This window comes from Acomys russatus, chromosome 4, assembly GCF_903995435.1.
Source record: "Acomys russatus chromosome 4, mAcoRus1.1, whole genome shotgun sequence".
NCBI lineage: Eukaryota > Metazoa > Chordata > Mammalia > Rodentia > Muridae > Acomys > Acomys russatus.
The window spans coordinates 3,779,816-3,921,950 of NC_067140.1; the positions used below are offsets into that span (position 1 = coordinate 3,779,816).

Genomic DNA, 142,135 nt, shown 5'->3' on the forward strand with positions numbered 1-142,135 from the left:
GACCCTGTTTACAAACAACAAAACTCAAAACTCGCTGGGCAGGTGGATTGCTGTGCATTTGAGGGCAGCCTGGTCTGTAAAGTGAGTCCAGCACAGACAAGGCTACACAGAAAAACCCTGTCTCAAAAAACAAACAAAAGCCGGGGCTGGTGGCACGCACCTTTAATCCCAGCACTCGGGAGTCAGAGGCAGGCAGATCGCTGTGAGTTCAAGGCCAGCCTTGTCTACAAAGTGAGTCCAGGACAGCCAGGGCTACACAGAGAAACCCAGTCTGAAAAGCCAAAAATAAATAAATAGAAAAGAATCTGCACTGGGTAGGGGCTCAGAAATATAGGTTTTCTTGCTGAGCCAACTCAGTGTATTGCTGAGTTTTACCACCCCTTGTTATCCTTTGTTCTGTTTTGAATGAATTTTCTTTTTGGGACCTGGCCACAAGTAGTGCAGGCCTTGATCTCAATATGTAGTCAAGTCAAGGATGACTTTGAACCTCTCATCCTCCTTCCCACGCTCAAGCAGGCTTGTCTTTTTTTTTTTTTTGGTTTTTCGAGACAGGGTTTCTCTGTGTAGCCTCGGCCATCCTGGACTCACTTTGTAGACCAGGCTGGCCTCGAACTCACAGCGATCTGCCTACCTCTGTCTCCCGAGTGCTGGGATTAAAGGCGTGTGCCACCATGCCCAGCCCAAGCAGGCTTGTCTTATTTTGATTTTTAAAAGTTGTATGAGTGTGTGTGTTTGTCTGTATGTGTGTATGTGCGCGTGCGCGTGTGCACATACACACAGAGATGGATGTACACACAGGTGCCCACAAAGGCCAGAAGAGGGTATCAGGTTGTCTGGCGGTGAAGTTACAGGCAGTTGTGAGCTACCCAACACAGGTGCTGAGAACCAAACTGGAAGAGGAGGAAGAGCTGCACTAGCCATCTCTCTGTAGCCTCAACGCTGCTTTATTTTGTAAGTTGAGACAGGCTCTCTAGTAGCTCAGGCTGGCCTTGAATTTGCTGTGTACAGCAAAGTTGGCCTTGAACGCTTTTTTTTTTTTAATATTTATTTATTTATTTATTATGTATACAGTGTTCTGCCTGTATGTACACCTGCAAACCTGAAGAGGGCACCAGATCTCATTATAGATGGCTGTGAGCCACCATGTGGTTTCTGGGAATTGAACTCAGGACCTTTGGAAGAGCATGCAGTGCTCTTAACTTCTGAGCCGTCTCTCCAGCCTCAAACTCTTTTTTTTGTTTGTTTATTTTGTTTCTGTTTCTTTTTTTGGTTTTTGAGACAGGGTTTCTGTGTGTATCCTTGGCTGTCATGTACTCATTTTGTAGACCAGGCTGGCCTTGAAGTCACAGTGATCCGCCTGTCTCTGCCTCCTGAGTGCTGGGATTAAAGGTGTGTGCCACCATGCCCGGCTCTTTTATTTGTTGTTGTTTTTGGTTTTGTTGTTGTTGTTGTTTGTTTTTTACTTTATTTTTTTCCGACACAGGGTTTCTCTGTGTAGCCTTGACTGTCCTAGACTCACTTTGTAGACTAGGCTGGCCTCGAACTCACAGCGATCTTCCTGCCTATGCCTCCTTAGTGCTGGGATTAAAGGTGTGTGCCACCACACTCAGTCACTATTTCTATTTATGACAGACAATAGCTAATGTTACCTCTCTCTCCCCCTTCTCTATCTCTTTTTGTGACAGGGTCTCACCATGTAACCCTGGCTAGCTCAGAACTATCCTTCTGTCTCTGCCTCCTGAGTACTAGGACTAAAGGCGTATGCCACCAACACCAGCTGGCAGCTGGCTGATTCCTTGACACTTACATAGAGCTTGTCTACGTAGTCTACACCTCCCGCCTACACCAGTGCTTGGCACCCGGTAGCATAATACCATATCACACTCCTGCGAGCAGAATGGAAAAAAGAAACCTGCTAGGGCTAGGTGCTATGCTGGTGTGTAGGCAATTCAACTGGCCAGTGTCTCATGCCACCACGTGCATCCTATGTCATCCCTTGGACCAGGTGCATGGAAGATAAAACCCCGCTTGCCACCAAGCTTGCTCTTTTTCACTCTTCCAGTTTCTCTCTTTCTTCCTCTGTCTGTCTCTCTCTGTTCATGGGCACCCTCCCTTTCTCTGCTCTTCTCCCTTTCCCACAATAACTCTCCCTCATACCAGATCTGTTGCGTGGCATCTTTCTATATCGGTGCCGTGAAACTCAGAGGACAATCCTGTTGTTTTCGTACCCAGGATCCCTGTTACCACCTGCACACAACAGATTTGCTTTCCCTTCTGTGGGACTCAAGTCTATTTTCAACCCTCAGCCCCTCACAACACGCTCCCCGGCTCACCGCCTGCTCATTGCTCCATCCACCACTCAAGGGCAGGTAAGCTTCACCTGCCCTCCAGCTGCAAACCTGCAGCATCTTGTAGGCCCTGCCGAGCCACTGTGACCCTCCCTGTTCCTACCACCTCCACTCTGAAGCTGCCCTTTTTGCACTGCCTCTCTCTTGCTCTACGGCCTTCGGCACCAGCAAGATGTGCAAGTGTCGGGCCAGAGAGATGGCTCAGAGGTTGAGAGCACCACCTGCTCTTCCAAAGGTCCTGAGTTCAAGTCCCAGCAACCCCATGGTGGCTCACAACCATATATAATATGATCTGATGCTTTCTTCCGGCTTGCAGGTGTACATGCAGACAGAATACTGTATACATACTAAATAAATAAATATTAAAAAAAAAAAAAAAAAAGATGTGCAAGCGTCGTGGACTCCACACTGCCAGGAAGCTCTGCTGTCGCCGAGGCAACCAGAAGTGGGATGATAAACAATACAAGAAAGCCCACTTGGGCACAGCCCTGAAGGCCAGTCCTTGTGGAGGTGCCTCTCATGCAAAGGGAATTGTGCTGGAAAAAGTAGAACTTGAAGCCAAACAGCCAAATTCTGCTATCCGGAAGTGCATCAGGAAGTCAAGAACTCCAAGAAGATCAGAGTGTTCATGCCTAGTGACAGCTGCTTGACCGTCATTGAGGAAAACGATGACCTTCTGGTTGCTGGATTTGGTCCAGAAGGTCATGCTGTAGGTGATAGCCCTAGAGTCGGCTTTAAGGTTGTTAAATTTACCCAATGTGTTTCTTTTTTTTTTTTTTTTTTGTTTTTTTGTTTTTTTTTTGAGACAGGGTTTCTCTGTGTAGCCTTGACCATCCTGGACTCACTTTGTAGACCAGGCTGGCCTCGAACTCACAGCGATCCGCCTGCCTCTGCCTCCCGAGTGCTGGGATTAAAGGTGTGCGCCACCACGCCCGGCTCCCCAATGTGTTTCTTTTCTTTTCTTTTCTTTTCTTTTCTTTTGTTTTTGCTTTGTTTTTGGTTTTGGTTTTTGGAGACAAGGTTTCTCTGTGTAGCCTTGGCTGTCCTGGACTCCCTTTGTAGACCAGGCTGGCCTCGAACTCACAGTGATCCCCCTGCCTCTGCTCCCGAATGCTGGGATTAAAGGTTTGCGCCACCATTCCTGGCTGCCAATGTGTTTCTTTTGGTCCTATACAACGACATGAAGGAAAGACCAAGATTATAAAAAAAATTTTTTTTTTGAAACAGGGTCTCTTTATGCAGCCCTGGCTGTCCTGAACTCCCTTTGTAGACCAGGCTGGCCTCGAACTCACAGTGATCCACCTGCCTCTGCCTCCCAAGTGCTGGAAGTAAAGGCATGTGCCACCACACCCAGCCAAGACTATATATTTTGACAATGGAAACACAGTAATAAACTTTCATATTCTGAAAAAAAAAATTTCCACTTTAGGATCCACGATTATAGTTCCAAGATGAAGGTTTTAAATTTCCTTTGGTTTGTCGTTTTTGTTTTTTGTTTTTTTTTTTTTAAGATTTAAAGACAGTGTTCTGCCTGCATGTATACCTGCAGGCCAAAAGAGGGCATCAGACCACATTGTAGATGGTTGTGAGCCACCATATGGTTGCTGGGAATTGAACTCAGGACCTCTGGAAGAGCAGTGGCGCTCTTAACCTCTGAGCCATCTCTCCAGCCACCTTAGCCACCTTTGGTTTGTCTTTTAAGTATAGACTTAGAAGTGTTTCTTGTTGTGCTTGACTTATATACATCCAGTCTTCTGGATCTAGGGAAGAGACCCCTCCTTCATGACGTGTCCTCAGGGTTAAAATCAGGATCTTGTCCCTTGTCCCTCACAGAAGGCCTCTGCCTTCTCTGAGCTCACCTTAAAGAGTGTTCACACTGTTAACCAAAACCACTTCCCAAGACCGCCATGCTGTGACGCAAAGATGCGTGTCTACTGTCTTTTTCTACAATGTGTACTTCACTGCACACTGCAAACAATGGTGATGCTAACATGTTTAAATTTATGTCCTTGCCGGGCTCGTGGTGGCGCACACCTTTAATCCCAGCACTCGGGAGGCAGAGGCAGGTGGATTGCTGTGAGTTCGAGGCCAGCCTGGTCTACAAAGCAAGTCCAGAACAGCCAAGACTACACAGAGAAAACCTGTCTCTAAAACCAAAATAAATAAATAAATAAATAAATTGTTTAATGCATGTTCTTTGTAACCTTAAAAAGGATTCTTTTCTGTTAGTTTTGTTTTGAGACAGGGTTTCTCTGTGTAGCCCTAGCTGTGCTGGACTTGCTTTGTAGACCAGGCTGGTCTCAAACTTACAGAGATCTGCCTGCTTCTGCCTCCTGAATGCTGGGATTACAGTCCTGTGCCACCCTGCCCAGCTTGATAAGAGGTTTTTTTTGGCTTTTTTGGTTTTGATTCTGTAATGTATGAATGCTCTGTCTGCATGTACAACTGCAGGCCAGAAGAGGGCACCAGATCTCATTATAGATGGTTGTGAGCCACCATGCGGTTGCTGGGAGTTGAACTATCAACCTCTGGAAGAGCAGCCAGTGCTCTCAACATCCCGCTATCCCTCCAGCCCAAAAAGGATTCTTGTAAGTTACAGGGAATCCACCTGAGTCCACCTCTTAGGTCAAGTGGACTCTCAATAAGTACAGCCGAAGTTCTCCACCTATTGTCTCTTCCTTTCTTTCTTCTTACATAAAAATTTTGAATCCTACAACACCCTTTTATTTGTAACATTCTATCGTTCCCACATTTTTGAGGTCACTGCCATTTGTGAAACATCAAGTTGAGTCATATATATTCCTATTGCCTATTTCTGAGGGTGGATTTCCTCCCCCTTTGGGACTCCTGTCCCCCAACTACCAAAACCATGGGTCCAAAAGTTTCAAATGTGCACCCCCCCCCCAATTTTTTCTTTTTTTTCTCCTTAACCTACTCAGCGTTGTCTTCTGCCCATACGTAGTTCCAGCGTTGTCAGGTCCAGGTGTTTTCTACACCCAGGACGGCAGGACAGGGCGGAAGCAGGCTTCCACAGGTGCTCCAGCCCACCTCGCAGACACACGGTCAGCAGGACCTGCCCTTGCCTTCCTAGCTTCAGATGTTCTCCCAGATCCTGGACAGCAGCCAAACAGCCAACTCTCCCAGACTACGCTAGCCCACCCCATGGCCTTTCTCTTAGGATTCCCAAAGATGTCTTCGGCCCCACGCAGCAGGAAGCAACACCCCTTCCTAGCTCCTCTTTTTTTTTTTTTTTTTTTTTTTAATTTAATTAAACAAAAAGGGAGGAATGTTACCTTGGCATGCAGGCAATTCACCTGGCCTGCCCTCAGGGGCCTTTAGGGTCCTAGGTCACCACCCGCACCAGGTGCTCAGGAGATTAAAACCTGCGGGCTGCCGGAAGTGAGGGCACACACGTTTAATCCCAGAGCTCGGGAGGTAGAGGCAGGTGGATTGCTTTGAGTTCGAGGCCAGCTCTATGTAGACCAGGCTGGCTTCAAGCCGACAGAGATCCTAACTTTCTTTTTCTGTTTTGTTTTGTTTCTCAAGACAGGGTTTCTCTGTGTAGCCTTGGCTGTCCTGGACTCGCTTTGTAGACCAGGCTGGCTTCGAATCCACAGCGATCTACCTGCCTCTGCCTCCCAAGTGCTGGGATTAAGGCCATGAGCCCCAAAACTCCCTTTTCTTAAACAAAGTAACAAATTAAAAAATAAACTGTGCCAGCCATGAGGTTTGTGGCCTCTCTGTGTTACAGCAGCCAGATGTACACAACAGGCGCTGTCACTGTAAAGTTCTTTCACTAAAGTTTGACTTTTACCAAAACTGTCCCAGGAACAGAGAGGTCTTCGGACTCTGCAGATATTTTAAGAAGTGTGGAAAGACTCAGTGGAGTAAGGACATTTTTTGCCCTCTAGTTTCAGTGATACTGGGAAGTCCCTTAACTATTCAGAGCCTGGGGCTCCTACTTTGCAAAAGGCCTATAATAAAAGACCTTGGCTCCCAAAGCGATCATGAGGGTTGGCTGAGGGGCCGCTGCTTTATACACAGGGTTGCTATTGTTGGTAATGATTATTATTACTATGACCAGAGGGACTTTGAGAGTAGCAAACGGAAGGACGTATGCAAATCCTCCAGCGCAATGTCTGTCACACCGGGAGACCTTCATAAAAGTTCCTAAGCGCCCCAGCTTTACACCCTGAACCCCCACCCCCACCCGCCGTCCCCACCCACATCCCAGGCCATTTCTCATAGACTTTTCTCAGCATCCTTCAAGCCTTTCTCCCAACCCCCATCCCATTGCGTTATCGTCTCTCCCCACAGCCTCAGCAGAGACTAGAGAAAGTGCCCACGGCAGCTGGCCGGGGTCCGAGAGAGGACCTGGCGCCAAGGGAGGCAGGTTCCAGGCAGACCCCAGCCCATTGTCTCAGTCCGCCAGCCTGCGGGCCCGCCAGCCAGCTGATGTCTTGGGTCGCCGACACCAGCTGGTTAGGCCCCACACCACCTCTAAACGCCCTCCTCCCTGGACCCTCCCAGTCTCTCAGCTTGCCCTACAAGCGCCCAGAGAGAATCCTAGAGCTCTCACAACGACTGGGCTTTTGTCCCTCAAATCGGTGGCTGATTTGCATTCCTTGGCAATTTGCATAGCCCATTCTTTTGTGGAGGGCTAGGCTCCTGGGTCCTTTGGGTTCGTTAATTCCAGTAATTGTACTTTGTAGCCCTGGCTAGTTTGGAATTCCTGCCTCTGCCTCCCAGCTATCTACCATAACAAGGATCCACGTCCAGTACTGGAGCTACTAGGCATATATGACTATTTAAATTAAAATTAAGTAATCTTAGTCCTTTGGTGCCTCAGTTATAGGCACAAAACACACATATAGGGCTTTCTTTGGTGCCTCAGTTATAGGCACAAAACACACATATAGGGCTTTCTTTCTTTCTTTCTTTCTTTCTTTTGTTTTTGTTTAATTTTTCGAGACAGGGTTTCTCTGTGTAGTTTTGGCTGTCCTGGACTCACTTTGTAGACCAGGCTGGCCTGGAACTCACAATGATTCGCCTGCCTCTGCCTCCCGAGTGCTGGGATTAAAGGCGTGTGCAAACACACCCAGCTTGGTTTTGGTTTTTTTGAGACAGGGTACCTTGTATCTATCATTATCTTATTCTCATATATGAAAGTTTCTCTGTGTTATCTTGGCTGTCCTGAACTCTCTTTATAGACCAGGCTGATCACAGTGAGTGATCAGCCTGCCTCTGCCTCCCAAGGCATGTGCCACCACACCCAGTTTAGGGTTTTCTTTTCTTTTTTTTTTTTTTTTGCTTCTTTCTTTTTTTTTTTTTTTTTTTTTTTTTTTTTTTTTTTTTTTTTTGGTTTTTTGAGACAGGGTTTCTCTGTGTGTAGCCTTGGCCATCCTGGACTCACTTTGTAGACCAGGCTGGCCTCAAACTCACAGCGATCCGCCTGCCTCTGCCTCCCGAGTGCTGGGATTAAAGGCGTGCGCCACCACGCCCGGCACTTCTTTCTTTTCTTTTTGTTCTCTTTTCTTTTCTTTTTCTTTCTTCTTCTTCTTCCTTTTTATTTTTTATTTTTTATTTTAGCAAGGCTTCACTGTAATCCAGGCTGGCTGAGCTTTGCTGTGTAGTCCAGGCTGACTTTCAACTCCTGACCCTCCTGCTTCTAGAGTGATTGGATTACAGGCTTGCACCTTCATACCAACTGAGCCCCATCTCCAGCCTAGCAGCCACATATTAAATGCCACATGAAGGGGCTGGGGTCGCAGCTGACCGGGGTGAAGCGCTTGGCTAGTATGTGCACAGGCCCAATCCCATGACCACTGCCACACACAAGCGAGACTGCTGGCCATGGCAGTGCACACCTGGAATCTCAGCATTTAGGAGGCAGTAGCAGGATGTCTGAGGCCTGAGTGGTTGCGTAATTCCAGGCTAGCCAGGACTATATAGTGTCTAAAGAGAACTGACGATAACCCTTTTTAGGGACTCTCACAATAAGCAGTATAGATATACATTACCATCATAAAAGCTCTGCTGGACGAGGCTGATTCAAACCCTTTAGTTGGCCTGATTTCTTTTTCTAGAATAGAGGCTGTCCTTCTCCAGCCCTGCTCCTACCCGCATCCAGGTAGTGACCTTGGTGAGTAGGTGTTCTTTTGTTCTCAGAAGGCCTGCACCTGGGCAGAGGGCGGAGAACAGGTGTGGAGCTATGCCCTGGAGCACCAGTGGGGTGGGCTCCATTGTTGATGTTATAAAGCAAACAACTGCAGCCAAACTCTGTTTTTTGGCCTCAGCTTGAGCTTCCACTGCCTGGAGGTGTAGGAGAGGGCAAAGACTTGGGGAACATGAACCCTCTCCACCCCCCACCACCCCCACCAACCCTCACAGGCAGTTTAAGGTCACCCCTCCCCCTCTGGGTTGAGTGGTTTCCAGCCCAGCTGACACCTGGGGAAGGTGTGCCAGATGGAATGCGCTTTGCGGATGGGGGGGGGGGGAGGGGAAGGACTGGCAATCTGCCAGTGGCAAAGGCACAGCTGCAGCACAAGCTGTGTGGAAGGCTTGTGTGGCTCTTGTCTATAGCCTATTGCAGGTTGTATGTACCCCACACCCACTGCGGGCCCCACCTCACCTCTGGAGAGAGTCAAGAGCTTAGTAAACACAACAGTAATATCTTTATAGCCATGTGGCTGTCCCTTGACATTTCAAAGTATACACTCACACTTAAACTCTGCTAAACCTACAGCTAGTCCCATCTCAACTGATGGCTGTTGTAGCCTTCTAAATATTTAGGCTTCAAATAGTTTATTTTGTTTTAAAAGAAGATCTTGCAATTTACTTTTAGCTGGCCTCAACCATACTGTAATACTCCTGCCTCAGTCTCCTGAGTGCTTGGATTACAGGTATGAGGCACCATGCCCAGCTAGCTACCTTTCTGGTGCTCCACATACAAATCTTTGGTAAATTCTGCTCTCTCCACCCTCAAAATAAAGCTGGAAGCCAAGTGTGCTGGTGCACACCTGTAATCCCAGCCCTCGGGAGGCAGAGGCAGGTGGATCTCTGTGAGTTTGAAGCCAGCTTGGTTTACAAAGTGACTCCAGAACACCCAGGCTACACAGAGAAACCCTGTCTCCAAAAACCAAAAAAAACGAGAAAACAAAACAAAACAAAAATCAAATGTCCACTGCCCCCACCCCACTTTGAGTATTATTCTAGCAACATTCCACCTTTGCCTTCTCCAGTAGATTTTCTCTCCTATATGGATCGAGATTTCAAAACTGTGGTGGTCGGGGCTGGAGAGATGGCTCAGTGGTTAAGGGCACCGACTGCTCTTCCAGAGGTCCAGAGTTCAGTTCCCAGCAACCACATGGTGGCTCACAACCATCTATAATGTAATCTGATGCCCTTTTCTGACCTGCAGGTATGCATGCAGGCAGAGCACTGTATACATAATAATAAATAACTTAAAACAAAACAAAAAACCCTAAAAAACAAAAAACTGTGGTGGCTGCAAAATTGGCTTAGAACAAAGCCCTAGGCCTTATTAATGTGCAACAGGTCCCACACTTACCTCCCATGCCCTTCTAAGTCTCTGGATCTTTTACAGTGTCCTTTGTGTGCTATTCCTGCCTCAGGGCCTTTATTTCCGGCTACCCTCTCCTTTATTCAAACTTGGCAGCTCTGTTACCTTCTTCAGCTTTCAGTGGTATAAATGTCACAGCCTTAGAAAAGACTTTATTATCCAGGCGGTGGTGGTGGTGGGGGCGGCGAACACCTTTAGTCCCAGCACTTGGGAGGTAGGGGCAGGCAGATCTCTACAGAGGGAGTTCTGGGACAGCCAGGGCTACACAGAGAAACCTTGTCTCAAAACAAACAAACAAACAAACCGGGCGTGGTGGCTCACGCCTTTAATCCCAGCACTCAGGAGGCAGAGGCAGGCAGATCGCTGTGAGTTCGAGGCTAGCCTGGTCTACAAAGTGAGTCCAGGACAGCCAAGGCTACACAGAGAAACCATGTCTCGAAAAACCAAACCAAACAAACAAACAAAAGATAGAAGACTTTCCTTGCTACCTTTATATAAAGTAGTACCCGAAGCACAGCCTTTGCCTTTCTCCTGCCCATTCTTCCTCACAGTAGCACTATTACTTAACCTATGTCAGTTAGTGGGACAGAAATTGTGTTTAAGATTATTGTATCCCCAGGGCTGAGTACAGCCCCTGGTGCTCAGTGACAGGTGGGGGTGTGGAACAGTGCTAGAGTGTTTGCATGGTATGCTCAAGACGCTGGGATACTCTGGAACAGCAAATAGTGAGGCACTTTGTGTGAGCCAAAATTTTACCATGTGGGGAGATCTAAAAGATTTACATAAAAGTTTTGTTTTGTTTTGTTTTAACAGATCTTGCCTCGGGTTTATTTGTAAAAACAGCATAGGACACTGGTCATCTGTAAATAGTGTGTAGCAGGTGTGTCACACTAGTCCATCTGTCTTCACATAGGCAGAAGCCTTTTCTATGGGGCCTTCACAGAAAAGCTGGCCTGGGCAGCTTTGGGAGCCTGAGCTGGGGCTGAAGCCTGGACCTTAGCTGGAGCTGCGGCCTCTACCTTGGTTTGAACCTTGGGCTTTCGTTGGCAGAGCCTACGACCCTTGGCCATGTAGCTTTGAATCTGCTTCCCAAGCTTGGCATGAGCAATGAAAGTGAGTTGGCTGAGTTTGCAGCTGAGGCCCTTTGCATCTTGGGCTTAATGGCCTTAAGCTTCAGAAGGGCCTTAAGGCCTCTGCAGGGCAGTTGTTTGCCTGCGTCTTCTTCAGGCCTTTCTTTTCTTTTTATTTTATTTTTTAAACACTTATCTATTGTATATGAGTGCTTTATCTGCAGAAGAGGGTATCAGATAACATTATAGATGGTTATGAGCCACCATGTGGTTGCTGGTAATTGAACCCAGGACCTCTGGAAGAGCAGTGATGCTCTTAACCTCTGAGCCATCTCTCCAGCCCCTTCAGGCCTTTCTTGTGCTTCTTAGCAAAGCACGTGTTCCTCAGGAACTTGGGGTCAACCCCCTTAAGAGATTCATATCTTTGTGCCTGGGGTTTCTTGATGCCATTCTGTGTGTGGTGGGGTTATGGACTTGGCCATGTCTGCATGGTAACCTGCTGCTCCCGTAGCCTATACAAAAGTTCCAGGTGCTAAACTGAGTGGGATGGCAGTGTTTCCATCAAATTCTAGGGCAGCCTGGGCCAGGTTTGGTGGTGCACACCTTTAATAACAGCACTCAGGAGGCAGAGGCTGGCGGATCTCTGTGAGTTGGAAGCCAGCCTGGTCTACACAGTCTAGGACAGCTAAGGCTACACAGAGAAACCCTGTCTTGAAAAACAAAACAAAACAAATAATGATAATAATAATAAAAATTTCTAGGGCCGCCTGTGGGATTACATAGTTATCACTTGGATAGCTATGGCTACACAGTCAGATTTTGTCTTTTTTCTTTTCTTTTTCTTTTTTCCTTTTTTTTCAGATTTTGTCTTAAAGAAAAATAATGAGACAATGTGTTGGTGGTGGTGAAGTGGTGGAGGTAGTGACAGAGTTCTAGGCTTACTAGGTTGCCAGAAAAAATTATTTGAACAGGGCTAGAGAGTTGGCTCAGTGGTAGAGCTGGAGAGTTGGCTCAGTGGTTAAGAGCACTGTCTGCTCTTCCAAAGGTCCCGGGTTCAATTCCCAGCACCTACATGGCATCTCATAACTGTCTGTATCTTCAAGATCTGACACCCTTCCACCAATGCAGGTAAAATTAAAAAATTAAATAAAAATGTTTAAGAAAATGATTTGAACCAAATGAATGAGTTTCTTTTTTTTTTTTTTTTTTTGGTTTTTCGAGACAGGGTTTCTCTGTGTAGCCTTGGCCATCCTGGACTCACTTTGTAGACCAGGCTGGCCTCGAACTCACAGTGATCCGCCTGCCTCTGCCTCCCGAGTGCTGGGATTAAAGGCGTGCGCCACCACGCCCGGCTATGAATGAATTTTTTGAAACCAAAAATAAATAAATAAATAAATAAATAAATAAATAAGGTGGTTATTTTCTTTATAATCTTCTTAAGTATTTAATTTGGATTTTATTTTACTTGTTTGTTTCTTTTGATTTTTTTTTGTTTTTGTTTTTGTTTTTGTTTTCGAGACAGGGTTTCTCTATGTAGCCTTGGGTGTCATGGACTCCCTTTGTAAACCAGGCTGGCCTCGAACTCACAGCGATCCGCCTGCCTCTGCCTCCTGAGTGCTGGGATTAAAGGCATGCGCCACCACCACCCTGCTGTTTACTTCTTTTGAGATGGGCACTCATTAGGTTTCTTCTTCATTCCTCACACTAGCTCAGAATTCCTGGTCCTTCCAGCTTCTATATCCTGGGTACTGGGTTTATAGGCATTTACCACCATACCCAACATAATACTTTTGTATAATATGTAATTTTCATCATAAGCATCTCATTCAGATCAAAATTATAAATAGTAATGAATTCAATTTTTTTTTTTTTTTTTTTTTTTTTTTTTTTTTTTTTGGTTTTTCGAGACAGGGTTTCTCTGTGTAGCCTTACCCATCCTGGACTCACTTTGTAGACCAGGCTGGCCTCGAACTCACAGCGATTCGCCTGCCTCTGCCTCCCGAGTGCTGGGATTAAAGGCGTGCGCCACCACGCCCGGCCATGAATTCTAATAATACAACTAGTGTCCAATAACCTCAACTGTTCATATCTTCCACTGGGACCTTGTAGGCTCCTTCCCTTTCGGAGAAAGACTTTGTTTAGGAGGAAAGTCACAGTCATGGCGAATAGTTCTGTTACGTGGTCAGGCCATGTCACGTGGAAAGGAACTGAGTGCAGCGGAATACACCTGTAATACTTCGGGAGACTGAAACAGGAGAGCTGTTATGAGTTCCAGAATGTGGGGCGTGGTAGTAAGCCAGCCAGAGTCAGGGAGGAGGGGAACTGATCTTGATTCAAGCATAATAATGATAAAAAGAAAATCTGGGGGCTGGAGAGATGGCTCAGTGGTTAAGAGTGCCGCCTGCTCTTCCAAAGATCCTGAGTTCAATTCCCAGCAACCACATGGTGGCTCACAACCATCTGTAATGTGATATAGCGCCTTCTTCTGGCTTGCAGGAGTACATGCAAGCAGAGTACTGTATACATAATAAATAAATAAAAAGAAAAAAAAGAAGAAAATCTGATGGTATGGGATAATCCCAGCACTTGAGAAGTAGGGCCAAGGGGATCAAGGTCGGCTACACACTGAGTGAGTCTAGGCCAGTCAGGCATATAGGAGATCCTGTGTTAAGACCAACTACCTACTCAACTACTCAACCAACCACCACCACTGCCATAAATAAATATGTAAGTAAATAAAGAGCCAGTGGTGTTTCAACAAGGGACATTACTCACAAGAAGCTATGCCACAAGCCTTTAAGCGGCTTCTCTCACTCATTTGGTCTGGCTTTGAGTTTATCGTTCATTAGGGGAGGAAGTGGCGTGGCCCGGACAGATGGTAGGCAGGAGGTTCTTCTCTCTGCCTTTCCATCTTTACTCTTCTTGGCAGGGGTGGGGCCGAAGGAGAAAAACATTCAGCTTGGCATGGTCATGTCTGCGCTCCCAGAACTTGAGAGGCTGAGGAAAGGGACTTGGTAGGAGTGCAGGCCAGTCTGAGATACAGAGTGAGAATCTATTTTTTAAAAAAATATTTATTTATGCATACAGTGTTTTGCCTACATGTTACCTGCATGCCAGGAGAGGGAACCAGTTTTCACTGTAGGTGGTTGTGAGCCAGTATGTGGTTGCTGGGAATTGAACTTGGGACCTTTGGAAGAGCAGCCAGTGCTCTTAACCTCTGAGCCATCTCTCCAGACCAGAGTGAGAATCTTTTTTTGTTGTTGTTATTGTGGTTTTTTTTCTTTCTTTTTCTTTTTTGTTTTTGTTTTGTTTTCTGTTTTTCGAGACAGGGTTTCTCTGTGTAGCCTTGGCTGTCCTGGACTCACTTTGTAGACCAGACTGGCCTCAAACTCACAGTGATCCACCTGCCTCTGCCTCCCAAGTGCTGGGCAGAGTGAGAATCTTAAAAAGAAGAAAAAGAAGGAGGAGGAGGAAGAAGGGAAGGAGGAAGAAAGGAAAGAAAGAAAGATCTCAGAGCTTCAAGCTATTTCCATTTCCTTTGGTCTAGCTAACCCTGAAAGTTTGTTTGCTTGTTTGTTTTTTGCTGAGCTGGAGATCAAACCAAGGCCCTCAATCCATGTTAGGGAGTTACTGTGTGTGTGTGTATGAGGGGGGGCACATGTGTGTGGTGTAGACAGGATATGATAGTAGCTTAGGCAACCTGCATAGCAACTATCTTTCTGCCTCAATTTCCTGATATACTTTATATGTATCTGAATTATTATTATTATATTTTTTGTTATGTTTTTTTTGAGCCAGAGTGTTTCTCTGGGTAGCCCTGGCTGTCCTGGACTCACTTTGTAGACCAGGCCGGCCTCCAACTCACAGTGCTTGATTTTTTTTGAATTTAAAAATTATTTATTTTTACTTTAATTTTGTATACATTAGTGTTTTGCCTGAATGTATATCTGTGTGAGGGAGTCAGATGCCCTGGACCTGAACTTATAGTCAGGTGTAATCTGCCATGTGGGTGCTCAGAATTGAACCTAGGTCCTCTGGAAGAGTGCTCAGTGCTCTCAACCACAGAACCATCTCTCTAACCCTTGTAGCTGAAATTTTTTTTTTTTTTCTTCCTAAAGTAGGATTTTTTTTTTTTTTTTTTTTTTCGAGACAGGGTTTCTTTGTGTAGCCTTGGCCATCCTGGACTCACTTTGTAGACCAGGCTGGCCTCGAACTCACAGCGATCTGCCTGCCTCTGCCTCCCGAGTGCTGGGATTAAAGGCGTGGGCCACCACGCCCGGCTATAGCTGTATTCTTTTTATTTTTTATTTTTGTTTTTCCAGACAGGGTTTCTCTGTGTAGCCTTGGCCATCCTGGACTCACTTTGTAGACCAGGCTGGCCTCGAACTCACAGTGATCCGCCTGCCTCTGTCTCCCGAGTGCTGAGATTAAAGGCTTGGGCCACCACACCCGGCCAGAAGTACTTTCTTGGGTTGCTATGAGATTTATGTCTGTGCATGCTAACAGCAATAGGAGAAAACAGTGGTTAAGACTTCTGTGTTTAATATAAGATAATGATAAGAAGATGCCAGATAATAAGATACCAGATACATTAGATTATATGAGGTTTATTACGTGAACATGGGGGGCAAAGGAAAGAGGAAGGGGTAACCCAGAGAGAGAAAGAGAGGGGCAGAGTCAGAGAGGAGAGGAAGAGAGTAGAAGGGAAGGGAGTAAGGGCATTAGAGAGAGAGAGGGGCAAGGTAAGTCTGTTCTTTTATATACTGGGCAGTGCCAAGCCCCCACGGCAGGTAGGCAATAGCATCACAGGTAGGCAGACTGAAGCAGAATTCTAACATTCCTCCCTTTTCCTATAACTAAAAAATGAGGAATGCTGGATTGTTTTCTATAAGGTGAGATAAAGTACATAAATGTAGGTAAGGGAGAAAAGAGAGAGAAAAGGCAATAGCAACAAAACGGGACCAATTTTATGCTTAATAATAAGAAATAATATAGACAACGGATTTTAGATATGAGGTTTATTAAATGAGCATGGGGAGAGAAGAGAGAGAGAGAGAAGAGAGAGGAAGAGAGAGGGTAGAGGGAGGGAGAGAGAAGGAGGGGCAGAGGTAAGTTTGTCCTTTTATACACTGGGCAAGGCCACGCCCCCATGGCAGGTAGGCTATGGCATCACAGGTAGGCAAACTGAAGCCGAATTCTAACAAAGACTCTTTGTTCCTAATGTGCAGAAAAGCGGAAATAATATGCTGGGTACTGTGAAGATTAACTGCATAGTGTATAAAACATAGCCATCAAAGACAGGCGAGTGGCTGATGCTTCTCATTCCAGTCCTTGGGAGGCCGAGGAAGGTGGACTGATGAGGTTCTGGAGCATCACGGGTACACTGTGGGTTCCAGGCCTGCTAGAGGTTCAAGACAGATCCTTTTTCAGAAACAAAACTGCTTGTGAGACCCGCTGGTGTTTTAAACAGCGTTTGGGAGGCAGAGGCAGTAGTATGGCTTTAAGGGCCAAGGCTAACCCGGTACAGGTCAATGAGTTCAGGTTAGCCAAAAGTACAGAAAGAGCTTGTTTCAAGAAACTAAAACAAGCCGGGTGTGGTGGCGCACACCTTTAATCCCAGCACTCGGGAGGCAGAGGCAGGTGGATCACTGTGAGTTCGAGGGCAGCCTAGTCTACAAAGCGAGTCCAGGACAGCCAAGGCTACATAGAGAAACCCTGTCTCAAAAAATTAAAAAAAAACAAAAACAAAAACAAAAACAAAAGAAACTAAAACAAAATCTGCACATAACTGGACGGGATGCGCATGCCTTTAATCCCAGCACCCTGGAAGCAGTCAGATATGTATGAGTTCGAGGCCTGCCTGGTCTACAGAGCTAGTTCGAAGACATCCAGAGCTACAAAGTGAGACCCCGTGTCAAAAAACCACCCCTACCACCAAACAAAAACAAAACCAAGAAACCCTGCAGATACACGTGCCCCCCAGCCCCCACAAAGCCCTTGATCTAATACAGAAATTAATAATAACAGTTACTAGTTATTTAATAAAATTCAGATTCCTGGAGCCTAAAAAGGGGAAGGTATCTGCGAGACAGCTAATCTGGCAAAGATGTCTGCTGTCAAACCCCACGGCTGAAATTTGATCCTCTAGATCCACAGGGTGTAAGGAGGGCAAGCCCCCAACTTGTCCTCTGACATTCACACATTCGCCTTGGAATGGACGCGCCCAGACACATACACGCGCACATCCGCAATAAACCACTGTAAAAACAAACAAGTAAATAAAAGGGGGTAGAATAACTTGCCACCCAGTGCAACCTTAAAGACTTAGCCGGTATCGGAAGCGTCCCTCCCCGAAGCCCCGCCCCCGGGATCCGCCCCCGCGCCTCCGTCACCGCCCAGGCCACATCCGGAAGTCTGGCGCTCTGAGACGGGGGATTACGTGACAGCTGCTCGTGGCGCGCGGGAGGCGGGTCTGAAGTGCAGCCCGCTTCAGGATAGGACACAGCCTGGCGCGGAAGGGGCGGGGCCAGGTCAGGGGCGGTGCCTCGCGTGAGCGCCCTCGGGCCGGGCTTCCGCGTGCGTTGGTCGGCGAGCGGGAGCGCGCGGCGGGGGCGTGCCGGGGCCGTCTGGGGGCGGGGCGGCGCGCGGCCTAACGGCGGCGGCGGCGGTGGCGGCGGCGGCGCTGGTGCGGGCTAGTTCGGCGGGTGCAGGTCCCGGCCTGCGCCTGCGGAAAACTCGGGCGGAGGGTCGGAGCGGGCGGTGCTCGCGACAGGCTGCGCTTCGCCATGGTGGGCGTCCCTGGAGCGGCCGCCTTCCAGCGTAAGTGGGGCGGGAAGGCGGGCGGCGGAGGGGTGTGTGTTGAAGGGCCTGCTGCTCCGTAGGCGCGAGGCTCCGCAGAGGCCCCCGGCGGGAGGCCCCGGCAGGGAAACTGAGGCCGGGAGTCGGGTGCTGGATCCAAGGTCATGCGGCTCCCCGGGCCTTCGCGGGCCCTCGGGGCCACCCCGGCCCTTCCTGCGGGGCTCAGGGATCCCGGGGCTAAGCGGGACTGTGTGTGTGGAGCGGCCTTGGAGCCCAGGCCTGGCGGGCGCCCTATGGACTGGCCGCGAGAGAAGTATTGTTTGTTTTCGCGGCATCGGGGCTGAAAGTCCGGTCCCGGCAAACAGTAGGCACGCCGGATTTGGAGCGAAGAGTGGTAGATGTTGGAGGACACGGGGCTGGTATTCCGGAGGGCCCTGTTTCGTGCGGGTTCTGTGGTCGGACTGCTTGAGTTCATGTCCCGGGTCCCCCGTGTGCAGGCTGTGTGACCTTGGCGCTCCGGGAGTCTCAGTTGCTCTGTCTGAGAAATGGGTTGTGAGGAATGTTCCCTGAATTGCCCTTTAGTTAGGTTTAATGGGTCCAGTAGAAAGCCCTGAACACACAGTTGCACATCACACAAGTGTGAAAACTCGCTATCGTAATCGCAGTTTATTGATAATTATATGTGCTCCTTGGAAAAGTCCGAAACTGGGGTCTAGTTGTGTGTGTGCTCTTTTTTTTTTTTTTCAAGGATATTTTGTCTTTGCCTAGTCCTACTGTGTGCTTTTTTTTTTAAAGGATATCTTGTCTTTGCCTAGTCCTACTGTGTGATCCAGTTGTGTTTGTATTCTTAGCTTCATTTCACCAATCCATATTTCCGATGTTCTTCCTCGAATTGTAAGATTCTTGGAGGAGGGATGGTATCGTTTAATAAGACCGATAAAAATTTAATTGTCATTAAAATAGCAGTAATAGCTAACATTACTTGAGCACTAGGCATTTTGCACTCGATTCATTTAATATTTATTAAATCATCTCTTAAGTACAAAGTATCATTCTAGGCCCAGAGACTATGGCAACAAACTAGACAGACTGGATTCTGGATTTGAGTTTGAGAGAGGGGAGTCATGTAACCTGTTTTGTGGATATTTCCTTTCTTATGTCAGGTAACAATTTAAAAACAGGTATTTGAGGCACTTTTGAGGCAGGTGAAGTACATAATGAGACCCTGTCTCAAGCAAACAAAAGAGATAAAGAAAAACTAGACCTAGATATTTGGGTGTATTTATTGCTCAAGGATAAAATAAGGGATATTGAGAACTCTGTGTTCTACCTCCAGAGGGTTGTTCCTCAGCACTTAAAACTAAGGATTCATATAGTGTTTTTCTCGGGCACCCTTTCCACATTGGATCGAAGAGATACAAAATAGCTTTACCCAGTAATGCCTTCCTAGTTAAGTGTGCTGTTGCTGCTTGTGGAGGCAGACAGGTAACCCTTAGGATTGACAAAGATTTCATTATATTAGGAAAGAGGGAAAAACTTTTTATGTGAATTTAAATTCATGTACTTACAGCAGTGTTGGGAATTGGACTTAGGGTCCTGTGCTCTGTGCTGTACACTGAACTGTGTTCAGCCCTCTCCATCTTCAGACAGAGTCTTACTAAGTTGCCCAGGCAACTCCTAATTCATTCTCAGCTCCCAGTAGCTAAGAATACAGGACTGGGTCGGTCATTAGGTCCAGCTGAACTAACAAATTTTTATTTCCGTGTCTTTTATGTTTTCAGTTAAACATATTCCCAAAAAGTTGAGTATGATGAAATGTAATTCCAGAATTCAGGAGGCGGAGGCAGGAAGATGTGAATTTGAGGTCAGCCCAAGCTATGCAGGGGACTGTCTGGAAAAAACGACAAAAGCCAAGGAGTAGAGTTTTGGGGATTGTTAGGTAACTAAGTTTCTTTGTATAAGGTAGTCTGTAGTGGTTTAGTGTGCTTGTTTACTGTTCCTTAACTAATCTTTTAGGGTTGAGGATTGAACTGAGGGCCTATGTGCTAGGCAGACCATTTTCCCCCTCTCTGTATAGCCCTGTCCTAGAACTCACTCTATAGACCTGTCTGGCCTTGAACTCAGAGATCCGCCTACCTCTGCCTCCTGAATTCTGGGATTATAAGTGTGCACCACCACCTCTGGACTAGGCAGGTACTTATAACTCAAAACTACAACCACCCACCCCCTTCTCTCTTATTTCATGTGCATTGGTGTTTGCCTGTATGTATGTCTGTGTGAAGATGTCACATCCTCTGGAACTGGAGTTACAGACAGGTGTGAGGAGTTGCCATGTAGGTTCAGGGACTGGAACCTGGGGCCTCTGGAAGAGCAGCAATGCTATTAACTGCTGAACCATCTCTCCAGCCAACTTTCTCCTTTTCTTTAAAATTGCCTTGAGAAAAGCCTCTCTGGGCCTCCACCTTTTTTTTTTGTTTGTTTGTTTTTGTTTTTGTTCTGTTTCTTGTGTAACCCTAGAACTCAACCATATAGACCAGGCTGGCCTGGAACTCATAGAGTTCTACCTGACTGCCACCCAAATGGTAGGATCAAAGGCAAGCAACAAACACCATTCGAGGTTTGGCCTCTACTCTCTTCCCCCCCACCCCCCATTCCCGCACAGGTTTTTTTTTTTTTTGGTTTTTTGAGACAAGGTTTCTCTGTGTAGCCTTGGCTGTCATGGACTCACTTTGTAGACCAGGCTGACCTCGAACTCACAGTGATCCCTCTGTCTCTGCCTTCCAAGTGCTGGGATTAAAGGCGTGCGCCACCACTGCCTGGCTCCTAACTCTTTTAAAAGATATATATTTATCTTTGTGTGTGTATGAATAAATGCTTTATTTGCATATACACCTGCACGCCAGAAGAGTCACCATGTGATTGCTGGGAATTGGACTCAGGACTTCTGGAAGAGCAGCCAGTACTCTTCTGTTTTGTTGGGTTTTTATTTTTCTTCGAGACAGGGTTTCTCTGTCTAACAGCCCTAGGCTCTGTGGACCAGACTGGCCTCAAACTCACAGAGATCCACCTGCCTCTGCCTCCCAAGCGCTGGGATTAAAGATGTAAGGCTGCAGCCAGTGCTCTGAGCTACTAAACCCTCTCTCCAGCCCTGCCTGACCTCTAACTCTTAAACCTGCTTCAGGTGCTTGACTACTTAGAATTATAGGCATGCACTGCCATATCTTACTCTACTTTTTCTTTTAGTTCAGAAGAATTTAATAAATTACACAGAAATGAGGTGGTTTGAGTACTTTCTTTTTCTTTCTTTCATTAAGATAGGATCTTAATGATCACTGGCAATGATGGTGCATACCTTTATGCCCAACTCTCCAGAGCAGAGGCAGGGGGATCTCTGTGAGTCCAAGGCCAGCTGGCTCTGTAGAGTTCCAGGACAGCTAGGGCTACACAGAGAAACTCTATCTGGAAAAAAGCAAAACAAACCAAATGAGATTTGACTCTTGCTAGGGCATGTTGGACTGTGTCTGTAAAGTTGCTTTTTGGGAGGCTGAGGTAGGTGATTTTGAGGCCTGCCTGGGCTGTATAGTCCGATGAGAGCAAAAAAAAAAAAAAAAGAGAGAGAGAGAGAGAGAGGATTTTTGGTTCTCCCATCTATTTGCATTGCTACACTTTTTTTTTTTTTTTTTTTTTTTTTTTTTGGTTTTTCGAGACAGGGTTTCTCTGTGTAGCCTTGGCTGTCCTGGACTCACTTTGTAAACCAGGCTGGCCTCGAACTCACAGCGATCCGCCTGCCTCTGCCTCCCGAGTGCTGGGATTAAAGGCGTGCGCCACCACGCCCGGCTTGCATTGCTACACTTAAATGCAGAAGTCAAAGTAAAATTTTGAGTGACCAATGTAAAAATCTGAATTAAAACTTTTTTTAAATTTAATTTTAATTTATGTGTATTGGTGTGAGGGTGTCAGATCTTAGAGTTACAGACAGTTGTGAGCTGCCATATGGGTGCTGGGAATTAAACTCGGGTCCTTTGGAAGAGCAGGCAGTGCTCTTAACCACTGAGCCATCTCTCCAGCCCCAAATTCTGAATTTATAGCTCTGGAGTTGGCAGATTTTTAAATTAAATTAGTTGATGGCAACAGATATGTAATCTAACCTCTCCAGCAGCTCAAGTGAAACATTAGTATCTGGCATCTCTCTCTCTTTCTCTCTTTCTCTCTTTCTTTCACACACACACACACACACACACACACACACACACACACACGACAAACACACACTACTCTGACCTTTTCTCTTTTACAAATGTTGGCCTTGCTCTTTGTTAATTTTGATCGTCATGTAGAAGTACTGCCTGCTTTTAATTTTCAGAACCACATGAGAACAAACATTCACATAGCACAGATTTATTCATTTAGGTCTCATATCCCTAGAGCAACAATAAACACGCCCTCATTTTCCTGGAATTCACATCACTCCTGACCACTACCACCTCTATCCCATAAAAGCTAATATTCCCGTGGTATTTTTCTACACTATAAAAATGTGACAAGTTTTTCTTCAGTACTTTGTGTTTTTTTCTAGAGAAGTAATGTCAGCCATGAGGGAAGGTGACAGGCAGAAACAAATCATCCTTTTTTCTCCCCACTTTAGTTTCTTTTTTTATATTTTATTTTTTGGTTTTTCAAGACGGGGTTTTTCGGGGGCTGGAGAAATGGCTCAGAGGTTAAGAGCACCGGCTGCTCTTCCAAAGGTCCTGAGTTCAATTCCCAGAAACCACATGGTGGCTCACAGCCATCTATAATGTGATCTAATGCCCTCTTCTGCCCTGTAGGCAGAGCACTGCATATATTAAAACAAAACAAAACAACAACAACAACAAAAACGGGGTTTCTCTGTGTAACATCCTTGGCTGTCCTGGACTCACTTTGTAGACCAGGCTGGCCTCAAAGTCACAGAGATCTGCCTGCTCTGCCTCCAAGTACTGAGATCAAAGGGGTGAGCCACCATGCCCGGCCCTGCTTTTACTGTTATCTAGGTTGGTCAGCCTTAGGGATTACCATTTTGCATGCTCCCCACCCTCTCTCTCCCCTCCTTCTTCCCTCCCTCCTTTCCTACTTATCTGTTTTTTTGAGACAGGGTTTCTCTGTGTAGCCCTTGTGTCCTTGGAACTCACTCTGTACACCAGGCTGACTGAACTCAGAGATACCTCCTGAGAGCTAGGATTAAAGGTGTGTGCCACCACTGCCTTGCTTTTATTTTATTTTGGGTAACATTGGGGACTAAATCTAGGACCTTGTACATTCTGGGCAAGTACTTTATTACTGGGCTGCCTTGTGTTCCTTTTTCCTATTCTAAAAAGGTTTTGTTGTGGGGCTGGAGAGAGATATCAGCAATTAGGAACATTTGTTGCTCTGGCAGAGGATCTGGGTTTGGTTCCCAGCAGCCAACTTGGCAATTAACAATTGTTCTTAACTCTAGTGTCAGGGGGTCTGATGCACCCTTTTCTGGCTTTGGCAGACACTGCATGTGTGGTCCACAAACATACATGCCAGGCAAAATACCACAGCCAAGGCTAAACAGGAAAACCCTGCCTTGAAAACCTCCCCCCCCAAAAAAAATTTTTTTTTTAAATTTTATATACATTGGTGTTTTGCCCACAGGCATGTCTCTGAGGTTGCCAGATCCCCTGGAATTGGAGCTAGAGACAGTTGTGAGCTGCTATGTGGGTGCTGGGAATTGAGCCTGGGTTCTTTGGAAGAACAGCTAGTGCTTTCAACCACTGAGCTATCTCTCTAGCCCCACTATGTAACTTTTTTCTGTTCTTTCTTTTTCTTTTTCTTTTTCTTTTTTCTTTTCTTTTTTTTTTTTTTTGGTTTTTGAGACAGGGTTTCACTGTGTTGCGTTGGCTGTTGTTCTGGACTCACTTTGTAGACCAGGCTGGTCTTGAACTCACAGAGATCCGCTTGCCTCTGCTTCCCAGGTGCTGGGGTTAAAGGCTCACACCTTTAATTCCAGCACTCTGGAGGCAGAGGCAGGCGGTTCTCTGTGAGTTCAAGGCTAGCCTGGTCTACAAAGGGAGTCCAGGACAGCCAAGGCTAACACAGAGAGACCCTGTCTCGAAAAACCAATAAATAAGTAAATAAATAAATAAATAAAAATAAAATAAAATAAAGACACATTCTTATAGCCCAGACTGGCTTTGAATTTCCTATCCTCTGAAGATAGTCTTGAACTCCTGAACCTTCTGCTTTAATGCTAGCATGATAGGAGTGTGCCAAAATGCTGCCACACCCAATTTAGAGCTGCCAGTATTTGATTGTGGACTGGGATAGGGACAGGGGAGAAAGTCAAGGTAATACTTGATTATTAATTAGGTTACTAATTTGATACTTGGGGAACTTGATTATGCATGGGTAGGAGCCCCAGATAAGTTTCAGATGGATTGAGTGTTGGGATTTGAGGAAAGTGCCACCACACTCAGCTCAGTCTATATTAAATTAGTTAATTAAAAATTTTCTAGGGTCTGGTGACGTGAATGAGTTGGTAGAATACATGCCTTATATACATTATGTTTTGGTATTGTTCTCCAGCACTTTGTAAATCAGGCAAAAATTCCTAGTTACTTGTAAGCACAGCCTAGGAACTGGAGGGGAAGATCAGAAGTTCAAGGCTAGTTTTATTTCACTATATATCAAGATTGTGACCAGCTTGAGATACATGAGACTCCATTTCAACAAAAGTAAAAACAAACAGAGAAAACCCTGTCTCCGGAAAAAAAAAAAAAAAAAAAAAAAAAAAAAAACCAAACAAAACAAACAAACAAAAAGTAAAAACAAAAGCTCCCCACCCACAAAGAAAGTTAGCGCTGAGGAAGCAGCTCAGAAACTCTGTATCAAAACAAAAAAAAAAAAAAAAAAAAAAAAAAAAAAAAAAAAAAAAAAAAAAAAAAAGAGCTGGAGACATGGCTCAGAGGTTCAGAGCACTGGCTGTTCTTCCAAAGGTCCCGAGTTCAATACCCAGCAACCACATAGTGGCTCATAACCATCTATAATGAGATCTGATGCCCTCTTTCTGGCGAGTAGGTATACATGCAGGCAGCACATTGTATATATAATAGTGAATAAATGAATATTAAAAAAAAAAAAGAAAAGAAAAGAAAAAGAAAAAGTTTTAGATTGGCTGTGGTGGTGCACACCTTTAATGTCAACACTTAGAAGGCAGAGGCAGGCAGATCTATCTCTGTGAGTTTGAGGACAGCGTGGTCTACAAAGAGAGTTCCAGGACAGCCAAGACTGTACAGAAAAACCCTGACTTGAAAACCTAAAGAATAAAATAAGAATAAAAAATAAATAAAATAAAATGATCATAGCTTTCATTTCGGAGAAACCTGCAAATGTTCTGTAATAAAGTAGAAGCCCTGTGTGGTGTGTACGCCTTTAATCCCAGCTGGGTGAAGGTGGCATATGCCTGTGGTCCTATCACTTATGAGGCAGAGGCAGGCAGATCTCTGAGTTCGAGGCCGCCTGGTCTACAGAGCGAATCCAGGACAGCCAGGGCTACACAGAGAAACCCTGCCATGAAAATAAAATAAATATTAAAAAAAAAAAAAAAAAAAAGATAGCTATGTGGTTGACTGCTTCATGAATTTACCAAGCAACATTTCCATCTTTCTTTCTTAGAGAAACTTTGTCCTATTTTGGAGTTATTTGCATCTAGTTGAATGATTTTTTTTATCCTTGGTTTTCATCAGTAGTGGAAAAAGTAAATAAAGAACCTATGAAGTTCTGTAAGTAGATACAGCTAATATGAAGTATAAATAAGCCCTTTTCAGCCATTTGACACAGGAAGAAAGGTGTCAAGTAGGGATGTCTTGCCAGAGGCTGGAAAGATATCTCAGCAGTCAAGGGCTTGGCTTGTTGGTTTTCTAGAGGACATGAGTTTGGTTCTTAGCACCCATATCTGAGGTTAACAACCACCTTTAAGCTGGGCATTGTGGCCCGCCTTTAATCCCAGCAGGGGCACAGAGGCAGGTGGATTGCTGTGAGGCCAGCCTGTGAGTCCAGGACAGCCAAGGCTACACAGAGAAACCCTGCCTTGGGAAAACAAACAAAGAAAACGCCCCCCCCCCCAAAAAAAGACAAAGAAGCATTTCTTTAGGTGCAGGCTGCAGAGGACGTCCATACCTATCTGCCCCACCGGTGCACAATAGCACCCCGCACTAGTAAGTGCGCTGAACGAACTGCTGAGTTTTCTTTCTAGGACTTGCCTCCCTATTTGATTTTGAATTTTTGGATGTTGCATGTTTAGAAATCTACATTGCCACCTCATATGCAGCTTTGTGACTTTATATATGGAATGTGACAGTTTAATACACCAGTGGCTGTGGCATGAAATCATCTATCATTTTATGAGCTTTTAATTTGCACAAGAATTAAGTAATTGGTTGGGTAGAGTGGTGCTTTAATCTCAGCACTCTAATCCCATAATTGCAGCTTTTGGGAGGCAGAGGCAGGTAGGTGTCTCCAAATTCAGGGGCAGTCTGGTCTATATAATGAATCACAGGAAGCTAAGACTGCATAGTGAGCTGCCCCACATGGGTGCTGGGAACCGAACTTGGGTCCTCTTGAAGAGCAATAGTAATTGCTGGTAACTGCTGAGTCATTTCTCCAGCCTCTAAATTTGCCAGTATTGATGTGTCTTTTTGTTGTTGTTTGTTTTGTTTTGGTTTTTCCAGACAGGATTTCTCTGTGTAGCCTTGGCTGTCCTGGACTCACTTTATAGACCAGGCTGGCCTTGGACTCTGCCTCCCGAGTGCTGGGATTAAAGGTGAGCACCACCAGGCCCAACTACATTTATTTAAATTGGGTGTGCATGCCACATGTGGAGAACAGCTCTTGTGAGTCAGTTGTCTTCTTCCATGTGAGTCCAGGGGATTGGATTCAAGTTATCAGGCTTGATGACAGGCACTTCTACTTGCTGGGTCATCTTGCTTACTCTATGCCTGTCCTTTTTTTTTTTTTTTTTGAGACAGGGTTTCTCTGTGGAGCCATGGCTGTCCTGGAACTGACTGTGCAGACCAGGCTGGCCTCAAACTCATCTGTCTCTTGAGACCTGGGATTACAGGTGTTCACCACCACTGCTCAACTGCCCAGCTTTTGCCTCACTTTTAAAGATAATTCTGGTTTTGTTGTTGTTTTTTAAAGATTTATTTATTTTTATTTATTGCGTGAGTGCTCTATCTGCAGAAGAGGGCATCAGATTATATTATAGACGGTTATGAGCCACCATGTGGTTGCTGGGAATTGAACTCAGGACCTCTGGAAAAACAGGCGGTGCTCTTAACCACTGAGCCATCTCTCCAGCCCTTTTTGTTTTTTTTTTTAAAGACAGGGTTTCTCTGTGTAGCCTTGGCTGTCCTGGACTCACTTTGTAGACCAGGCTGGCCTTGAACTCACAGAGATCCTCCTGCTTCTTCCTCCCAGGTGCTGGGATTAAACGCCTGCGCCACCACTGCCTGGCCACGATTCTGCCTTTTATTTTTGTTTATTTACTTGTTTTTATACTGGAACTGTGTACTGAGTCCTGGAACTCGCTTTGTAGACTGCTAGCCTTGAATTCAGAGATCCACCAGCCTTTGCCTCTGGAGTGCTGAGATTAAAGGCCTGCATCACTATGCCCGGCCCATTATTTATTTGTTTGTTTGTTTTGTTTTTCTGAGACAGGGTTTCTCTGTGTAGCCTTGGCTGTCCTGGACTCACTTTGTAGACCAGGGTGTCCTTCAGCTCGCAGAGATCTGCCTGCCTCTGCCTCCCGAGTGCTGGGATTACAGGGTGTGCCACCATGCCGGGCTCTTACTTATTTTTAAACAATGTCTGAGTATATTGTCCAGACTGCCTCAGATGCTTGCTATGTAAATCAGTCTGGCCACCAAAAGTCAAGATAGGTAAATAAATAAAACTCTGATCTGTGTCTCTAGCAGTTATCAACTTGGATATTATTGTTACACTTTGAGATTATAGTATTTTATTTTTTCCAGACAGGGTTTCTCTGTGTAGCCTTGGCTGTCCTAGACTCACTTTTTAGACCAGGCTGGCCTTGAACTCACAGTGATCCGCCTCTCTCTGCCTCCCAAGTGCTGGGATTAAAGGCGTGCGCCTTTAGTATTTTTATTTGAGAGGTACAAAGTTTATTTTAGTGATGATTTTGGTCTTTGTGTGGACACAAATGGAAATACTGACTTGGGCTTGGTGTCTTCACAGCTAGCACTGTTCTGATTGTGTGGAAGGAGGCACTGAGCCAGGTGCTGTACTTCACCTGCGCCATATGTGGGAGCAGGTGGGCAGATCCGCTGTCATCAGGAAAACACAGCTGCTGAGACTTAGAAGAGCTAATTGGTTGCTTTCTCAGCTCTTCCTAGTCACATATACCTGAATTCATTTTTACCCCCGCAAATATATTGATTCTAGTTAGGACATTAGCAGCATAAATGAACAAAAGTAAAAAGATGTGAGGACATATGTGTTACGACATTGTTTGCTGTGCTTGCTGGCTTGAAACTAATACTGTCCTGTCTCATCATCTTAAATTCTTGAATTGCAGGGATATGTTACCACACCCTGCCCTGTGTTTTTTGATTGTTACTGAGAAAGATATTTTAAGGGTTAACTTATCTATTTGTATTTGACTTTGTATGTGTATGTTCATGTGTATGCTTATGTCTTTGGAGACTAGAGATTAACCTTAAATGTCCTTCCTCAGGAAGAGCCATTCATTTGATTTTTTAAAAAAAATATTTTTATTTAGTTTTAATTTATGTGCATTGGTGTGAGGGTGTCAGATCTTGGAATTACAGACAGTTGTGAGCTGCCATGTGGGTGCTGGGAATTGAACTCAGGACCTTTGGAAGAGCAGGCAGTGCTCTTAACCACTGAGCCATCTCTCCAGCCCCATTCATTTGATTTTTGAGAGTCTCCTCACTGATAAGCTAGGCTGGCTGCTCTTCAAATCCCAGGAATCTGACTGTGCCCATCTTCTCATCACACACGAGCCTTTTATGTTGGTGTTAAACGTCAAACTTGATCTCCCCCCCACCCCACTCCCCACCCCCACCCCCGTGGTAGGGGAGGAGTTTAGACAGGGTTGTGTAACAGTGCTGGGAGCAAAGACATGAGCCGCCATGCCCTGTTTAAAGCTTTCTTCTTTTAGTTTTTGTTTTCTTTGAGACAGGGTTTCTCTGTGTAGCCCTGGCTGCCCTAGAACTTACTTTGTAGATCAGGCTGGTCTGGAACTCACAAAGATCCATCTCTGCCATTATTATTATTATTATTATCATTATCAATCATTATTATTATTATTATTATTATTATTATTATTATTATTAAGACAGGGCTTCTCTGTGTGTATCCTCAGGCTGTCTTAGACTCACATGTAGACCAGGCTGACCTTGAACTCACAGGAATTCACCTGCCTGTGCCTTGTGAGTGCTGGAATTAAAGGTGAACGCCACCATGCCCAGCCTTTATTCTTTTTTAACATGGAGTAATATGGATGAATGAAAGGTTTGGGGTAGGGGGCTGGAGAGATGACTTAGAGGTTAAGAGCACTGGCTGTTTTTCCAGAGGTCCTGAGTTCAATTCCCAGCAATCACATGGTGGCTCACAACCATCTATGAACTAATCTGATGCTCTTTTCTGACATGCAGATGTATACGCATATAGAACATTCATAGACATTAAATAAATAAATAAATATTTAAATGTTTGGGGATATAGCTTAATCATAGAGCATGTGGATGGGCTGATTGGGTCCACAGTTCTAGTTATAGGGAAGCATTTTTGTTTGTTTGTTTGTTTTTTGAGATAGTTTCTCTGTGTAGCCTTGGCTGTCCTGGACTCCCTTTGTAGATCAGGCTGGCCTCGAGCTCACAGCGATCCACTTGCCTCTGCCTCCTGAGTGCTGGGATTACAGGTGTGCACCACCACCGCCTGGCTAGGGAAGCATTTTTTAATAATGGCAAGTGTTGTCATTTAAAGTAGAATGTGCCGGGTGTGGTGGCGCATGCCTTTAATCCCAGCACTCGGAGGCAGAGGCAGGTGGATTGTTGCAAGTTCAAGGCCAGCCTGGTCTACAGAGTGAGTCCAGGAGAGCCAAGGATACACAGAGAAACCCTGTCTTGAAAAAATCAAAAAAAGAAGAAAGAAGAAAGAAAAGGTATTTTTCTTGGACTATTGCACCATTATAAAAACAGATTTTGTTGCAAGTCTACATTTAAAACTGCTTCATTCTGTATTCCTTCTGAACCTTTCTAATACCTTACACTGGTCTTCATGTGTTCTGTGGGGAACAAAGGCACATGATCACTGAAGCCTGGAGCATAAACGAGAGGCTTGTGCGGGTGGTGTGAAAGGAGCTCTCCCAGCCTCACATGCCTGGGTGGGCGAGCTACACTAATAGCTCCCAGCAGTTCTGAATCAGACATTGTGGAGCCAAGAGTCTAGCATTTGGAATTCCACTGCCTGTGCTAAGGGTCTGTCTTTTATCCTCCAAACCACCGTTTGTTAAATGGCAGTGGACCTGTTGACAAGAGAGGGGAGACTGGCAAAGATCAAGTTAAAAGGGAAAAAGTTCAAAGGTAAGAAAATAAGACTAAGGGTTTAGTCATGTCTTCACCTTTTTTTTTTTTTTTTTTTTTTGAGACAGAATCTCACTATGTAGCTGTAAGCTGTAGCCCTGGCTGGCCTAGAATTGACTGTGTAGACCAGGCTGGCCTGAAACTCAGAGATAGCGAGCTTGCCTCTGCTTCATTGGGCTCAATGGTATGAGTTACCCTCCCGTGTTTCCCCTTCCCTGCTTGTTTATTTAGTTTTAGTAATTTCTTACCCAGAAATTTCATTCCTGAAAGCTAGGATTGATGGTACGTCTCTCTCTTTTTGGGGGGGTGGTTCTAGACAGGGTTTCTCTTGCAGTTCTGGCTGCTCTAGACTCACTTTGTAGACCAGGCTGGCCTTAAACTCACAGTGATCCACCTGCCTCTGCCTCCTGAGTGCACGGATTAAAGGCATGTGCCACCATGCCCAGTGATAGTGTGTGTCTTTCATCCTAGCACTTGGGACACAGAGACAAGTGGATCTCTGTGAGTTCTAGGCTGGCTTGGTTTACCTACATAGTGAGTTTCAGAACTGCTAGAGCTCTGTACAGATCCCCTGTCTCAAAACAAGTTTTTTCTTTCTTTCTCCCCCAACCCCACAGAGACAGGGTTTCTCTGTGTACCCTTTCTTGGCTGTCCTGCACTTGATTTGTAGATCAGGCTGGCCTCAAACTCAGGGATCCCCCTGCCTCTGCCTTCCTAGTGCTGGGATTAAAGGCATGTGCCACTATGCCTGGCTTCTCTTTCTTTTTTTGTGTGTGTGTGGGAGGGAGGTGGGGAGAGAGCTGTGAATCAAACTTATGGGCATGCTGTGGAAAATTTGGAAAACAAAAAGTAAAACAATGCACCTAATGCCCGGGGTCTATCCTCTAACTGCAGTGAATGGCAGTTCTCAATAAAGAAACCTGAGCCTTGGGTTTGGTTTCCATCATTCTCCAGGTCCTGTTACTTCTGTCATCAGACACCCTTTCCTTCTGTTTAGCATTTACTATACAGAGTAGAGCCAGCCTGGTCTACAGGATAGTCAAGGCTACACAGAGAAACCCTGTCTAGAAAAAAACCAAAACGAACACAAACAACAACAAACCAGAGTAGAGGTCCGTGTTTTAGGCTTTTAGGGTAAGTGGTATGTTACTTGAACTTTTTTTTTTTTTTTTTTTTTGATTGGGGTGGGAAGTGGGGTTTGAGAAGGTTTCTCTGTGTAGCTTTGGCTAACAAAATGAAAGCAAAACACACCATTTCAAAGCATGTTGAACCAAGTTTGGATATCTGCGAGAGGACTTGTGAGGGTGTGTCTACATCTTATATTTTGGTTGTGTTTTTCAGTGAAATAGGCCAGGAGAACAGTCTTTTGTTTTTTTATTTTAATATTTTATTTAACTTTAATTTATGTGCATTGGTGTGCAGGTGTCAGATTTTAGAGTTAAAGACAGTTGTGAGCTGCCATGTGAGTGCTGGAAATTGAACCTGGGTCCTTTGGCAGAGTAGGCAGTGCTCTTAACCACGGAGCCATCTCTCCAGCCCAGGAGAACAGCCTTTACTTTAGCTTTTAAAAAGGCTGACAGGCAGGGTGGATAGTGGGTGGGTACTGTAAGTACTGTGCTGTAGGTTAATATACTTGTGAGATACCTGGTACCACCCTCTGACTTATGCTGTCTCCTCTTTTTCAAGGAGTGATTCCTTTTGGTTTTCAGACCCAGTGTTTTCACTGCTCACAGATGATGCCCATTTGGCATGTCTTTTCAGATCCAGCTGTTTCCAATTGCATCAAATCCTCAGGGATGAATACTCTCCCTGAGCGAGCAGTGCCTTACTTTTTTTTTCTTCCAAAAATTTTCCCCTTTGCATATACTTTTGTATATTCTTCGTCTTAAAGAAAAAATGAGACATATGGCCAGGGATGTAGCTAGGTTGGTAGGATGCCTGCCCACCATGCACAAAGCCCAGGATTTGACCTCCAACACCTCCTAAATTGAATGAGGTAGTGTGTGCCTGCAATCGGATTTTGATGCCTTTAAAAAAAAGGTTTTTCGAGACAAGGTTTCTCTGTGTAACAGTCCTGGCTGTCCTGGACTCATTTTTGTAGACCAGGCTGGCCTCGAACTTACAGTAATCCGCCTGCCTCTGCCTCCAAAGTGCTGAGATTAAAGGCGCGCACCACCAAACCAAAAAATAAAACAAAACACTCCCAAAATTTTATATATATAGCCTAATGGGTCTGGAGAACTGTTTCTTGTTAAGGGTCTTACTGCCTATCTCTAGCTGGCTTTGGAGTCAGCTATGTTGCTCAAGTTGGCTCTCCCCCATTATTTGTATTGTTTTTTAAAATTATTTTATTTATTTATTTATTTTTGTTTTTGTTTTTCGAGGCAGGGTTTCTCTTTGTAACAGCTCTAGCTGCCCTGGCACTTGCTCTGTAGACCAGGATGGTCTCGAATTCACAGAGATCCATCTGCCTTTGGCTCTGCCTCCCTATTTGTATTGTTTTATGTGTATGGGTGTCTGCTGTGCGTGCGTACATACCATGCAGTATCCTCAGAAACCAGAAGAAAGGTGTTGCCATCCCTCTGGAACTAGAGTTGCAGATAGCAGTGAGCTGCCATGTGGGTGCTCGGACTTGAACCAAAGTCCTCTGGGAGTAAGAACAGCCAGTACTCTCAAGCACAGACACTTCCCCAACCATCCCCCTCCTACCTTGTAGTTTTAAAAAATTGTTTTAGGGTTTCTTGTATTTTGAGGCAAGGTCTCACCATGTAACTATGGCTGGACTGGGACTTGATTAAGTAGACCAGGCTGACCTCAAATTCAAAGAGCTGCAATAAGGTGTGGATCACCATGCCTGCCTTTACACTTTTCTTTATTTATTTTAATTTTGAAAATTATTTTAGGCCAGACGATGTGATGCATGCCTTTAATCTTAGCACTTGGGAGGCAGAGCAAGGAGGATCTTTATGAGTTTGAGGCCAGCTTGGTCTACATAGTGAGTTCCAGGGCAGCCAGGCCTATGTAGAGACCATGGCTCAACAATAACCAATATAGACAAATAAGTAATTTTATTGACTTAGGAGGCAGAGGCAGGTAGACCTCTGTGCGTGTTAGGCCAGCCTGGTCTACAAAGTGAGTGTAGGACAGCCAAGGCTACACAGAGAAACCCAGTCTCGAAAAAACAAAAACAAACAAAAAACACCAAAAATAATTTTATTGTTTTGTGTGTATGGTTGTTTTGCTTAAGTGTATGCCTGTGTACCATGTGTGTGCCTGGTGCCCAAGGAAGCCAGCAGAGGGTGTTAGATCCCTTCAGACTGGAGTTAGTTGTTAGCCACCATATGGATGCTGGGGATTGAAATTGGGTCCTTTAGAAGAGTAACCAGTGTCCTTAACTATTGAGGCATCTTTCTAGTCCCCACATTTTTATTTTTAATTATGTGTATACGTATGTGTCTTTTAGTGTGGGTTTATTTGGGGAAGTGCAGTACCCACAGAGGTGACAAGAGAACAATGGGTCCGTGAGGCAGGAGTTAGAGCTCTGAGCTGCCTGAGTGGGTACTGGCAACCAGACCCTACAAGAGCAGCAGCTCTCTTAACCTCGAAGCCACTTCTCTCCAGTCTGTTTGTGTGTTTCTGTTTTGAGACTTCTCAGGGTTGCTTTTGAACTCACTGTTTAGCTGATGATGACCTTGATTCACTTAGTATTTACTCTGCCTCCACTTCTTGACTTCTGGAATTGTATACAGGTGTACATCACTCCGTCTTCCTCATGTCTCATTCCACCCCCACCCCCATTTCCCTTTTTTTTTTTTTTTTTTTTTTTTTTTTGGTTTTTCGAGACAGGGTTTCTCTATGTAGCCTTGGCCATCCTGGACTCACTTTGTAGACCAGGCTGCCCTCGAACTCACAGCGATCCGCCTACCTCTGCCTCCCGAGTGCTGGGATTAAAGGCGTGCGCCACCACACCCGGCTCCATTTCCCTTTTCAACTTTTTGAGACAGTCTTACATTAAGCTGCTCACATTGGCCTTGAACTTAATCTATAACCCAGGATGGTTTTGAGCTTGGGATCCTTCTGCCTCACCTTTCCAAGTAGCTTAGACTGCCACCAACCCAGGTTTTTTTTAAAGTCTTTTGGACACAACTTTCAGAAGACTTTGGTAAATTACTTGCTTTTTGATATGAGGAGTTTGACCATTTCCTCTCCTTTTTGGGGAGGACACTGCTTTTCTAAATAAGTTGCTTGGTTTTATTGGGAAATAGTATTTAGAATCTATAATCTTCATGATAGAAGTTACTATGTGGACTGGAGAGATGGCTCAGAGGTTAAGAACACTGGCAGCTCCTCCAGAGGTCCTGAGTTCAATTCCCAGCAACCACATGGTGGTTCACAACCATCTATAATGAGATCTGATGTCCTCTTCTGCTGGCTCACATGCAAGCAGAATACTATATAAATAATAATAAATCTTTTTTAAAAAGATATATTTATTTATTACGTATACAGTGTTCTGCCTGCATGTACACCTGCACTCCAGAAGATCTCGTTATAGATGATTGTGAGCTACCATGTGGTTGCTGGGAATTGAACTCAGGACCTTTGGAAGAGCAGCCAGTGCTCTTAACATCTGAGCCATCTCTCCAGCCCAATAATAAACCTTAAAAGAAAAAAAGTTACTATGTAGTGCAGGCTAGCCCTAAACTTGCAGTGGTCTTCCTGCTTCAGCCTCTTAGCTGTGGCTAGGATTACAGGCACAGTTTGAGAAAACCATCTTTTTTCTTTGAAAAAAAAAAAAAAGTAAACATTTATTGTATTCTGCACTTTCTATGGGTCATAATTCCAAGCTGTCTTAGCTGGTGGTGGTAGCTTGGTGCCTGCTATCATGGTTGCTTACTGGGGGCTGGAGAGATGGCTCAGTGGTTAAGAGGACTTGTTGCTCTTTCAGAGGAACCAGATTCAATTCCCAGCCTCCACATGGTGCCTCATAACTAACTATTAGTATACTCCAATTCAGAGTAGGCCTCTGGACAGCCTCTTCTGACCTCCCCAGGTACCAGACATGAATATGGTGCATAGACATACATGCAGGCAAAATACTCTATTAAAAAAGAAATTGCTTACTCACATAGTGAACAAGTTGATATTGCCTGTGGGCAAGAAATCTTAATTCCTTACCAGGTGGTCCTCTCCTATTAGAAGTGCTTGAATATTTTCATGGCTTGGTAGTTAGCATCTTCCAGAGTGAGTAATTTGAGATAACCCCTTGCTTCCTTTTCTTTTTCTTCCTTCCCTCCTGCCTTTCTTTACTTTGCTTGGATCAGTACATATTCATGGTTGCTACTGTGTTGCCCAGTCTGGGTTTGAACTCCTAGGTTTACACAGTGTTCTTGCTTCAGTCTCACAAGTAGCTGGGACTACGGTGTGTGCCCCTGCATCCCACTTCAGTTGTGTCTTGATTAGTTTTCTTACTTAATAATATTGGGTTTTTGTTTGTTTGTTTGTTGTTTTTCAAGACAAGGTCTCTCTGTGTATCCTTGGCTGTCCTGGACTTACTTTGTAGACCCGGCTGGCCTTTAACTCACAGAGATCCACCCGTCTCTGCCTCTGCCTCTTGACTTAATACTGTTGTATAGTACTCTGGCTGAGAATCCAGACATGCTCCTAACACTAGTCATGTGATGTTAACAGCTCTTTTTCTTTTTCTTTTCTTTCTTTTCTTTTTTTTTCTTTTTTTGGTTTTTTGAGACAGGGTTTCTATGTGTGGCCTTGGCTGTCCTGGACTCACTTTGTAGACCAGGCTGGCCTCGAACTCACAGAGATCCGCCTACCTCTGCCTCCCAAGTGCTGGGATAAAAGGCGTGTGCCACCATGCCCAGCTTTCTTATTTTTCTTAATTTAATACTGAGATAATAACATCTACCACTAGGCTCTATCCTGTAGGCAAGGAAATAAGAATAGTCCTTGAAGCTGGGTGAATATTAATTATATTGCTGCCAACTGTCTTTGGGGAATGAGTTTCCCTTTTTTTGTAAAACATTGACAGGCAGAAAAGTGCCAAGTTTATAGGTATCATCTATTTGAAGCATGGTGGAGGCTAAAGAAAGGCGTATCTGTTTATGTATGTGGAGGATCTTTTTCTTTCTTTCTTTCTTTCTTTTCTTTTTCTTTTGGTTTTCCAAGAAAGAGTCTCTCTGTGTGTGTTAGCATTGATTGTCCTGGACTCGCTTTGTAGGTCAGGTTGGCCTTGAACTCACAGCGATTCGCCTGCCTTTGCCTCCGCCTCCCTGAGATGCCCCTATGCCTCGCCAGGTCTTCCTTTTTTGGGGAGGGGGGTTTGTTTTGTTTTTTGTTTGTTTCTGTTTTTCGAGACAGGGTTTCTCTGTGTAGTCTTGGCTGTTCTAGACTTGCTTTGTAGACTGTTATAGCCTCGAACTCACAGTGATCCACCTGCCTCTGCCTCCCAAGTACTGGGATTAAAGGCATGCGCCACCACTGCCCGGCCAGGTCTTCATCCTTAATGTGGTTCGTGTAAATGTTAATGTTCATGTGACATGACCTTGGGAAGAAGACAAGCCCCTCTTACACTTATCTTTTTACTCTAAAATAAAGATTTACAGGAAATTTAAAAAGTGTCTCAAAACCCTTCAGCTAGTTTACTCAGCCGTAAGATCTTATATAATAACTGGTACTGTTGTCAGCTTGCAGATAGCAGTTTCCACGCCACAGAAATTGGTTAAGCATTATCTTGTATTAGCTCTTGGGAAGTGCGTCAAGGATTAAACTCCAGCGTTGTGTGGATCTACCTTTTCTCTGGATTCTCAAAATAATTATTTCAAAATTTACTGTATTCTTCATTGTTGAAACTTTGATGTTCGTATTTACTTGATTTTAAAGCAATTTTTGTATTGTGTCCTCATCTTTGATTTGCAGTCTTTACAGCACCAGAACCGTGTTGCTTGCGTCGTCTTAATTTAATCATGTGCCAGTTTAGTAGAGTACCAAGTCTGGATCTGGGAGGCAGCTTGTGTGAATCATTTACATATATTTCTGCTTATGTTCCCAAAACTAATTTGCAGCTTTTTATTTTTGATCCAATTATACATTCAAAATATGTTTATAATTTATTTTATGAAGGCTTTTGTCTCATATAAGGTTTAAAAACCAGCCCAAAGAGCAGAAGTTATTAAACAATAACAAAAAATACACAATATATAGGACTTTAAATAGTGATTGTTAAAACATTTGACTATTCCCCAAAATTTGAGTCTGTGTGTTTATATATGACTGGATATTTATTCTACTAGTGACTTGAATAGAAAGGTTTTACACAATATTTTTGCTGTTATTGTCAGCCATAAACAAATTACATGCATTTAACAAGTTAATGTCAGATTGGCTAGGGGCCACTAGGAGGTGTGTGCTTAGTGACATCAGCTGGCAAAGCGCCCTGGTAACAGAGAACCTGGAGGGTAGTGGAGAGAGAGGGGAAGCACGAAGAGGGAGAGAGACTGACTGTATCTGGGGATTCTGGCGAGGTGAAGAGCTGGTCTGTTTGGCAGGACCTTCCCATCTGGGATCCATCTGTGTTTCCCTGGAATGGGACAGGCAGCTCTAGTCAGTGAGAAATCGCAGATGTGAGAGAGCTGACACATGTCCAGCTAATGAAAGGAGGAGGAAGGCTGGTCTCCAATTGGGCTTTGAAGATTAGGGGGAGAAAAGAGAGCTTTTTAAATACCTATTTCAAGTAGATTTGGTATATTACGAGTCTGGATTTTATAATTTGGACATTCAGGGTAAGTGCACATTTTAATTTAGTTTTGGGGGATAAAGTGTACAACTTCTGCCTTTTCAAAGCTCAAATTTTATGTTTATTGTTATTTTATGAAAGTTTAGTCTTGGTTTCATTTTGATGCTTCATTTGGTTTTATGTTTCTATTTCATTTTTCAGTTGTTACCTTTGTTTTTTTGAATGGAAAGCTTAGTTAAAGTCAGATGTAGTTCATAAATTCTGTAATGAGGAAAATAGTCCTACAAATACTTCTTTAAACTATTCCATATTAAATACTTCTGGCATATTCTGATTTTTTTGTTGTTTATATAATACCAATGTTAAAGAGATGACTGCTGCAGTGCTCTTTTTCATTGTCATATTTTTCTTCAAAGTAATCAGGCGAATTACAACTAGAAGATTGTAGTAAAGCTATTGTCATCTTTGCATTTTAGATCTTATGTTTTACTCCTAATGCTATTTTTCAATGTCTGAAATAACAGCAAATCTGACTTAAAATGTGAATTGGAGAGCATGCAAGCCCTGAGCCGTGTGTGCACCCGTGCGTGCGTGCGCACCTGCCGTGCAGGCGCCCTACCATGTTCTGGAGACTTTGTGGTGCCCATTAGCTATTTCTATAGTGTTGTTATGTTGTTATTATTTTTGAAAGGCTTCCAAATCAGCCACCTATAGGTAGAACCTGAGTTTAGTACATACTGTACAGACGTTATTTCCTCGTTCTCTCATCTTGGGCAATCTGCTGCTCTGAATCTCCATTTGGCTTGTTTGTTTTTGCCTCCCTCTCCCCTCTTTCTCTGTCTTTCTCTACTGGATCCTATTATGTATCTGTGTACACCAGACTGGCCTCACAGGCAGAGACCCGCTCTCCTCTGTCCCCTCCCTAAAGGCATGTGCCAGCACAGCCGGCTGACTCCTGATTTGGTATTGGGGAGATTTGTCCACTGCCTTTCCAGCACTAGAAGGCACACTGATCAGTTTCAAAAGTTTTTAGATATTTTTCTGTTGTGGCAAGTGCCTAAACCCTTTTCACTTTCCCCTTCAACCTTGAGGTATAAATATATGTGTCTAATTCATCTTTTCAGGGTATTATTAGTATTGCTATACTCAATTTTTTTCCCCTTTGGGTTTTTTGACCCTGACTCACTTTTTAATTTTCATTAAAATTTTTATTTTATGTATATGGATGCTTTACCTGTGTGTGTGTGTACCACATGACTGCCTGATGGTTACAGAGGCCAGAAAAGATCCCTTAGAACTGGAATTGTAGATGATTGTAAGCTTTAATGTGGGTGCTGGGTATTGAACTCAGGTCCTCTGGAAGGACAGTCAGTGTTACTAACTGCTGAGCCATCTCTCCAGACTCCTGATTCTTTGTATCTGTTATGTCATCTTTGCTAAACCTTTCTATGACTATAGAGTTTAGAAAACTTCTGAATAGAAAGTGAAAATGTATTCTCTCTGACTATACCAAAAAAGCTTTGAAAAGTCAGCTTGCAAGCCGGGCGCAGTGACATACACCTGTAATCCCAGCACTCAGGAGGCATAGGCGGGTGGATCTCTGTGAATTCTAGGCCAGCCTGGTCTACAAAGTGAGTCCAGGACAGCCAAGGCTACACAGAGAAACCCTGTTTCTAAAAAAACAAACCAAAAAACCCCAAGAAAAGTCAATTTTTAGGAGTGAAGTATTGATTCTGTTACTTTGGGTTTTGTTGTTGTTGTTTGTTTTGGTTTTTCAAGACAGGGTCTCTCTGTGTAGCCTTGGCTGTCCTGGACTCACTTTGTAGACCAAGCTGGCTTCGAACTCACAGTGATCCACCTGCCTCTGCCTCCCAAGTGCTGGGATTAAAGGCGTGGGCCACCACACCCAGCTTGATTATGTTACTTTGTAAGAGCACCAATTATTTAAAAAATATTTTATGTTTATTTGTCTGTTTCTATTTGTTTCTACTGCCAGGGTTCAGGATTCAAATTCAGATCATTTCAGGTTTGACTGTAAGGGCCTTTACCCACTGAGCCATCTTACTGGTCAGCACTGTTTAAATTGTACCTGGTTCCTCAAAGATTCTTTGAAATGATAAATGTGAGCTTTAAAAATATCTTTAATTTTTTAAAAATAAAATTTAAGGGCTAGAGAGATAACTGGGTTGCTAAGAGCATTGGCTGCTCTTCCAGAGGTCCTGAGTTCAATTCCCAGCACCCACATGGCCACTTACAACCACCTGTAACTTCTCTTTCAGGGGATCTGACACTCTCACACAGTTGTACATTCAGTCTAAATACCAATGTGTGTAACAAAAATAAATAAATAAATAAAATTTAGGCCAGGCATGGTGGCGCACACCTTTAATCCCGGCACTCGGGAGGCAGAGGCAGGTGGATCTCTGTTTGAAGCCAGCCTGGTCTACAAAGGGAGTTCCAGGACAGCCAAGGCTACACAGAGAGACTCTGTCTCGGAAAAACAAAAACAAAAATTAAAATACATATATATTATTTTAGGTGTATAAGTGTTTCAGCTTTGTGTATGTGTACTACATGCAAACTTGATGTCCATGGGAGTCCCCCCCCCCAAAAAAAAAAAAAAGGCATTGGATCCCCTGGAACTGGAGCATGGATGGATGTGTACTACTCTAGGATGCTTGTGTCCTCCAGGAGGGTATCCAGTGACCTTAACTTCTGAGCCATTCCTCTAGTCCCCAGCAGCTTTCATTTTGTAAAGTTCTTCAACCTTATATCACCTGAGTGTCTTATGAAAGAAAGCAGTGTGGTGCGTTTTTGTTCAGTTTTTTTCTTTTTTCTCTATAGACCCATATTGACCTCAGTCTTGCAGCAGTGCCCTGCAATAGGTATGCATCTTGTTGCAGTGCAGTATACTGTTCAGATTCTTTCATTATTTTGTCTCCCATTTCCCTCAGATAGTGGGAACTTTTAAAATCTATCTTCTTAGAAGTTTCTTTTATTTTAAATTGGCTAAATGTTGTAGAATTTGGTAGTTTTGATAGGTGCAATGGACGGCACTTAGGAGTTTTCTGACTATTTGAGAGGCTATATATAGTGTTAGACTGCATTTATATGGTTGTACTTCAGGGAGAATGTTACACCCATAGAACCTAGGCAGAATGTTACACCCGTAGACCTACGTTCCTGGGAATGAGCAGGGAGGTAGTAGTAGGTTGTAGTCTAGTGTGGCCTAAAAAGGCCTTTGATCATTGCTATAATGTTTGTTCTAGCGACACATTTTATATTCCAGGGCTCAGGATTGCATCCAAAACTTTGTATGCTAAAAAAAAGCATATGTTCTATCAGTGGCTAATTCCCTTGCTCTCAGGAATACTGTGGTCCCGGTTTAGCATAGAAATACAGAAATAAAGGCGCACGCCTGTAATCCCAGCACTCGGGAGGCAGAGGCAGGCAGATCACTGTGAGTTCGAGGCCAGCCTGGTCTACAAAGTGAGGCCAAGACAGCCAAGGCTACACAGAGACACCCTGTCTCAGGAAAAAAAAAAAAAGTGTTTGATTAGCAGTTCTGATGGAGTGAGATGAGGCCCTGAGTTCAGTCTTCAGTTGTGCCTTGTGGGACCCAGCAGTTAAAACAAAAACCAAAACCAGGTACAGTGGTACATGGCATTAATCCCAGCACTCCAGGAAACATAGACAGGAATGAGTTCAAGGCCAGCTCAGTTTACATACTGAGTTTCAGCATACAAAGAGAGGCCCTGTTTCAAAATAAACGAACAACAATAATCTAACAAGTTTATAACCAAGAATTTGTTTAAAGATGTTTTATGGTGTGGGTAGGTGAGTGTGCCAACTATGCCCTTGCACAGGCCCGTAGAGGTGTATGTGTTGGGGCAAATGTCCCTTGGAACAGGATTTACATGAGTTTGTGAGTTGTCTAATGGGATACAGGGTTATTTGATAGACTAGTAAACACTCTTTTTTTGGGTTTTGGTTTGGTTTTTCGAGACAGGGTTTCTCTGTGTTAACCTTGCCTGTCCTGGACTCGCTTTGTAGACCAGGTTGGTCTCGAACTCACAGCAATCCTCCTGCCTCTGCCTCCCAAGTGCTGGGATTAAAGGTATGTGCCACCACGCCTGGTGCGCCCCCCCCCCCTCTCCTTTTTTTTTTTTTTTTTTTTTTGCTTTTCAAGACAGGGTTTCTCTGAGTTAACAGCCCTGGCTGGCTGTCCTGGACTCTTAGACCAGGCTGGCCTCGAATTCACAGAGATCTACCTACCCCTGCCTCTCAAGTGCTGGAATTAAAGGCGTACACCATCACACCTTGCCAGTAAGCACTCTTAAGTACTATTAAGCTATCTCTCCAGCCCACAATCCAAAAAATCTTTTGAGTTAAGTAGCACTGAGAAAGTCATCGTACTTTCTGAGAACTGAGGAAGTCACTCTAGTGGAACTCAAAGTTAGTTGCAGAATTTAGTTCTAGAGATTGAACTCAGATTGCTCTTTTCGTTGCTGGGCCCAGGGACTGTTCTTTATATAATCTCACTAAATGCAGTATTGTTTCATAAATTGAGGAAATGGGTTAGCAATAAAGCATTGCCCAATCATGTATTAGTTTCAGTCCCCAGCACGGTGCTTATATGGGAATGGGAGAGAGTTGTAATATCCAGTGGCTGAACTTGGAATAGTATTCTGAATTTCTAGAATATTCATCTTACTATCTATTTATTATATATATTTGTTATTGTTTTTTTTTTTTTTTTTTGAGACAGGGTTTCTCTGTGTAGCCTTGGCCATCCTGGACTTACTTTGTAGACCAGGCTGGCCTCGAACTCACAACGATCCTCCAGCCTCTGCCTCCCGAGTGCTGGGATTAAAGGCGTGCGCCACCACACCCGGCTTATTATATATATTTGTTATTGTTGTTGTTGTTTCTGTTTTTTCAAGACAGGGTCTCTCTGTGTAGCCTTCGCTGTCCTGGACTTGCTTTGTAGACCATGCTCGCCTTGAACTCACAGCAATCTGCCTGCCTCTGCCTCCCAAGTGCTGGGATTAAAGTTGTGCACCACCATGCCTGGCCCTCTGCCATATTTTCAATGGAGATGGGGGTCTCATATGACTTAGACTGGTCTTGAATGTACTGTGTAGCCAAAGCTGGCCTTTAACTCCTAATCTTCCGGTCTCACAGGTACTGGGATTATAAATTGTGCCACCATTCTCACTTGTTTGCTGTCGGGGCTTTTTTTCCTTTTAATTTTATTTTAAAATTATTTGTACATATCTGTGTTGGAGTTTTAGCATGTGCGTGCAGGTGCCCAATGTCCAGAGGTATTAGATCCTTGGCAGCTGCTGTTACAGATAGTTGTGGGCTGCCAGATGTGTACAAAGAACTAAACTTGGTCATCTGGAAGACTTCTCCTAACCACTGAGTCTCTCCAGTACTTTTTTTATTTTTATTTTTAAGATTTATTTATTATTTATACAGTATTCTGTCCACATGTGTGTCTGCACACCAGAAAAGGATACTAGATCTCATAGATGATTATGAGCCACCATGTGGTTGCTGGGAATTGAACTCAGGACCTTTGGAAGAACAAACAGTGCTCTTAACCTCTGAGCCCTCTCTCCAGCCCTCTCTCCAGCCCTCTCCCCAGCGCTCTCTCCAGCCCTCTCCCCAGCCCTCTCTCCAGCCCTCTCTCCAGCCTTCTCCCCAGCCCTCTCCCTAGCCCTCTCTCCAGCCTTCTCCCCAGCCCTCTCCCCAGCCCTCTCTCCAGCCCTCTCCCCAGCCCTCTCCCCAGCCCTCTCTCCAGCCCTCTCCCCAGCCCTCTCTCCAGCCTTCTCCCCAGCCCTCTCTCCAGCCCTCTCTTCAGCCCTCTCCCTAGCCCTCTCTCCAGCCCTCTCCCCAGCCCTCTCTCCAGCCCTCTCTCCAGCCTTCTCCCCAGCCCTCTCCCCAGCCCTCTCCCCAGCCCTCTCTCCAGCCCTCTCCCCAGCCCTTCTGCTGGGTTTGAAATGTGCCTCTCTCTTGCTGTCTTTCAGATCTGAGCACAGTTGTTTGGTTGCGAGGCATTTACCACTGTGCTTACATCTTTTCTCCCCCTTGCACATGCGGGCTTTATCTAGTTTAGGAGGTCCTGCTATGCTGGGTGTGTGTGCATTAATTCCCTCCAAGTACAGATCAGTAAATAAAGGGTTAATAGTGGCTTACAGAAGAAACTTGCTAAATGGTTTGTTAGAGTCTGGCTTGGCTGTGATGGACTTTTCAGTTAACTTTTAAGAGCTATGGTCAGCTGGGTCTGGTGCAGGCATAGAGAAGTTTGCAATTCTGGCTCTGTCAGGACTACAGAGTGGATTCAAGGTTAGCCTGGGCCATTTAGTGAGACTTTATCTCAAAATAAGTTAAAAAAGGTCTATGGAACCATCATGGAAATACATACATTAGGTTCCAATTCAAGCCATAGCACCACCAGAAAAACAACCCAAATCCTGAGAGTGTAAAGGCCCTGTGTTCAGTACTCAGCTATAAAGCACACATCCACCCCCAGATTATATATTCACAGATTTATGCTGGGAAATTGAAAATGCATATGCGTTTACTTTTATAAAGCAAGCACAGTCTCAGCCCTAGGAATGTTTTTGTGCTTGGTTTAAAGCAACCACTGGTGGAAATCCTGTTACCTTTCCATCCTGAGCAGCTTGTTAGAGATATCTAGCAAGGTGGGCTACATACAGTATTCAGGCTACCTGCAGTGATGCGGAGTATGTGGGTTTTTGGTTTTGTTATTGTTGTTTGTTTTGTTGTTTATGTTCAGTGGGAACAGGCTCTCAGGTAGTGCAGGCTGGCCCCTAACTCTGTAGATGAGGATAGCTTTGATGTTCTGCTTCTAACTCCCAAATGTTTGGATTGCAAGCATGTGACTAATGCCTAGCCTTAGAACGTGCATTTTCATTTGATTGTGTTAAGAAAGATGGAAGAAAATGAAAATATTGTGTGTAGGCTTTAACATTAGGTTGTGAAACCATGAGCATTGATTTATTTGTTAAGCTTCTGTTTCTTCAACTCTAAAATTGTAGTGAAATGAGTTTTAAGTATTAATACTTGCTACATGATACTGAATAAAGTTTATCTTTCTGTGTAATTTTTCTTTGTCCTTCCAAATTGATAAGTCACAGTAATGAAAAAGTTAACTAAAATATGCATGGTTTTTGTTTGGTTGGTTTTTTTGAGGCAGAGCTTGCCTGTTTTTTTAATATGTCTCTTTTCAGGCTGATGGAGCCAGCTTTGCTTCCTTAACTAACTCTTAGTCAAAAGAGGGTTTCAAGTAGAGAGTGTAGTAGCCTTAAAAACCCAGCCTGTTGCTGCCGGCAAGCTGTTAGGGACCTCGCCTTACTTTGCTGGAAGAGCTGGGGGATGGGCCACTTTGAGGGTGACAGATGTGTCCTCTGCTCCCAGCACCAGGTGCAGCCATTGTTCCGGCTGGTCTCTCCATCCCTCCTGTCTGTTACTCTGCTCTTTGTAGCTCATTGTTTCTGTAGGAAATTAGCATTAAATCCATCTGAAACCCCCATGTCCCTCAACTGCAGGTGACTGTTACTAGCCCCAGCTGCCACCCTTGCGCTTGATTACTTCCATATGGGGCTGTGCAAAGAAGTAGCAGTCATTTATTGATTTCCACCACAAGCCCCCACCTCAAACACAACACCCTGAAATCTATTAGGCCTCCAATGGCTGTAGCCCAATAGGCTACACCGTGATGAACGGTTTACAAGCAAAACTAATTATGTCCCTTTTCTTCCTTCTTAGCCCCTCCTTCTTAAGTATCAGATAGAGAAAAACTTGAGTTATCATAGTGGAGTAGTAATTTGAATGTCTGGAACTGGCTGCTTCTAAGTGGAGCTTTAAGAGTTGGATGTACTTGTCTGGAAAAATTTAGTTACTATTTTAGATATTTCGTATCATGCCCATAGTGTTCGAACAAACTATGGTCTAATAGGTCATTAGGATAGAGATGGGAAGGGACACATTTTTATCACCTGCTTTATTAAATTATGGAGTGTTCAAAAAGCAAGCAACAGAGTCTGTGTCAGAGATAGGCCCTGCTCCCCTTGCTAGGGGACCCACGTGAAGCCTGAGCTGCCCATTGGCTATTTCCATCCATGGCCCTTGGTTGGTGCTTCAGACTCCACAGGCTCCTCTGGGCCCTGGGTGGTTGGCTCTGTTGGTCTTCCTGTGTAGCTCCTGTCACCTCCAGGTCCTTTTCTCCTTCTCCTCACTTTTCCACTAGACTCCTACACTTCACCCAATTTTTGGCTGTGTGAGCCTCTCAGAGGACAACTCTGGTAGGCTCCTGTCTGCAAGCATAGAAGATTATCATTAATAGTGTCAGGGGTTGGCTCTCTGCCATGGGTCATCCCTTCAATCTCTGTTTTATTTGTTCTATCTTTATCCTTGCATGCCTTATAGGCAGGGTAAGTTTTGTTTGGATGGAAGTATTGTGGGTGGGTTGGTGCTCTCCTCCTTCCACTGGAAGTCTTGCCTAGTTAGAGGGTCTCAGTGGCCCCTGCTACTAGGAGTCTCAGCTAGAGTCCCCTCATATCCTCCCAGAGGCCTAGTCTAACTTAGGTCTCCAGCTTGTCACAGAGATGCCCCCACCCACACTTTCTCTTTCCTCCGTAGGCCTTCTGTCATTCCCCACTTTTATAATTAAAATGTAAGAAAATAAGGTGCCAGGCAACAGATATTAGATGAGGAGTTTTTATTTTTTATTTTTTGGTTTTTCGAGACAGGGTTTCTTTGTGTAGCCTTGGCTGTCCTGAACTCATTTTGTAGACCAGGCTGGCCTCGAACAATCTCCCTGCCTCTGCCTCCCGAGTGTTGGGATCAAAGGCCTGCGCCGCCAACACCCACCTGTGATGAGCTTTTAAAATGAGCATGGGAAGAGAAGGAAAGGTGGGAGAAGGGGTGCCTCAGAGAGGGGGGTAAGAGAGAGAAAGGGGGTGAGAGAAAAAGAGAGAGGAGGAGAAAGAGAGAGGTGATAGAGAGATGAGAGGGAAAGGGGGTAAGAGAGAGGAGTGAGGTGGGTCTGCTCTTTTATCTACTGGGCAAGGCCAGCCCCCCCCCCCTCCCCCGGCCATGACATCACAGGCAGGCAGGCTGAAGCAGAGCCCTAACAGCCTCCACTCCTGGGTGCGATCTCCACCCCTGTTTCTCTCTGTACTTCCTCCTGCCTTGTTCCTTCAATTACTGCCTCTGTTCTATTTTGCCTTCTGAGTGAGATTTAAGCATCCTCCCTTAGCTGCTCCTTGTTGCTTATCTTCTTTGGTTCTATGCATTGTAGTATGTTTATCCACTTATAAGTGAGTGCATACCATATGTGTCTGAGTTAACTCACTCTGGATGATCTTTTTTAGTTCTATCCATTTGCTTGCAGATTTCATGATCTCTCTCTCTCTCTCTCTCTCTCTCTCTCTCTCTCTCTCTCTCTCTCTCTCTCTCTCAAAGTTCTGGCTGTCCTCAACTCACAGAGATCAGCACCTGCCTCTGCCTCCCGAGTGCTGGGATTAAAAATGTGTGCCACCACCCCCAGCTGATTTTCTTGTTTTTAATGGCTGGGGAAGAGGACAAGCTCAGTCTTGATGCCACTTGATGAGCTGGGGTGAGTACTGGGATTAAAATCATGGGCCACCACTGCCCAGCCCCTAGACGACGACTTCTTCGTCTTCTTTTAAATCATTACATTTGTGTGTTTGATTTTGGGCCTTGTTATGAATTGCTTGTAGTTGGTGTATGTGTTGACACGCGTCCAAGATCCCAGTTTTTAGACGGCACAGAAGATCTCACCTTTGTGGCCAGTCACACAGTTAGGTTCAAAACCCACCTGTCAAAACCAGATCTAAAGAAAATGTAAAAATGTGAATTGGACTTAAAATCCCAAGTCTGATTTTTTGTTTGTTTGTTTGTTTTTGTTTTTCGAGACAGGGTTTCTCTGTATAGCCTTGGCTGTCCTGGACTAACTTTGTAGACCAGGCTGGCCTTGAACTCAAAGTGATCCACCTGCCTCTGCCTCCCGAGTGCTGAGATTAAAGGCGTGCGCCAACACTGCCCAGCTCCACGTCTGATTTTAAGGACAGTTTGAACTTGCTTTGACTTCCAGTGACTTTGACAAAGTTAATAGCACAGCAGTGAAGAGTATCCTAATAGCCTGTACAGTCTCACAGCCCTGGAAGTCAGTGAGTTTGCCGACTTGACTAGTGAGTGTCTTTCTGCAGCGCAGGCTTTATCACAAAATCTTTAAATTAGAGTGTTTTGAGAACTTTGAAATAGGCTTCAACATTTTTGGGTTTTGTTTTTGACAGACTCTCCCTGTGTAGCTTTGGCTGTCCGGGAACTCACTATGTAGGCTAGGCTTGCCTTGAACTCACAGAGATCCTCCTGCCTGTGCCTAGAATGCTGGCATCAAAAGAGAGTGCCACCACATACAGCTCTCTTTCATCATTTTTTGTGTTTTTGTTATTTTTGATACAGTGTTCTCTGTTATCTTGGCTGTCCTGAACTTGCTAGTAGACTAGGCTGGCTTAGAATTTACAGAGATCTACCTGCCTCTGCCTCTCAAGTGCTGAGATTAAAGGCATATGACACCACTCCCAGCTCATCTTTTTTTTTTTTTTTCTAACTAAGAATACAGTGCTCTGCCTGCATGCACACCTGCAGGCCAGAAGAGGACATCAGATCACATTATAGATGGCTGTGAGCCACCATGTGGCTGCTGGGAATTGAACTCAGGACCTCTGGAAGAGCAGACAGTGCTCTTAACCTCTGAGCCATCTCTCCAGCCCTCTCTCTTTAATCATTTTAAATAGAAGAAAGACTGGAAAATTAAGATCAGGTGTTTTGGTCAGTGTTCTATTGCTGTGAAGAGACATCAAAGCTGGGTGTGGTGGTGCACCCCTGTGATACCAGCACTCTGGGAGGCAGAAGCAGGTGGACTCGAGGCCAACTTAGTCTACAAAGTGAGTCCAGGAAAGCCAAGGCTACACAGAGAAACCCTGTCTTGAGGGGGGTAGAAAGAAAGAAAGAAAAGAAAAGAAAACATTTAATTGGAGCTTGCTTACAATTTCAGAGAGTTATTCCCTTGTCCCCATGTTGGGGAACATGGTGCTGCAGGTATGTGATCCAAAGGCAAAGAGCTGCTGGGTTTCAAAAGTGTAGGCTTTTAACTCTCAAAGGCCACCCCCAGTAGCACACGTCCTCCAACAAGGCCACACCTCCTAATCCTTTTCAGGTAGTGCCTCTCCCTGATGGCCCATCATTCAAGTATATGAGCCTATGGGGGCCAGTCTTACTCAGGCTGCTGCATCAGGGAAAGGAAGAGTGGGATTTGAAACTGGGTCTTCTGCTTGTGGAGTTGGTGTACTTCATTTGCAGTTTGCAACTAGAACAAGTTCAGACAGTTCTAAGTATAGTACCAGTGTAGCTGTTACTGCTTTCAAGCTTGTGTATATATTTTAATAATTAAAAAAAAAAAAAAAAAAAAACACCTGAAAATAGGTAAGAGGTTTTTGTTTTGTGATTTAAAGATTTATTTATTATTATGTATACAGTGTACTGCCTGTATGTACACCTGCGTTCCAGAAGAGGGCACCAAATTTCATTATAGATGGTTGTGAGCCACCATACAGTGCTTTTAACCTCCGGCTTATCTCTCCAGCCCAAGGTGTTTGTTTTTAACATTGCTTATAAGTTTTTTTGCCTGCATGTATGCCTGTGTACCACTTGCATGCCTGGTGCCCTCAGGCCAGAAGAAGGTGTCAGATTCCCTGTAGTTGTTAAGAGGTACAAATTTTGCTTATATATAATCACAGTTATCAAAATGATTGATACTGCACCATTTTGCACCAACATAGTTGATAATGCACCAGTAGCACTGGGGAGGCAGTGGCAGGTGGATCTGAGTTTGAGGCCAGCCTGATTTGCATAATGAGTTCTCGGACAGTCAGGAATATGTAAAGAGACCTTCGTCCCCAGCTCCCCAACAAATAAATAGGCATGCAAGAAATAAAGAGTACGGGAGCTGGAAAGATGGCTCAGAGGTTAAGAGCACTGGCTGCCTTTCCAAAGGTCCTGAGTTCAATTCCCAGCAATCACATGGTGGCTCACAGCCATCTATAATGAGATCTGATGCCCTCTTCTGGTCTGCAGGTATACATGCACACAGAGCATTCATATGAATAAATAAATCTTAAAAAAAAAAAAAAAAAAAAGAGTATGTGGGTAGGGATATAGTGTAGTTGATAGCATGCACAAAGCCAAAGGTTCAGTTTTCTTTCAGCTTATAAACTAGTATCATTACAGAAGCATGTCTGTAATGTTAGCACTGGGGAAAGTGAAGGTAGGAGGAGGATCAATTCGAGATTTTCCTTGGCTAGCCAAATAGGAAGATGGAAACCAGCCTGAAATATCACGAGGTGCCATACCTTTAAAAATAAAAATATTTATCAGTAGATGGCCATTAACAATAATAGCAAAACCAGGATATGATACTAAATGGTCAGTTTACAGTTGCCTGAAGAAATAAACTGTGCTGTTCTAAATCTCACTGAAGAAATGTAGTTGCTATAAGAAGGAAGACCCCTCACTCCAGGCAGAGGCCAAACGATGGGAACGGGCTTGTTATGTTCAAAGAAAAGAAAATGCCCAGTATGATTATAATGTGGTGGAGAAATGAGAGTGACCCTGTCACCGCTGCCCAGTGTTGGTGTACTTTTTATCTACTTTATTTGGTTTCCAACCCCCCAACACTAGGTAGGAGAGAACAAAGCTTAGAAGGGAAAGGGGATGTAGACCTCTTTAGACTCATTTCCTAGGGCAATTACAGTCTTTGTAGTTAGTGTATCCAGAGTCCAGCTAACCAGCAAAAAAGCAAACAGCAAGCACAGCAGCAGCCTTCTTCCTCCTTGGACTCCTCTTCCTCTCGGAAGTCTTCAGAGTTAAACTATCTGTAGCTGGCAAAAATCATGCTCCTCTCCGAGCCCACACAGGGCAATCATAGTTAACAGCTGTGGAGAAACTGAAAGTAGCCCTGTATCCCACACTTATGATTAAAACAAAGCCATATTTATATAACATAACAGGTTTTTTTTTTTTTTTTTTTTTTTTTTTGGTTTTTTTTTTCGAGACAGGGTTTCTCTGTGTAGCCTTGGCCATCCTGGACTCACTTTGTAGACCAGGCTGGCCTCGAACTCACAGCGATCCACCTGCCTCTGCCTCCCAAGTGCTGGGATTAAAGGCGTGCACCACCACGCCCGGCTTAACATAACAGTTTTTAAAGAAACTAAAACTTCCACTATGGCCTAGCATCTAAAGTTTTTCAAATTACATTTATTTATTTGTGTGAAGGGTCACCTGTACTGTGATTCACACGGGGAGGTCAGAGAATTGCTCTCAGGAGTTTTTCTCCACCAGAATGGCTTCTGGAGGTTAAACCCAGGTTGTCAGATGTAGTGGCAAGCACCTTAACCCAGTTTCTCCAGTTCTGATCAATTTTTAAAAATGTTTATTTTTATTGGTGTTTTGCCTGCATGTATGTCTATATGAGGTTGTCAGAAGCCCTGGAATTGAAGTTACAAACAGGTTTGAGTTGCCAAGTGGGTGCTGGGAATTGTACCAAGTGTCCTCTGGAAGAGTAGCCAGTACTCTTAACTGATGACCCATCTTTCCATCCCATTATAAATTGATTGTTTGTTTTGATTTTTCAAGACAGGACTTCTCTTTGTAGCCTTGGCTGTCTTGGACTTTCTTTGTAGACCAGGCTGGCCTCGAACTCAATGAGGGCTGCTTGCCTATGCCTCCCCATGTGCTAGGATTACAGGCATGTGCCACTGCACTCAGCTCCACTATACAAATTTTTCTGTTTTTTCTAGATAGGGTTTCTCTGTGTAGCCTTGGTTGTCCTGAACTTGCTTGGTAGCCTTGAACTCACAGAGATCCGCCTGCCTCCGCCTCCCGAGTGCTGGGATTACAGACGTGCGCCACCACGCCCCCTGCTTCATTATACATCTTTTTTTGTTTGTTTGTTGTTGTTTTGGTTTTTCGAGACAGGGTTTCTCTGTGTAGCCTTGGCCATCCTGGACTCACTTTGTAGACCAGGCTGGCCCCAAACTCACAGCAATCCGCCTGCCTCTGCCTCCCGAGTGCTGGGATTAAAGGCATGCGCCACCACGCCCGGCCATTATACATCTTAAAAGATTAATTTATGCATTTTAATGTATGTACATCAGAAAAGGGTATCAGGTCCTATGGGACTACAATTGGAGACAGTCATGAGCCATGTGGGTACTGGGAATTGAACCTGGGTCTTCTGGAAAAGCAGCCAGTGCCCTTAACTGTTGAGCCATCTCTCCATCTCTCTGATCTATTATTATTATTATTATTATTATTATTATTATTATTATTATTATTATTATTATTATTCTTTTTTGGCTTTTCAAGACAGGGTTTTCCTGTGTAGCCTTGGCTGGCTTGGACTCGCTTTGTCGACCAGGCTGGACAGAGATCCACCTGCCTTTACCTCCCTGAGTACTGGGATTACAGGTGTGCGCCACAAGGCCTGGCTTATTTCATTTTTTGTGGGTCTCACTAGATAGCCTTGGATGACCTAGAATTTATAGAGATCTTTTGCCTCTGCCTTCTGAGAGCTGGGATTAAGGACACTATGATTTAAAGGGGTGGGTAAGTAATTTTGAGCTTTCAAAATGAAGTTACACAGATAAATTTGGATTCTGTTCATATTTTATTAGACACTTAGGATGGCAGAAATATTTCTGGCAACCTCATTTTCATTTTTATCTGTAGGACAAAAAAGTAAACTTTTCCCCCAACAGACCATATGGTGTTTGCACAGACTGCTTATGTGAGGTAGCTGTGTTATTTTTCTTTCAGGATAAAGTGCTTTACCTGATGCCAATGCTCTGAAACATTTATTTTCTAGTCATCAGTATGTGCTGCAGTTATTCTAATCACTCTATTTTTTTCTTTGCTTCCTCCATACCTCCTTAGGGTGTCATGTATTCTAGGCTAGCTTAAAACTTTCTCAAATTTAGGATGACCTTGAAGTTCTAATCTTCCTCTTTCTACCTTTTGAGCACTGGGATTACTGTTATGCACCACCACACATAATTTTAAGAGTTACTAAGGGTCTAATTTGGGGCTTCATAAATTTTAGGCCTAGTACTCTACCAGCTAAGCCACACCACCCCTCATCCCCCCCAAAGCTCTTAACTGTTTCTGTTTTGAGACAGTCTTACTATATGTCCCTGGCTGACCTGGACCTCATTGTGTGGACTTGGCTGGCCTTGAACTTAGAGATTCACTTTTCTCATCCTGAATGTTGAGATTAAAGGCAAGGCGTGCCACATCACTTTTACCATGTTCTCCCCCCCCCCACCCCCACCCCCCGCTTCCTGGATTCTACAGTTAATGTTACAGTTTGGATAGTTGGATAGAGCTTTTTAAAATTTTTCTCATTTATTTTTATTTATTTAGAGATGAGATCTCTAGCCCAGTTCAGCCAAATTTGAGGATTCCTACTACCTGCTGGCTCTTTTTGTTTGTTTTGTTTTTGCTTTTTGCTTTTTGAGACAGGGTTTCTCTGTATAATGGCCCTGGCTGTCCTAAAACTCTTTGTAGACCAAAGTGGCCACGAACTCAAAGCAATCTACCTGCCTCTGCCTCTAAAGTACTTAGATTAAAGGCGTGTGTCACGCTCAGCTGTTTGGTTTTTTTTTTTTGTTTTTTTTTTTTTTTTTTTTTGGTTTTTCGAGACAGGGTTTCTCTGTGTAGCCTTGGCCATCCTGGACTCACTTTGTAGACCAGGCTGGCCTCGAACTCACAGCGATCCGCCTGCCTCTGCCTCCCAAGTGCTGGGATTAAAGGCGTGCGCCACCACGCCTGGCTTGTTTGTTTTTATTTATTCTGTTGAGACAGGGTTTTGGTGTGTAACCTTGTAGACGAGCCTGGCTACCTAAGCTTCTAGAGTGCTGGATTATAGGTGTAGGACATCATGCATAGTTGTACAGTATTAATAGAATACACCTCGAGACTGAGGAGATAGCTCATTCAGTCAGATGACTGTGAGTAAGTACAAGGATGAGACTCATGGCCCCAGCACCCTTGTAAAAATTGGTATGGTGGCACAGAGCTCTAACCCTGCAATTGTGGTCTTGAGGGGAGGGGGATAGGTGCATCCCAGGAGCTCAGTGTTCAGGCATCCTAATTAGATTGATGAGCTATAGGCTCAATGAGAGACCCTATCTTGGAAAGTAAGATAGAGAACAAATATGGAAGATACTAGATGCCATCTTCTGTCTCCTACACACACACACACACACACACACACACACACACGAGTACACACCCCCAAAAGATCATGTAAATACACCACATAGAAAAAGAAATTGAAGTTTCTCACTTATATGGTGTTTCTTCACACCATCTCATAGCAGATATCAGAAAGAAATTCTGGTTTACTGTCTGAGGCTGAATAAATAACATTTGAGTAAATTTACCCACACATATATTTCCCATTGTGACTTGTCATTTGCTTGGGGAAATAGAAACTGGATAGAAACTTTTCTCTATTGTAGTTGGTTAGCTAGAATTAGGAAAGTTTTAGGGCTAATATTGTGTGCTAAATATTCTACTAGGAGTTGTGGTTATTGAAATATAAAGTTTAAAGAACTCAGAACCAGGAAGAGAAAGAAGTCAGCGGTGGAAAATTCAACTTGAGACACTACAGTGGTTCTTAAGATGTGCTGGAATAGCGTAGATGGGGACAGATTCAATTCAAAGCGCAATTGGAATATGTAGGATTAATAAAAGAGATACTTAGGAAAACAAGTAAAGAACACAGCCTTTTTTGTATGGCAAAAGCTTGCTTTTTAATAATTTAAAAAATTTTAAGAGCTGGGCGTGGTGACGCACACCTTTAATCCCAGCACTTGGGAGGCAGAGGCAGGCAGATAGCTGTGAGTTCGAGGGCAGCCTGGCCTACAAAGCGAGTCCAGGACAGTCAAGGTTATACAGAGAAACCCTGTCTCGAAAAAAAACAAAAACAAAAAAACCCAAAAAAATAATTAAAAAAATTTTATGTATATGGGTGTTTTGCCTGCTTTTATGTGTGTGCAGCATGTGCAAGCTAGGAGAGGGTGTTGGATCCTCTGCAAGAACAGCAAGTGCTCTTTGTTTTTTTATTTTTTTCTAAAGATTATTTATTATGCATACAATGTTCTACCTGCAGGCCAGGGAAGAAGGTACCAGATCTCGTTATAGATGGTTGTGAGCCACCATGTGGTTGCTGGGAATTGAACTCAGGACCTCTGGAAGAGCATCCAATGCTCTTAACCTATTAACCATCTCTCCAGCCCCTTGATTTTTTTGGGTGGGGTGTTTGAGACAGGGTTTCTTTGTGTAGCCTTGGCTGTCCTAGACTTGCTTTGTAGACTAGACTGGGCTTGAACTCAAAGTGATCTGCCTGCCTCTGCCTCCCGAGTGCTGGGATTAAAGGCGTGCGCCACCATGCCCGGCTTGATTTTTTTTTTTTTTTGAGACAGGGCTTCTCTGTGTAGCCTTAGCTGTCCTAGACTTGTTTTGTAGACCAGACTAGCCTTGAGCTCACAGAGATTCACCTGCCTCTGCCTCCCTGAATGCTGGGATTAAAAGCATGTACCACCACTCGAGGCACAGCAGGTGTTCTTAGTGAGCCATCTCCTAGGCTCCCAAAGATCTCCTTTTAATATAATCATAGGTTGTACTTACATGTTTACTCTGATGGCATAGGTGGCTATTTGCTCTGCCAAAGTGCCCATCTACCTTCCATTTATGTTGTTTGGATTCAGTCCCTGTTATATTATTGCCTCATATTTACATTGTGCTTTTAATTTTGAAAAGCTTTTTATCCTCATAAAGGCCCCTCAGGGATAGGAAGTAAAATCCAGGTGTAATATTTTTATGGAGGAGAAAACTGAAACACCATCATCCTACCACCATTTTAGTTCTTAGATAAGGTCCTTTTCCATAGCTTGACTGCGAAGAGTACAATAGGAAGAAACTCCTTCGGTTATTTGTTTAGCCCTGAGTGCTACGTGAGACAGCCTTACCTGAGTGCCCATCAAGGAAGGAGTATGGTTGCTGATCTGCTAACAGCCTGACATCTGCAAGCTGCAGTTGTATGCTTTTGCTATAATCTATATTTTTGCTTGTATTTGTGAAGAATCACAGAATCTGGAAGAATTTAAGTTAACCATTCCAAACTTGGAAGCTTGCTCTATGTGTGGGTGTCTGAGAGCTGTCCATAAAATCTCATAGTTGGTACTGTTCTCTCAGTTCATTTATTGCCATCTTTATTTCATTAGTCCTATCCCAATCTTAATTTAATGCCAAAATAAGATTGAGCTATCCTGATAGATGGATTGAGTGGGTGCTAATTGTGTCACTGAAGTGCCTGCCAAAGAATTTTCTCTATCTGATTTTGTTCTTCTATTCTTTAGTCTGTTTTGGTAAACATTTAATACCAGTAAAATTTAATACCAGTATAAAACTATTTACCATATAAATATTATTTATATAGTAAACACATATAGTGTCATTTCTCTTAAAAAAAAACTTAGCCAAAATGTATGGACTTTATTGAGTCTTAATTTTCTGGCTGGGCATGGTGGCGCACGCCTTTAATTCCAGCACTCTGGAGGCAGAGGCAGGAGGATCTTTGTGAGTTCAAGGCCAGCCTGGTCTACAAAGGGAGTCCAGCCAGGACAGCCAAGGCTACACAGAGAAACCTTGCCTCAAAAAACAAACAAACAAACAATTTCTGCTTTGTTTTGTTTTGTTTTGGTTTTGGTTTTTTGAGGCAGGGTTTCTCTGTAGCTTTGACTGTCCTGGACTCGAACTCACAGAGATCCGCCTGCTTCTGCATCCCAAGTGCTAGGATTAAAGGTATGCACCACTTTGGCTGGCTGTTGTTTTGTTTTTGAGAGAAGTTCTCACTAGTTACGTTTCAGAGTATCACTTAGCAGGGCTGCTTGTCGATCCCCTCCCTATTCCCCACTTTGAGAGAGGCTCTCAATAGTTAACTCACTCTTGGTCCAGGCCCCCTCATGGTGATATTTTTCCTGCCTCGTTGTCTCCAAGTGCCACGATTTAAGGTGTGTCCCATCATTTCAGGCTGTGTGGTTTGATTATTTATGCTTTAGGTTGTGTACTGCTGGTTGCTGGGTAACCACTATGTAGGCATAATGAACTCTAGGCAGCCTTCTGTTTCTTTTTGGTTGCTTGGGTTATAGGCATATGCCATTGCAGTGGGTTTATGCAGCCCTGGAGGTTGAACCTAGGACTTAGAGTACTTGCTTAGTTTGCACAAAGTCAGCTGAACTCCATGTCTCCTGTGTAGTTTGTTTATTCATTCATTGATTTATTTAATTTGGTTTTTGGAGACATTCCTAGAACTTGCTCTGTAGACCATACTGACCTTGAGACCAGTCTGCCTCTGCCTCGAGTACTGGCATTAAAGGTGTGCATCACCACTGTTTGGCAAGTTTATTTGTTACTATACTTAAGGCATATCTGTTGCTAAGTTTTTTAAAATTTACTTATTTAATGTATATAAGTGCTTTATCTACATGTATATCTACAGGCCAGGAAAGGGCATCAGATCATATTATACATGGTTGTGAGCCCATGTGGTTGCTGGGAATTGAACTCAGGACCTTTGGAAGAGCAGATGGCTCTTTTAACCGATGTGCCATCTCTCCAGCCCCACCCCCTGTTTGTTTTGTTTTGTTTTTTGAGACAGAGTTTCTCTATGTATAGCCCTGGCTGTTCTGGATTCTCCTGCCTCTCCCTCTGCGTGCTGGGATTAAAGGCATGAGCAACCGAGTAACCATGTCTGACTACTGTTACTAATTCATTCTTTCTTTCTTTTCTTTTTTCTTTTTTTGGTTTGTTTGTTTGAGATAGGGTTTCTTTGTGTAGCCTTGGCTGTCCTGGAACTTGTTCTCTAGACCAGGCTGGCCTTGAACTCACAGCGAACTCACTCTGCCTCCCTAGTTCTAGGATTAAAGTCATAGGCCACCATGCCCAGCCTGTTGCTAATTCTTTTTTTTTTTTTTTTTAATTAAATTTTATTATTTGGATTACATCCCTATTATCTCCTCACTTGTATCTTCCCACTCCCCCTCCCTCTTTCACCCTATTCCTTTCTCCTAGACCTGTGACAAGCTGTTGCTAATTAAGTCAGCCCATTGATTTGCTAAACTGAGAAGGTTTTTTTCTTTTTTTAATTATTGATTTAATTAATTATTGGCATAACTTTTTGCTATAACTTCTAGGCTTTTTAGGGTCTGCAGTAGCTACAGAATGTTTTTTTTTTTTATAGAATGTATTTACTATCATGTTTGTCACTTTCAGCTGTGATCAATATCATTTCCCTTAAATTCTTAGGCAAAATGTACAAACTTCATTAAATCTTCTAATAATTTTCTCTATCTGTTGTTTTGTTTTTGAGACAAGTTCTCAGTATGTAGTCCTGGCAGTTTTGAAACTTGCTATATAGATCTGGCTGGCCTAGGGGAAGTAATGTGCCTTTGTCAGCCTTCCAAGTGCTGGGATTAAAGGAGTATACCCCTCGATTTAGATTTCTTTTGTTACAGTTCTTTTTTTTTTTTTTAAAGATTTGTTTATTAAGTATACATTGTTTTGCCTTCATGTACACCTGTACACCAGATCTTATTAAGATGGTTGTGAGCCATGATGTGGTTGCTGGGAATTGAACTCAGGACCTCTGAGTTAAGTGCTTTTAACCTCTGACCCATCTCTCTAGCCCCAGTTCTTAACTCTTGAGTACACCAAAACTATTACTGTTAGGTATTTAACCCTGAGTATAATTCAACATCCCTGTGCCCTAGTTTTTGATTAAATAAAGTGGTAAAGAATTGGATATGAGCTGAGCATGGTGGCTTATGCCTTTAATCCCAGCACTTGGAGCCAGAAGCAGGGGACCATTGTGAATTTCAGGCCAGCCTGGTCCTCAAAGTGAGTCCAGGACAGCCAAGGCTACACAAAGAAACTCTGTCTTGAAGAAAACAAAAAACAAACAAAGGATTTTTGCCATGCACCTGTTATCCCAGCACTTGGGAGGCAGGGTCAGTTTGCTGTTCAGGGATTCAAGGACAGTATCAGGTTTATAGGCTAGCACTAGGTAACCAGAAACAATTAAGTAAATGGACAAATAAATAAGAAAAGAAAATTATCTTTTTGGTTTTTTTTTTAAAGATTTATTTATTTATTATGTGTACAGTGCTCTGCTTGCACGTACTCCTGCAAGCCAGAAGAGGGCGCCATATCACATTACAGATGGTTATGAGCCACCATGTGGTTGCTGGGAATTGAACTCAGGACCTTTGGAAGAGCAGGCGATGCTCTTAACCACTGAGCCATCTCTCCAGCCCCTGGTTTATTGTTTTTTGTTGTTGTTGTTGTAGTTTTTTGTTGTTGTTTTGTTTTGTTTTTTTGAGACAAGGTTTCTCTGTGTAGCCCTGGCTGTCCTGAAACTTACTCTGTAGACTAGGCTGGACTCACTTCTGCCTCCTGAGTGCTGGGATTAAAGAAAAAGTATTTTCTAGGACAATTTATGTATGATTTAGCCATTTTTCATTGAGTAATAAGTTGTTTGTTTGTAGTATTTTAGTTTTTTGAAATAGGACACCCCCAAGTGGTAACATTGATGTCAAATCTTGAAAAAAACAATTTGGGCTTTGAGATAAATTGTTTCCAGGTATTTATTGAAAGAAACTTTTTATGTTGTAGAGGAGTTTACTAAATGAGCATGGGGGTGGGGGAGAAGGGGAAGGGGGTACCCCAGAGAGAGACAGACAGGGACAGTAAGAAGAAGAGAGAGAGTAGAGAGGATCACACGGAGGGTGTGTCCTTTTATATGGCCCTGGGCAGGGTCATCCCCCCTCGCATCTCCACAGGTAAGCAATGACATCAGTGGTAGGTAGACTGAAGAACTCTTAACATTCTTACCTTTTCCTATAAGTAAAGAACCAGGAATGTTGGATTGTGTTTATATGAAGTAAGTTAAAGTATATAAATGTAGATTCATTGGAAGCAGCTTTTGGCTGCCATGTAAGGGGAAAAGAGAGAGAAAAACTAATAGCAACAAAATGTCCAAATTATATGGTGAAGAGGAAGGAAAAGTTCTGCCCTGAAAGTTTGAGATAGAGGCAGGGTATGTCAGCCATGTCCTGCTGCAGATAGGGATGAAGGAGCACTGGGAGAGCCTGCAGCTGTTTGTCCTGGCCTGGAGCACACCATTTCCAGGCTTTTGCAAAAGGATAAGGGCCTAAGTAACTACTTCCTGCTGGCAGTAGGGCGGCAGTAGGGGGTTTTAAAGGCTGAAATGTTGGCTGTTGATCTGCTGTCCAGGGTCTGAGAACATCTGCAGCTGGGAGGAACAGTGCAGGTCCAGCTGGCACGATTTCTGAGATTGGACGGGAGCACTTGTATGTAGCTACTTCGACAATGTCCCAGATGAGGGAAGTCTAGCAGGACACAAAAGTATAGTAGGCAGGCAGGCAGTGCTGGGGGAGACAGTGGAATGGCCCTCTGGGTTTCGTATCCTAGTCACGTGGCACCAATGTTAAGATTAATAATTAGATATAAGGTATAATAAGGCACCAGGCAGCAGATACTGTGTTGTAGAGGAGTTAGTAAATGAGCATGGGGGGCGGAGAAGGGAAGGAAGGGTACCCCAGAGGGAGACAGCCAGGAACAGCATGGAGAGAGAGTAGAGTAGAGCGAAAGAAACTCTTAAAAGTAGGAAACTTTACTTTTAGACAAGCATGGAAGCATATATTTGTAGTCCTAGTGGAGGCAGGAGGATTGAGTTTAGGGCTAGCTTGTGTTCATGGTGAGTACAAGCCTGTTCAGTTCTCCTGACACCCCACAAAAAAGAAAGAAAACTTTAATATTCATAGCTTATTTTTCTCCATTTAAATTTTATCATTTAAAAATAAATTTTTAAAATTAGGTTTTTAGATATACATTTTCATGTATGAGTGCTTACTTGCATGTATATATGCATGTATGTATGTATGTATGTATGAATGAATGTATGCTACTTACATGTCTGATGCCCAGAAGAGAGAGTTGGATCTCCTGGAACTGAAGTTACCAATGGTTGTGAGCCACCATGTGGATGCTGGGAATTAAACCCCAGTCCTGTGAAAGAGCAATCTCTAAACCATTGAGCCATCTCTCCAGCCTCTAAAATTTACTATAAATATTATTACTGTGCAATTTACATGTGTGAGTGTAGGTGTATGTGTGGATGTGAGAGAAAAACATTCTGGGAGCCAGGCATGGTGGTGCACACCTTTAATCCCAGCACTCGGGAGGCAGAGGCAGGTGGACCATTGTGGTTCCAGGCCAGCCTGGTCTACAAAATGAGTCCAGGACAGCCAAGGCTACACAGAGAAACCCTGTCTGGAGAAACAAAAAAATTTTTCTTCTTTGCATGGCCAGACATGTTTATGCTAGTTGGTCCCAGTCAGGAAGAAGAGTCAGGTAGCAGCACTCCATGAATTGGAGGCTATTGAGGATTATATAGTGAGGACGCCTTCACCTCTCCCCCAGCACACACCCCCATAATTTGTGTGTGTGTGCCCAGGCAGTAAGTAGCCAGTAATCCTAGGTACACAGGAAATTGAGGCTAGTGGATTGTAATTCCTAGGTCTGCTCAGGCAGTGTAGCAAGACCCGGTTTCAAGATAAATTAGAATGTTTGGAGGATATTAGCTTTGTGGTCATGCTTGCATCACAGGAAGAAAGTCCTGTATCCAATCCCTAGGATCACAAAATTATTATTTTTGTTTGTTTGTTTTGTTTTGTTTTTTGAGATAGGGTTTCTCTTTGTAACAGCCCTGGCTGTCCTAGACATGCTTCGTAGACCAGGCTGGCCTCGAATTCACAGAGATCCACCTCCAGAGTGCTCGTATTAAAGGCGTGTGCCACCATGCCCGGCTAAAATAATTCTTTGCATTGGTGTTTTATACTTGTGATTGACATTGTAGATAGATTCTTTATGTTGTTGTTTTCTTTTGTTTCGCTTTAATCTGAAGGAACCAGAGGTGTTAACCTGTGTTTTAAAACTAACATTTGGTAGTGGTACAACAGCTGTCACACTGCATAATTGTCACATCATTATGAGAGTTACTGTTGCTCACTGCTCTGTAGGTATAAGTCTGGATTTTAACTACATATGATCAAGAAAAATTAGTTCTTCTAAGAGTGTATGCTATGTAGGCCATCTGTTCTTTATTCCCAAATCCAAAGTGCAAAATTAGCCTTAGTGTTTTTGCAAGTCCGTTAATTAAGATGTGTATAGGAAGGTGGGCTCAGTAAAGTCTTAAGTAATAACTTTGACTTTGTATGTAGACACTGTGTGGAAGTATACAATACATAGACATTATCTTCATTTAATAGAAAGAAATCTTAGTTTTCAAGGGTGGTTGTAACCTAAAACAGATGATAAAACATATCTGTAGCCAGACCTGGGGAGTTTGAAGCAAGCCTCAGCTATTTTTTAAGACCTTGTTGCAAAAATAAGGAAACAAACAGGCCAAAAATCTGTGCTTTGATTGCACTTATATTCAGCTGAGTCGAGGCCCTCCTTTTTTGTTGTACCTCTAACTGGTCTGCTTTTGGTGTAACTCATGGCATGAGACAGGATTTCATTGTGTGTCCTGGGCTGGTGTTGAAGTCCTGGCAGCTGTTCTGTGCCAGCTTCCTGAGTATGGGAATCACAGCCATGAACCATCATGTCCTGCTCATTGTTCATTTAACTCATCACCTGGCTATATCATAAACTCCTTGAGGCTGGGATTGTGTCTTCCTGTTGTATCCTTAGTGCTTAGTACAGTCATGCTAGCCTTTCGGTGGTCTTTGTACTAGGAGTGACATGGTACTTCTATGAAAACTTTTGTAATTTCTCTATATTCTTTATTCTATCAAAGCATATTCTGTTAATGAATGTTTATCTACATTTCTATGGAGAAGTAGGTCCAGAATGCATTTTCATTAACAAAATATGCCATTATTTTAATTAGGCTTTATGTTACTATCTATCTTTACTCTAGAACATAATTACTCAACTAGCTTGAGAAATCAGTTATTTTAGTTTTGTCATTAGCACAGAGTTGTCTCTATCTCCATGGTAGTTGGTCCTTCTTCAGGACTGAAGCCTGAGCTCCCAATCTGTAACCTTACCCCCTTTTCATTTTTGTTGTATGCATTGCTTTCTGGTTTTAGCTTTTCAATTAATTGTTTTCTTTTTCAAGACAAGGATTCTCTGTGTAGCCTTGGCTGCCCTGGACTCACTTTGTAGACAAGGTTGGCTTCGAACTCACACATGATCGCCTGCCTCTCCCTCCCAGGTGCTGGGATTACAGGCATGTGCCACTGGGCCTGGCTTTCCATTAATTTTTTTTTAAAGATTTATTTATTTATTATGTATACAGCATTCTGCCTGCAGGCCAGAAGAGATGGTTGTGAGCCACCGTGTGGTTGCTGGGAATTGAACTCATGATCTTTGGAAGAGTAGTCAGTGCTCTTAACCTCTGAGCCATCTCTCCAGCTCCTCAATTAATTTTTTAATTAAAATATTTATTTACTAAGAGACAGTGTTTCATTATGTAGCCTGGCTAGCCTGAAACTTAGTGTATAGATAACTTTATTTATGGAGACAAAGTTAGTGTATGAGGCAATAATTTGAGCATAGTGTGTAATGAGAAGATTTTTCTCTGCTTTTTGTTTTGTTTTTCTGAGACAGAGTTTCTTTGTGTAGGCCAGACTGACTTTGAACTCAGAGATCCACCTGCCTCTGCCTCTGCCTCCTGAGTGCTAGGATGTTGTTGCTTTTTTTTTTTTTTTTTTAACAAAGTCAAAATCATTTGCTTTTACCAATAAAGACTCAGGAGCCAGATGCTGGGGTAAAAGCCTGCTAGCTTAGAGGCAGAGAAAGCACCCAACTGACCTTCCTCCTCAGCCAATGTCCCAAAAGGGGGGGGGGGGGAAGAAATCAGTCCCCACACCATTTGAAAAAGCCCTCAAACTGAATGTCCCTCCCCTTTACTTCTGGTACTTCTTTCTATCTGCCCTCCTGACTTCCCTTTCACTCCCTGTGTTTTGTTTTGTTTTCCTATGTTCACTCCCTGTCAACTAGTCGCTTGCTCAGCCTCTTGACCTAGGGTTGAGTTTATTTAATTCCAGCAGAAAGCTCTTGCAATAAAGATGTGTGCTAGCGCTGAGCCACACAGTACAACTAGAAACTGGGTTTTCCAGTAAACACCACCATCTCAGGGTCCACAGGCATCTAATATCCTGCACAGTAGGATTCAAGGCATGTGCATCTTCACACTCGTCTAAGTTTTGTCTTTAAAGCGAATCGTGTTCAGTAAATATTTTAAAATAAATTTTCAAAAAGATTAATTACATGTGCTTGGGAATGGAATTATTTTGTTTTCAAGATTTATTTATTTATTGTGTATATAGTGTTCTTCATGCATGTGTGCCTCCCTGCCAGAAGAGGGCACCAGATCTCACGATAGATGGTTGTGAACTACCATGTGGTTGCTGGAATTGAACTGAGGACCTCTGGAAGAGCAGTCAGTGCTCTCAACCTCTGAGGCATCTCTTCAGCCTCAGAATGAAATTACTTGTTGAACCTAAATAACCGTAGTCGGAAATTTACAAGATTAATTTCTAAATCAATTTAGTTTGTATTTAGGTGGTAAACTGTTTTGACTAGCAGTGTTATAAACAACTGTTTCTGAGGTTTTCCTTTGTAAGACATTGTTAGGGTACACGTTCACACCTAGCACAGTCACTGATCTATGGAAGAATAACTCTCAAAGTTCTGAAGTGCTTTTCTGCACTCCCTCCTATATGGATTTGCCATGAATATCATTGTGTATTTGCTTTGTAGTTTTCCATCTTCATTTAATACCCTCATTTTTGTTGTTTGGGCTATATAACCCTTCTGTCTTAGTTAGGGTTTGAGTGTTGGGAAGAGACACCATTACCACCACAATACCCTGCCTGCGTGTGTGCCTGTACGCTAGATCTCATTATAGGTGGTGTGAGCCACCATGTGGTTTCTGGGAATTGAACTCAGGACCTTTGGAAGAGCAGACGGTGGTGTTCTTAACCTCTGAGCCATCCCTCCAGCCCACTACCGCAACTCTTACAGAGGAAAACATTTAATTGGGAGTGGCTTACATTTTAGAGGTTTACTGTATTGTTGTCATGTCAGAAAACATGGTGTCCTGTAGGCAGGCATGATAGCATTGTTGGAGTAGGAGCTGAGAGTTCTGCATCTTGATCTCTAGGCAGCTGGAGACTGCCACACCAGGCCAGGCCTCGAAGCTGGCCTGCACCGTGACACTCCCTCCAACAAGGCCAACTCCTAATAGCGCTGCCCCTATGGTCCACGCATTCACACGCAGCAGTCGAGGGAAGAGACAAAGCAGCTCAAACTTAATCCTTTTGTTAAAGAGACTACACATCAATCTGCTGTGCTGCTGATTCAACTACTCTGTTCCATTGTTTCCTCAATCCTAACTTAGTTGAATCTTAGATTTGTCAGCTGGGCTGTGGTAGTGCACCTCTTTAACCCCAACACTTGGAAGGCAGAGGCAGGTGGATCTTTGTGAGTTCCAGGCCAGCCCAGTCTATAGAGTGAGCTCTAGGACAGCTAGGACTACACTGAGAAACCCTGTCTCAAAAACAAAAAGAAAATGTTAGATATGTTCACTTAAGTGGTCCTGGTTTAGCCCAAAACAAAATAGAAAGATATGAATATGGGGCCAGGGAAACTGGAGAGGAGACTTGGCAGTTAATACTTGTTCTTGGAGAGGAGCTGGATATGATTTCTAGCACCCCCTTGGCAGCTCACAACTGTCTAGAGGGATCTGACACCCAGTGTACCAGGCATTTGAATAGTACACAGACATACACATGAAAGAAACATTCATGCATATAAAATAAATCTAAAATTATTACTTAAAAATTGGTATAGGGATTTGGTTTGAGGAAATGGGGGTTCAGGGGATGGAGGGGGGGATATGAAAGTGACCAGAGTGTATTACATATACATATGAAATTATCAAAAGATGGAAGTCAGTGTAGAGTAATCCTACACTGGTAAACAATGCTTGGTAAACAAATAGATGTCTAATTGTTCTATAGGAAATGGAGTTTAGCAAAAGTATAAATGAAAGTATTGTATAAGCAGTGACCGAAAAGAATTCAAGGAAGTGGGTGTTGACCTACATTTTTTTGCCATGTGATTAGTTCCATTTTCATGATCTTTCTCGATATGACCACATATGTATTTTTGTAAGTAATTGTAATTATACTGCACATATGAGTTTTGTAGGGAATGCCCCTCCGCCTGGCTCTGTATTGCATGCAGTCTCCAATTGTTGATATTCTTTAATTGTAAATTTCAGTACCTTCAGTTTGCATTGATATGCTATTCTACCTTTATTTACTTATTTATTTATTTAGTATACGGTTCTCTGCCTGCATGTCACGTTATAGATGGCTGTGAGCCATGTGGTTGCTGGGAACTGAATTTAGGACCTCTGGAAGAGCAGCCAGTGTTCTTAACTTATGAGCCATCTCTCCGCCCCACTATGTACCTTTTCTTGTTTTGTTTTTTTGAGACAGGGTTTCTCTGTGTAGCCTTGACTGTCCAGGGCTTGCTTTGTAGACCAGGCTAGCCTGGAATTCACAGTGATCTGCCTGCTTCTGCCTCCTAAGTGCTGGGATTAAAGGCATGTGCCACCATACCCAGCTCCATTAAGTAGCTTTTACAAGATGATTTATTTTTATTTTATATACATTGGTGTTTTGTCTGCATGCATGTCTGTGAAGGTGCCATATATCCTGGAGAAAATAGTTGGCACCCCAGATGTTTATGTAGCTGGTTAATGATAGAAAAATAGACTGCAGCTGAACATGGTGGCATACCTGAAATCCCAGGATTCAGGAGATGGAGACAAGACAATCCAGTAATTCACGGGTCAGCTTGATATGTGTGAGATCCTACTTCCAAATAAATAAATAAGTCCCTAATGTGATTTTTGTTTCTTGCTGGGCGGTGGTGGTGCACACCTTTAATCCCAGCACTTGGGAGGCAGAGACAGGTGGATCTCTGTGAGTCTGGTGTACAAAGCGAGTCCAGGACAGCCATTCTATAGGGTGAGCTCTAGGACAGCTAGGACTACACAGAGAAACCCTGCCTTGAAAAACCAAAAGAAAAGAAAACCCATTTCTTTCTCCTCTTAACTTGGCCACCCTTTGCTACAAAAGATTTCCAGAATGCTCAGAAATTCCACACTAAACTTTGACAACTGTTTAAAAGACCCTGGGTGGTACTCTAATCCCAGCCTTCTAGAGCCAGAAGAAGGAAGACTGCAGCAAGTTCCAGGTCAGCCCAGGGACCATAGTAAGTTCAAGCCTAGCCTGGGATACATAGTGAAACCTTGTCCAGTTTCTCATCAATAAACCAAGGTAAAGAATTGATGCTTTGTTTGGTTTTTTTGTTTGTTTTTGTGTTTTGAGACAGGGTTTCTCTGTGTCACCTTGGTTGTCCTAGACTTGCTTTGTAGGCCAGGCTAACCTCTGCCTCCCAAGTGCTGGGATTAAAGGTGTTCACTATGCCCAGCCAAGAGTTGATGTTTTATTGAAAAAAATCTCATTTCTAAGAGGATCTATTTTAGGGTTTACATTAGCTAAATAGGTCAGATCTGAAGCAGGAATAATTGTTAGGGCCTAGTTGTCTTACTGTTTGTGACAATGGCTATGGCATCACCAGTGAATGAGGGATATGTGATACTTTGAAAATATTTTGAGCTGAGCGTAGTGGCACACACCTTTAATCCCAGCACTTGGGAAGCAGGGGCAGGCGGATCGCTGTGAGTTCAAGGCCAGCCTGGTCTACAAAGCGAGTCCAGGACAGCCAAGGCTACACAGAGATACTCTGTCTAGAAAACTCCCCCTCCGCCCCCAATATTTTGGAGTTGGACTGTTAGCATTTATTCGAATGTATTTTGTTTCAGAAGGCTATACATTAATTCCAGAGACAATACAACCACAACACAGTTGTGTCAGTAGTAGCTGGAACCAGGGAGACGTAAGTTTCCATCTTAGGAGAGCCACTAATTAGTGGTATGAAAACTTGACAGCGCGCGTTCTCTCTCTCTCTCTCTCTCTCTCTCTCTCTCACACACACACACACACACACACACACACACACACACCCAAGTGAGGAGGATTATATTCCACTAAGAAGACTAGCTTTATTTTCTGATAGCCTCAGGCTTCTGGATCCTATTATGGTAATAAATGCTTGGCAGGGACATTAATGTACATAATGTTAAAAGGTTGAGATAGGTAAATTTAGACTGTGGTACAGGTAGCCTCCCTGAGATGGCGCAGGGTATTTGTCATTTTTCTTGATGTGAAAAATATTACCTTGGTTGAGACTGGAAACAGATGGTGTGCAGTTGGAGTAGACTCTGTTATTCCAAATAAACATTTGCTGTAACTGGGGTACAGCGATCCATATTTCACTTTTCCCTATTTACATTATCAGGTCAGCTGTGTTGCTGCTGCTTTTACTTGCATTAAGGTTATCAACGGGCTTTGATGTTGGCAGGCTGATTACAACATTTCTTTAAATATTAAAATGATTAGCACTGGAAGAAACCCTTTAGTTATCTACCCTCCACACTTAGTGGCATGATTGTTAACACATTCTTTTTATTTGTTTGTTTGAAAGGCTTTATTTTTACTTTCTCCAAGACTTGCGGGGGTGGGGGTGGGTGGGAGTGACTCCAGGGCTGTTACAAAGCTGACTAGCGGCTTGAGAGGTTCATTCAGGTGGAGGTCCTAAGGCCGGCTGGTGCAGAGGTGAGGAGGGAGCCCCTCAGAAGGCAAGGAGGCCTCCTAGTCCTGCTTGGGAGTGAGCCGCTCAAAGAGATACTCGCCCAGAGCCGCCTGTGACCCTGTGACCCGCCAGTCTGTGCTGGCTGCGTCCCAGCCAGCTGATGGATGTTGGTGAGGTGGCTGCCCATCTTCTTGATGAGCTGCCCCTCCTCATCCAGGAAGTGGTTTTCCAAGAAATCACAGATGAGGGTCTGCGCGAGCAGAACTCAGGGAATGGACATCCAAGAGGGCCTGGTTCAGGTTCTTCTCCAGGGCCAAGGCAGCTTCCATGGCCTCCTGGGTTTTACCCCACTCATCTTGAGATGGCTTCTGCACACCCTGAAAGAGCACAGTCCCCACGCTTGTTCTGCAACTTGAAGAAAGCTCAGAGCCCTCGTGCTTCTCCAGGGCCAATTCGCTGAAAAAGTGGGCTGCAGCCTCCGTAGCCACATCAACCCAATAAAAATAGTAGCCCAGAGAGAGATAGGTGTAGGAGGCCCGCAAGTTGTGCAAGTTGACCAGGCGGTTCATGGCAGCTTCCACTTCGGTGGAATAATTCTGACGAATCTGAGAGCAGTATAAAGCTAACGCAAAGAGACAGTGCTGCCTGCTCCTAGGAGCCAGGACGCTGAGGAGCTGGTCCCGGAAGCTGCGGCTGGAGAGACCATAAGGTGGATGGAGACTAACAAAGAGGGAGTCCCCAGATCTGTCCTGTAACACTGTTGAAGCTAACATTAACTATGTGGGTGGTCTAACATCATTTTCTCCTCTTGATTTTAACACCTGCTCCCTGGAATGGCTTGTCTCAGGTTCGAGTGTAGCTAATCAGTTGGTATTAGTATTAGAATCAAGTTTCAGGGACACTTTCCAGATTCAAGATCGGTGTTGCCTTCCACAGGGCTGTGGAACAGTGACCTCAAACCTGGAGTCCTTAGCCCTCCTAGTAGGATTATAGATATGTCCCACCATGATCAGGCAACACTGTCCCTTTTATCTTAGCGCAACAACCCTTTTTACTTAAATTATTACCTTGTTTTGGCTAAGAGACACCTCGTTTTGTTTTCTTTCTTTTTAGATTTAATTTATTATGTATATAGTGCTATGCCTGCATGCACCCCTGCAGGCCAGAAGAGGGCATTAAATCTTATTATAGATGGTTGTGAGCCACCATGTGGTTGCTGGGAATTGAACTCAGGACCTTTGGAAGAGCAGTCAGTGCTCTTAATCTCTGAGCCATCTCTCCAGCCCCTCATTTTGTTTCTTTGTGTATCTTTGGCTGTCCTGGAACTCTTGCTGGTCTTGAATTCATAGACCTGCCCACCTCTGGATTAAAGGTGTGAGCCACCACTGCCACCACTACCAACAAACCTAAGAGATACTTTCAAACTGAGCAAGAAAGGAAAATTTTATCAGATTATTAGTTCAAACACCCATTGTGGTTAATATGTAATACTTACCAGTTTAAAAAAAAAAAAAAAACTAAGCAGGCCAGGCAGTGGTGGCACATGCCTTTAGTCCCAGCACTCGGGAGGCAGAGGCAGGCAGATTGCTGTGAGTTTAAGGCCAGCTTGGTCTACAAAATGAGTCCAGGACAGCCAAGGCTACACAGAGAAACCTGTCTTGAAAAACAAAACAAAACAAAACAAAAACTAATCATAAAGTAACAAAGAAAGAAGCAGAAGAAACTGGGCGTAAAGGTACACACTTTATCATACCAGCACTCATGCCAGCCTAGTTTATTTTTAAAAAAGAATACAAACAAAAATCAGGCCTGAGACTGTAATTCATTAGAAGGATGAGAAGTTAAAGGAGTCCTCTGTTACAGAGTATACTCCAGGCCAGCCTGGGACTCACAGGACGCTCTCTCAAAAAATAAAATGTAGTTGGTCCTGGAGACATTGTTCAATTGTTAAGAGTGCATATTGCTCTTGCAAAGGATCACAGTTTAGTTCCTAGCATGCACATCAGGTAGCGCGCAGCTACCTGTAATTCCAGTTCCAGAGCCTCTGATCCGTATGGCCTCTACAGGCAGAGGAACACTTACCTATACGTACGTAAATATAAAAATAAAAATAATTTTAAAAATTGGATATATTTTTACATTCTTTTAAAAAATATTTATTCACTTTACACCCTGCTTTTCACATTATTTTATAGCCTTAATTTTTATGTTGCTAACTCCCAGTTCTAAGCTGAAGTTTTTTTTATTTCTAAAGAATATTCAATTCTGAAGAATTGAAGAACCTACTGGAAACATATATTTGGCTTAAGAGTCAGCATAAAAACTTAATGTCCTACTAGTCGGAGTGACACACCTTTAATCCCAGCACACAGGTGGATGTCTGTGAGTTTGAGGCCATCCTGGTCTTCACAATGAGTTATAGGACAGTCAGAGCTACACAGTGATACTCTGTCTTCAAAAAAACTAAAAACAAAACAAACAAAAAACACCCAACCAACTTAATGTTTCATACTGAATACATAATTTCTTTCCTTAAATATACTCTCCTGCTAGTGTTCTCTATATTGGGTCAGTAATTACCTTTTGGTGTGCTGCGCCCCCCCCCCCCCCCCCCCATCTCGTCAATGAGAAAATCATGTGTTCTACATTTCATCCCTGTTCCTATTGCTTTCTCAAGCATCACTGTATGTCGCAACATGAAAACTCATACATAGCCACCTTGCATAAAGTTTCATCATATCTCCATCAGAAACAACAATCTCTTCTTTCTCTTTCTTTTTTTCTTTCTTTTTTTTAAGATTTACTGTGTTTACAGTGTTCTGCCTGCAGGCCAGAAGAGGGAACCAGATTTCATAGCTGATTGTGAGTGGTTGCTGGGAATTGAACTCAGGACCTTTGGAAGAGCAGCCAGTGCTCTTAACCCCTGAGCCATCTCGCAAGCCCTACATTTTTCTTGTCTGTCTCTGTCTTTCTCTTTATGTCTTTCTCCCCCTCCTTCCCTCTTTCTTTTTTTTTTTTAAATTTAATTTAATTTTTAATTTTTTTTCGAGAGACAGGGTTTCTCTGTGTAGCCCTGGTTTGTAGACGAGGCTGATTTTGAACTCACAGAGATCTGCCTGCCTCTGCCTCCCAAGTGCTGGGATTTTAGGTGTGTAGCACCATGCTGTTCTCTCTCCTCTTTCTTATTTTTCTTTCCTTTAATTTACTTTTCCTTCCTTCCTTCCTTTGAGACAGGGTCTCCCTGTGTATTTTATTTTTTAAGAGTAACTTGTTTTATGTGTATGCATATTTTCACCTGAATGTATGTATGTATGTATGTATGTATGTATGTGCATCACATGCTGGTGTCTACAGAATTCGGAAGAGAGTGTCAGATCACCTGGAGTACAGTTCTGGATGGTTGTGAACTGTTGTGTGGATGCTGGAACCAAACCCAGGTCTTCTGCAAAAGCAACAACTGCTGTGTTCTTAACTGCTAAGCCATCTTTCCAACCCCCATTTATTTATTTTTATTTGGTGTATATAGGTGTTTTGCCTGTGTGTATTTTTATGTACCACGTTTGTCCCTGATGCCCGTGGAGGCCAGAAGAGTACATTGGATCCCCTGGAACTAGAATTATAGGCAGTAGTAGCTGCCCTGCTGGTGATGAGAATTCAAACCCAGGTCCTCTAGAAGAGCAGCTTTGTCTTTAACCTCTGAGCTATCTCTCTAGCCCCTGTCTCTGATTTTCATAGCTTTCCTTCCTGGTGCTTTTTATGATCACTCATTTACTTGTGTTGAAAAACAAAACTTAGAAAGGTGATATTAGTTATTAGCTAAACTTTGTGTAGGTCGTGAGTAACAGGAGGAGGATCCAACTCAGCCTTTCCACTCTCCCTATCATCATTACTATTTGAAAGTAGAATACAGCTGTGATGCTGGTTTGTGGACAGTGAAGTAAACAAGAAGTGGGCAATGAGGTCTGTAAACTGTACTTTTGAGGCTGGATTTTATCCACTAGCTATGTTTTCAGGGGGTGAAGCTTAGTGTTCTGGAGTTGGCCTGACCCATCTTTGTTATCCTGCCAAGTGCTGAATGTTAAAACACATCTATCTGCCAGCTAAGCCTCCTCCAGCCTTGGCACCCTTGCTGTAAAGACAGGTGGTCTGAGAAAGATGCCCTGCAGGTTGATGCACACTGCACATAACATAGCAGTGCGAGACAACTGTCGGTTCCTTCTTTCCCACCCTCTCCAGAAAGCTGGGTCCCAGATGGAAGAGCTGGAAACAAGTCAACTGTTCTCTGAAGGGCATTGAAAAAACACTGGCAGGAAGAAAAAGTCAAGCGTGACAGCTCATTGGTCCACTAATCAGATAGGACGACCATCAATTTCACAAAGAAAGCATCCTGACCAGGGACAGCAAGAGTGGGACATTTTAGCCCGATGGTTTTCAGAATACTGTAGGTTTTGTTGGGAGGTTGTAACATGGGCCGTGGGGCTTGGCTTTCTTGAGACTTTGTATTTATATATCCCTTTCCAAAATAAAGCCACTGCAAACTGGAACATAAAGTAGTATTTGGGGACATCTTTCCTATTCAGAATATGAGGTGAATATGCCAAGATGCACCTTGTGATTTGTATGAACATGCTGGAATGCTGGAATATGCTTCTTTCTTTCTTTCTTTCTTTCTTTCTTCTTCTTCTTCTTTTTTTTTTTTTTTTTTTTTGAGACAGAGTTTCTCTGTGTAATCTTGTCTGTCCTGGATTAACTATGTAGACCAGGCTAGCCTTGAATTCACAGTGATTCTCCTGCCTCTGCCTCCCAAGTGCTGGGATTAAAGGAGTGCGCCACCACACCCGGTATGTTTTGTTTTGTTTTGTTTTGCACTTGAAATTAAAGTCAGCTGCTACTGCAGTACTTAAGTTAAAAATGAACAAACAGGAAATTAGTGAAAGGATATAGTTCAATTTAAAGATGTTAACCAATTATTAATAGGTTCTCTTGGGCGAGAAATTTTTTATGTTTTATTTATTTATTTTTTAAATATTTATTTATTATTTTTATGTATTGAGTGTTCTTCCTGCATGTACACCTGTAGGCTAGATCACATTACAGATGGTTGTCAGCCACCATGTGGTTGCTGGGAATTGAACTCAGGACCTTTGGAAGAGTAGGTGGCGCTCTTTACCACTGAGCCATCTCTCCAGCCCCGAGAAATAATTTTTTAAAAGTGGTGGGTGTGTGTGTGTGTGTGTGTGTGTGTGTGTGTGTGTGTGCGTGCGTGTGCGTGTGCGTGTGTGTGTGTGTCAGAGTTTTGCCTCATTTAGCCCAGAATATAGCTAGAATCTGGTTTGAGCCAGGAGGATTAGGAGTTCAAAGCCAGTAATCCCAGCTGTGAGATTGCCTGAAAAATGGTTGTGAACTAGAAACTGAACCTCTGTTCTCTGTAAGAGCAACCTATGCTCTTAACTACTGAGCTGTCTCTCCAGGCACCCCCGCCCCTTATATCCCCCTCCTCATGTGCATTGGTGTTTTGCTTACATTTATTTCTGGGAGTGTCAGATCGCCTGGAACTGGAGTTTTATTTTATAGACAGTAATGAGCTGCCATGTGGATGCTGGGAATTGAACCTAGGCCCTTTGGAAGAGCAGTCAGTGCTCTTAACTGATGAGCCATCTTTCCAGAACCATCCTGTGCCCCCAGCCTTAAAAGGTCCTTTCCAAGGCTTGTAAGGTGGGTCAGCTAGTAAGGTGTTCACTGCCAAGCCTGACCACCTGAATGTGATCCCTGGACCCACATGGTAGAAGGGAAGAACTGACTCTGGAAGTTGGCTTCTGACCCACATACGTATAATGCCATATCATGCAGACACAAAATTTTTTTAAAAGTAACTAGATTTTTAGATGGTCCTTTCCTTAAAGAAGGTGGCATTTATTGAGCTAGATGTTAAGGTGTGGAGCCTTTGGAGCATCTCCTCAGCCCCGCCCCTGCCCCCTCCCCCAAGGCTGGGCTTCTCTGTGTAGCCCTGACTGTCCTAGAACTCACTCTGTAGACTAGGCTGGCCACTCTGCCTCATGATTGCTGGGATTAAAGGAGTGTGCCACCACTGCCCAGCTTGAAGCATTATCATCTGAGTTTTCTATGGAAATAGGTTCAATTCCAATTGTTACTGCTATTTATTATTCCTTTATAAGAGAGCTTTGACCTCCGTTTCTTTTATTCTTTGCAGTTGGTTGTGAGAAAAGGGTGCCAGCAATGCCTGGATCGCCTGTGGAAGTGAAGATACAGTCAAGATCCTCACCTCCCATCATGCCACCCCTCCCACCAATAAATCCTGGAGGACCGAGGCCAGTGTCCTTTACTCCTACAGCATGTGAGACCTCTTAATTAATTCATGATTCAGAGTCATAATTTAGATCTGATGATTGGCGTACATACACCTTCAATATGTACCATCCAACGTGACTAAAACATTTAAGAGCAGAGTGTAACAGTACATTCCTGTAATCTCAGCCTGTAACCCCAGCACTCACAGGATCAAGAACTCTAGGCCAGTCCCTTGGAGTGGCATATGCCTTTCATCCTGGCATGTGGGGGGCAGAAACAAGTGGCACTCAGTGAGTTTGAGGCTAGCCTGGTCTGTGTAGTGAGTTCTAGGCCTGTTGAGCTACTTAGTGAGACCCTGTCTCTAAAACGGTAGGGAGGGGCTGATTTATTTGTTTGCTTGCTTGTTTTGTTTTGTTTTTTTGAGACAGAGTTTCTATGTAGCCTTGGCTGTCTTTGTAGACCAGGCTGGCCTTGAATTCACAGAGATCTACCTGCCTCTGCCTCTGCCTCCTGAGTCCTGGAATTAAAGGCGTACACCGCCACTGTCTGATTGGGAGGGGCTGTTTCAGTGTGACCTCCAAAAACATAAAGATTGAAATTATTTTTATTATTTGAGACAGTCTCACTATGTATCTGGATATATTGAAACTTGAAAAATGTGAAAGTGTGGCTGGGTGGTGGCATTGGCACACGCCTTTAAGCTCAGCACTCGGGAGACAGAAGCAGGCAGATCTCTTGAGTTTGAGGCCAGTCTGGTCTACAGAGCTAGTTCCAGGACAGCCAAGGCTACACTGAGAAACCCTGTCTCAAAAAATAAAACCAGAAAACTGTGATCATACAATTTCATTTAAAAGGATGTGAAAGGCTTATGGATATTGTCAGGGCGGCTACAAGCACAATAATGTGCTGTTTTTGTGGGTTGCTTTAAAGAGGGCACTTTTGATCAGGATGGATCTTTCGAAACAAAGAAATGAAAGATGATTGCAGCTAATTTTTTAGACTGGTGAAGTTAAGTGTGGAGCTCTTCTTTCTAGTAGTTTTTAGTAATATCTTTGAATGGAAGATAGAACTGTTTTCTCCTTCCTTCCTCAGCCCATTAGTTTTTTATGAATTCAGTACCATTTTCCTGAAAACTTGCCCTTTGCTAGGGAATAAACTGAAAGACTATGCAGCAGATAGCTCAGCAGGTGAAGGTGCCTGCTGCCAAGACTGACAACCTGAGTTTGATCCCCAGGACCCAAGGTGTAGGAGAGAAGCAACTCTTGGAGCTCAGAGGACTCCACATTCACTATGACATATGTACACACTTGGATGCACGTGCACACGAAATAAATGTATTGGTGTTTTACAGAAGCCTAGTAGTATATGTGTGTACACATATTCATCAAGCAGTCTTGCCTGGGTGGCACATGCTTCATGGAGAAGGATGTAGAAGATGGAAGTAGAAAGGACTCTAGTTCAAGGTCTGTCTCAGAAAGCAAGAAGGAAAACCAGTCTTTTAAGGCCTTGCAAATATACAGAGAAAAGAAGTATGTTTTGGGAGGTAAAATAGTGGTTTTGTACATGTGGGTTTCTGGAACTCACTCTGTAGGCCAGGCTGTCTTTGAACACAAAGATTCCCCTTCCTCTGCCTCCTGTACCTGGCTCAGGTTTATTAAACCTACTAGGGTGTACCTTGAAATAAAGCAGCATTATCTTATACCAAAGAAAAGTTCTTTTCTTTCCTTCTTTCTTTTTTTTTCTTTTTTTCTTTTATGGTTTTTTGAGACTGTGTAGTCTTGGCTGTCCCGACTCCCTTGTAGACCGGGCTGGTCTCGAACTCACATTGATCCGCCTGCCTCTGTCTACCTGAGTGCTGGGATTACAGGTGTGTGCTACCACACCAGGTTTATTTATGATTTTTTTTTTTTGGTTTTTCGAGACAGGGTCTCTCTGTGTAGCCTTGGCCATCCTGGACTCACTTTGTAGACCAGGGCTGGCCTCGAACTCACAGCGATCCGCCTGCCTCTGCCTCCCGAGTGCTGGGATTAAAGGCATGCGCCACCACGCCCGGCCTTTATTTATGATTTTTTGATAACAATTTATTCTCATTGGATCCTTCCCTCCTTCCTTCCTTCCTTCCTTTTTTTCTTTTTTTGACACAGACTCTCACTTTGTAGCCCTGACTGTCTTTGAATTCACTATATAGACTTGTCTGGCCTCTAATTCACAGATATGTGCCACCATGCTGGTCCCATCTTGTTAGATTTTAAAGCATGGGTGTGATTATGTCAACTCTGATCCAAAGTTACACACTAGGTAATCTTATTTACTATTTAGTTACAGAGGAGATTTTTTTTTTTTTTTAATTTTTATTTTTTCTGAGACAAGGTTTCTCTGTGTAGCCTTGGCTACCCTGAGCTCACTTTGTAGACCAGGCTGGCCTCAAAGTCACCAAGAGCCACCCACCTCTGCCTCCTGAGTGCTGGGATTACAGGTATGCACCACCGTGCCTGGCCAGAGGAGATATTTTTTTAACATTTTTTATGTGTCTGAGGGGGTGGTTTGCCTGCACAAATGTCTGTACACTATTTTCATGCCATTAGAGGCCAGAAGAAGGTCAGGTGCCCTGGAACTGGAGTTACATACATAGTGAACAGCTGTATGTGTGCTGATAACAAGCCTGGGTCCTCTGGAAGAACAGCCAAACCCCTGAACCATTTTTACAGCTCCCAAAGCTGTACTTAATGCCACTAAGAATGTGGCTTTAGCGCTGAGCAATGGTGGCACAAGCCTTTTAATCCCAGCACGCAGGAGGCAGAGGCAGGTGGATCTCTGAGTTTGAGGCCAGACTGGTCTATAGAGTATGTTCCAAGACAGCCAAGGCCACACAGAAAAACCCTGTCTAACCCCCCACACACGGGGGGGGGGGGGGGGAAGATGTGGCTTTAGAAATAAAAAAAGCTTAATAATAAGCAAATTTAGTCCAGATGTTTTCCAAATTAAAACTACCAAGAAGTAACTACTGATAAGAGCAGGAAAATAGGAGTGCTGATTAATAATCATAGTGCTGTTGCCTCCTCTTCCTCCTCCTTTTCTTTTTTGGGTATGTGTAGTCTTAACTGTGCTGGTCTCAGGCTCTTGGGTCCATGCGATTCATCTATCTCAACCTCTGAGTAGCTAGGAGTCCTCCTAACTTTAGAAGGTACTTTTCTGAATGACCATTATTTGTCAATCTGTCAAGACAAGAGGAAAGCTGTGCTAATGGACATTAGTATTTTGAATAGTCAAAATGATTATACATTTTGATACTAAATTAGGCCATAAAAATAGAGCCTTAAAATATCTGACATTAATGTAATTCTGTTTAATGATGGATTTCTTACATGCTAAATTGTGACTGATTGCTTAGCTTCGAGATTCCCAAAAATGGGAAAATTTATAAAACAAGCAGGAAGCTGGATGTGGTTATGCTGTAATCAGTGATGTTCTGGAGTACCATAGCAAGTTACAGGCTACTTACTATGCAAGACTCTGACCCCCCCCCCAAAAAAAAAAGAAAGAAAGAAAAGAAAAAAAGGGCTGAGTGCAGTAGCATACTCCTTTTAATCCCCACACTCGGGAGGCAGAGGCAGGCGAATCACTGAGTTCGAGGCCAGCCTGGTCTACAAAGTGAGTCCAGGACAGCCAAGGATACACAGAGAAACCCTGTCTCAAAAAAACAAAACGGGGAGGGGGGAGGGAGGAGGAGGAGAAGAAAGAAAGAAAGAAAGAAAGAAAGAAAGAAAGAAAGGCTGGAGAGATGGCTCAGAGGTTAAGAGCACTGGCTGTTTTTCCAAAGGTCCTAAGTTCAGTTCCCAGCAATCACATGGTGGCTCACAACCATCTGTAATGAGATCTGATGCCCTCTTCTGGCGTGCAGGCACACATGTAGGCAAAACACTGGATACATGATAAATTTAAAAAAGAAAGAAAAGAAAAAAGCATCGGGGCGTAGTGGCACACCCTTGTAATCCCAGCCGTCAGGGGGGCTCTGGGTAAAATCACTTGGGTTAAGAGCACATTTTGGTCCTCCAAAGGACTACGATTTATTTTCCCAGCACCCACATGGCAACCTAAAACTGTTAACTCCAGTTTGAAGAGATCCGTCTCTTCTCAGCTCCATGAGTACGTGGTACACAGACATACATGCCAGCAAGACATTCATACACACAAAATAAATAGATCTTAAAAGCAGAAATAAAGTAAAGATACAAGTTTCCAGCCCTTTCCATCTTACCTCAAGCACTTTGATTATTGAGACACTGTCTGATGCAGCTCAAGCTTTTCCTGAGGATGTGACTTTGAACTCTGGATTCTTCTGCCTCCAAGACGTCCAAGTGTGGGGATTACAGGGGGACTCTACCATGCATGGCTGAGGTCTGTTAAAAACAACCCAATACTACCTGTGGTGTCTGTAGCTAAATGTTCTTTCTGTCCCTGTGATTTGGCGGGACAACTACGACAGCAGCTCATTATAGCCTCTTCCTCTCTCATGGAAGTGCTGGGATTACATGTAGGCATTATTATAGCTGGCTTTTTCCTGTTCTCTGTAGTATTCTGTGGTGAGTGTGTGTGTGAGAGTTGTGTTTGCTTGTTTGTTTTGTAAAGAATGCTTTTAATTATTCTTTGAGAATTTCCTATAACACATTTTGATCAGATTCAACCCCCTTCCTCAATTCCTTTCAGCTCTTCCCCACCTGTTCAGTTTTACCTTCTCTCTTGCTCGTTCTCTGTCTCTCTGATTTTCATCCTGTCTTCCTTTCTCTCCTCCCTCTTCTGGTCTAGTTTGTGCTGGCTGACTACTTCTGTGCATGGGACCTGCCCTAGAGCTGGTTGATACACCAGGTATCACTATATTGAGGAAACTGCCTTCTTGTATGTGAGAAACACTGTTTCCTTGAATATATCCACTATCTCTGGACCGTACAGTCTTTCTCATAGATTCCCTAAACCATGAGGGGAGGAGTGTAATGTAGACATCCTCCTTAGGGTTGAACGTTCTGAAATCTTATTTTGTGCATATTGACCACTTGTGGGCTTCCGCTTAGTTAGTTGCCATCTGCTGCAAGAAGCTTTTCTGATGAGAGTTGACTGACACATTTATCTGTGCATATAGAAATAAGTGATTAGCCGGGTCTGGTGGCGCACGCCTTTAATCCCAGCTTGGGAGGCAGAGGCAGGCGGATCGCTGTGAGTTCAAGGCCAGCCTGGTCTACAAAATGAGTCCAGGACAGCCAAGGCTACACAGAGAAACCCTGTCTTGAAAACCCCAAAAAAACAAAAACAAACAAACAAACAAAAGACACGATTTGGGTAATTTTATTGCTATGTCCATTTAGCAAATAGTAGTAATAGGCTTTCCCTTAGGGCTCACAAACTATATCTAGTCATAGGTTCATGGCCTCATTGACAGTATCAGATACAAGTTCTGTCTTGTGGAGCAACTTGTGGCCTTACGTCCATTCAACAAGTGTAGTTGGTTGTTCCTATAACATTTATGCCAGTGAGCATGCCTTGCTAACCAGGTCTTTAATTTAGCTCAGAGAGTTCATAGACTTTTTTTCTTCTCTAGTGGCATACATAGCACCCTTTTAGCACTAAGAACACTAGCCACTAGGGATGAAGCTTCTAGCTAGATACCAACTAGATTTCTCCATGTTTGACTCCTGCATTGGTGTCTCCAGCAGTAGGTTCTTATAGAATGTTCTGGAGGGTAACAAATAGCATTGGTAATAGCCTTTAATGTTAGAGTTAGAGTGGTCTCTGGGGTCCCACTGTTCCAACAGCTTAAAAAGAGGTAAACCAGTTGTTCTATTTGGTAGTATCAGCTGTGTAGTTGGGGTATTTTTCCCCTATTGTAGAGTAGTTCCATTCTAACTTTTTCCTCCCTGTATGTATATATTTTAGGAAGCTTGTACAATACTATGTTTCTATATGACCTTTTCAAAAAGTCTTTTAGTTATCCTTCTCATGTTCTTTTCTCTACAGTGCCTTCCCCACCCCATTTACTTACCTACTTACTTGTTTGCTTGCTTTAAATGGAATACTGCTGCATTACCAAAACTAGCCTTGCATTCCTGGGCATATACAATTTTTTCTATCATGGTCCTCTGAGTAGCTATAACTACAATACAAGCACATATCACCACACTTATGTTTTAACATTTAAAAAATATATTTTTTTAATTTATTCGTATTACATCTCGGTTGTTCTCCTATCCCTTGTATCCTCCCATTCCTCCCTCCCTCCCATTTTCCCCTTACTCCCCTCCCCTATGACTATGACTGAGGGGGACCTCCTCCCCCTGTATATGCTCATAGGGTATCAAGTCTCTTCTTGGTAGCCTGCTGTCCTTCCTCTGAGTGCCACCAGGCCTCCCCATCCAGGGGACGTGGTCAAATATGGGGCACCAGAGTTCATGTGAAAGTCAGTCCTCACTCTCCACTCAACTGTGGAGACTGTTCTGTCCATTGGCTAGATCTGGGTAGGGGTTTGAAGTTTACTGCATGTATTGTCCTTGGCTGGTGCCATAGTTTGAGCGGGACCCCTGTGCTCATGGGGATCCGCCCGTCATAATGTTCTCCTTGTAGGTTTCTAGGACCCTCTGGATCCTTCTATTTCCCCATTCTCCCATGCTTCTCTCACCTAGAGTCCCAATAGGATGTCCTCCCCTCTGACCCACTTTCCTGTAAGTGAAGACTTTCATAGGACATGCCCCTTGGGCTAGTGTCTAGATGTAAGTGAGTATATACCATTTGACTCTTTCTGCTTCTGGGTGAACTCACTCGTTATGATCATTTCTAGTTCAATCCATTTGTCCACAAATTTCAGGAATTCCTTGTTTTCAATAGCTGAGTAGGTTTTAACATTTGTATAATATTCTGTTACCATTTTTTTTTTTCTGACAGTCTGTCTTGGTGTACAATCTCATGGGGTGGGAATGAGTTTTTCCACATTAAAATGCTTTACCGAATTGAAGTGAGTCAATGGAAGAGAACGTAAAGGTGAAGACGTCAGCAAAGGCTCTTAGTTCTCATTCCGCCTCTCTTTCAGTAAGCAACGGCATCAACCATTCCCCTCCCACGCTAAACGGTGCCCCGTCACCACCACAGAGATTCAGCAATGGTCCTGCCTCTTCCACATCATCTGCACTAACAAATCAACAGTTGCCAGCTACTTGTGGTGCTCGGCAACTCAGCAAGTTGAAACGCTTTCTCACTACTCTACAACAGTTTGGCAATGACATCTCACCTGAGATTGGAGAAAAGGTCCGGACTCTTGTGTTAGCATTGGTGGTAAGTAGAGCTTCACCTTCAGCAGCTCCTAAGAACATGGGATATTTCTGCTCATTCTCAGACAGTGTCAATACTATGGACTACATTAGCTGCTTCTCAAGTTTTGTAAAACTGTTGAATTAAAGATTTCATAGCAGTATTTATTTGTAAAAAAATGTATACTGTGTCTTATTATATAAGGTACTGATTTAATTCCAGTAAGCTGCTTTGGATTTGTCTTAAACAGCTTTCAGCCTGCGTAAGACCTGCTGAGGTCCAACCAAGGTAATAGAAGGTTGTTTGTATGTCAGTATAGTCAGTAGCTAGTGCATTATTTGCAAACGAATTATAATTTTTAAAACAACATTTTATAAAATTACAAGTTTCATGGTCTAAAGAAATAGTATCTAAGCAGTTATGTTGTTCAGCTCTTTATACATAGGTGTTTTGTTTTTTTTTTTAAGTTTTCTTTCTATACTTATCATGGTGAGTCTCCTTATAAAGGATTATCTTGCCATCTGGATAAAATTAAATATTCTCTCTCTCTCTCTCTGTTTTTCAAGACAGGGTTTCTCTGTGTAGCCCTGGCTGTCTTGGACTCCTTTTGTAGACCAGGGTGGCCTTAAACTCACAGCGATCCACCTGCCTCTGCCTCTTGAGTGCTGGGATTAAAGGCGTGCGCCACCACGCCCAGCCCCAAATATTCTCAATTTATAAGGGAAGTGCTGCTAGTTCTCAGTGTTTACAAATGAAATACTGTAAGATTCACTCCTGATAAAAGCATTCTGTGTTCTTTCCTACACTTTAGCTTCTATTTATGATAAAAAGATGAATTACTGTACTAGTACTTCAACATACAGTTTAGGAAAACCCCTGGGCTTCCCCAGTACACTGATTGGCAATGAGCTAGGGCAGCTTTGATGGTGGTCACTAGTTTTCCAGAACTTGCTTTCTGTATCCACATAGCCACCACCTTTCTTCTAGGAGCGAACCAACTTCCTGGCCACTATCACTTCAAAGAATCTGGTGACCTGGAAAGTCCCTTCGCCACTGATGTCTAGGCATCCAGGGAACTCGTGTTCTAGTTTTTCCCTGAGCTGGAGATACTGGGCTTATAGTCTCAAGCTCCACAGTGCACAACTTGAATGGTGAGCGCCATTGCTCTAGGTCTCATCCTCGCATAGCTGGGGGGGGGGACCCCGCCCACCCACAAGCAACGAGGACCTTGGCATCTATCAGACCTTGAGCTCCTTTTTTTTTTTTTTTAAAAGATTTATTTATTATGTATACAGTGTTCTGCCTGCATACATACTTGCACAGAAGAGGGCACCAGATCTTATAGATGGTTGTGAGCCACCATGTGGTTGTTGGGAATTGAACTTAGGACCTTTAGAAGAGCAGCTGGTGCCTTTAACCTGTAAGCCATCTCTCTAGGCCTCCCCCGCCTGCCCCCCGCCCCAAACTCTAAATTCTCTTGCTCCTACTTCTTTAGTGAGAGAATTTCAGGCATCACCTACCATTATATTGTGTATTATACCACAATTTATACAATTTGGCTTTTAACAAACATTTGAATTTTTGCATTTTGGGGCAGTGTATCAGAGGTCCCTAACACCACCCCATGTTTATCTTCTCCAGACTTGACATATGGTGGTGTTCACAGCCAACATCCATTCCAGAGACATAATAAAAATAGACAGATCTAAAGGACATCTACATGGGCAGAGTCTAGAGGAATCCGTGTACCAGCTTCCGTAACTTAGGGTCTCCTTATTCTATGATGATTCAGAACACACTCTCCAATGTTTTAGCATAGCCAGAAACAGTGAGCCACTTCTATCACTTAGAGAAAGTGTGAGGGGTGTGTGTGTGTGTGTTCACTATTTATTTAGGGGAAAATCTACTTATTAGTCATAATTAAAAGTATCATTGAATTGAGGCAAACTTACCCCTTTTAAGGTTTACTTTTCTTTTCTTTTTTTTTTTTTTGGTTTTTTTGAGACAGGGTTTCTCTGTGTAGCCTTGGCTGTCCTGGACTCACTTTGTAGACCAGGCTGGCCTCGAACTCACAGCGATCCGCCTGCCTCTGCCTCCCGAGTGCTGGGATTAAAGGCGTGCGCCACCATGCCCGGCAAGGTTTACTTTTCTTGTATGTATATGAATGTTTCACTTGTATGTATGTATGTATGCATGTGTGTATTTCATGTGTGTCAGAGGAAGCCGGAGGCATGTGTTGGGTCTCCTAAGACTTGAGTTACAGATGAGACTGAAGCTGGCATGTCCACATGGTTCCCTGGAAGCACATCCAGTGCTCATAACATTGAGCCCTCTCTCCAGCCCCCAGATTTATTTATTTTATCTTACATGTATGGCTGTTGCACCTGTGTGTATGTCTGTGCAGCACACATATGTAGTGCCCAAGGAACTAGAAGAGGGTATCCTAGCCTCAGGATCTCCTTTGCTCATGTTTCGTTGGTTTTTCTCAGCTTAGAGCTTTTCAGGTCTCACTTGCTCTGGTACTCTGTCTGTGGAGCTCAGTGGTTCTGAGAACCCATGTTACCACTCTTAGTGCAGACATTCCCATTACTGTGCCCCACTGTCACCACTGCTACCACAGCCATTCATCTTTGGCACGCTTTTTCTAGATTATGCCATGTAGTAGGCTAAATTCACTGTGTAGCCAAAGATGACTTTAGCTACTTATTTTTCTGCCTCTACCTCCCCAGGGCTCGGGTTATAGCAATGTGCCGCCATGCTCAGCCTGGGCAGTCTCGAGGGTCATATTCCGGCAGGCCTCCGTGAGTGCCAGCAAGCACTGACCTAGTAGAGCTACATCCCCAACCCTTCCGTGGTTCTGCAATGATGTAATGACTGTGCAAAGGCTTTTCAAAGGACAAGGCGTCTTCTGTCATTTGTGTGTGCAGCATTTTGTTTATCCATGTGTCTTGTATGAGGAGCGCTAGGTTGTTGCTTCTGCCTTGTCAGTTAAGGGAAAGTTTTATGTCACTATAGATGTTTTCCCATCCATTCTCAGATCAGCTGATAGTTTGTTTTTCGTGCAGTCCTGCCTTTTCTTTTTCTTAGATTTTAATTTTTATTTATTTAGTATATGGGTATGTTCTAGGGGTTCTGGCACCCTTTCTGGCCTCCCCAGGCACCAAACACTCACATGTTACATATACATAATAAAGAGAAAACTTACACACATTGAACAAAACAAATCTTTCAAAAATAAAAAATTAAGTTAAAATGTTTCAAATGTTTGCAGAAACGTCACCTTAAGTTAATTTTTAAAAATTAGGTCCAAAGGCTGGGCGTGGTGGCACACTCCTGTAATCCTAGCACTTGGAAGCAGAGGCATATCTCTGTGAGTTCCACGCCAGCCAGGTCTACAAAGTGAGTCAAGGACAGCCAGGACTATAAGAGAAACCCTGGGGCGGGTGGGGTGGGGAGGGCGTGGTGTACTGGGGGGCTGGAAAGATGGCTCAGAGGTCCTGAGTAGTTCATTTCCCAGCAACCACATGGTGGCTCACAACCATCTGTAATGTGATCCGATGCCCTCTTCTGGCCTGCAGATGTACGAGCAGGCAGAGTACTGTATATATAATAATAAATAAATAAAATTAAACAAACAAACCAACCCTGCCCAGTGGAATGCTTGTCACCCAGATTGGCAGCAGCACTTTTACGTACTGGACCATCTCACCAGCCCAAGGCCTTACTTCTGTGTAGTGATCAATAGCCAGTGTTCAGGTAGTGGTATAGATCTATAGCTGCACTGTATCAGTGTGAGGAGCTTCATATGATGTTAACAATGGAGAAGATTAGAGAAATGACCCATTCTATTTAACGTTTCTAATTTTTTTAGCTTAAAAAACGTAAAATTTTATATGTATGAGTACTTTACCTCGTTGTGTAGGTCTGTGTACCACATGTATGCCTGGTGCTGTCAGAGGCCAAAGCAGGGCGTTAGATCCCCTAATACTGGAGTTAGTTATAACTGGTTGTGAGCTATCATGTGGGTGCTGGGAATCAAACCAGTACACTTAACTGCTGAGACATCTCTTTATCCCCTCCAATTTGTTTTTGCAACTTTGTTAGTCTATTATTTATCTCAAAAACATTTAAGGGTATGCATTAAATAATTCCAGCACTCAGTAAACTGTTCCAGGTCAACTTCAGTGTCAGAAAGATCCTGTTTCCACCAAAGAAACAGACAAAACATTTTTAAAATGCTTTCCAGTATGGGGCCTGCCTCTACCTCTGTACTGTGTTCTAAGTCTATTGTTGATGCTCCCTTGAGACTAAATCTCCCAACATTTTACCTTTGAAGATTTTTCTCTTTCAAAAATTACCTTTTCTGAACCTTTAAAACAAAACAAAACAAAAAACTATTAACACCAGGCATGGTGGTGTACATCTGTAACCCCAGTGCTCTGGGAAGCAGAGGCAACAGGTGGATCTCTGTGAGTTCGAGGCCAGCCTGTTCTACAAACTGAGTCCAGGACAGCCAAGGCTACACAGAGAAACCCTGTCTCGAAAATCCAAACAAACAAAAACCTATTAAGCTGGGAGATAGTGACACACATTTTTAATCTCAGCACACAGGTGAATCTCTGTGTTTGAGGACAGCCAGGGCTACACAGAGAAATCCTGTCTTGAAAAAAATTATTCCATTAGGGCCAGATGTAGTAGTGCATGCCTTTAATCTTTGCACTTCGGAAGCAGAGAGAGTCAGGGCATCTCTAGGAGTTCAAGCCAGCCAAGTCTACACAGTGAGATCCTGCCTTAAATATCAAAAGAAAAAATTTGAATTACATTTAATTATTGTGAGTGTGTATTCACTTGTGCCACTGTATATGTATGAAAGTCAGAGAACAACTGCAGGAGGTGGAACTCATGACAGTAAGCATCTTAACTACTGAGTTATCTCATTATCACAAATACGAGAAACTTAGTCTGATTTCCTGCAGAACGGTTCATTCATTGGGGGGGGGATTGGGGAACCAAGTAAATGAAATAGTTATGTTCTTAGTGGTTTAACAGTTGGCCGAAGGCAGTCTGGTACGACAGTTCATTCCTCTGAGATGCAGTCTTGCCCTGTTTTGGCCAAACACGCAGTCCCTTCCTCTGGCATGAGTCACGTATTTTCTGCTACAGATTTGTATTATCACTTTGTCCATCCATAGGGAAAATTCAGGTCATTTCTTTGATCTTTTTATACATTTAAACTACTTATTTTGGCTGTATGTATCCAGTTTTGGATGTTAAGTATTATTTATCTTTCCAGAACTCAACAGTGACAATTGAAGAATTCCATTGCAAGCTCCAGGAGGCTACAAACTTTCCCCTTCGTCCATTTGTGATTCCATTTCTCAAGGTAATTCATCATCAGCATTTCCTTGATCTACAGATCTTGATTTTGCTGCTTTCTCATATCTTTGTTGTACTTGGGGCTGGAAGGTAAGCAGGTTGTAAATTTGGCCTCATATATAATGAGAAGGATTTCTGTTTGAAGCTCTATAGCTAGCATACAGGAGCTAGGAAGGAAGTATGCACGTTCATAGACATGGAGGGAATACCACTCAGTCTTTTGTGTGTAGTCTGAAGGTGAAGAGTATGTGTTATCTGAGAGGAGACTGTTTACAGATAGGCCTGTGCAATTGTGTCAGGAGAATGTGAGAAGGTAGTGGCTGTGTTTCCTCAAATCCCAGATAATAGAGTCTAATTAATGTGCTCTAGAATTACCATTCCTGGAACATGCCTTCTGGGCACATAGTCCTAAATTATCATGCCTACTGTCTTAATTAGGATTTTATTACTGTGAAGAGATATCATGACCATGGCAACTCTTATAAATGAAAACATTTAACCGTGGCTGGCTTAGAGATTTAGAGGTTTGGTCCATTAAACGCCACAGCAGGAAACATTGTGGCATTCAAGCAGACAAGGTACTGGAGAAGGAGCTGGGAGTTCTGTATCATGATGCTTAGGCCGCAAAAGGAGCTGGTACCACTGGGCATGGCTTGAGCATGAGACCTCAAAGCCTACCTCCACAGTAACATACTTCCTCCAATAAGGCCCCACCTCCGAATAATGTCACGCCCTATGGGTCAAGCATTCAAATACATGAGTCTACTGGGCCATTTCTATTCAAATCACAACTACTTATTTCTTTCCTCCTTTTTGTTTTTTGTTTGTTTGGTTTTTCGAGACATGGTCTTTCTGTGTAGCCTAGGCTGTCATGGACTCACTTTGTAGTCCAGGCTGGCCTCGAACTCACACCGATCCTCTTGCCTCTGCTTCCCGAGTGCTGGGATTAAAGGCGTGTGCTACCACTGCCCAGCTACAATTACTTTTAAGAAAGTGTTTTTATTTTGAAGGGTTTTTTTTTTGTTGTTGTTTTTTTTTTTTTTTAGTGATAAAAGAATACAGTAACCTTCCTTTATGACCTCAAGCAAGTTTCCCAAACAGTAGTATTTCATATTAGTTTACTACTTTTCTTCAGATATTAAATTAAGGATATCCAACCTTGGGCTTCAGGCATGCCAAACAAATGCTCTCTCGGGGAGCTGTGTCCAGAGCCATTAAATCAAGATGCTAACATTCAGACAGCACTTGGTGCCTAACGTACACACTATTTGCTATTTTAGTATACTACTATCTTTACTAGTATCCCGCTATCGCTCTCTACAACAGAATTAAGCCTTTGTATTTGTATGTGGTTTAATCAATTGGTGGATTCCTCAGTCATACAAAACAATCTGGTAAAGGGAGTTGGGAGTGAGGGCCTTTCTTCCCATAGTTTCTCAAGGCTACAGACTGAGAAAAGTTCCAAAATCAGCCCGGAAGTGGTGGCACAAGCATTTAATCCAAGCACTTGGGAGGCAGAGGTAGGTGGATCTCTGTGAGTTCAAGGCCAGTCTTGTCTACAGAATAAGTTCCAGGACAGCCAGAGCTCTTACACAGAGAAACCCTGTCTTGAAAAACAAACAAACAAACAAAAACAAAAACCCCACAATCTTTAATCTGTGGCTTTCTAGATGGATCTCCAAGTTTGAGGCCAGCTTGGTCTACAAAGTGAGTCCAGGACAGCCAGGGCTGTTACACAGAGAAACCTTGTCTCAAAAGCAAACAAACACGCTCAGCCTTATTATGTTGCCTGGGCTGGGACTTGTGGTCCTCTTGCTTCAGCCTCCCAAGTGCTAGGACTAGAGGGTAGCTTGCCTGGTCTTACAGTTCTTAAAACAGTTCTGGACTGTAGCATAGCAGGCCAGTCAAGTCAGGAAGATGTTCTGGTCTGAGATGCACACGCCTATAGTTGGCTGTGCTCTTGGCAGCATGGATACCTTGGTAGCTGAAAATACTATGACCTTTGTCAGCTCTGGAGCAGATATTCTGCTTGGACCCTGGCCATCTTTTTCTTTATGTCTGAATCTATAGACAATTATTTACTGAGACTCTAGGATCAAGAAAACTTATGCTTGGTGGTGGTGGTGGTGGTGGTCCTGGTCGTGGTGGTGGCCATGTGGTAGCCATGGTGCATGCTTTTGATCCCAGCACTCAGGAGGCAGATCCACAAAGTGAGTCTAGCCAGCCAAGGCTACACAGAGGAAACCCCATCTCGAAAAACCAAAAAAAAAAAAAAAAAAAAAAAAGAAAGAAAGACCAAAGGTGGAGGGGACACGGGACACTCAACTCTGTTTTCCCCCTATTCACCAAAGGTCACATGTCACAGTGTAAAGATCTGACATGTTTCTTTGTCAATTAAGGTTTTGCAGTTGTAAGATTGAGATTCTAGATCAGACTTAGGAAGTGTTTCATATTGTCAAATTCTCTATTCTTAACTGTGCTATTTGGAAAACAGCATGAGGTAGGTTGTTATGGCAGCTTTTTGGCTACCATTTGAGGTTTTGTCAATTTATTTCTGCTTTAAAGCAGCCACTAATTATGGTGCCTGCTAAATTAACCCTCAGTGAGGGGGTGACTGCTTATATGTAGTAGAACTTTTTACTTGTTCATTTGTCCCTTGAGCATTTATTACAGGTTCTCTCTGAATTGTGTTTAAATTTAGGGAAAATATAAATTTTGATGTATAGGGCCTGGCGTGGTGGTGCACGCCGTTAGTCCCAGCACTGTGGGAGGCAGAGGCAGATGGATCAATGTGAGTTTGAGGCCAGCCTGGTCTACCAAGTGAGTCCAGGACAACCAAGGCTACACAGAGATACTCTGTCTTGAAAAATAATGAAATAAAAGAAATTGATAAAAAGAAATTTGGGGAAAGAATTTGAATTCTGAGGTTTAAAAGTATAGGGAAATTTTGTGTTTTCGTCTTTCTTTCCTTCTTTTTTTTTTTTTTTTAATCTTCCAAAAGTTTACTATGAGAAGAAAAAAAAATAGCAGAACATAATTTTTCTTTTCCACATTACATTATTCCCAGTACTCCTCTTCAAAACCCCAATTTCAGAGTAGTCTTGGTTTCTAGGATTCCAGGATCTCTCCAGAGAACCCTAAAAGAAAGTTGAGTTCCACCATGAGAGAAAGGTTGTGATTCAGAAGAGAGAAACCGGGCTTGTAATTTTCCTTGGTAGGCAGTGATAATTCTCTAACTGGCTAGCCTTCAAGAGAATGTGTATTTTGGGTGCTGGAGATGCAGTTTAGTAATAGAGTGTTTGCCCCATCTGCATTTGGCCCTACTCCTATTTCTCAGACAGAAAAATCCTTACTGAAAATATGTTTTAAGGCTGGAAAGGCAGCCCAGTAGTTAAGAGTGCTTGTTGCTCTCTTGTTTTGTTTTGTTGGTGCTATTTTTTTTTTCGAGACAGGGTTTCTCTGTGTAGCCCTGGCTGTTTGGACTTACTTTGTAGACCAGGCTGGCCTCAAACTCAAAGCGATTCGCCCGCCTCTGCCTTCCTAGTGCTGGGATTAAAGGCATGCGCCACCACACCTGGCTGCTTTTATTAGAGAACCTAAATTTGATGCATAGCCACCATGGTGCTATGGCTCGCAACCCTTTGTAACTCTTGCTCTAAGGAATCTGCACTCACATACCTAAACACAAACACACAATTAAAAATAAAAGACATCTTTTTTAAAAAATGTATGTTTTAAAAGTGTGTTCAATAAACCTTTATTGTGTTCTATATCAGGTCACAAAAGTAAGATACAGTCCCTTTAAAAAGACTGATGTTAGCTTGGGCTGGTGGCATACATGCCTTTTAATCCCAGGACTCAGGAGGCAGAGGCCTATGAGGCCAGCCTGGTCTACAGAACAAGTTCCAGGATATCCAGGGCTACATAGAAAGACCCTGTCTCAAAAACATAAAAGAAGCCGGGCGTGGTGGCACATGGCTTTAATCCCAGCACTCAGGAGGCAGAGGCAGGTGGATCTCTGTGAGTTCGAGGCCAACCTGGTCTACAAAGTGAGTCCAGGACAGCCAGGGCTACACAGAGAGACCATGTCTCGAAAAGCAAAACAAAACATGTCTTCCTGGGGGAAGCAACAGACCAACCAGCACCTCAAATAAAAGTGCCCCTTTACTACTCAAGTCAATTTGCTCCTGATGTTAGAGGGAGAGAGCAAAGAGGGCTTTTGTTCTGTGAGCACACTGAGATGTCAGTCTCTGTAGGCAGGGCTCAGCAGATGAGAAAACTGCCTCTTTCTTTTCAAGGCCAACCTGCCCCTGCTGCAGCGAGAACTGCTGCACTGTGCCCGGGCTGCCAAGCAGACCCCGTCCCAGTACCTGGCCCAGCACGAGCACCTTCTGCTCAACACCAGTATCGCATCTCCTGCTGACTCTTCTGAACTGCTTATGGAGGTTCATGGAAATGGAAAGAGGCCGAGTCCAGAAAGGTGAGCAGAGAATAGGTCTGTTCTTTTTTCTGGAGCCATTCTGTTGAGTTGTAGATAGATAATGCCTTAGACTTTCCAAGGTTAGTTCTTCTTTGTCCTAACAACTCTTCAGGTGACTGCACATTCCTGTTGAGGAGCTCTGCCCTAAGGTTTAGACAGGTTCACTGCTCCAGAAGTGAAAGAACACCCAGTCCCTCCATCTTTCTCATTCAGCCACCTGCAAAAAAGATGTATTTTACCAAATATGTGGGGCCCTCACATCTGGTAGCAGCTGGCACTATATAGCAGGCATTAGTTAGTTGTCCTTTACTTTGTTCCCTACCTGGAGATACAGCCAACTCCACAGGCTAAAGACTCATCTCCCAGGATTGTCCCCTCCCTTAAGCCAATGACGAGGCTCAGGTTGTGATTCTGAACACTGTCTGTTCAAACAACTGTGCCCCGTTTGCTTTGTTTTCATTGGCTGTTTCTGAATGATGGTCTTCAAATTGGGCTTCTTTTTTTATGGGAGGGAGTTGGGGCAGGGTTGCTCTGTGTGTACCCTGGCTGTCCTGAAACTCACTCTGTAGACCAGACTGGCCTCAAAGTCATACACAGCAACCTGCCTCTGCTTCCCAAGTGCTGGGATTAAAGGTGTGCACACCGCTGCTGGGCCAAATTGGGCTTCTTACAACCTCCTCAGGTTTGTTTAACTGTTCAGTGTTTCACAGAGCTCAGGAACATTAGGGGCTTATGACTAGGAGTGTGTATTCACAGGATACTGTTGAACAAACAGTAGGCGAAAGGTAAGGCACAGAGTGGTACTAAGGTGTGGAGTGTGTCTGTCCTTGCCTGGTGGTTGCACCACCATCTCTAAGAAGATGCCACATACTCAGCTCTTCAGAAATTCTTGTCTGTGTTTTGTTTTTCCTGGAAGCCTCATTACATCGGTCTGGCTGATGATATCTTCAGCTTTCACATGATAGGTTTCAGCTTCAGGTCACCTCCCCTCCCTAGGGGTAGATAATACAATTCTACCTTGGTCTTTTCCATGACCAGCCCCAATCTTGAAGCTGCCTAGGAGCTGCCAGCCTACAGTCAGCTTCTTAGACTTGGCACTTGGAAGACGCTAAGGATTTTTAGGACTAGCATGTCAGGAAGCAGGATAAAGTGGCTGCTACAATAGTACATGAGTTGTTGAGGAAGCAGTTTCATGAACTACAATAGAAAGCTTATCACAGTTGAAGCTGAGTGACTGAAACCATATCAAGTCACAGAGGCAACTTTCTTCGCAGCAACTCACCTCCATAGTGACTAATCTGACTTTCAGCATTCCTAAATTTTGTCAATCCTTGTCCCATTCAAGTTCCCCTTTCCTGTGTCACAGTTATATGGTTCTGGTAGTTATGGGTGAATTTAACCTTTCCTCTTAATGATGGAATAAAGAAGCATTTATAAATTGCAACTGGCCCCTGAGGATACTTAAGCTCATCACACCTCTTGTTGTGGTTAGTGTTAAATGGGTCCTGAGCTGGGTCACGGGAGCACTCACCAGAAGTCACAGCTACAGCAGAGGCTCTAAAGTTGGATTTCTGGAGTTTGACTGAAAGCCAGCCTAGGTACCATCCTGGGACAAGAACTGAGGGGCTGGGGGTGTAACAGTATGAAGCATGTGCTTAGTATGTGGGCTGCAGCACCAAAAACAACTGTTCCTTACAGCCGTCCTGCTTTGGAAAGTGAGCATGGTGCTCAAGAGGGCTGCAGGTCCGTAGCATCTGAAGGTCAGCTGTCCTAGGGAGGGGGGTTGTTGGGAATAAGCAACTGTCCTGAGACTTGGTAGGGATATTAACATGACCACTTCTTAACAGGCTCCTATAAACACTTTTGATTCTTCTACAGGAGGGACGAGAATAACTTTGAAAGAGATACAGTTCCTCCTGAACCTCCGGCCAAGAGAGTGTGTACTATCAGCCCTGCTCCTCGGCACAGTCCTGCTCTCACTGTTCCCCTCATGAATCCCGGGGGCCAGTTCCATCCTACTCCACCACCTCTCCAGCACTATACTTTAGAAGACATTGCAACTTCTCACTTGTATCGGGAACCAAACAAGGTGCTAGAACACCGAGAAGTCCGTGAGAGGCACCACAATCTTAGTAAGTAATCTCAACAGATAACGCTTTGATCTGTAGAACATTCATGGTTTCTTTCCTATTCAGTGATAAAGCCAAATAATATCATCATGGCTCTTTTTCTGCTGATAAGATGATGCTCCATACCTGTAATTCCAACAGTACACAGGCTGAGGCAGGATGGTCAGCTTGCAGTCATCCTCAGCTACCTATGGAGTTTGAGGGTAGCCTGTGCTCAAACAAAAAATAATGAAGAGACTGAGCATGGAAGCACACATGTATTATCTTAGCAGTAAGGAAGAGCACCCCAAGTTTGAGGCTAGCTTGGTCTATATGAGTCCCCGGCCAATCAGAGCTACTTTGGCCCTATGTGTGGAATCTAATGGGAATTGCTTAGGCACTTTGGAGCCTGAGAGTAATAACTTCTGAAATAAATTAAGTTAACATTATCATCTCTGTTCTTTTTGTTAGGTTTGAAATGTCTGAAGCGTAGGCCTATGTAACTATTAGATTTAGGAATAAACATTCCCATTTAAGAAAAGAAAAACAAGGGACTGGAGAGAAGGCTCAAGAGCTGAGGAGCGCTGTCTATTCTTCCAGAGGTCCTGAGTTCAATTCCCAGCAACCACATGGTGGCTCCCAACCATCTATAATGTGATCTGATGCCCTCTTCTGGCTTGCAGGTGTACATGCAGGCAGAGCAGTATATACATAATATTAAAAAAAATAAATATTAAAAAAAAAAAAAAAAAGAAAGAAAAACATACAGTGTCCTAATTAGAGATCAGTTTTGAAAAGCGCTTTTTTTTTTTTTTTTTTTTGGTCACATTCTCTTCTGGAGTTTAATTGCACCTATCTGGCACGCACACACACAGACACAAACCAAAAGGCTGCTTTCTTGCAGGATTTCCCTTGCATTCATTTGTAGGGTTCCTTGTGGAGAACACACTGACTCTTTCTTATTCTGACTTAGGCTAAATAGCATCTTCTCAAGGCACAAATTCCGCTAGCGCCTCAGGCATCATGCAGTTCTTACTGAATGGTGAAGACAGGATAGCACTGTCTCCATCATTTACTGAGTCTCAGCTACCACTCCATTCTTTGATTCAGTCTTTCCAGAAGGTCTAGGTAGTCATTGATTACTTCCTACAGAGAATATCAAAGCAGCTGTGGCCAGTGTCATATAGCTAGTAAGTGGTCTTGACAAGACTGTTCCTAAGTTGCCAGAGGTTGCTGTTGGCTACATTGGGAGCATCTGCTCCCAATATATATTATAACCTTATAATATATACTTCTTTGGTATCCAGTTCTTTTATTTCTTTTTAAGAATTTTTAATTTACGTATATTTATTTATTTATTTTTCGTTTTTTGAGACAGAGTCTCTCTGTGTAATAACCCTGGCTGTTCTGGAACTCTCTTTGTAGACCAGGCTAGCCTCAAACTCACAGAGATCGCGTGCCTCTGCTTCCCCAAGTGCTGGAATTAAAGGCATGTGCTACCACACCTGGCTGGTATCGAGTTCTTATCCTCCCATGCCTCTTTGTTTTACTGTTAAAAAGAAGGCTTGGCTGGAGAGATGGCTCAAAGGTTAAGAGTACCACCTGCTCCTCCAAAGGTCCTGAGTTCAATTCCCAGCAACCACATGGTGGCTCACAACTAACTATCTATAATGTGATCTGATGTCCTCTTCTGGCCTGCAGGTGTACATGCAGGCAGAACATTGTATACATAATAATAAATAAATCTTTTTAAAAAGCTGGCTTGGGGCTGGTGTGTGTCAGCAAGATGGCTCAGTGAGTTAAGGCACTTGCCATGTAAGCCTAGAGACCTGAGTTTGATTCCTGGAGAAAACTAGAGAAAGTTGTTCTCAAACCTCCATGTGTCGTTGTCATCGTCATCATCATTGTCATCGTTGTGCCCATACACAGACACAACAATAATATTATTAAATTATTCTTAAGAACTAGGCTTGCCACCGGGCGGGGTGGAGCACGCCTTTAATCCCAGCACTTGGGAGGCAGAAGCAGGTGGATCCCTGTGAGTTTGAGGCCAGCCTGGTCTACAAAGTGAGTCCAGGACAGCCAAGGCTACACAGAGAAACCCTGTCTCAAAAAACCAAAAAAAAAAAAAAAAAGAACTAGGCTTGCCATTTATTTCTTCTCTTCATACGCAGTTTTTGCCCTTTAGAGAGAAGAATAGTGAAAGCTAGGTATAACTTTGTTAGATTTTTCTAATAATTTTAAGATAAACTATATTTACATATGAAAGTTTACCCTGAAAAACTGTTGGTGACCTGCTGTGATGAATCCACCAGGCTCATCAAAAATTTCTTGGTTTCCTCAAGACCTATTTGGAAATCTGGTTCTCATTCATCAAACCATCACCTGCCTCTCCCCCCCCCCCCAGATTGAATCAATAAGTCCACTCCCCTTTATTCTCCTAAAATGAAATCTTTGGATGCTATAGCCTATAGTAGACCCATAATTCTAGAGTCAATAGTCATTACAATATATATATGTATTTTTAAAGTATTGACAATAAAATGTACTAATACTTAGAAGATAGCACTGAAAAATAGAGAGTTTTACAGTGTAACTCAGGGGTAGAGAAAACTCTAGTTCTTCTGCCTCGACTTTGAATGTAGTGGAGTTACAGATGTGTGCTACAACACAATCTTAGTGCGCTGTTGCTGTGAAGAGATACTGTAACCACAGCAACTCTTATAAAAGAAAAGCATTTCCCTGGGGCCTGCTTACAGTTTCAGAGGTTTAGTCCGTTATCAGCATGGCAGCAGGCAGGCAAGCATGGTGCTGTAGAAAGATATACAGATCCAAAGTCAGCAGTAAGAGAGACCACTGGGCCTGGCTTGGGCTTCTGAAACCCCAAAGCCTACCCACAGTGACATCCTTTCTCTAATGAGGCCACACCTCCTAATCCTTTCAAATAGTACTCCTCTGATGACCAAGCATTCAGATATCTGAGCCTATGGGGCTCATTCTTATTCACGCCACCACAAAGCTAACAGAGTAATTCTGCTATTTTATTTTTCTACAGTGTTGGATATGAAATGCTTTGTAAACAAAGGAAAAAGACATAACCGCTGACTACTTAGAAAATTCACTGTCCGTACTTCCTTTTGCATCTTGTGATTGTTCTTCGTTTGTGATATTTGCCAATTCTTAAGTATTTGGGAAATATCCCCAAGTATTGGGAATGGAACACAGGGCCTAATAGTTCTGCCACTAAACTATATATCTTCCAGTTCCTTGAGTTAGCTGCTCTGAATACTAACTCTTTATTGGTTGCGTCGTTTTGTAGGCCTCACACCAGTTATGGCAACTATTCACTTAGTAGTGTGCTCTAAGCTGACACAACTGAGTGTATACTTGATAGAATTCAGCTGCTCTGTATTTTTTTCCATTTATTTGCTTATTTTGAGACAGGGTTTCCCTTTGTAGGCTTGGCTGTCCTGGCATTGTAGACCAGGCTGACTTCAAACTCAGAGGACCACCTGCCTCTTCCTCCCAAGTACTGGGACTACAAGTGTGCACTGCCTGGCTGCTCTGTATTCTTTCAATGTAATTTCTTATTTCTAATAGGTCTCAATGGAGGTTATCAAGATGAGCTGGTAGACCACCGTTTGACAGAAAGGGAGTGGGCTGATGAATGGAAACATCTTGACCATGTAAGAATCCCAGCATGTTTGATTTCCCCAAGTCCCCTTTACTTTTGAATCCTTATGGTTTGTTTCACTAATTTTGTTTGTTTGTTTTGGTGGTTTGTGGGTTTGATGTCTGATGGTTCTTATGTTTATTATGTATCTGTGTGTTTATGTGCTTACATGCATGCACATTCATGTACATACCATGACATGAATGTGGCGATTAAGAGGCAGCTATTTGTTCATCTGGCTTGCCAGCAAGCACCCTATGCATACTGAACCATTTTGCCCACCCACTTTTGTTTTTTACTTTCCTATTTGGGCATGCACCACTGCGTTGAGCTCCTAGTTAGATATATATTCGTTCTCATTCATTCTGTTTCTCTGTCTTTCTCTCTTTCTCTCATTTTTCAATACAGGGTTTCTCTGTGTAGCTTTGGAAGCTCTTAAGAATTAAGAATTTGCCAGGTGTGGTGGTGCACACCTTTAATCCCAGCACTCTGGAGGAAGAGGCAGAGGCAGGCAGATCTCTGTGAGTTAGAGGCCAGCCTGGTCTACAGAGTGAGTCCAGGCTGGCCAAGGCTACATAGAGAAACCCTGTCTTGAAAAACAACACACTCTGGATCGGAGCCCAGGGGGGTCTGCTCAAACTATTGCACTAACCAAGGACAACCCCTACTCTGATCTAGCCAATGGACAGTACGCTCTCCACAGGTATGTGGAGAGCAGGGACTGACTCTGACATGAACTCTGGCGCCCCATATTTGACCAACTCTCCTTGGTGGGGAGGCCTGATGGCACTCAAAGAAAGAATAAGCAGGCTACCAAGATGAGACTTGATAGCCTATGACCATATAGTGGGGGAGGAAGTCCTCCTCGGTCTTAGACCTAGGGGAGGAGAATAGGGTGAAAGCGAGAGGGAGGGAGGAACAAGAGGATACAAGTGATGGGATAACAGTTGAGTTGTAATCTGAAAAAAGAATTAAATAAAAAATAAAAAAAGAAGAAAAGAAAAAACAGACACAAATAGAATAATAATAATAAAGAATTTGTTTTTATTTTTTATATTGTTTTTCAAGACAGGGTTTCTCTGGGTAGCCTTGGCTGTCCTAGACTCGCTTTGTAGACCAGGCTGGCCTTGGGCTCGAAGAGATCCACCTGCCTCTGCCTCCCGAGTGCTGGTATTACAGACGTGCGCCACCACGCCCACCTTGAAGCTCTTAATTCTTTTTTTTTTTCTCTCCCCGCCCCCCTCCTCGAGACAGGGTTTCTCTTTGTAGAGTTGGCTGTCCTGGACTGGCTTTGTAGACCAGGTTGGCATAGGACTGCCTGCCTCTGCTTCCCAAGTACTAGGATTAAAGGCATGTGCCACCACACTGGGCTTGAAGCTCTTAATTCTTAATGCTACCAGTAGTTCATGTGTGCTTGAAGTGAACATGACTTTTTAACAGAAGTTGTTTTATTCACCACTTGCTCAGGTTAAGGGCTGCAAAATCACTCCCAAATCTTGGTGGTAGGCTGATCTTGACAGTTCCTAAACCAACTAGTCATGTAATAGATAGCAAAAGTTTCAGCTTTTTGCCGGGCATGGTGGCGCACACCTTTAATTGCAGCAGTCAGGAGGCAGAGGCAGGCGGATCTCTGTGAGTTCGAGGCCAGCCTGGTCTACAAAGTGAGTCCAGGGCAGCCAAGGCTACACAGAGAAACCCTGTCTCAAAAACCAAAACAAAACAAACAAAAAGTTTCAGTTTTTTCACTAGTTGCCTTTGTGAGCTGGGTTATTGTGCTTCTTTTAGTTTTGGTTTTTCTTTTAAAAAAAAATTCTGTTAGGATGGCTCAGTGAGCAAAGGCACTTGAGACCCGCTTGTTGGAGGAAAAGAACAGATTCTCAAAGTTGTTCTCTGATTTCCACTCATGCTCCATGGATTGTGCGCAAACAGACACACAAGAACACACATACTAAAATAGTGTAATCTTTATTTTGGCATAGTTTGTAATAGTATATAAAGTGATTATCATAGGATGTGGCCCATGGAGATTTAAACAAGTCCAAATAAGAATTAGCATGCTAGTGCAGACGATATCCTTATGTTCTTTCCTGTCAGAACAGCGTATCCTTTCTCCCTGAAAATAGTAATGCCTACTTTAAAATTGCTTATTGTGTCCTATCCTTCTTGAGTGGTGGCTGGCCCTGGCCCTTACCTCAGATAGGGTCATCATTTGACCTCATTCTTACTGCAGGTACTCTGTGTACGTGTATGTGTGTCTGTGTGTGTCAGAGGCCACAAGAGGGTGTCAGATCTCTTGGAACTGAAGTTTGATAGGTGCTGAGCCAGGCTCCTCTGAAAGAGCAGCAAGTTCCCTTAACCACTGGGCAGTCTTCGAAGCCCCAGATTACATTGTTATAAAAACATCTAGCGTGGCCGGGCGTGGTGGCGCACGCCTTTAATCCCAGCACTCGGGAGGCAGAGGCAGGCGGATCGCTGTGAGTTCGAGGCCAGCCTGGTCTACAAAGTGAGTCCAGGATGGCCAAGGCTACACAGAGAAACCCTGTCTCGAAAAACCAAAAAAAAAAAAAAAAAATCTAGCTTTATCTAACATTACCAGGTACTCAGGCTTTGTGAGAAACTCTTTACTCATTAAGCCCTCTTAACTTAGAAACCATCAGGTTTTTGTTTGTTTGTTCATCTCTCTTTTTTTAATCGCTTATTTTCTATCTGTCTGTATTGTGGTGTGTATGTACTCTGTGTCTGCCTGGATGTATGGTGGTATGTAGTACCACAGTGAATCAGCTCTCTCCTCCAACCTGTGGGTTCCAGAGGGCAGCAGGTACCGCTACCTGCTAAGCCATGTAGCTGGCCCCTTTAAGCACTTTTAAAAAATCATTATGTACTATAATCTAGAAATGACTTAACTGTGTGGGAAGTTGTGCATAGGTTCTATGCTAATGCCACGCATTTTATATAAGGGAATTGGAGCATTGGTGACTTTTAGTGTCCTTGGAGGGTTCTGGAACCAATACCTCTATGAATAAGGAATGATAGCTATATATATAAAGTAACAAGGGTTAAGAGGGATGGGAGAGATGACTCTGGTTAAGAACATTTGCTGCTCTTGCAGAAGACCCAGGTTTGCTTCTCAGCATCCACATGGTGGTTCATAACCATCAGGAACTCTAGTTCCAGAGGATCCTACTCTCTCCCCTGACCTGTGAGGGCACCCGGCACACACATAGGCGCATGCATTTGTGCTGACCAACATTCATACACGTAAAATAAACAAGTCTAGTTTAAGCAAACTACAAGGTAGAGTCTGGCATGGTGGCGCACACCTGTAATCCCAGCACTCGGGAGGCAGAGGCAGGAGGATCTCTGTGAGTTCGAGGCCAGCCTGGTCTACAAAGTGAGCCCAGGACAGCCAAGGCTACACAGAGAAACCCTGTTTTGAAAAACTAAAAACAACAACAAAACAAAAACAAGGTAGAAAAATAACTTTGAAATGTAAACTTTATTCCTATGATTGTAAACTCTGTGAGCCCTCCCCTTTCCCCTTTCTTCTGGTTGTTTACCCATCCTTGACTTTCAGTGTTCCTTGTCTAAATTTCTCATCTCTTCTCTGCCTTCACCTTCTGTCTGGTTCAGGCCCTGAATTGCATTATGGAAATGGTAGAGAAAACGAGGCGCTCTATGGCAGTTCTGAGACGCTGTCAGGAATCTGATCGTGAAGAACTCAACTATTGGAAAAGGCGGTTTAATGAAAACACAGAGTTGAGGAAAACTGGGACTGAGCTGGTTTCTAGGCAGCAAAGCCCAGGGAGCACAGATTCTCTCAGCAATGGTAAGGATAAAGAGGGAGCCTAAAAAGAATGGCAGCTTTTCACCCTACCTAAAATTGAGTCTATTGTTTTTGTTTGTTCTGTGATGTTTTATTGGTTTGGCTTTTGAGATTTTTACTGTGTAGCTTAAGCTGAACTCAATCCTTCTGCCTCAGCCCCCTATGGGATCAAAGGTGTGTACCACCATGCTCAACTACATTTATTTAGTGGTGTGGGGGGGGGGGAGGGAGAGAGGGAGAGTGAGAGAGAGAGATGTGAGAGGGAGAAAGATATGCTTGTGGAGGCAGGTAGTTGGTTATCTCCTCCTACCATCCCCTTTATGTTTAATCTTTTTGTTTTGTTTTTTTACATTGAGATGTGTGTGTAGGTCAGAGGATGATTTACAAGATTCTTCACACAATATATAGGTTCCAGGGATTAAACAATTAAAGTCTGGTCTTCAGCCTCTGATGCAAAGGCCTTTACCTATTGAACTATCCTTCTGACTCCTCCCCGCCATGCTAGATGTGAGTCATAAGCCCTGGGTTATTTTATTCATGTTCTGACCTGCTGGCTATCAACTGTGCTTCCCATAATTCCTCCCGTAGGGTTTGACTTATTTGCTGCTCACAGACTCAGGGAAGTAAGCTCATCTGTCTACGAAGGATGCACAGGGTCTGGGAAAGAAACCCAGAGCTTGTCTGGACCTGCCACATTCAGAAACTGCACATTTCAGCTAACCAACTTTGCTTTATGCTCTATCATTGCAGTTGAATTACAATAGACTGCATGGGGAAATCAAGAATGACCTGTGTCCATCTGTGGGTTTTGCTATTCTGCAGAATTCCTTCTTTAGGTGATAGGGCAGGGCCCCCTATCATATATTATTAAACAAGGGCACATTCAAACAGTTCTTGTTGTTGTTTATTTTCTGGATTGGTGTTTAAGATGGGTCTCACTCTGTAGCCCAGGTTGATCCCAAACTTGCTTCAGTTCTGCCTCTGCTGAGATTATAAGATGAACAACCACCCCCAGAAAATCCTATGATTTTGTTGTGCCCGTTTCCAATATAGAAAGGTTTAGGAGGGCTTGAAGGCAAGAGCATGAGCTTCTGTAGCATGCCTTGAGGAAGAAAATTCAGCCTTCTATGGAGAAGGATACTAATAGCCAGAAACAATGGGTGACATAGAAACTTTTGACTGAGTGTAGCTTAGTGGTGAGCACTTGTACAGCTTGAGCAGTGTGACCTGGGTTTATCCCAGAAGTACAAACGATCAGTAAGAAAGAAGAAAAGAGTACCAACTAGGAATGTTACATCACAGCTAGGAACGGCTGTGCTCACCGTATCCCTTCTTGAAGGTATTTAGCCCAATTTGCTTTCTTTCCTCAATTACCCTCCACTTCCAGGTGGCCACCTTCAAAAGATTAGCTTAGACAAAGCTGAAGCAGCAGAGATGAACAGGATACATCCAGGAAGCCAGAGTTATCCTTTCAGAATGTTCCTTCACTTTTCCCCAGAAGCTGAAAAAATGCCCTATCCAAAGGCACAGCTGAATGACAGGCCATCTGTGACCACACTCTTCTCCACCCACCCACTTAAAGTTCCCAAATGTTCATCAAGGAGAATGAATTTCTTAAGACAGTGCTAGCATTTTCTATGCAAGACAGCTGTTAGTCTTAAAAGGACTGGAAGAAAAATTTGGACAAATGCCAGCGTTAATAATTTGTGTCCTATCCTAAATAGCTAAGGGCTCTCATTCTCCCTCTTCATTGACAGGCCTGGCTGACTCTTTTTTTTTTTCCTCTTTTTTTTTTTTTTTTTTTTTCCTCTTTTTTTTTTTTTTATTAATTTATTCTTGTTACACCTCAATGTTTATCCCATCCCTTGTATCCTCCCATTCCTCCCCCCCCCCCCCCCCCCCCGCCTGGCTGACTCTTGAGCTAACCATCAAGTGCATCATTTTATGTGGGATACCTGGTATATGAAGAAACAAACAACTTATGCGCGCGCGCACACACACACACACACACACACACACACACACCTTCATTAAAAACTTCAAAAAAGAGGCAAGGCTAATTCTCAGGTAACTTGCAAATCTGAGCCCTTACAAATATTCCCTGCAGCAACTTAGAGGTCACATACATTCCATCCTCAGGTGTGCATGTGTGCAGCTGAGGTGGCAGAGTGCAAGCTAACAGCACTCACTAAAGCATTGCTATGTACTTTCTCTGCTCTGTACAAACCCTTAACTTGAGAATCTAGCTAGGATGACCATTTATGTAATGTACCTGAGACAGTTACTTGTCTCTGTGACCTGTCATAATCATTACTAGCACTTCATTCTCAAAATGGACAATTTGTATGATAAATCCTAGTCACTTTAGGTTTAGTGCTTCATGGATCCCAGTGTTTCCTATTAAGATTTTGAGACACCAACCTGTCTGATTTAAATTGTATCATTTGTCTGGGATATAGTTCAGTTGACACAGTGTTTATTTAGCATGCACTAAGCCCTGGGTCATCTCTAGTACCACATACACTGAATGTGGCCTTAGGGCACACCTGTGAGTCCAGCATTTGGTAGGTAGAGACCAGAGTTTTGGAAGTTTGGTGCTAGCCTGGGGTTCATAAGACCCTATCTGAAAGGAACAACAGGGAAAGAAGGGTAGGGAAGGGGCTAAAGAGATGGCTCAGTGCCAGGCATGGAGGTGCTCACCTTTAATCTCAGCACCCGTGAGGCAGAAGCAGGCAGATCTTTGTGAGTTCGAGGTCAGCCTGGTCTATAAAGTAAGTCCAGGACAGCCAGGGCTACACAGAGAAACCTGTCTCGAAAAACCAAAGAAAAAAGAGCGCTGACTGCTCTTCCAGAGGGCAAGACTTTAGGTGGCTTAGAACTCCTGTACCATCAGCCTCAGAAAATGTCACCTAAGCAGACACCTGCCCTGGGTAGACTCAACACTCTATACATAATGAAAATCAAATATAAATCCTTTAAAAGAAAAGTCTTTTTCCTGGCATGGTAGTATACGACTTCAATCCAAACACTCTGGAGGCAGAGGGTACCCTAGTCTACGTGGAGAGTCTAGGAAATTCAGGGTTATGTAGACCTTGCCCTTTTTTTTTAAGTTTTAAAAATGTTGTTATGTTTTATTGTTTTTAAAATTGTATGTATTGACGCTTATTTACCTGTCTGGTGTGTGGGTTAAGTGTGCAATAGTGTACCTGTGGTGGTCAGAGGAAACTATTAGGAGTTGATTCTTTCATTCTCCTTTATTTGGGCTCCAGTGATCTTACTTCATCCAGCTTGCATGGCTAAGTTACCTGTAGTTACCTAGTGAGCCATCTCTCTATCACTTTCTGAGTAAGTGACAGGGTCTCACTGTATAGCCCTGGTTGACCTAGAACTTGCTATGTAGGCCAGGCAGTGTTTTTTTTTTTTTTTTCCAGGCAGTGTTTTTTTTTAAGAGCAACTTTTGTTTTGTTTTTGAAACAGGTCTCACTCTGTAGCCCTGGCTAGTTTGGAACTAGTTATGTGCACCAGGCTGCCTTCAAACTCAAATTGATCTGCCTGCCTTTGCCTCCTTCACACAGGATTAAAAACATGTACCATGCGCAGTTAAATGCTATTTTACAAGTAATTGTACTATGTAAAGGTCATACAAAAGCACTCTGGAAGCTGAGGCAGAAAGATTTTTAGTTTGAAACCCTCCTAAATTGTGACATACTGAAACTTTATCCCCAACCCTAAATAGTCCCAGATCATATAACACAGAAAGACAATACTATAGAAATGCGTTGTCATCCCCATTTTTCTTAAGCTTTTCTCTTAGGCTCACTAACAAGTTAGTGTTGTCTTACAAATTTTTCTAAGTTCGCATTTAAAGGGAGTTCCTTCAGTTACTTGATTTGACATTTTCATTCTGAACCAGCTACACAAGAGGCAGAAACAAGAGAATGAGTTCAAGGCTTGCCTGAGCTACAAAATTAAAGGGCATGATGAATGACCTAGGGACACTTGGTCTAAAAGTAACAAAACTGAGAGGAGCCTGACACTAGATCCCTAGCCAAGATACACTGAATTTATGTATATGATATCCCAAGTTTTGTGTGACCCACTGGTAGAGCAATTATCAGGAACAAGGGCCTAGGTTTGATCCCCAACACCACAGAAAATGTTAGATGCATCATATGTACATACTTGATATAAAATAGGGTATACTGTTTCATAATCTGAAGCTAGCTCTTATTCTGAATATGTTTTGTTTGCATTAAGCAAGCTAACATGTTTGGATCTATGTGGTAAAACAAGCCTGGTTAAAAGAAATTTAGTGTCACCAGGTGTGGTGGCGCACGCCTGTAATCCCAGCACTCGGGAGGCAGAGGCAGGAGGATCGCTGTGAATTTGAGGCCAGCCTGGTCTACAAAGTGAGTCCAGGACAGCCAAGGCTACACAGAGAAATCCTGTCTTGAAGAACAAAACAAAACAAAATAAAAAAAATCTCTAAAGAAATTTAGTGTCAGGGTGAGGATTGTATTGCTTGGCGTATATGAGAACTTTGGTTTTGAATACTGATTAAAGAGAGCTTCTGACACCTTGCTCTTTATCTCTCTTGTGTAGATTCTCAGCGAGAATTCACCAGTAGGCCAGGAACAGGATATGTGCCTGTGGAGTTTTGGAAGAAAACAGGTGTGTATCTGTCTGCTGGTAGTCTGTCTGTACTCACTAGTTTATGCAAGCTGGGAACCCACATGCTAGGCAAAGGTTTGTAACCAGCCTTTCAAATTGTCCATAATGTCCTCCTCATGGGATTGTTGTCTTCTCCTATTTTCCCTCTGGCTGATCTGGCCTCTCCTGGACCGAACTGCCCATCTGATCTTGGCAAGTCAGGAGTTTGGAATGAGTCCTTCTAAACCTTTTCATGCTCGTCTGCCGGATTCCATTGAGCATAACTCTTTCTCCATTTTGACAGAAGTTGAATTTATTTCTGTCTGGTCTCCTTGCTAGTATCATACTGTGTCTACACTGCCACTACATTTACTGAATTCTGATTTTCCTGTGTTTGGGTAGCACAGTGTGGAGATCAGAGGGTATCTTCAGTTTCAGCCCTTGACTTCTCCCTTGTTTGAACCTCTGTCTTGTTTGCTGCTCTGAACACCAGGCTAGCTGGTCAGGATGCTCCTGGGAATTCTGTTTCCACTTCTCATCTCCCTGTAGGAATGCTGGGATTGTTAGAGGCTTCGTGTGGGTTCTGCAGATCCATGTCCACGCCTTAAGAGTTTTGTAGCAGGCGCTGTATCCATTGAGTACTTCCGTAGATCTCCGGTCTTGAATCTGATCGTGGCACAGCTTTTTAACACCTCTGCTCTTCCTTTTACTCCCACCCCCCCCCCCAAAAACAGGTTTTCCTTTTTACTGGTTTTTCAGGACAGGGCTTCTCTGTGCAGCAATAGCAGAAGCTCTCTTGGTAGACCAGGGTTCCCTGTGACTTTAGACAGCCTCCAGCAAGATAGCCATTCAGACTACGGTTTTGTTTGGTTTTGATTTTGATTTTTCCAGACATAGTGTCTGTGGTAGCTCTGGCTGACCTGGAATTTGCTGGCCACAAACCCTGCCTCCCTAGTGCTGAGGTTAAAGTCATGCTTCCCCTGCCCAGCACTATTTTTGTTTTTAATTAACTTGTCCTTAAACTGTGGGGGCAAAATGTACCTGGGGGAATGAGTAAAAAGCACCCAAAATCTATCTAACAAGTGGTAAAGGGCTGTGTAGATGTCTGAGATGGGGAGTCGGGAGTCCTGGACCTCTGGGCTCCAGAGGTTCTAACACAGCAGTTTAGAGCAGTTTAGTGCTGCTTTGAGCCTGTGCTATATAAGACAGAGCCAAGCTGTGAGAGATCCCCTTAGGGTCTGGGTTGTGTTTCTTTGTGGGCCTCTGGGAAGTATTTTGCATTCACATTCTCTAGGCTAAAGCCCTTGTCATTTGGAGGGATCTGGACCTAGCTAGCAGTCCTTGTTTCTCCAACTTTCCTCTGGTTGGTTGCACCTGGATGCCTGCAGGCTCTTAAGTAGTCGCACTCACCTGATCTTTTTGTGTGTCCATTTCATTGCATAAAACCACCATTGTCATTTACCACCCCACCCAGACTACCCTGACTCCTCACCTCCCAGCTACCCTTTTACCCCTCTCCCCTGAGTCACACCCAGTTCCCAGTTGCTTTCTTTTCTCATTGTATACAACTCTAGGAGTTTACATTTCCTTTAAAAAATAAAAATTTCAGAACATTTTTTGATCCTCTCCTGCCTACCGTAGAGTTGACAACCATTTTCCTGAAACTCTAGTCTTGTGTTTTGATAGTCACCTAAGCCACTGGGGTACTTGGTCACTTTACCAGATAATGGATGGTGTCTCCTAGACTGTGTACTCCCAGCTTTATCAAGCATCTACCTCCAGTTTATACCTAACAGTTGCATCACTGAGTGAGGTTTTTTTGTTTTTGTTTTTGCTTTGTTTTTCGAGACAGGGTTTCTCTGTGTAGTCTTGGCTGTCCTGAACTAGCTCTGTAGACCAGGCTGATCTCAAACTCACAGAGATCCACCTGCCTCTGCCTCCGGAGTGCTGGGATTAAAGGCGTGTGCCACCACACCCAGTTGGTTGAGCTTTTACAAGAATAATTTAAATGTATGCTTCGTGTTCACCCCCTGAACATCTTGTTCTCACTATTTTATCTTAGAAATACTGTGCACAAACCCACAATCTCACTGCTTGGGAGGCAGAAGTAAGGAGTATTATAACAAGTTTGAGGCTAGCCTAGGCTATCTAGTGAGAACCTACCAAACCTCCTTGGTCCCCGTTCCCTGCCTCCACCCCCAGTGCTTCAGGTTAGAAGGGAAAAGATTTCTCTGCCAGTTGATTTTACTGTTGCTTTCTTCCAGAAGAAGCTGTGAATAAGGTGAAAATTCAGGCCATGTCAGAAGTACAAAAGGCTGTAGCTGAGGCAGAACAAAAGGCCTTTGAAGTGATTGCAACTGAGAGAGCCCGAATGGAGCAAACCATAGCGGATGTCAAGCGGCAGGCTGCAGAAGATGCTTTCCTGGTCATCAATGAACAAGAAGAGTCCACAGAGGTCAGAGCTATGCTGGGCTATAGACTGGGCTGGGCGGCTGAAGGGGAGCAAGCCCGCTGTGTGTCACTGAGGTGCTGGGTAGGAAGAGTCCACTCTTGAATGAGATGATGGGATTTTTAGCCAACACCAGGAAACTTTTTAAGATATACCAAAATAATTAAACCATTCTTTTGTATACATTATGTTCTATCAAACACACACACACTTTAGCTTTTATGAAGTAGAGTTTGTCTGTCCCATTGCATGATAATGACCAGGGATGATAGAGTAGGTTTGTTCCATGCCGATGGATACCCAGCTATAGATGTGGCGGACTCATTGTGTGCAGATGGATACCTAGCTATGTGTGTATACTTGTTTTTTTAGTCAGTAATCTCATTAGGTAGATGGTTCTAAAGTTACAGACGTGGCAGATAGGTAGACCTCCCAGTATCCTACTCAGAGCCCCGGATGCTTCCATACAATAAAACAATTGCAACCAGACATGGTGTTACATAGTTGTAATTTTAGTTTGGAAGGCTAAGACAAGAGAATTTAGAGTTTGAAGTGGCCTAGTACTCATAGGGAAAGACTGGTCCCAAAAAGGTGGTGGAGGAGAAGATGTAAAGGCAGAAACACAACAGTCCCAATTATACCCCTGGCTAGCCTTCACCCCAGTACTGTGTGCTGCCTCTTAATTGCGTCCCATTCTTTTATGGTTTTTATTTTGAGACATGGTCTCACTAAGTTGATAGAGCTGCCTTTGAAACCAGCATCTGCCTTCCTTTAGAGGAGCTGGAACTGCAGTGCACACATTTCTTTGAATTCAAAGACAGTTTTCTGGGTTTTGTTTTGTTTTGTTTTGCTGGGGGTGGGTGTTGTTTGTTTGAGACAGGGTCTCTGTGTACCCTGACTGTTAGACTGTCCTCAAATTCATAGATAGCTGGGATCCCAAGTGCTGGGATCAAAGGTGTACAACCAGCACTCCTAGCTTGTAACTTTCATGTGTGTGTGTGTGTGTGTGTGTGTGTGTGTGTGTGGTTTTTTTTTTTAAGGTTATAGATTTTTGAGACTGGGTCTTTATGTATAGCCCAGTCTGTCTTGTTACTGTGTAATCCAGGTTGGTCTTGAACTGAAAACAACCCTGTGCCTCCGTAGCCTGAGTGCAGATTGCAGGTGTGCACCACCATATCAACCTTCTTATTTTAGTCATTTTTAAGACATAAGACTTGTAGGAGCTATAATTTTTAAGCAGGAAAACAAGTAAGTACCCTACAGGTGAGATGCATGCCAGTATGGATTCTGGCAACCTTGCATTTCAAAAGGAAAAACAGACATCCTAAACTTTTGGTGAGTTTGCACTGGACCAGAAGTACTGGTTCTCTTGCATTTCATCAAAAAATCCTGTTGATGACCAGCAATTTCTCCATCTCATGAGATTCTATATGGCATGGGAGAAGCATGCTATGCCTACCTTGTTTACACACTGGCTTCAGGTCTTTAAGGGTCAGTTTTCTGTACAGAGGTACAGAGCTGCCTTGTCTTATTGGCCTGGTATCTCTTAGGAAGATAACTGAGTTTACAGTTCGGGTACTCTTCAGGCAATAAGGACTTGGCTGTGATATCTGAACTATGGCAGCTTCTACTCTTCAGCATAGCCCTAGACCTGGCCTGCTTCCCTGCCTGAGATAGAGGGACAAAGAGTATCGTGTCACTTGTCTCCCACAAGGCATGTTCTGTCCCCAGCTCCAACTTTCCTGGCAAACACAATAAACTAGTTGATGATGAAGAGGAGAGTCTTTTCTCCTGTAGTCCAAGGCTGACAGGAAGTCTGAGTTGGGACCCAAGGTTTTTGACAAGCCCCAGGTAGTTCTGATACAGGCTCCTGAGATACTGACATAACTGGTGGCCTCTGCTTAACAAAAGAAAGTGTAGCATCACAGTTCTGACTTCTGTGACCAGTGACTCAGGAGGTTTATAACCTTTCCACACTAACAACCAACGTTTTGAGGAATGCCATTTGAAGCATTACTAAACAGTAAACATTTTGTCTTTTTATTTGGCACAAGGGGTTGTCCTTGTGATAGGATCTCATTCTGGGCTGGCCTTGAATTTGCTACATAGCCAAGGCTTACCTTGAGCTCCGGACTCACCACCTGCCTCCCAAATGCAGGGCACACATCAGCAAACCTGACTTATGCACTTTTTTTGTTTGTTTGTCTTGTTTCAAGATACTGTCTCACCATAGTACCCAGGCCTTAGCCTCCTGGGAAGCTGGAACTGCAGGCCGACACCATTCCTTTGTCCGAGTGCTCCTGACACTGACTGTATTATAGCTGCAGACAGGAGCTGCCTCTGGCGGCTGCTTTATTCTACTACATTCCGTACACCATGAAGATACTGTTAAATAATGGCACTCAGGATGGAAATGTTGGTGACTTGCTGCTCTCACCTGGTTCTTAGATGTCCTTGCACATATCTGGAGGAAGAGGCAGCCTGTAGTAGCAGCAGCCTGTGTAGGCAGCTCCTGGCTTCTTCCTCACAAGAGCCATAATTTTGTTGAGGTATCGTCCTCGGTGGCGTAACATAATATGTCCGTTATCTAATTCTGTCCTCTGATGCTGGTAGTCCTGGCAAGGTTTTACATCGCAATAATACATTCCCAAGAAGCCTGGGTTAGAAGGACTCTGTATTCCTTTCTAATGGAATCTGTGTATGGAGTATCTGGACCCCAGTGACGACATTCTGGCCTTAGCACATGTGGGCCTTTAGTTTTCCCGTCTTACAATGCTGGGAAGGAGCCAGTAGGCCTGTTTTGTACTCTGGTCAAACATCCTGGTTTCAGAGGGAAGGCTGTCTTTCTTCCCTAACTAGTGCTATAGCCAGGCTTTGAGATGGCCTCTGCCATTCTGGTGTTTTTGTAGGCAAGAAAGCTGTTTGCTAAGTTGTTATAGCTTCACCATACTAGAACATTAAAAAAAAAAGAAAGAGGGAAAAAGAGAGGAAAAAAATAATAAAAGAAAAGAAAGAAAAAGAAAAACTTTTACCAGTAGATCCTGGGAGTCTTCAGGAATAGAACATTCACATGCCACTATTTAATTCTTCCCAGAGGTAGCAAAGGATCAGGAGTCAGTGCTGGGACTGCACAAGGGCTAGCTTTTGGTTTTTTGTTTTGGGGTTTTTGTTTTGTTTTGTTTTCTTTCTTTCTTTCTTTCTTTCTTTCTTTCTTTCTTTCTTTCTTTAAATGCTGTCTTTGCTCCCAGCCATCTGGGGAAAGTACTAACTTGTCCTGTAGTAACTGTCCTCCTGCTTTTATGGCTGCTTCTTGAGTCCTCAGTAAACCATGCTGAGCTCTTACATTCTGTGGTAGAGTTACTGTTCTTAGGGGGCACTTTCTGTGGAATTCAGGACTATATGCCGCATTTACTAGGGAGTAAATGTAATGTAGTAAGAAAATGCCCTGAGCGCCATTTAAATGGCCTTGAGAACAGACTACAGTTTCCCCTCAGCCCATCTATTATATGACATGACAGGCACAGAGGACAAAGGAGACAGTAGCACAGCCACCCATCTTCTTCATCCATTCTGGTTTCCAGAAAGGAACTTTTTAGAGAAAAGAAAAGTCTCGGCAGGGCATGGTGGCACAAACCTTTAATCCCAGCACTCAGGAGGCAGAGGCAGGCAGATCACTGTGAGTTCAAGGCCAGCCTGGTCTACAAAGCAGTCTAGGATAGCCAAGATAACACAGAGAAACCCTGTCTCAAAACCAAAAAAAACAAAACAAAACAAAAAAAAACCAAATACTATCAATAAAATGGTGAAGATGGTTCCTTCATTGAGAGCAATAGAAAAATCTTTGCTCAAGCTTATTATGTGGATGTGTGGTCTTCAGAAGATAGTTGTGAGACCTGGGCCAAGTGACATGTGCCTATGATCCTGGCATTTGGGAGGGAGAAGCAGGAGGATCAGGCGTTAAAGGTCATCCTCAAAGGATTCACCCACACGTGTAGCTCCACGGCCCTTGCTCTCTCATGCAGATGACAAGTGACAGTGGCAAGCCTGCCCCTCAAGATTTCAGCAGCCACTAACTGATGCCTGTGTCTTGCAGAACTGCTGGAACTGTGGCCGAAAAGCCAGTGAGACGTGCAGTGGCTGCAATATTGCTCGCTACTGTGGTTCCTTCTGCCAGCATAAGGACTGGGAGCGGCACCACCGCCTCTGTGGCCAGAGTCTGCATGGCCACAGTCCCCACAGCCAGAACCGGCCACTGCTCCCTGGAGGGCGGGGCTCAGCCAGGTCTGCTGACTGCAGCGTGCCCAGCCCAGCCCTGGACAAGACATCAGCTACCACCTCACGTTCCTCAACACCTGCCTCTGTGACAGCCATCGATGCCAATGGACTCTGAGCCACAGACTCCACCTACCCTGATGACCACTCCACATGGCAGAATGCATGTACCAGGGAGCTGACGATTAGAAGAACTAGCTGTTGGGTCATCAGCAAGAAATGAAGTGACAGGAAGCATCCAAGAGGCGCTGCATAGCTTCTCTGGGATTTGCCAGGTGTCCTTGGAAGAACTAGTGTATCATTCTCTGCACACAAGACGTAGCTCAAGCTGCCTCCTCCATGGCTTTCCAGATGTTTCTCTTCCAGCTGAAGCTGGCATACCCATCCCCTTCTCAGTGTATACCACCAGCTCCCTCCTACTCCTTGCATCAGACTGTCAGTAAGGTCCCAGCAGGCACTTGTGTCTCACACCATCCATAATAGAGGCCTGAAGACTGGTAGGCTGAGGAGGCCCTTCCTCCTCCTGCCTCCAGACAGTTACCTGAGCCCTACGTCTACCCTCAGGTAACACTGATTGGCCTAACAAAGACTTGGGGAACAAAAAAATCAGTACTCAGGATTCCTTCCTGAGCCATCAAACCTGTTAATATACTCAGAAATGCAAGAAAGTCACCATTTCAGTAAAATCTCCAGTAATGATTAAAAAAAAAAAAAAAAAAAAAATTAATGTCTTCCCAAACATCATGGATCATTTTGGACAAGATTTTCCAACCTGGGCAGCTTCATTAGTTTGGAACCCACCATCCAACTCTGGTGTTTCATTTGGTTTTGCTTGTGCAAAAAATAATCTCCATCGCATGGATTGGTCTGAGAAAGGATGAAACCATTGTGTGAGTCTTTTCTCTTGAGCATGTTGGCCAAACTAATAATTCATTCAGTGGATCGCCTCTGGAAATGCAGAACCCTCTGCCACTGCTTGACTGTTTGAAACAGTCTTGTTCTGTGTGTCCTTTTATCTCTCAGACTGTGCATGTCTGTGCCCCCAGGGGTGTCTCTTGCACAGAGGCTCTCTTTGGCGCCCGCCAGGCTATAGTGTGAGCAGTGCTCCTGATCTTGATGGGACTATTCACACCTGGTTTTGTGGCATTGCACCGCCTCATGGGTTCACTATCCGGTGGGCATTCCCAGCCTCCTTTTTCTGTGCTATAGCCTCCCTCACAGCTCTCAGAAAGAGTTGGTGAGATGTGGGAACTGTTTTGAAGAACGTGACCTGTTTTTCTTCCCATCTTCAGGAATTTTTCCAATTACCTGATTCTCCAAATAGAACATCATCTGTACCCCATTCATCAGGCCAAGTGCTGCCTCACATCCTTTCCCCCTTGCCATTTGAAGTTTGTTATTTGTCCCAGGACTGTGCCCTACCACCTACCAGTACCAGTGTCCTCCGGCTTCCTCTTGCTCTGTGCAGTCAGTTGGATGAATCATTGCCTTTGGTCCTGTTGGCTCTTGGAAGCCGTGGTCACTAAATCTGAATACTTGCCCTAACCCACAACAGCATGGATGGTATTGTCCTTGCCTACAGCTATGACTGGTTTTAAGATACTGAGTCCCTACCTTATATGAACAAAGATTTTCAGTCTTAGAAACTTAGACCTTTAAAATCATGTTATTTCAGCATAGAATACCCAAGACCCACTTCTTGCTAGACAGCTTTGTACAGTCTGGCCTCCCTGGTCTGATCCTGATCAGTCTAGTATCCCAGCCACTGGCGACAGCTTTATTTTACTAGGTAGATTGAGTACTGGACAGCACTTGCCTTACTCTCAGATACAAGAGAGTTTGTGTCTTCTGTGAGTCTGTAAAATGTCTCCTGGTATACTCTGGGTTGTTTATTCATTAGTAAATTGGATGAACACCTTCTAAGTGTTAAAATCTTGTGGCCACAGGACTATTCCAGGTAGTTAGAACAAAGAGGTAGAACCAACACACTACTACTTAGAAGTCCATTTCTACAGCAAAGGTTTGGAATACAGGGCCTAGCCTACTTTTGTGGCCTACGTGGTTGCCCTGAAAGATTGTGTCTATGGTGCTGTTGGAGATGGCTTGGCTTCTATGCCCTGCACAGGTTTGTCTACAGACCTGGACAGTACTTCACACTATATAGTTCAATTCTTAGACTTATCACTGGAGTAGGAGCTGGAGTTGCATCTCCCCTCCCCACCCCCCACCCCCAACACTTCATTTCTAGGCTGGGAATGAATAGAAAGCTTCCACTCATCCACACTAAGAAAAGAAGAAACAGCTGAGTCAGCTGCTCAGAGGTCTATCTTCTTCAGTAACTATTTGGGGAACAAAAAAAGCCAGGGCTTCATCCTCCTCTGCCAAGTGAAAGATAAAAATTGCAGGAACCAGACAACAAAGGTAGCCTAACTGGAAGTCATGCATCATTCCTCACTCCAGCTAGGTTGGGACCTGGCTTATTTGGCAGTGTGGCTAGCATGCTGGATTTGATTCCCAGCATGACATAAACTAGCCATGGTGGTACATACTTAGAAATCCAACACTTGGGAGTGGAAGCAGTGGGACCGGAAGCTTAAGGTCGAGGCCACCCTGAATTACATGAGTTCTATCACAACAAAAAGACACATAGGCGGCTCCCTGTAGCTCGATGAGGTCGGCTCATGCAGGCAGGCGGTGGTGAGCGCACAGGCTGAGTGGCTTTTTTCTGAGGCACAAAGTCATGTGCTGCCATGGATCTGTATGGAAACAACCTATCTGCCCCCTCATGTCTATTGGGGCCATTGGCTGTTACCTTCTGCGATACAGACTCCTTTAGCCATTTGATCCCAGGAAGTGACAACTCTAGCGTCTTTAGCTTCCAAAGGGGAAGTCTACATTTTACTTTGTATAGTCCTGTCTCAAAAGATGAAGTGACCTGTACTCCCTGTCACCTTCTCATAGAGGGTGAAGACATTTTTCTGAGTAGTTTTGGAAACCATCTTGGCAAGTGTGTGAGGACTCAACAGAACTGCAAGTGTGTTAGTGGGTTCTCCCTGGAGCATAAGGAATGAGCAGATGGCCATCATCCTGGAAACTGCAGATGGGATTGTGGGTTGAATAAACCATTACAAATAGGGCACATCTTGAAGGCTTTCTTCAGAACTGGACTAGAACCAAGGTTTCCAGGCTCCTGGCTCAGAAGACTGAGCTAGTGTGCATTGATGAATGTTAGCTATTTGCAGAGAGCTGGGTGGTGGCATGTTTGAACCAAATGTAAGAAAAGCCAGAGGGAACTGAGCTGGCCAGTGTAGGCCTGCTGGCCAGCTGTGGAAGATCCTTGACCCAGCAGCTACTTAGCACAGCCTGCTCAATCAAGTATATTCCTGTAAAGCCAAAATGCTGACTACCTACCTGCTTCTGCCTCGTGTTGACACCCATTTCCAAAGATGATGGAGCGAGTGTGAGCCAGGAGGAAGCTGAGGTGGTGGGTGATGTTCACCCTACCATCTCCCCTCCCACAGCCCAAGAGGTGATGCTTCCCACTCAGACCCCATCTTGTCAGGCCTCCAGCTGCCCAGTGTAAACTGTCAATGCTTATACCAAAAAAGGCATGTGCAGCTGGCGTCCGTCAGGGACAGCCCAGTCCCTGCCTTGTAGTTGGCCAGGGAGAAGCTGCAACAGTTGTTCAGTGAATGGCTGAAAGGGCTGTTTACTATAAGGCCTTCGCTCCACTCCTGCGGCTTTCCAAGTTCCATCCATACAGAAAACCAATAATGTAAATAGAGAGCCTGCAAGCATGGTTTGCAGAGGCAGGTGGTGAATGTGAAATCACCTGCAGGGTGCATTCGAGTCTGGTTTTCCTGTGCTTTGTCATTTGACTCAATAGGAACTTTTGTTACTTAACTCTGTGCATAACTTATTTAATGTACTGTATAAATGAACCAAAACTGTTAAATATGTATTTAGTTTGTTCTACTTAAAGTAGTTAATAAAAATGCTATATTCCTTTTCTGACTCAAGCTGACCTAGGCCTGGGCAAGATGAGACCGTGGTGACAGTGCGAATGCCAAGTGGCCCGCTGCAGGCGTTGATATTGTCATGCACCACACGCGTGCACTCTCTCTTCCCTCCCCCACCCCCAGGTCTTTGGTGAAGGGACAGTGGGGCTCAAATTATCCTTGCTGTGGCGAAAAGATGGCATTTTTTGAGGTGGGTGGCAAAGCAAAAAGTAGATGGGCTGCGAAGGAGAGAAAGGTTCTAACACAAAAGTCTTGGAGGGCTTGCAGTTGAGCCCTCCATGAAGCCAGTTGCAGCCTAGGTGACCATGCTGGTTGCAGTTGAGTGCCAGCAATAATGTACAGGTATCTTTGGTTCCTTGCACTTTTCTCCGTTGAAAACATTCAGGGAGTAAGTAAGTTTTTCCAAGTAACTGTTATTTCCTTATAAAATTTCAACATTGACATACTTGGGTTTGTGAGGGTTTTGTTTTGTCCTTTCTGTACTGACACTGTCTTAATTTCACTTATGCTTAAGGTTATGTAATTTGGGGCAATACTTTCCCTGTAAGCTTTCATTCAGCTTCATTGTTTGTTATCAGGCGCCCCCTGGAGGAAAAAACGGGTCCTGCTGCTTCTGCGTCCTTCAGAGTGCTAACTCCTAGCCAGGGTGATCCTCTGGCTGCTGTTTGTTTGTTTGTTTGTTTGTTTTTCCTGGGTTTCAGCCTTTTCTGAGGCTGCCTCTATCCCATGAACCCAGATTTTTTTCTGGGTGCATTTAGGAGGTTCCAGAAGAGTTCAGGTCCAGCCTTCGTCTCATGCTGGACTACTTTACTTTGACCCCAAGGTTGGCCTTGGCAGATTATGGGACTGAGTAGAACCTTTCATCACTCTCCCTGCTTCTATAGCTAGAACATTGCCACTCAAGGATGCCCACTTTCAATGCCTTCCACACTTGACAGCAAGTAGTAATTGGTACCAGGGCAAAACATGTAACTGCATATGTCTCCTGTGACTTGTAGTGCCTACCTATTGGGTTGTGAGTGTGAAATGTGATTTTAACAGAGCCAAGTGGTATATGTGGGTAGTAGCTGTTAAGCCAATGATAACCAAGCTTCAACCCAAAGAACCACAGAGGTTAGGTATATAGTAAGGGACAGGGTGGGAGACAGACAGATCTTGTTGGAAAAGGAAAATAAGATAGTTATGGGTGAAGTGGGGGGAGGGGATCAGCTAAAATGAAGAGCCATTTGAAGGATAGGGAAACCTAATACAGTAGGAGTGTCCTAAAATATATGCACACGCCACAGTGAGCTAAATGAGATCACCAAGCAACGAGGGCGACAGAGCCCCCGCTGACTATCACTACCTTCCAGTACTGGGATTGTGGGCATCTAATGGAGCTGTTGGCCAAAGGGATAAATGGGAATCCCCAAGCAACCCAGGCTGGTGTCAAGACTACAGGTTGCTCTCCGCAAACTGATGACAAGGCATTGCTTAGGACACCCACACAACTCATTGAACAGGGAGACGCTGAGCTGGTGCCTACCTACAGCCTTCACTCCTACTCTCTCAGTAGCACTCTTTGGTACAGTAAGGTTCTCTGCATGCTAACAAAAGCACCATAAACAGTGACCCAGCTACAAACCCTTTGTTCTACAATGGTGTCCTGCTTGCAAGATATGCTAGGGCAATGGTAGCACAAAATGTGTGGTAGAAACCATTATCTGATGTGACTTAGGGCCCACTCCGCAAGATGACTCGGGCCTGACACTGCATAGGTGACCGAGAACCTGAGACTAGATAGTCTAGGGAGCTAGAGTAAAACCAAATACTATTTTTAAAAAACGAAAACTCCTACTAGGTGGTAGTGGCACATGTCTTTAATCCCAGCACTCGGGAAACAGAAGCAGGCTAATCTCTCGAGTTTGAGACCAACCTGGTCTACAAAGTGAGTTCCAGGACAGCCAGGACTACACAGAGAGACCCTGTCTGGGAAAAACAACAACAAAAACAATGACTTACTTGCAACCCCTCATTTTATCTTCTCAGAAGCTGTATCAACAGGAACTGGCATATAAGGAGCTAAGACATTTTATAAGCAGTAGGCACTGTCTAGTTTGTTGCACCTGGCCTAGGCCTAAGCCAAGCCCCAGTCACAGGTGTAGGCATTTGAGGACAGTGGAGTGACAGCTAAGTAAGGAGCCAGAACCTCTGGCTTCAGGATTCACTCAGCCTTCCATGGCCTGGTTGCTGATACTTTGTTATCCCTAGTGCCTACCACAAATCATGTCCCCAGTAGATGTCGGGAGGCCTGCAGAGCCAGTCATAGCAGGCTGTGAGGGAAGGCAGTAAGAGGTGGTCCCGAGTTCATGGCTTTGGCCTGTTGCTGAAAGGCTGAGGCAGTATCTCTAGAGCAGACATCAAGGAGGCGTGACTGAGGCTGGGGATGGCCCATCAGCCTGCATGTGATTTAGGTTAAGGGGACTGCATGAATTTGGGAGTTGGAAAGGCCTCATATGTCAGACACATTACTTCAATGGAGGAGAAAATAGCCATAAAGGGGCTTAACTAAAGGAGCGTGGTGACCACAGGAATGACTATTGTGAGGCCCTTCTGCGACATTGTGCAGCCTGAAGCAGCTGCTGCGCTGCGCCATGGACCTGAACTATGTGTTATCCTGCAGATACAAGACACGGTGTGGGTTGTGGGAGTATACATCATTAAAGACACAAAGTGCCCCCAATACCACTGCCTCAGATTCCCACTGCTGAGACTCCAGACTCAAACCTGTGCCTCTTGGACCTTGTTGCTCCAAGACAGCCTTGCAAGCTGCCTGAGGCCTGACCTCCGATTACTCCCTCTTCACAATGTCTGCCAGCTCTCCTGCTCAGCCACCTCTCCATCCACTAAGATCCCCTGCTTAAGCTTGGAAAGCTCAAACCAAGTTACTCTCTCCTAGAGACGCCCATCAGGATAGACACCCCTTCCAGCTTCAGTGTTCTCCCTAGCAGCTCTGAGCCTTCACTAGGGGAACAAGGATACAGACAGCTTGTTAAATAAGTAAGGTTAGACCTGGTAGCACAGGCCTCTAATCAGCAGCTAAAGCAGGGCAATGAAAAGGTCACAGCCTGCATTGGAAACTTACCGAGATCCTTATATAAAATAAGAATCAACTGAGAGTCAAAATAGAAGACAGACATGGCAATATATGGTGAGGCAGGAGGATCCCCCAAGGTTCACACTATCTCAAAACTAAGATTAAAAAGGCTGAAGAGACGGCTCAGCAGTTAAGAGCACTGACTGCTCTTCCGAGGTCCTGAGTTCAATGCCCAGAAATCACATGGTGACTCACCTGAGTTGTCCTCTTGGCTGACACACAGAGAAATGGTGATGTGTTATTGGTTTTTGTTTTCTTCTGTTTGCTTGCTTTTGTTCTATGGAGCCCAAGGCTTATCCACTACAAGTAGCGTGCTACTGCAGCTCATGCCTTTAGTTCTGAGAGTCTGCTATTGCTGTTTGGGGGGCTGCAACACAGGGCCGTGAGCAGGGGTCGCTCCTCCTGCATTAGTTCTCTCTCTGAGGGGACAGTGAAAGCACAGTGTGGGTAGCAAACCTTTCCAAGGAGAGTCGTGGAAAAGGAACAGGTAACTGCAGTATATTCTTTTGCTGGGTTCTGGTCTGGCCCTAAGACATCCACACCTCAAGGGGACACTGGGAAGAACCACAGAAAAGAGCTGCTCTTCTGGCCACACCCCAGCACCCAGCAAGGCTCTGGCAGTCACACAGGACATGAATGAAGTCATCACTCAGACCCTGGCCACCAGTCTTGGCTTCAAACCCAGTGTAGCTTCAGAAGGAAGCTCCTTTAAGGGCTCTGCCTCCCCAGCCACAGCCCCCAGTCTTCGTCCTTCCCCCTGGTTTCCGTATCCTCTGTTGTGCCTTCCCTTGGTTCACTGGAGTTGAGTATCCCTGCCACTCTGACCTTGGAAGGCCCACATGAGGGACAGGTGACATCCATTCCATGTTCCTTGATACCATGAGCCTCCCTGTGGAGTACCACTTTAGGTGTCACCATTAGTCACCACTCAGTCTTGTACTCCACCTTGCTATGGCTTGTAGAACTCTTGGATATGCTGTTAAGAGACAGTGGTGGGGACAAGCCAGCCTGGCAGCTTCTGGCAGGGGCTAGGTCCCCCTCCAGCAGCCTCTTTGGAACTCTGAGGAGGTTCTGTAGAGTGAAGCTGAGCTTGGACCACATAATTCCTCTTTCCCAGACAGGGCTCTTGGAAGGACGGTCTGGGGTATGGCCTTGAGCTGAGTGATGACAAAGCTCCTTCTGCCAGTGTGGCAGCTAAAGCTGGAGACCAAGTGCAGCTCTAAACATAGGCTTTCTTCCTCGAGTTTCATGTCAAGGTGGCCAAGAAAGCCTGGCCTTACCAAGAGAGAGACACAGACAGACTGAGGCGACACCACAAGTGACTACCAACTTTATTGCCTCTGTGCTGAGTACCCAGGCTGGGGTTCAGAGATCTCTGGGGGCAGCAGGCAACTCTAGGCCCAAATTATTGCTACTCTGCAAGGTTTTTCTTGGGGCTTCCCCTAGTGCCCTGAGAACAAGTGGGGTGAGAACATGCAAATGACATGCAAACCAAACCAGGACCCCCCAGAGGTTTCTAGTACAGCCACTGATGCTAGAAATTCTAGGGCTGACGCAGAAAGGTGATAGACACCCACCCAGGTCTCTACACTACAGGCTGAAGTGGCTTAGCCTCAGGGGTCAAGGTTCCAGGGTTTGAGGGGGTCCCTGAGCATCAGCCCTGGTTCTGACTCTGGCTGAGGAAGAACAGAAATCTAACCCCAAAGCATCAGGTAGAAATGAGGACACCCCTAGTCAGCCAGAGAGGGAAGGCATCTGCCTGCATCACACAGCAAGGGAAAGGAAAGGGGAGACCAGAATCTGGACTTCCTGAGTCAGGCAGAAGCCCAGGTGCTTAAAGGTTATAAACTGTAAAATAAAGCAAGCAGCCCAGCTCATGATTCCTGGCAGAGACCCTGTACCAGCTGCTCAGGCTTTTAGCCTGGGAACAGGCAGGTTCCTTGGTCTTATTGTAGAGTTGACCAGTGCGGAAGGCTCTAGAATGGCAGGCAGGGCTGCAGCTCAAGCAGAGCCGACTCAGTTATTGTTCATAATCCACCAGGAGGCTGTGGGTGAGAGGTTGGGGAATCAGGAGCTATAGGGGGCTGCCCTCCTGGATCCCAGGGCTGTTAGGAGCACAGGGGTACAGCGCACCTGGGAAAAACACAGTAGTGAGTGTATCCGGGGCCCGCAGGTGATCGATGAGGGTGCGCTGGAAGGCCTTGCTGCAGGGAGACTGCTGGTGCCTGGGAGGCCATGGAACAGACAGAGGCTACAGCCATCTGCTCTGGGTCATCCAAGCTTAGTTCTGCTGCCTGGACTCAAGGCACCAACCCTCCCACTACTGGTTCTAAACTATTTGTCCTTAGGTGAAGTGGGAACAAGGTATCTCTATTACCAGGCAACTGCAAGGACTAACTGAGGGCACCTAGCACAGGGAGCTAGGTTTACACTCATTGAGTGCCTGCAGTGCATCTGACGTATTGAGTTTGTTAGACAGGCTAGCTCAGGCTGGCCTTGAATCATTGATCCTCCTGCCTCTGCTTCCAAGTGCTGGTATTATAGCCAACTTGTATGGTAGTGTGTGTGTGTGTGTGTGTGTGTGTGTGTGTGTGTTGTTGTTGTTGTTGTTGTTGCTGTTTGGTTGGTTGGTTTTTGAGACAGGGCTTTGATGGCCTTGTACTCTGAGCTCTCTTGCCTCAGGCCTTCAGTGTTGATATAACAGGCATGCACTCAATACCTAACTTGCATTTTGTTGTTGCTATTGTTGGCTTCTTGAGACAGGGGTTCTCTGTGTAGTCTTGTCTGTCCTGGACTCACTTTGTAGACCAGGCTGGCCTTGAATTCACAAAGATCCCCCTGCCTCTGCCTCCCTGAGGTGCTGGCACCACAGGCATGTGCCACCTCACCCAGCTCTTATGTTCATTCTTTACACATTTCATCTGGGGCCCAAATGTGTTCTGTAAATTATCTGAAATCACAGTGCCAGTGAATTGGAGAGTAGCCTAGAACCTGGTTTGACCCCCTCCAGAACCGATACTCGGTGTCAAATGTGCGACCACCACTCACCTTCTCCAGGAGGCTTCATCCTGCCAGAACTCATATAGGGCAAAAGCAGCATTGTCTAGCATCTTCTGGGCAGACACACTGCAGAGCCAAAGAAGTAGCCAGGCTAGACCAGGGCTGTGACCACACTGCCTGCCTGCCAAGGATCTCACGGGAGCCCTACCCAGAGTATCCAGCCACCATCCTTCTCTGCCCCCACCACCCACTTCAGGCATCCCACTAGTTAGCCAGGGACTCACTGCAAGCAATGGCTCTGCGCCCCTGTGAAGTTCATGTAGCAGTTCAGGGCACGGTGAAAATCCTGCAGGGCATCCTCTGCCACTTGTACCTGCCTCTGCACCACAAGGATGTGCTGACAAGAGAGCAGCTAGTCACAGGGAGGCCACACTCAGAGTGTAACTCCAACCTTCTTAAGATGGTCCAGGTATGCCCCCTGCAGGGCCTGGTCCCCACACTCAACAAGACCTCCTAGCATCTGACTCCATCCTCCAAGCCACTGGCCCTCTCTCTGCTGTACCCCCTCCCACTGTGCCCTCTAACTTCCATCCCTACTTCAAGCCTGACTTTCACAGATACAGATGAGAGAACAGAAAGCCTAAGGCAGTCACAGAGCAAAAAGCTAGCACCTTCCTGCCAGGTCTGGGTAGGCAGCCATTACCCTTCTTCATGAGTACTCCTTCCCAAGCTCACCGAGTCAGGACCCTTGGCAAGGTCCTCTTCATGAAGGGGTTCCAGCCGGGGTGCCTGCAAGGGACACAGAATTATAGGCTGAGCCTCTAGTATGTTATTGGCTTGAACAGGTGTAACAGAAACGCTCTGTGAGGGGCACTGGCCACCCAGCCTCTTACCTTGCACTCAAGCTGGTCTATGAGCTCCTGGAGGCGGTTGACCTGCAGCCGCCACTGCAGCTCAGCTTCTGAATTCCACCCTGGCAGAGGGACCAGGAGGACATCAGCCAGGGGCCCCTGAAGCTGTAAGGCCTCTCAGGGTGAAATGGGAACCATTGGCCAAGCAAAGCCCTGAGACAATAGGAGATTTGACATCTTCCCTGGACCCTATGCAGTCAGATCCTACCCTGCCACAGGCACACCTGTATCAGAGGATCCAGGAGACCAGGTTGGTGACCAACTGAAGCTCCTCAGGGCTCTGCGTCCTGCCCGCCGGCTGTTACGGCACCTACTCTGCACTTTGTCATGTTCTTCATCCAACCTAGAAAGTAGAAAGTTAGCTTAATGTCCCCAGACCCAGAGGACTGCGATTTCAGCACAGAACCAGGCTTCGGAGGGGCAAGAGAGGTCTCCTGAATCTTTGAAACCCAGCCCCCAAACCACTGACCCCCTTCTCAACAGCTCATGGCTCCTGCCTAAGAATATGGCCTCCAGGAGGCTGGGTGGACCATGATCCTAAGTGTAGACTGCGGGAACAAAAGGCACTCACATACCCTCAGGCCAACAGCACCCCCGCGTACCGCTGACCTCGGGCCTGGGCCTCCAGGGTGTCCGATGCCCCCTCTAGGGAGCTCTGCAGGGCTTGTAGCTGATTCACAGTTTCCCGCAGCAGGAACCGGGTGACAAACTGGTCCACCTTGGAGGCCTGTTCATAGTCCTGTGGGCAGGACAGAGGGGTGTGGTTTGAAGAGGGAGCTTATCTTGCTGTCTGGCTACTGTCACACTCTCAGAGCAACACTGAAAGTGAAAGGTGCAGGGCATGCAGGCCTAGCACAGGCCTTTCTATTTTTGTTTTGAGACAGGGTCTTACTTTTTAGCACAGGCTGACACTGAATTATGATCCTCCTGCCTGTGCTGCACCAGTGCTAGAATTAAAGGTGGCACGCACCACTGTGCCCAGTGTCTAAGGTCACTGTTCCGGGTCCAGACTGGGCTCTTTTTCCTCCTGGCAGGTGTGAGGCTGATTCATGGGGATCAACAGCACGCTGAGACCATGGGTTTTCCTGGATCTCAATTTCTCTTCTCTGGTAAGGCTCATTCTCACCTTTGCTCATAGCCAGACAGGGTGAAGGTGCAGGGCAGTAAGGCTGATTGCACACGTGGTACAGAATGGTGTCTGATCTTACTGATCTGCTGGACCCAAACTCCCAATCTGTGTATGCATTTGTTTGTTCTTTCACTATTCCATTCACCAGGCCATTTAACAAACATTTACTGTGTGCATTTTGGTAGAAGCTACATAGAGAAGACATCCACGTCCCCAAACAGACACAAACACACTTGCCTGCAGAGACTGCAGCCTACACCACCAGCCTCCCCTCAGTTCTGTAAAAGCAAGCAGAGACAAGGAGGCTGACCATGCATCAGACCCTGGTGCCAGCCATCTTAGGATACTTACTCCTCGGGTGCTTTCACCTTGTGGCTCAGTTTCTCCCACCCCTCAGTTACTTCCTACATGGAACTAAGCTTGCAGTTTGAATTCACAATCTGAAAATGCCACCACTCTTGTGGAACATAGCCATCTTCCCAGCTACATGCCTGGACAGTCAAGGATGCCCTTAGAAGGCCTTACCCCCTACCACACACGCAAACCTAGGATGGGAGTCTGAGAAGCCACAAAGATCCAGGCTCTGCGGCAACATCTATAATGGGTTTCAGGTTTTGGTGTATGACCTGCCTTGGCTGAACTAAGATGATACTTTCTGGACCAGGCATATAACAGAAGGGATCGAGTAGTGCCTGAGTCCTGCCCTTAAGTCTGTGGGTTCTATTTCCATGGCAACTTTTCAGTATCTTCCCTTTGGAGGTATCAGATGAGTGATTTTTTTGCTGTTTGCAACCAAAAAAACTTGGTTGGCAGAACCACACACTTCATACCAGACTCATCCCAAGAATTCCATTTAACCATCCTAACAGTTAATAGGAACTATAATTGATTCCACTTTGTACTTGGGACCTTAAGAGGTTGAACCTTGGCCAAGGTTAAGCCACTAATTAGTGGCGGGCCAGGATTCAAATCAAAGCCAGAGAAACTCCCCTCTACTCACCCTTAAGCATTTTATAAGCATTGCTTGGTTAAAGCACTAGCCCTGTATTGCAGCCTAGAAACTGAGACCAAAAGAGGTCATAGACACTGAATAGAGGCCAGATTCTCCTGGGAGTTCCAGGGGAGGAGTAGAGCTTTGGTGTGGTGATGTCACCTGTGAGCTCACAATTCAGTTCCCCTGGTTGGGCGGGGCCAAACCAGGCGCTCCTGGCTAGAGGGCAAGGCCGAGGCAGCATGGGCTGTGGCCTCTAGTGACCAGTCCTATCATGGGAAACAGCAGTTCCCAGAAGAGGACCAAAGCAACCAATCAGGCCAGCAAGGACAGGCCACCTGACATGGACAAGGCCCGTAACAAGCAGTTCTTCAGCCACCTCAAGCGGAAGAAGCCAAGTGTGAGTGTGGGGAGGCTGGAAAGAATGCTGGGTGCTGGAGTCTACCTAGGCTTTTAGACCCAGGGTATGAGAAGGGTTAGAACATCCTAGAGGAGGAGGGTTCCTGGAGCCCACAGAGGTGGTACAGGAGTTCCAGAAGCTGTGGCAGGAAGTAGGGCTCTCTTAACCAGGGATCAGGCATAGGTCGCTGGAGAGACAGACCTGGAATATACTTTACTCCCTCTCTCTAGCCCACAGCCTCACAACACGCTACTTTCCCCTTCTTTCAATGGCGACAGGCCACTGACCCTGCCCGGGTGCGTGAGAAACCCCGCATCAAAGCTGCGAAAGTATGCTGTTGATTGGCCTAGGGTGGACGATGGGTTCCTGTGGGGAGGCAGGGTCCTGGGGTGCGGGCACTATGGGGTTCTGGAGGTTGGGTCCTCCGGGTGCGGGAGAGGCCCCTGGCCCTGCAAGGGCTTCTCTTCTCCTACACCCACCCACCCGCCCACCCGCAGACCAAGATCGTGCTGCTTTTCCCGCTTGACAAGCGGCAGCAGCTGGCAGAGGCAGCGGTGGGCCCACATGTGTGGCCCAGGCGGCCGGCTGAGGATGCGCTCGGCGCCCCGACGTGCTACCCAGCAGTGGCGCCCATGCTGCGTGGGGCAGGCGACGGCGTGGAGAGGCGCGAAGGCGCGCGAGCGCGGGAGATGAAGAGGATCTTGGTGCTGCTGCTGCAGCTGGACGCGCGGCTGCAGGAGGAGGGGCATCGAGGGACAGGCGGGCCGGGGGGCGGGGTCAAGGCCCCACAGAGCTGGCAACCACTGTATGCACACGTTCTGTCCCAGCGAGAGACCTGCTGCGGAGGCGAACCCCGCGAGGAGCAGCCGCGCAAGCGACGCCGCTGCCCTCGCCCGCACCTCTGAGTGCCTGGTCCGGCCCCCAGCGCCAGGACTGTGCTCAATAAAGAGCACATGGCAACTCTGGCGTCTGCCACTTCTGTCCCAGGGTCAGAAGTGAGTAAGAATAAACAGTACTTAGCACCGTCACCTACTAAGAACCTAGAGCCAGGGTGGCCTTCGACTTATTTCTGTCGGGATTGGGGATTTAGCTCCGTGGTAGAGCGCTTAAAGCCCTGGGTTCAGTCCTCAGCTCTGGAGGAGGGGAAAAAAAAAGACAAAATAACTTATTTCTGTGGCACAAAGGTCAGCTCATCCCAGATCCATAGGCTCAAGGTGGGCTTCAGCAAACTACTTGGCAATGCTAGGAAGAACTTGTTTCAGGCAAAGGCTTAACGTCTCCCAAGAGACCCCAACGTTCAAAAATCCCTCTTGGGCAGAGGGAGGGTCTCAGGCTGCTAAGGAAGAACTCAGGAAGAACAGAGTGGCTGGTCAGCTTTGGTGGGGCTGGAACCTCAAATTCTGCTTATGGCAGCACAGGAGGGGCTTGATCTTCTGGTCTCCTGCCTAACAGTGGTAGTTCCCAAGCATTCAGCTTCACAAAACTTAGGGTCCCAGAGTTAAAGTACTTTTCTCCCGAGGTACCCAGTTCCACCCTTGCCCAGTTTGTAGCCAAAAACTCTTCCAAACCACTACTCTAAGGCAAACCCATCATCCCACTGTGTCTCCACTACCTCTCTAAAGCCCAAGGCTGAAACTTGAGTGTGTACTCCCAAGTCCCCAGCCCCTCAGCACCTCAGTGCTTGCCCTTCGCTCTTCCACACTGACATGGCCTCCAAATGTCAGTCTGACTCTTCTATCAGACTGCTGGCTTTCCAGCTCCAGACCAGACCCCAAAGACCAGACCCACCCCCAGTCATAGCCGGCTGTGGTAATTGCTTCAGGAAATCTCAGGAGTCTTATTTCAGGAGTCTTATTTCCGGCCACACACTAACTCAGAATGCTTCACTTAAAGCCAGAGGTGGCAGGATAAAGGTCTCAGCTCGCTAGGCCTATAAGCCGTGGGATTATGGATGATGGCCTTTTGTCACTATCCAGAGGCTTGAATCATGCTGGAAAATATGTGATACACAGCATGTCTTTCCACTTAAGAGCTATCTGCCCTGTCACATGGTTATCAGCACATGCGTGCTTGGCCCAAACTGGCTCTATCATCCATCCTCTTTCCCAGGCCTGTAATTGGGAACTTTAAGAGACCTTCCCAGTTACCAACAACCGTATGATCAGATCCTGTTCCTAAGACCTGTTTCACCCTTGTGAGCCTAAAAACATCCAAGATCTTTGTAATAAAAATCCCTATTTTAGTTTTAAGTTGCAACTATAATGGTCCCAAGGTGGTGAGGCTCATTGCTTCTTTTTATAGAGTTTGAAACGCCACAAGAGAGATTTGGTCTTGCTTAGTGTTGCTATGTGAGCTTCAGAGCTGAGGGTCAGGGCTAAGCACAGGAAGTCCTCAGTGTAACTGTAGGTGTGTGGTTTCTTTTTAGAGCTGAGAGTAGGGCTGCACACCTGGCCAGAGCACACATATTTGGGAGAATTAACGGCAGTGCTGGCCAGCTAGGCCCCTGTCATGGACTCCCAAATAGCTGCCATCAGCCCCATGGGGGACTGGTAGATGAGTGGGGGCTGGGGGAATGGGGGAAGGGGGTTGCTGAAAGACTGAGGTCATAATGAGCCCAATCTAAGATCCTTCTCGAACCATTCCTTCCCACCCCCACAGCCAGGTAACGCTCTAGACAAGCTAGGTGACCTGCCAGGAGAGCAGCCTACGAAGCTGGGACTCTGGGACCCTAAGGAGGAGTTAAGTCCTAACTAACAGGGCCACTTGGGGTGGAGCTACAAAAAGAAACCGCCAGAGGCGGCGCTGAGAACTGAGAGGGCCGGTTATCCGCCCAGGAGGCCCGTAGGGCTTCAGGGCACACTGAGCCCAGAAGGTGGCGTCGGTGCACAGGACTCGCCGTGTCCGCAGGCTGCCTTCATTGGACCACATTGCAGTGGTAGTGGACCAAGGCTCAGGCTTCACCAAGGCGGGCTTCGCTGGGGAGGTCCAGCCGCGCGTCGTGCTGAAGAGCTCGAGTCTGATGCCCAGTTGGGACCGGCCGGTGCTGCCGGGGGCACCGGGTTGTGAGCTGGCGGGAGGCGTGGCCCGTGCGCATCCTATCAAGCATGGTGTGGTGGTGGACTGGGACGCACTGGAGGGACTGTGGGAGCGCATAATGGTGGGAGGCCTGCAGGTCCACCCGGAGCAGTGGCCTGTGCTGGTGAGCGACTCCCCATCGGCACCACCCGAGGGCCGAGAGAAGGTGGCTGAGCTGCTGTTTGAAGCCCTAACAGTGCCTGCGTGCCACATGGCCAGCACAGCTCTGCTGGCACTCTGCTCCACTGGAACGTTCAGTGGGCTGGCCGTAGAGGCCGGCGCGGGCGTGTGCCACGCCACACCCATCTACGCTGGTCACTCCTGGCACAAGGCCACTTTCCGTCTGAACTTGGCAGGCAGCACCCTGTCGCGCTACTTTCGAGACCTGCTGGTGGCAGCGTGCCCTGATCTTCAGCTGCAGGCTCTGCCCCGCAAGACAGTTACACAACTCAAGAAACGTTGCTGCTATGTGTCGCTAGATTTCCAAGGTGATGTCTGTGACCCTGCCCGCCACCGGAGGGCCTGTTTTTGCCTGGGCAATGACTATTATGTGCACCTCGGCAGCGAGCGCTTCCGCTGCCCTGAACCCATCTTCCAGCCAAGTCTCCTAGGCCACCCTGAGCCAGGACTGCCCACGTTGGCCTTCCAGGCACTGCAAACGATACCCACAACACTGCGGACACGGCTGGCCAAGTCGGTGGTACTGGCTGGTGGTTCCACCCTTTTCCCCGGCTTTGTGGAGCGCATGACCCTGGAGCTGGAGGCACAGTGCCGGAGGCATGGGTACTCGACCCTGCAGCCCTGCCTGGTGGCTCAGCCTGGGCGGGGCACAGCTGTGTGGACTGGAGGTTCCATGATGGCCTCCTTGCACTCCTTTCAGTGCCGCTGGGTGACTCGGGCCATGTACTATGAGTACGGCCCTTGTGTGGTGCGACACGTGTTCGATTGAGGTTTATACTGAACTAGACTGGATGGGGCCACCGGGGCTGCTGCAGGAACAGAGGCTGCAACTCTGCCCTAGCATGGAGAACCAGATAAACAGAGTCAAGTGTTTGCAGCTGGCATAGTTATCATATGGGGATGGGCTGTCCCTGTCCCTTTCTGGGGGGGACAGCCCCTGACCTTCATTTTGCTTTCAATTGGAATACCCAAACCACTGCCAGTTCTGAGAATGCCAATCCAGCAGGGCTGGACAACACTTGAAAGAACAACACCGCCAGGCGTGGTGGCGCACGCCTTTGCTCCCGGTACTCGGGGAGGCAGAGGCAGGCGGATCGCTAAACACTAAAACTCTTAAATGAGGGAACTAGAAGCTCTGTCCCTAGTTGTGTGCACAGGTGATCCTTGAAGGTCTCACTTTTCCTTTTTCTGTAGAAAATGGGGTCAGAGGTCAGGAGTGTAGTACAGTACCAAGCAGGTGCAAGACCTTGAGTTCTACCCTCAGTACCAAAAAAAAAAAAAAAAAAAAAAAAAAGGCCTGCAACAACCTCCCTCACCCGCAGAAGAGCTATGGACACAAGGAGGAGTTTTGGAGTTTTGTTCTTTTCTGTTTAAAAACAGGATCTCACTATATGGCCCAGGGGTTCAGCCTCAAGCTCTTCTGTCTCTTCCAAGTGCTGGGGCTAAGGTGTAAGCTGCTGCCAGACAGTGGTGGTGCACAAATTAATCCCAGCACTTGGGAGGCAGAGGCAGGTGGACCTATGAGTTCAAGGCCAGCCTGGTCTACAGAACAGTCCAAAATACACAGAGAAAAATGTAAGGTTCTTTTTTTTTTTTTTTTTTTTTTTCTATGTAGCCTTTGGCTGTCCTAGACTCGCTTTGTAGACCAGGCTGGCCTTGAACTCACAGAGATCCGCCTGCCTCTGCCTCCCAGGCACCTGGCAAGATGGTTCTTAACAAATAAAGGGAGGGTTGGTTTTGTTTTTGTTTGTTTTGGTCACTTAAGGATCTGGAGCCCTGGCTGTCAACGCTTGTCAGCACAGGCTATGGCACAGGCCAGTAAGCTGGTAAGCATATGCACACACACCTTCTCACATGTCCTGAGGTTAGGCCCTGCCTCGAAAGGATTGAGTACCTGTGGACATATGTAAGTTCGTATCTTATATCCTTCTGGGTACTGATATTACATCAGGCCAACAAAAACTTACTATGTTGCCTGCTGTGTTTTGGGTACTGGGAACAAAGCAAAGAACAGAACACAAGATCTCTGCCTCCTCCTTCCCCAACAGGGTCTCACTCTAGTCAGACTGGCCTGAAACAGATTACAGGTGTGAGCCACCGTGACCCACTTAATTGTTCCTTTCACACCTGACTTATTAAATGAGGAAACTGTGGCCCAGGGAGTGAAGGGAACAGTCATTAAGTGGGACTACAGAATTTGAACCTGAGCGCCCATATCCACAGCCCTGAGCCACAGCAGGAAAAAGTCCCCCTGCATCACTGACCCATGTCATCTCATCTCGGGTTCCTCCTAGGCCCCTTCCTGCACTTACCAGCTTTGTAGCATCCATGGCCAGAAGGACAGCGCGGTTCAGTGACTCCAGTGCAGCCAGCACAGGCCGATAGACACCCAGGTGTTTGGAGAAATAGTCTGTGGGCAGAAGAGGTGCTCAAGGGCTGCAGCCCAAACCATCTCCCCAACCTGGAATTCTTCAGCTGTCCCGGCCTTCCTGTCCCATGAGACTAGCCCCAGAGAGTGTCCCTTTACCATCCCCACCTGCCCGGGGGCTGCGACACAAGGGCCAGCATAGGCCTACTCACCACACAGCTTCTCTGTTTCTAAATTGCTGTGAGGGAAAGAGAAAACAGCCTTCAGACTCTTCGACCCTGGGCCTGGGGACATGAACATAGCCAGTGTCCTCATCCCTTCTACTCATCCTGACATGTCCGTTTGGTGGGGGAGGGGCATAGACACTTGAAAGGATCAGTCCAAATCCTTGAAGCTTTGAACACTGAGCAAGTCTGCTGTTTACACAAAGGTGATAGGAAGAGAAGGGAAGGGAGAAGGGCAGCCTTCATGGCGGGTGTGTCCCCACGTGAAGACGCAGGGAAGGAGTGTACAGGAGCCCGATGTGTAGCTGTGCACACGTAGGAAGGTGTGTATCCCTGCATCTGCATCTACGGGCGGAGGCGGGCAGAACCCAGCTGTCCTCAAACATCCTCTGCTTGGCAATGGCAGGGCTGAGCCTGGGTGGTGACTCAGGCCTGGTTATTCTGGGGTCCCAGCTGGAAGCAGTGTAGCAACAAGACTGCAACTGGAGAAGGTGTAGGGGTGGGTTGAAGGTTGGCACTGGGCCCTGGTGTCTCTCCCCACCCCCTGTCCTCCAGAAAGAACCGTCACAGCAGGGGACAACAGTGGGTTGGGACAACCTGGCCTGGCACTGCCACAGCAAGCGATTCCTTCTATTGTACTCACTCGGTGAGATGCCCATCGATGCCGCGGAACAGTTCCCGAAGCTCGGCTGAGCTGAGAACCCCATCAGCAAAGTAATTCTGGAACTCTTCAAATGAGAGCTTACCATCATCTGCGAAGAGACAGGGCATGAGTCCTGGCTGCATCCTGTTCCCAGATCCAGGCTCCCCAGAGACCTGACAGCATTCCCAATCACTCAGCCAGATAGCTTAAGGGTTCTGACGTCAGGCGTGGGGTGGGGGGAACACCCTGACTGTACAAAAGGCAAGGATTCCCAAAAGTATATGCCAAAAGAAACAGGGCCCACACGTACAGGATACATTTGGTAGGAACTCAATGTCTACCAAATATAAATATGAGAGAACAGCTTGGGATACATCAGAACTTAGTTTAGGACTTAGGGTACAGTCCCTGGCCCCCACAAACTAATTTTGCCCTAGAGTAGAAGAGACCTCCATGCTCTGGCCCCAGGACCTTCCCAGGGGAGTCACAGAAAAGCAGATGAAGGCTTCCTAACAGCAGGACTCTACAAAGCAGCAGACTGGCTGGGAGGAGAATGAGCTTCCCAACGGAGGGGCGCGTAAGCAGAGCAGAGAGCAGAGGAGGAAGATGGCTAAAGACAAGAGGATTTGGTCTGAGGGACAAGTAAAGATGGGAGGGTCTGAGCCCCCACAAAAGAATGCGCTGGGAGCAGGTATCTTGGGGTGGGGGGGGTATTGTTTTGTTTTCAAGACAGTGTTGCTCTATAGCCCTGGCTGTCCTGGAACTTATTCTGTAGACCAGGCTGGCCTCAAACTCAGAGATCCACCTGCCTCTGCCTCCTACGTGCTGGGAATCAAAGCATGTGCCACCACTGCCCAGCTTAAGAGCATGCATCTTAGATCAATGGTCCCCACCAGTGTAGAGAAGCCCATGAAAGGGCAAGCGCTAGGGACACAAGGAGGCTGAACTGCAAGTCTGCTGGCCCAGGGAGAGGGAAAGGGAAGGCAGAATGAGTGCCCCACCCCCTCAGTCAAGGAGCCTAGGGTAATGTAGCAAGCAAATGTGGATCCCAGGCCCAGTAATTAAAGGCTTAAACAATGGACTCACTCTTCTGACCCTCTATTGCTTTGCCCATGAAATGGAATGAGGGATTCCCACCTAGCAAGCTGTTGTAAGGACATCACGAGGTCGAGTACAAACACCCATCACTGAGCTAGACTACTGCCTTAACATAAGCCCCCACCTCCAGCCTCAGAGCAAACCACATTTCCCTGTCCCCTATTCTGCGCATCATCTATTCTCCAGGAAGGGTCCCTTGCTTGATTTCCCACTTGGTGGCTCTTAAGACTTCACTTTAAGCTGCACCTCCAAGACCCTAGCTCTCCTACCCTGCTTGTGCACCACCCCCAAAACACACACACTGTGGGACCCAAGGGGAAGAAAACACTCACCATTCTTGTCTGCTCTGCGGAAAACCTAGGGCACAAAGGGAAATGAGTGGGTGCTGAGAGTGAAGCCAGGAAGATAGGAGTCTCCCCCCCCCCCAAGCCAGTGGGGCCCCAGCTGGCCAGCCACCCAGCCCCCTGCATCGCCTTCCCCCTGTTCCGGGCAGTCCTGCAGGAGGCTCCAGCAAGGCAGCACAGGAAGAGCGCACAGCAAGCCCTAGCACTGGCTCCCTCCTACTGCAGGGCTGGCTTCACGGTGGGTGGGTGCTCCTGGCCAGCTCTCTGTACCTTCACCTCCCACAGCTGGAGTCTAGCCCAAGTTCACTGTGATGTATCAGCCTTTGGCATGTTTCCCAGCTTGAGGAACCTTGGACAGATGGGCCATGATCCATCCCGAGGAGCCTTGGAAGCCCTATCATATCTGAACCCAGGTGTCCTCCCATAGTCCACTCCATTCTCCATCCACTCTCAGTGAACAGGCTCTTGCTTTGTGCCTGCTGAAGACTGGCAGGCAGTGGCTAGCCCTTTGTGAGTGCTTTTGGTTTTCTCACGTGAGGGAGAAGCCTAGAGGTTAACCCTTTCAGGGCTGGGGCGTCTTATAAGGCCAACTCATCATGAAGAGTAGGAGCATCTGTGTATACACGTTTGCGTAAGGGGCAAGGAGGGTGGGGAGAGTTTGCAGATGTTGTAGAGGCAGTGATGAAACAGACACAGCAGCATACTCAAGCTCCTGCCCCTACCAGGAACCAGTCTACCACAGCAGCTAAGCAAAGGGCATCAGGTTCAAGGCCTGGACAGAACCCCAACTCCCTCAGGGTCACTGGGCTAAGCAACCAATACAACCCTTAGGCTGACTCAGAGAAGGTCTGCTACTAGATTGGGGGTCACAGAGCAGCTCAATGTGGTCCAGCTGGGGTGATTAGGATGGGGGTGAGGCAGGAGAGCTAAGCTAGGAATGAAGACACTCCATCCACATCCCAGTGTGCCCCCTGACTCCATCTGTGACTTAGAACATGTCTCCTCGGGTCCAAAGGACCATAGTCAAGGTGCTGAGTCACTAGGGCATTGGGGAGGGGGCATGACAGCAAGGACTTCTGGAGTAGGAGCAGGAGCCAGCCAGGACTGGCTGAGCACAACAAAAAGGTAAGGTTGTGGGGTGGGCGTAGAGCAGTGACTGAGGCAGGTAGGGTGTTCCTCAGCTACAAAGGGTTTCAAGGCCACCTGCTGCCCACGAGAACAGTCCCTTACCAACTGTAGGACACTGACACCCTCGGATCAGGCCTGAGGCTTCTGGGGCAGGACAGAGCTCCTTCTAGATCCAGGTTCTCTTGTCCTATCAGCCCAGCAGGGACTGCCAAGGAGCCAGTCGGTGATGGCTGCTGTGACTCAATGTTGACAGCTCCTAGCCTCACTGGGCACATTTGGGGTGAGGAACAGTAACGCATCAGGGACATGGAGACACACAAGCGGCACAGACAGAACAAGGAACACAAAGGCGGGAGGGTCAGAACAGCAGGGCCACAATCTAGAAGAGGGACCAAAAGATGTGGAGGGAGACAGGGACACGGAAGACCAAGACCTGAAGAGCCCCGTGCCCGCCCACTGGTGCCCCACTCACATCCTGGAAAAGCGCGTGTCCCGCGGCAGGCGCAGAGTGTCGCGGTGGCTGGGGGGCAGGTGGCCCGAGCAAGCACACAGCGAGCAGCCCGGCGCACGCCATGGCTTGGAGGATCGCAAGGCTGCGGGCTGCAGCTCCCAGGCCGCCTAGGATGGCTGGGGGCGGGGCGTCCGCCCATTGGCCCAAGCATGGCCCCGCCCCCACCCGGCCTCGGTTTCCCTGCCTGGAAGTTTTCCAAACGGGGGTGTAGCAAAGAGCCACCCAGGGGGCACCGGCAGTGACAGTTTGCCAGGGGTCCAGAGCTCCAACCACTCTAGTGTAGGAAAGCAAAGCTCTAAGCGCAGAAGCCGTAACAAGTCAAACACTTATGCTCTCTGGGAACCTAGCCACATCCCTGCCTAATGGAGACAATAGGTGGCCCCCAAGAGTGCCAGGGCTCCCATAGTAATTCCACTCAGCTTAATGCAAATCATACATTCTCAGTCATCCCTCCCTTCTCCCAGATCTCTGCCCCAGCACCTCTTCCAGAGAAACTCTCGGGTCTTCTCGCTTGCAAGGCAGGCCTGGAGGGAGGGAACCCATGCTGCAAACACGCACAGGTGTGCACAGACACATGCACACAGGAAAGCATATGACACAATTCAATGTGCTGCATCTTTACTAGTGCTCAGAAATGTCTGGGAGGCACACAGCAAGCTTTTTTATTTACTATTTGATTTTCCGAGACAGGGTCTCTCTGCGTAGCCAGGCTGGCTTCGAACTCACAGAGATCCACCTGCCTCTGCCTCCCAAGTGCTGGGATTAAAGGCTAGCAAGCTAACTCTTTAACACTCCCTTTCCTGCAGTTTTTTTTTCCTTTGTTTTTTAGAGACAGGGTTTCCCTGTCACCCAAGCTGTCCAGGACTCAGTTTGTAGAGCAGGCTGGCCTCGAACCCACAGCTACCCAGCTGCCTCTACCGGGATTAAAGGCTCCCTTTCCTGCACTTTAACATGAACACTTCCTACCAGTCGCTGGGTCAGTGTTCTTCGTCTCAAGGGGTTACAAAGCGAAAGGGAATTAATCAGATAGGAACAGGGATGCGCATCCCTCGACCCCCAGCCCTAACACCATCAACATATTTATTAAAATCAAAGCAGGAGGGAACAGAACTGTTAGGAAACAAATCAAAGTGCAGGCTGGAGGGTGGGGCAGAACAATGGAGGAGCACTCCAAGCACAGGAGGGACCCCACACCCATCCGTCCTGTCCACCCTGTCAGCGAAGGCTCTTAGTCACCCTTCTCATCTCAAACCCACAGGGATGCAGCCAGGGTGCTGGTACAACCTTCTAAAACGGGACTGTTTCTCCAACCCATCCATGGATGTGTCTCCTCCCCCCCCCCCCCCCGCCCCATCCCAATAAATAAACTGCTTGGGCCTCAGCTCCTTTCTGGGTAGGGCAAAAGAACAGCTAGGGGGCCCTGCCCTTGCTTCAGAGTATAGGAAGTTGGGGCATCAACCCCATACCCCTCCCATTCTTTGCTTATTCCCCAGGCTTGCCAGAGAGGCCTCGATAAATAAATAAACGCTCCATTAAAGCTTCTTCGATCGGAAAACCTTTAAGCAGTGAGTGCTCTTGCTGCCCTGCAAACCCGGCCAGCCAAGCTGCCCCGCCTGGCCTGGCTGACACAGGATTCCGGGAGCAGGCAGCTATCCTAGGCCTCATCACAGGGGCCCTGCAGCAAGGACACCAAAAGTGCAGTTAGAGCCCCATCCCACCCCAATGCGCACATGGATTATGAACACACACGGATGTGTTCACCTTCATTTCCCGACACACACACACACACACACACACACACACACACACACACACACACACACAGAAACACACTCTCTCACCCCAGGTACACAGTGCGCAGTATGGGGTGCATGCACACACACCATACAAAATCCTTCCCCTTTTGGTCTGCTCAGTGTGGCAGCAGCCAAACCCCAGAGCTGGAAGCCACTGGACAAAGGGTATGAATCATGCTTTTCCAACGAGGCAGGAAGGATGGCCCAGGGCAGGAGGCTCCCAAGCTGCAAACAGGGTGGGCATCTCCAGATGCGCTAGCTCTCTAGACTTCTGTCAGAAATCCAGAGGGGTCAGGTCCCCAAAGTCACAGTCAAAGAGATCTCTGATGCCCTCGCCCTCCTCAAGACCAAAGTGGTAGTCAAGGGCCTCGTGGGGTGGGGAGAGACTGATGAACTCTCCAGGGAGGAGACCAGTAAAGTCTTCTCGAGCATTTTCCAGAAGTGAGTCGGCAGCCACCAATGGTGACAAACGGTCTTCTTCCGTGGGAGCCCTCAGGTTGCCCATCCGGGACAATACTGGTTCTGGGGAAAGAAAGGTGGCATTATGGGACGGCACAGCAGGAAAGGGGCTGCCATGATTGCCCACCCAGAGGATACCAAACCCTGCCCCTGCTGACCTTGTTCCAGGCCTAGCAGGGATTGGCTAGGATCCAAGGCTGGGGATGTGGACGGAGGTGATGGTGGAGGCGCTGCAGCGCCAAGGTCAGCAGGCCTGTCTCCCCCAGGTGTCTCCTGGCATGGGGTCCTCCCAGGGCTGATCCCTGCTGCACTCTCCTCAGGGCACAGGAAAACATCGATGGGGCCTTGTTTGCTCTTAAGGGAGATCTGAAATGTCTGGGTGGAGACAACAGGCAAGGTAAACTGGGGCCCAGCCCACCCTGTCTCGGTCAGGCCTGAGGTCCAGAATCTCACCTCCGCAGATCCCACAGCTTGTAGTTGGGTCTCAGGAGGGGCCTTGATCACTATGACCATCTGTTCTGTAGGGTCCGCGATGCTACGAAGGTCCTGGCAGGTCACATAGGCTAGGGTTGGGGGAGTCAAGGACCACTTGACCTTTGAGGGCCACTGACTCAGCCCACACCTTTAGTCATTCCTATTTTTACTTCTTCATCCCAGGGCCTGGCACAAAGCAGGTGCTCAGAATCTCAATCCTAAACCTCAACTGCCACATCTGTAAAGTGAGACTATCTACCCATCTGATTCCAAACTAATAGCTGCCTATAGCAATTGCACATAAAATGCTCAACAGGTCTCCTGGCTTGGAGATCAAAGTTAATTTAACAACCCTGCAGTTAATTAATGGTCTTCACTAAAAAGACCCATTTTCTAATGAAGTTTTTGTGAACTAAAAATAGCCTTAACTTTGAAGCTACAATCAGAGCAAGGCTTGCTAGCACACATCTTTAATGGCAGAAGTCAGGAGGCAGAGGCAGGCAGATCTCTGTGAGGTTGGGGCCAGCCTAGTCTACAAAGGTAGTCCAGGACAACCAAAGCTGCACAGAGAAAACCCTGTCTCAGAAAAATAAAAAACAAAACAAACAAAAAAAAAAAGAAAATCCAAAAAGGAAGCTATAATCAGGCACTAAAACAGTGGTCAAAGGAAAGGTTTGTGATTACTGGCACTGGTTTTTCTTTGGTGACAGGGCCTGAGATTATTTTTGTTTTGAGACCACTATAGCCTTAGCTAGCCTTGAACATGTCCCTGGGATTATAAGCACACACCACCATATGAGGATTTTCCTGTTTTGTTGAGACAGAGTTCACTGTATAGCCCTGGCTAGCCTGAAAGTATGTAGACCACGCTGGCCTTGTAATAATGTGCGACACACACGTATCTAGTGACTTTGGAGGTCATCAGATGCACCAGTACTAGAATTACAAATCGCTGTGAGCCACCATGTGGATGCAGGAACTGAACTTGGGTCCTCTGCAAGAGCAACAGGTGCTCTTAACAGCTGAGCCCACTCTCCAGTGCTGGGCATTTCTTCTTCTTCTTTTTTAAAGATAGGGTTTCTCTGTGTAGCCTCGGCTGTCCTGGGTTCCCTTTGTAGACCAGACTGGCCTCCAACTCACAGTGATCCGCCAGCCTCTGCCTCCAGAGTGCTGGGATTAAAGGCGTGCGCCACCACAACCACTCCTGGGCTTCTTTTAAAATTTATTATTGATCATAAAACTTAATTTTTTGTCTGTGTGTGCACACACATGCTACAGGGGTATGTATGTGAATGTATATATGTAGACTGGAGGCAGCTTACAGGAGTCAGTTCCCTCCTTCCACTGGGGACTCAAACTCAGATGGTCATGACTAGCTAAAAGCACTTCTATTTATCAAGCCATTTGTCTACCCTTTTATTTTGATTTAAAACAAAACAAAACAAGGTAGCCCTGATTGTCCTGGAACTCGCTCTGTAGACCAGGCTGTACAATCCAGAGCTCCGGATAACCTGTATAGTCTTAGTGGTGTGGAGTCACCACTGGCCAAGCCTGCCTTCGAGCCCCCAGGCCAATGCAAGGATATCGCTGGGTGTCTGAGTCCTCGGAAAGCAGCTGCAGCTGCGTGGTACAGATGTGCATCAGGTGGTCCAGCTGCTGCTCGCTCTCTTGCAGCTGCTGTAGGTCCTGGGTCAGTCCTTCAAGCCGCTTACTGATGCCCACCATGGTGTGGCTGCCTCTGTGGGAAGCCATTGGAGAATGAGCAGTCCTTGAGCCCTCCATCCATCAAGACAGCCTGCTGCTGCCACTGCTCGGTAAGAAGTAGGCAAGTTCTTGCCTCTGTCTGGCTCTGCTCTCCAGCTAGTAAAATGCCTGATCTGAGCCAGGCATGGCGGCACACGCCTTTAATCCCAGCACTTGGGAGGCAGAGGCAGGTGGATAGCTGTGACTTTGAGGCCAGCCTGGTCTACAAAGCGAGTTCAGGACAGTCAAGGCTACAACAGAGAAACCCTGTCTCGAAAAAACCAAAAAAAAAAAAAAAAAGATCTTTAAAAAACAGAAACAAGGCAGATGTGCCCGAGCGGACACTAGGACATCTGGGGAGGCAGGGATAGATAAGGGAGAAGTGGCAACAAAACCAAAACACCCATAAGGCTGATCTCACTGATGACAGCAAAGGCTGGAATGGTGGTAGCACAGTGGTCCAAGAATAGGACACACTGGGAAGGGAACAGGAAGCCTTTAGCAAGGCGCGCGCACCTTGCTACACACACACACACACACAGGAAAGACAACTATCTTCAGAACTTGTGTTCCCAGCTGTTCGGAATGCAGGAAGCCACCACAGTGCATTTGGCTGGTCCGGGCGCTCCCTGCCCACCGGCCTGGTGATTACTTACAGCCACTGGATATGATTTTTAGACTTCTTGGCAATGAGCTGGATGCCCTCGAGAACATTGGTGATGTCATAGATGCGCCGCTTCTGTACCTTCAGCACCTCGGCTGCCCAGTTCAGGTCAACCACGCCGTCAGCCGAGCGGCTCAGCAGCTCCAAGAAGCGTTTGGTGGTCAGATTCAGCGACGTCTCATAGCGTGACTTCTCCCCCGGAGACTTCGCACCTGGGGGCAGGGGTTAGGCTAGGCAGG

The 142,135-nt window shown here is 45.2% G+C and overlaps 5 protein-coding genes and 2 pseudogenes across 7 annotated transcripts in view; 3 read left to right on the plus strand and 4 right to left on the minus strand.

The window, feature by feature from the left end:
• The first annotated feature begins 2,731 nt into the window (after nt 1-2,731).
• LOC127188346 (40S ribosomal protein S23-like) lies at nt 2,732-3,552 on the plus strand (annotated as a pseudogene).
• Nucleotides 3,553-17,667: 14,115 nt separating this feature from the next.
• On the plus strand, nt 17,668-114,313 carry Cbfa2t2 (CBFA2/RUNX1 partner transcriptional co-repressor 2). 3 transcript variants are annotated; one of them, XM_051143555.1, is made up of 11 exons: nt 17,668-17,819; nt 75,382-75,525; nt 82,555-82,796; nt 88,066-88,155; nt 92,447-92,628; nt 94,507-94,760; nt 98,337-98,422; nt 102,040-102,235; nt 106,835-106,903; nt 109,147-109,337; nt 113,425-114,313. In XM_051143555.1, exons 1-11 carry the CDS (start codon nt 17,786-17,788, stop codon nt 113,719-113,721), a joined length of 1,785 nt encoding a protein of 594 aa, XP_050999512.1. In that variant the 5' UTR covers nt 17,668-17,785; the 3' UTR covers nt 113,722-114,313. The 3 variants fall into 3 exon arrangements, with proteins under 3 accessions (XP_050999512.1, XP_050999513.1, XP_050999514.1); XM_051143556.1 differs by having other exon boundaries at nt 109,150-109,337; XM_051143557.1 differs by having other exon boundaries at nt 113,354-113,466.
• On the minus strand, nt 69,230-69,943 carry LOC127188300 (ferritin light chain-like). Its single transcript, XM_051144802.1, is given in 3 exon segments — nt 69,230-69,291; nt 69,324-69,412; nt 69,414-69,943. Coding segments are annotated over 3 exon segments (681 nt in total).
• LOC127188301 (selenoprotein W-like) lies at nt 83,617-83,934 on the minus strand (annotated as a pseudogene).
• Nucleotides 114,314-122,040: 7,727 nt separating the features above from the next.
• Necab3 (N-terminal EF-hand calcium binding protein 3) lies at nt 122,041-136,890 on the minus strand. Its single transcript, XM_051143558.1, has 13 exons — nt 136,722-136,890; nt 135,110-135,134; nt 133,680-133,788; nt 133,025-133,050; nt 132,757-132,854; nt 125,272-125,408; nt 124,894-125,012; nt 124,652-124,731; nt 124,494-124,547; nt 124,043-124,155; nt 123,807-123,884; nt 122,892-122,983; nt 122,041-122,803 (listed from the first exon to the last, which is right to left on the minus strand). The coding sequence occupies exons 1-13, from the start codon at nt 136,821-136,823 to the stop codon at nt 122,775-122,777; spliced, it is 1,062 nt and encodes a 353-aa protein (XP_050999515.1). The 5' UTR covers nt 136,824-136,890; the 3' UTR covers nt 122,041-122,774.
• Nucleotides 128,896-131,213, plus strand: Actl10 (actin like 10). Its single transcript, XM_051144803.1, has 2 exons — nt 128,896-128,998; nt 130,054-131,213. The coding sequence occupies exons 1-2, from the start codon at nt 128,896-128,898 to the stop codon at nt 131,211-131,213; spliced, it is 1,263 nt and encodes a 420-aa protein (XP_051000760.1).
• A 1,219-nt stretch (nt 136,891-138,109) lies between the features above and the next one.
• E2f1 (E2F transcription factor 1) overlaps nt 138,110-142,135 on the minus strand; it is a 9,895-nt gene continuing 5,869 nt past the window's right edge. The window contains exons 3-7 of the mRNA XM_051143559.1: nt 141,889-142,108; nt 141,075-141,227; nt 139,469-139,583; nt 139,174-139,390; nt 138,110-139,078 (exon numbers count right to left, since the gene is read on the minus strand). Coding sequence (XP_050999516.1) covers nt 138,831-139,078; nt 139,174-139,390; nt 139,469-139,583; nt 141,075-141,227; nt 141,889-142,108 — 953 coding nt within the window. The 3' untranslated portion in view covers nt 138,110-138,830. The remainder of the gene's footprint in view (nt 139,079-139,173; nt 139,391-139,468; nt 139,584-141,074; nt 141,228-141,888; nt 142,109-142,135) is intronic.

Coding starts and splice junctions, on each gene's coding strand:
- Actl10 (XM_051144803.1), top strand. CDS start 128,896: ATGGCCTCCAAATGTCAGTCTGACTCTTCTATCAGACTGCTGGCTTTC. Junction 128,999..130,053: donor CCCAGTCATAGCCGGCTGTG/GTAATTGCTTCA, acceptor GGGCACACTGAG/CCCAGAAGGTGGCGTCGGTG.
- Necab3 (XM_051143558.1), bottom strand. CDS start 136,823: ATGGCGTGCGCCGGGCTGCTCGCTGTGTGCTTGCTCGGGCCACCTGCC. Junction 133,789..135,109: donor CCGCAGAGCAGACAAGAATG/GTGAGTGTTTTC, acceptor GTCTCTTCGCAG/ATGATGGTAAGCTCTCATTT. Junction 124,548..124,651: donor TAGACCAGCTTGAGTGCAAG/GTAAGAGGCTGG, acceptor TGTCCCTTGCAG/GCACCCCGGCTGGAACCCCT.
- Cbfa2t2 (XM_051143555.1), top strand. CDS start 17,786: ATGGTGGGCGTCCCTGGAGCGGCCGCCTTCCAGC. Junction 17,820..75,381: donor TGGAGCGGCCGCCTTCCAGC/GTAAGTGGGGCG, acceptor TATTCTTTGCAG/TTGGTTGTGAGAAAAGGGTG. Junction 102,236..106,834: donor CACAGATTCTCTCAGCAATG/GTAAGGATAAAG, acceptor TCTCTTGTGTAG/ATTCTCAGCGAGAATTCACC.